Raw genomic sequence first — 144,179 nt, forward strand, 5'->3', positions numbered from 1 at the left:
GTTCCGAGACCGCACATCAGCATGTTCTGTTCTCGTGCGAGATTTATATTGGAATAGAACATACTGCGACTCTTCTGTCTCGCAGCATCACTGCAAGATAAGAGAATCACCAATGTAAATACACGCATAGCAAGCGGGTTGAAATGTTGGATGGTTGACAGTGGGCATATGATCAGCTGATGGATGGGGATCCCGAGAGGCGGACCATCCATTAACTATTGATGACCTATCCAGAGGAGTTGAAAAAAATTGCAGAAAACTCCTTTAATATTTAATTCATTTCAAAGAGCTCCTCCCAGAATGCCGCCTGAGGTGTCTGATCATTCCATTGCAGTTCTGTGGCCAATGTGTAAATTTGGATAGCATAATGGTGGATTGTGTTAGACTCATTCATGGCAGTCCTGGGGGCTTTCCGAAGGCCTCAGGCAGCCGTGACAACTGAATGGCACCTCCCAATCCGGTGGGGGGGGGCGATTGGTGCGTTTAAATGCTGCTGTCTGAATTGACAGCAACATTTAAAGGGATAACAGGTGCAATCAGTGTGAACGCTGATTGTGGCTATTGTCAGCGGGCATCAGCTGTCAAAGATGGCTGGCACCTGCAGTGCATGTAGTGAGCTTGGTTCCTGAGCCCGCTCCATACACAGGAAATTTACGCAGGCAACTGGTATGCGCCGTATATGTATGGCGGACGTCGGGAGGGGGTGGAAGCGTACTCAAGCCGTACGAGGAGAGAGGCAGCAGTGGACATAGAATGGTGTGCAGCGCGTGGAGAATGATGGTGCTAGGGTGTGTCAGAGGAACAGCAGCGTGCCATGACAAACAGTGCAAATGTTTTATATATTGTTGGGTTAAGCCGAGCAGATTTTAATTGCGTTTTCCGTGATCGCCATGTGCACAGAAGACCCGCAATAAAATACGGACATTGAAAGGCATTTATTTTCAATTCTTCATTCACACTCGCTGGTATGAATTGTGTAATCCTCGAGCAGAATAAAAATCGCAGCATGCTCTATGTTAGCTCAGATTTCGTGCAGCGGCTCCACTGAAGCGTGGAAACGCTCACAACTTCAGAGGAAAATAAATAGGAAAGCCAGAATGCCAGCTGAAAGGGAGAGGGAGATCTTTTTTCCGCACAGACAATAGACTATGCATGTGCGGAAAAAACGCTTGCATCCGCGATCATTCGCAATTTCCGCGAGGTATTACGCTGCAGATATCTACATGTGGAATCCCACCTGTTTGTCTGAGCCTGGCCTTAGTTAGATTGTGTTTGTCTATGATTGTGACTTTCAGACCCTGATAACAATCAGACCTTTTATTAGTAATCAATACAGAAATCAAGTAATTCTAAAATGGTTCACTTACTTTTTCTTGCAACTGTTAAATAATGTTCGCCCTTTAAGTTTCTGATCTGTTCAATGTCTATGTGACCCTGGAGAATGTGACTGACTGAGTTGGCTGGGTGGTTGAGCTTTGGTTTATATTTAAAGAATGGAAGTCGCTTGTCTTACAATATATTTACACTTATCCCTTTCCACAACAACCACTGTCCATATGCTCTGCTTAGGGTGGTTTCACATCAGCACCCAGGGTTCCACTTTTGTGTTTCATTCGGGGATCAGGAAAGAGGAACCCCCGTGGCCGAAAGGCTCAGTCTCAGGACTGAACCAAACAGCGCCAAACTGACTCCATTGACTATAATGGGGTCTGTTCTGTTGCCACTCAGCTGCCCGGCTTTTAGATGGAAGAATTAGCACTACATGCAGCACTTTTTCTTCCAATATTTTGAGCCTGATCTGCGGCGGAACCTTCGACCAGAGGTTCAAGCACAGATGTGAAACCACCTAAACTAGGATACACCCATTGTATTAGGCCCTTCCTAACCTAACAGCAGCCTTGGAGATTGTGCACAGCTTTCCTGTCACTCCATCTGGATTCTTCGTATTACCTTCTATAGTATGATTGACCACTTTTCTTTAAACTGACACAAAGCTTCTCTGTATTTATATGTAATGTACAATAAAATCAGATTAACATAAAAATGACCTTTCCCTTTAATAAAGAAGGGATCTTCTGGCCTGTAAGAGGTAAAGCAGGCAGTGTCCTTCATGCTATTAGTGAGCTGCGGGTGGGGAGTGTGTCCACAGCCAGTAGTGACAGTTGCTTAGTTTCACAATCTGAACTGGTTAATCAAAAAAGGGAGCAGCTCAAGACTTGTTGCCTTCTGTAACCATAGAAGCGAGTCCAAGCGTTCTCTTCTCTCCAATGTGTTTTTAGATCTATGTGGACTGATAAAAGTGCAGGAAGAATGTCCAGTGATACAGGCATGTAGGTAAGTCTACATAATCACATATTGAAATGCTAAGCTCATTGACTTTTATTTCATATCACACATGTGCAGCACATATTTGTGAAATCTTCTCTACTTATGGTAAAATTCTAGTGCACTGTTTAGCTATATCACAGCTCAGAACTCATTCACATTGGCGCTTCTATTGGTCGGCCCACCCTAGGAGCCGAACATAGAAAGAAAACGGAAGCACCAGATATGGCATATGGCAGTGCTAGATGGACCTCATTTACTATAATGGGGTGCATCCAGCATGCGCTCCAGCATTTTCCCATAGAAAATAGTGCAATAAGCTTTTATTTGCTGCAGAATCTGCACCAGAGACTACGAACCAAACCTCCAGCACAGATGTGAGAGGCCTCATGCATCTGAGGAATATATACTGTAATAATATTATTATAAAGTTATTAGTTTATCATATTTTAATTTAGAAACTTGCAGATTTAGCTTCAATTTCATCTGCGTTTGGACATTCTATTCTCCTGTTCCTCCATAGGAACAGGATAATGGAATTCCAGTTGTCACGGATCTGTCACATGATGCAAAATGAGCTCAGTGCACCACATTCACAATAATGCGTTCCATCAGGCTTCTGTCATGCCACATAGCATATATACCCGGACAAAGTGGCACAGCATGCTGTCACAGGCTCTGAGCATAGCTATGAATGGAACCTTAACCTAAAGTACACCATACAATCGGAAGATTTACCTAGGGGCAAGGAGATAATACATTTATCACTTAGTTGCCAAATATCCAAGAATGTCCACATAAACTTTGCTGTCAACCGTCTCCAGAAACTAAATATTTATAATAAATGCTTCCCAGGTGTTTCCGCTGATATAAGGTTAGTGTCACATGGGATTTTTTTCTTTCAAGATTGCAGCATTTTTTGGGCCTTAAAATTATGAAATGCACTGCAAACATTGCATTTTATTCTAGTGGCTTTCTTGTTAGGGAAAAAACAGCCAAGAACACTTCATTATCAAACATTTCCATGCAGTTTTTCTGGCTTATTTTTAACTAAAAATGCCTAAAATAAAGACTGTCGGAAGGGAAACTACGCAGGTTATTGATGGTTAAAGTTTTGTGCAATTAACAAGATATAAATTAGTTCTTTGAGACATTATCCCAGAGGATGAACTTGACCAGACTGCAGTTTGGTCTGGGTGGATAAACATTAAGTACCTTTACATATATAGAGCTGGAATGCTGTCAGCTTTTCCTGAATACTCTTGAGGCATGTGACAGTATAAGTGCATAAGAAACAAAATTTTGCTTGTGAAATTATTTGTAAATATTTTATACTTCGCATTATAAGGCCGCCTGCACACGGGCAGGTCGCCCCCCCCCCTCTCCCCCGATGATTCCCGCAGCAGAGTTCGACGTGGTGCCCAGCCGGTGACCCCAGCTTACTTCCTCACCGTCTTCTCCTCTGCTGTGAATGTGACGGCCGGCACACAATGCGCAGTACAGAGGACGTCACTACAGCGATGACGTGCCTCCTGCGACCATTCTGCAATGATGATTGCAGAATGGCCGTGGGACGGACAGCTTCCATTGACTTCAATGGAAGCCGGCCGTGCGTAGCCCGCACAAAATCGCCGCATGCTGCGATTAATTCCCCGCGAGGGGAAAATCGCAATTGATTTCTGCTCGTCAGCAGGAAATCGCATATTCTTATAGCATGGTATGAGCTGGATTTGTTGCAATATCCAGAGGCGGAATCCCGTTCCGGATTTCGCAATGCAAATCCGTCCATGTGCAGGAGGCCTTAGGCCGATTTCACGAATGGAGCAAGAAAGTGGAATCCCCAAAGCAGGTGAAATCACCCTTACTAGGACAGTTTTACTTCTGCTTAGATCAACTTTCATTACCTGGCACAATTGTAAGATTAGGAGGCATAGCTATATTTATGTTTTTCCAAGGGTGCTTTCAGATCTGCGTCGGAATTCCCGAACGCATGCAACACTTTTTCTTCTACCAAGAGGTGGGTGGAAAGTGGGCAGACCCCATTATAGTCAAAGGGGTTCACGTGGCGCTGTACGGTTCAGTCCAGAAACAGAACTGTTCATCCTTGGGATTTTACTTTCCTGCTCTCTGAACAGAGCAGGAAAGCAGAATCCCCAGCAGACCCTCACCAATTAGATTTTTATAGCCTACAGTTTTTAAAGCCTAGATAACTCCTTTAACCCCCTTTATTGGCATGCCCGGAAAATCTCTGGGGCTTGCTGTACTGACCATGCAGTTAAAATGTATAATGTTATAATGTATTCTTTCATTACAAAAAATGTTTCATTCCTTAATAAATACTTTCGAGATTAAATTGCATTGTTGGCTCATTTAAAAAACCTGCCCTGTGAGGCATGACATGGTAATAATAAAGCTGCCACTGAAGGGGTTTAGTTTTCATGCACACAGCCATATTTGGAATCCATATCATACGGATCCTGAGTACAGCACTGACTGAAATTGATGGGTCCATATTGTATCTCTGTGTGCCTTCAGTTTTTGGGGGTACACAGAATTGTTCTCACTTAAAGGAGATGTCCCGAGGCAGCAAGTGGGTCTATACACTTCTGTATGGCCATAATAATGCACTTTGTAATGTACATTGTGCATTAATTATGAGCCATACAGAAGTTATAAAAAGTTTTATACTTACCTGCTCCGTTGCTGGCGTCCTCGTCTCCATGGTGCCGACTAATTTTCGCCCTCCGATGGCCAAATTAGCCGCGCTTGCGCAGTCCGGGTCTTCTCCTCTTCTCTATGGGGCTCCGTGTAGCTCCGTGTAGCTCCGCCCCGTCACGTGCCGATTCCAGCCAATCAGGAGGCTGGAATCGGCAATGGACCGCACAGAAGCCCTGCGGTCCATGAAGACAGAGGATCCCGGCGGCCATCTTCAGCAGGTGAGTATGAAGACGCCGGACCGCCGGGATTCAGGTAAGCGCTGTGCGGGTGGTTTTTTTAACCCCTGCATCGGGGTTGTCTCGCGCCGAACGGGGGGGGGGGTTTAAAAAAAAAACAACCCGTTTCGGCGCGGGACATCTCCTTTAATCTATATTAATAGAAAAAAAGCAGCATGCTTCCACAAATACTGTGTTACGGGAGTACTCTCCCATAATGCACCTCATGCATTGAATTAAAATACTTTTCAACTGCATACAAATCCCTGTTTATGTATTGTTACACATCTGTTAAGTAGGTAAAAGAAGTATATCGACCTAAGGAAGTCATGACAGCCACAGGCGTAACTATAGGGGAAGCAGAGGATGCAGTTGCACCCGGGCCCAGAAACCTTAGGGGGCCCATAAAGCCTCTCTTCTCCATATAAGGAGCCCAGTACTATGAATAAAGCATTATAGTATGGGGCCCTGTTACAGGTTTGGCATTGGGGCCCAGAAATTTCAAGTTACGCCTCTGATGACAGCTGTATATTTTTCTTTACAGAATGAAGATTTCAAATAACAACCCAAAGGACCACAATGCACAGGATTAAAGTAGCTTAAGGTCTTATATTTTGTAACGATATTTCCTGAACCATTTTACTATACCAATGTCATACCGGCTATCTAATGGATATGTCAGTCTGCCCTCCCGTTATGGCATTGGTGACAGCTGTCAACACCATGTGGACACCAGCAGGAGGTCTCCGCGCTGGAACTCCAGAGATTTGGGGAGTAACAGACACGGCCTGGAATCACCGAGGCATTATGGTTTATCTGAGCTGGAGAGGAACATTGAGGTGAAACCTTTATATGTTAGCATATTCCTATTCTTTTTCTGCAAATATTCTAATTAGGTGCAACATTTTCAATCACCACTGTCAAACAACCATACATTTTATATAATGATACAGCTAATTTATAACATTGGCTAGAAATGTTAGAGGTTTTCCCAGCAGATAATCTTATAATACATTGCTAGGATATGCCATAACAGTAAGATTGGTGAGTGTTCAAACTCTGGAACCCCACTGATCTTGGAAATGAAAAGACAGAAGCCCCTTTGATTTTCACTGCAAATCAATACTCCCACCATCCATTGTGCAGAGAACTACAACAGCTCCAACACATGACTTTATAAATTGGCATTAACCCATAACTTACTTCTGTGCATTCATAATTAGCATGAAGCATACAATACATCAACAAAGATGTATTGAAATAGCCTTATAAGTATTCATTTAGGCCACATTCATATAAGCAAGTACAAAAAACTGACCTATTTCACTGTGAGTGTGTGGGCATTTTAGATTATTTTTTTCAGTTTTTGCATTTTTAATGTGCAAGTGTCATCAGAGTGCCATCTGTTTTTCACACGTGTAAAAAAAATAAAAGGTGGCCTAATTCATGTCATTTCAGACTCCCACTGAAGTCTGTGGGTGCGTGAAAAAACGTGGAGTGCACACATATGCCATGCAAGTTTATTCCATTTTTAAACTTTTTTTTAACTCAAACTTTGATGTGAACGAGAGATTCTTGGCAGAGAATTGCACCATAACAGCCATGCTGGGAGTTTTTTTTTAAATAGTCCATTTAAAAAAATCTTACATATGAATACACACATTGGGGCAGATTTATGAAAGTGTTTAAATTAAAACTGGTCTTACTTGCTCCAAGCAACCAATTACAACTCTGCTTTCATTTTACCAGAGCAGAATACAAAGTGAAAGCTGCGCTGTGATTGGTTGCTAGGGACAACTAAAACAGTTTTTCTTTTAGAGAGTTTCACAAATATTCCCCATTGGCTTTAATGGCTCTGAGTTCAGTTAGTTTTAAACTCGGATGAAACTCAGACGTTAGAATCATGTGAATAAGCCATAAATTACATGATCAGAAGAATGCGAATACTCCTCTTAGTAACAATGTGTTTTGAAGTACACACTTTGAATCTCGTGCATTTGCCGTTTTGCCCCCATTAAGGCTGCTGGACACTTGGAATCAGATAACTGGATGAGGCTGAGCAGAGATTACACCCGGCGCCCTCCCAGTCCACGGCAAACAGACAGGGCGAGGTCTGTGAGTCCTCTCCGAGGGATCCATGCACTAGAGTGCTACAGGTACAGAATATGAGCTCTGAATGTCCTTATAAACAAAGAAAAGGTTTATACATAGGAATATTAGTGAAGATTGCAAAATCTGCTAGTTAATCTCCTTTTGTGTAGTGTATATCTGAAAGATGAAGAATGATGGCCTAGAAATGGCTTGCAGGCCAAAACTGTGTTTAAAGGCAATAGTGATCCCTGTTTCTAATGACTCCAACCTGCTCAGGTGCAGAGCAAATGCAGTTTTCAACAAAATGATTCTTTCAACACACAAAGTTAGGGCTCAATCACAGGACTGCGTGCGTAAAACACTGCGTGGGTCACACCACGTTTTACCGGAGAGCCGGCTATCACCACATATATCAACGAGTGCACTGTGCATGACAGCGTATCTCAAGCATGCTGTTATGTGCCATGTGACTTTTTTGTGTTTTTTTCTTAAATTCCTCACACTTTCATAGCGGGGTTGCTTATGTATCATCACCCATATGTAATGTATTGCATATGGAGAGCGTTGCATATGCTACCCATAGAAAAGAGTAGGGCTGACGCTGCGTGATACGCGGGGAAATAGAGCATGCTGCGATCTTTTTCATGTGCATATCTACCTGCAGTGTTAATACACTAATGTGAACCGATCAATGAAAGTCCGTGCATCGAGTGCGTCATACGCGCCAAAATCACAGTTGTGTGAATGAGCCCTTAGACTGCTTGGCACATATAATTTATGGTTTGATTTTTTTTATAATTTTTTTTTACAGTTTTGCCAATTTTAATGTGTTTTTTTGTATCATGCTATGCAAGATGAAGCTTAAGTATATTTTATAATTTTAATTCAACACTAATAGAGATGAGCGAGCATACTCGCTAAGGGCAATTACTCGATCGAGCATTGCCCTTAGCGAGTACCTGCCCGCTTGGAAGAAAAGATTCGGCTGCCGGTGGCAGGCAGGGAGCTGCGGGGGAGAGCCGGGAGGAATGGAGGGGAGATCTCTCTCTCTCCCTCTCTCCCTCTCGCTCCCCCCTGCTCATGGCCGCAACTTACCTGTCACCCGCGCCGGCAGCCGAACCTTTTCTTCCGAGTGGGGAGATACTCGCTACGGGCAATGCTCGCTCGAGCAATTGTCCTTAGCGAGTATGCTCGCTCATCTCCAAACACTAACAAAAATATTTTTGTGGGAAGGAGCTTTTTATTTTAGAAAATGTTATTGAACTTACCTTAACTTTTTTTAAATCAACTTTGCACACTAGAAGCTGCAATTTTTTCATCACTTACACAATGCTTTTGAATACTTAGTATTTGAAAGCATTTTTGCCTTTCAGTTTAAAACTAAAGGCACTTTTACACGCAATGATTATCACTTAAACAACCGCACAACTGAGCGAACTGCCATCATTTTTTAATAAGATTACACGTACAGATAATGGCTTTTAATCATCTGCATTTCCTCCACGAGTTGTTTGCTCAGCTGGGCGTGTGTTTATGCAATGGTTATTTGGCTGGCAGGATTCAATTGTCTCTTTCCAGGAGAGTACATAATGAGTGAACAGTGTATTCATTATGTATGCAAGGCAAAGAAAACTCATTGTGCAGTTGCTCAAAACTCCATTCAAAAGGAAAGAAATTTGAGCAATGTTTCTTTCTTCTGTCAGCTAAAAACCAGTGCTAAAAGACAATTGAACGAAAATTGAACGACTGCCCACGTTTTCACGTAACGATTATCGCTCACTTTCAGCATTTTGAACGAATTTTGAGGAATAATCATTGTGTGTAAAAGGGACTTAACTCCAGCATGTCCTAATAGACATATGTCCTTGGCAGACCTGAGATCCCCAGCTTCCAGTGACACCCATCAGCACTCCACATTTCTGTCACAGGGCACTAAAGGGGTGACAGTGGGAGCCCCTACTTCTCTTAACCCATTCCCGCTGCAGGGCATAAGTTTACGTCCTGGCAGCAGGGTACTTCCCGCAACAGGGCGTAAACTTACGTCCTGGGGATAGCGCGGGATCACATATGACAGCCGGCACTCCGCTGTTAACCCCTTCCCTGCCGCGATCTAAGTAGATCGCGGCAGGGAAAGAGTTCACAGAGGGAGTGCACTCCCTCTGTGTCTCCGGCCGGCCTGTCGCCATGGTAACAGGATGCCAGACACTGGCCTCCTGTGTTACCAGTGCCTGAGATGGCTGTATAAGCGATAAGGCATGGCAGAGCAATAGCTCTGCCATGCCTTATGACAGCGATCCTCAGGGCAGTGGTCAAAGTCCCCCAGGCGGACACAAATGTTGTAAAAAAAAACAGAGATTAAAAAAATGAATTTAAAAAAATGTAAAAAAGAGTAAAAAATACTATTTTTTATGCTTTTTCTCAGATTAGCATAAAAAAAGGTAAAAAAGAAATAAAACCCCACATATTTGGTATTGTCGCGTCCGTAACAACGTGTACAATAAGATGCACATGCTTTTCACTGTGCACAGAAAAAAACGCTAAAAAAATGAGGCAAAATGCTAATTTTTAGCATTTTGCCTCACTAAAAACGCAATAAAACTGATCAAAAAAGCCATATGTACCCCAAAATGGTACCAATAAAAACTACAGCTCGTCTCGCAAAAAGTAAGCCCTCACAGAGCTCCGTACATTAAAGAATAAAAAAGTTTCAGGACTTTGAATGCAGCGATTTAGAGAAAAAAAAGGATTTCCAAAAAAAGGGTTTTTATTGCAAAAAAGTGGTAAAAGCTAAAAAAAATGTAAGAATTTTGGTATCGTTGTAACCGTACCGGTCCGCAGAAAAAATGGAATGTCTCATTTATGCTGCATGATTAACGCTGTATTAAAAAAAAATAAAAAAATCTATGGCAGAATTGATGCGTTTTCTCTCCCTGCTATCATTAAATTTTTTTTAAAGTTTTACAATATAGTTAATGTACCCAAAAATGACGCCGATTAAAAACTACAGTTCGCCACGCAAAAAATAAACCCTTACATGGCCGCGTCAACGGAAAAATAAAAAAGTTATGGGTTTTGATAAACGGAGAAGTAAATCCGCCAAAAATTGTTGCGTCCATAAGCCCAAAATAGGCCATGTCATGAAGGGGTTAAGCTTCTTAAATGCTGCAATCACTATTGATCATAGCATCTAAGGGGTTAAAGGGGTTTTTGCAAGATTTTTATTATTTTTAAATAACTTGCAATGGTAAAAAGCAATACAAGAGCCTAATGTCACCCATCCAGGACAGCTGCAGCTCCAGCACAGCATCACCCATTCTTCCCGCTTGATTAGTTTACAAGCTGAAGCCGGTGTGTATGTGGAACAAGTCATTGACTTTGCAGCCATCCAGTGTATAGCCAGCTTTAGGTTATTGTATTTACAGTACAATCCACCATGAGCTGTGTAAGTTAATAACAATTAGAGATGAGCGAACGTACTCGTCCGAGCTTGATACTCGTTCGAGTATTAGCGTGTTCGAGATGCTCGTTACTCGAGACGAGTACCACGCGATGTTCGAGTTACTTTCACTTTCATCTCTGAGATGTTAGCGCGCTTTTCTGGCCAATAGAAAGACAGGGAAGGCATTACAACTTCCCCCTGCGACGTTCAAGCCCTATACCACCCCCCTGCAGTGAGTGGCTGGCGAGATCAGGTGTCACCCGAGTATATAAATCGGCCCCTCCCGCGGCTCGCCACAGATGCATTCTGACAGAGATCAGGGAAAGTGCTGCTGATGCTGGAGCTGCTATAGGGAGAGTGTTAGGAGTTATTTTAGGCTTCAAGAGCCCCAACGGTCCTTCTTAGGGCCACATCTGACCGTGTGCAGTACTGTTAAGGCTGCTTTTAGCAGTGTTGCACTTTTTTTTTTTTTTTGTATATCGGCCGTGCAGGGCATTGCGTCCTCAGTCTGCAGTAATTTTACATAGTATAGGGCCAGTAGTGGTGAGGCAGGGACAGTGGGAAAGGTGAAAGAGATATATTGTCTATATAGGCAGTGGGCTTTTCCAAAAAAATTTGGGGAAAAAAATATATATTTGGGCTGCCTGTGACCGTCCTCAGTGTACTGCGTCTCTGCTGGGGGTAGTAGTCCTAATTCATACGCAGCTAAGTGTTACAGCAGGCTTGCGCAAAATTCTTTCCTGGCTCTGCGTTGCCCGTTACATCACCGCCGTCATCCCGTCCAGAGGGAAACAGTATACATATATACGCTGCCTACAGTATTTGTCTGCTGTCTCAGCTCAGCCTTTAAAAATATAGAAGCAAAACACTTAAGGCCTACTAGTGGCCTTTGGACACTTGACTGCTTCTGCGCTGTGAATTCCACCAGCTCAGTCATACGCACCTACGTCTCACTACAGGCTTGCGCAAAATTCTTTCCTGGCTCTCCTGGTTCCGTAAGCGAAGTCAGCCTCCAACCACAGGCCAATAAGCGGCACATTTAATTACAGCGTTCTGTTTCTGCACTACTGGTAATACACCATGCTGAGGGGGAGGGGTAGGCCTAGAGGACGTGGACGCGGGTGAGGACGCGGAGGCCAAAGTCAGGGTGTGGGCACAGGCCGAGCTCCTGATCCAGGTGTATCGCAGCCGACTGCTGCGGGATTAGGAGAGAGGCACGTTTCTGGCGTCCCAAGATTAATCTCACAATGGGTCCACGCGGTAGACCTTTATTAGAAAATGAGCAGTGTGAGCAGGTCCTGTCGTGGACGGCAGAAAGTGCATCCAGCAATCTATCGACCACCCAGAGTTCTGCGCCGTCCACTGCTGCAACTCTGAATCCTCTGGCTGCTGCTCCTCCTTCCTCCCAGCCTCCTCACTCCATTACAATGACACATTCTGAGGAGCAGGCAGACTCCCAGGAACTGTTCTCGGGCCCCTGCCCAGAATGGGCAGCAATGGTTCCTATCCCACCGGAGGAGTTTGTCGTGACCGATGCCCAACCTTTGGAAAGTTCCCGGGGTCCGGGGGATGAGGCTGGGGACTTCCGGCAACTGTCTCAAGAGCTTTCAGTGGGTGAGGAGGACGACGACGATGAGACACAGTTGTCTATCACTCAGGTAGTAGTAATTGCAGTAAGTCCGAGGGAGGAGCACACAGAGGATTCGGAGGAAGAGCAGCAGAACGATGAGGTGACTGACCTCACCTGGTTTGCTAAGCCTACTGAGGACAGGTCTTCAGAGGGGGAGGCAAGTGCAGCAGCAGGGCAGGCTGGAAGAGGCAGTGCGGTGGCCAAGGGTAGAGGCAGGGCCAGACCGAATAATCCACCAACTGTTTCCCAAAGCGCCCCCTCGCGCCATGCCACCCTGCAGAGGCCGAGGTGCTCAAAGGTCTGGCAGCTTTTCACTGAGAGTGCAGACGACCGACGAACAGTGGTGTGCAACCTTTGTCGCGCCAAGATCAGCCAGGGAGCCACCACCACCAGCCTCACCACCACCAGCATGCGCAGACATATGATGGCCAAGCACCCCACAAGGTGGGACGAAGGCCGTTCAGCGCCTCCGGTTTGCACCACTGCCTCTCACCCTGTGCCCCAACCTGCCACTGAGATCCAACACCCCTCTCAGGACACAGGCACTACCGTCTCCTGGCCTGCACCCACACCCTCACCTCCGCTGTGCTCGGCCCCATCCACCAATGTCTCTCAGCGCACCGTCCAGCCGTCGCTAGCACAAATGTTTGAGCGCAAGCGCAAGTACGCCGCCACGCACCCGCACGCTCAAGCGTTAAACGTGCACATAGCCAAATTGATCCGCCTGGAGATGCTGCCGTATAGGCTTGTGGAAACGGAGGCTTTCAAAAGCATGATGGCGGCGGCCCCGCGCTACTCGGTTCCCAGTCGCCACTACTTTTCCCGATGTGCCGTCCCAGCCCTGCATGACCACGTCTTCCGCAACATTGTACGCGCCCTCACCAACGCGGTTACTGCCAAGGTCCACTTAACAACGGACACGTGGACAAGCACAGGCGGGCAGGGCCACTATATCTCCCTGACGGCACATTGGGTGAATTTAGTGGAGGCTGGGACAGAGTCAGAGCCTGGGACCGCTCACGTCCTACCCACCCCCAGAATTGCGGGCCCCAGCTCGGTGGTGGTATCTGCGGCGGTGTATGCTTCCTCCACTAAACCACCCTCCTCCTCCTCCTCCGCAACCTCTGTCTCGCAATCAAGATGTGTCAGCAGCAGCACGTCGCCAGCAGTTGGTGTCGCGCAGCATGGCAGCACAGCAGTGGGCAAGCGTCAGCAGGCCGTGCTGAAACTACTCAGCTTAGGAGAGAAGAGGCACACGGCCCACGAACTGCTGCAGGGTCTGACAGAGCAGACCGACTGCTGGCTTGCGCCGCTGAGCCTCCAACCGGGCATGATCGTGTGTGACAACGGCCGTAACCTGGTGGCGGCTCTGCAGCTCGGCAGCCTCACGCACGTGCCATGCCTGGCCCACGTCTTTAATTTGGTGGTTCAGCGCTTTCTGAAAAGCTACCCACGCTTGTCAGACCTGCTCGGAAAGGTGCGCCGGCTCAGCGCACATTTCCGCAAGTCCCACACGGACGCTGCCACCCTGCGCACCCTGCAACATCGGTTTAATCTGCCAGTGCACCGACTGCTGTGCGACGTGCCCACACGGTGGAACTCTACGCTCCACATGTTGGCCAGGCTCTATGCGCAGCGTAGAGCTATAGTGGAATACCAACTCCAACATGGGCGGCGTAGTGGGAGTCAGCCTCCTCAATTCTTTACAGAAGAGTGGGCCTGGTTGGCAGACATCTGCCAGGTCCTTGGAAACTTTGAGGAGTCTACCCAGATGGTGAGCGGCGATGCTGCAATCATTAGCGTCACCATTCCTCTGCTATGCCTCTTGAGAAGTTCCCTGCAAAGCATAAAGGCAGACGCTTTGCGCTCGGAAACGGAGGCGGGGGAAGACAGTATGTCACTGGATAGTCAGAGCACCCTCCTGTCTATATCTCAGCGCATTGAGGAGGAGGTTTTGTTCTTCTTTTTAAATTTAGTTATTTAATAAAAATTATATTTTAAATCTACTAGCTTAAAAGGTCCTTGCAGTAAACCCATTGAGGAGGAGGAGGCGGAGGAGCATGAGGAGGAGGGGGAAGAGACAGCTTGGCCCACTGCTGAGGGTACCCATGCTGCTTGCCTGTCATCCTTTCAGCGTGTGTGGCCTGAAGAGGAAGAGGAGGAGGGGGAGGAGGAGGAGGATCCTGAAAGTGATCTTCCTAGTGAGGACAGCCATGGGTTGCGTACAGGTACCCTGGCACACATGGCTGACTTCATGTTAGGATGCCTTTCTCGTGACCCTCGCGTTACACGCATTCTGGCCACTACGGATTACTGGGTGTACACACTGATCGACCCACGGTATAAGGAGAACCTTTCCACTCTCATACCCGAAGAGGAAAGGGGTTCGAGAGTGATACTATACCACAGGACCCTGGCGGACAAGTTGATGGTAAAATTCCCATCCGACAGCGCTAGTGGCAGAAGGCGCAGTTCCGAGGGCCAGGTAGCAGGGGAGGCGTGGAGATCAGGCAGCATGTACAGCACAGGCAGGGGAACACTCTCTAAGGCCTTTGACAGCTTTCTGGCTCCCCAGCAAGACTGTGTCACCGCTCCCCAGTCAAGGCTGAGTCGGCGGGAGCACTGTAAAAGGATGGTGAGGGAGTACGTAGCCGATCGCACGACCGTCCTCCGTGACGCCTCTGCCCCCTACAACTACTGGGTGTCGAAGCTGGACACGGGGCCTGAACTCGCGCTGTATGCCCTGATGGTGCTTGCTTGTCCTGTGGCTAGCGTCTTGTCAGAGAGGGTGTTTAGTGCGGCTGGAGGAATCATCACGGATAAGCGTACCCGCCTGTCAACTGACAGTGCCGACAGGCTTACACTCATAAAGATGAACAAAGCCTGGATTTCCCCAGACTTCTCTTCTCCACCAGCGGACAGCAGCGGTACCTAAACAATATGTAGGCTGCACCCGCGGATGGAAGAATCGTTCTCTATCACCATAAAAAATGGGGACCTTTTAGCTTCATCAATCTGTGTATTATATTCATCCTCCTCCTCCTGAAACGTCACGTAATCACGCCGAACGGGCAATTTTTCTTAGGCCCACAAGGCTCAGTCATATAATTTTTGTAAACAATTTTTATACGTTTCAATGCTTATTAAAGCGTTGAAACTTGCACCTGAACCAATTTTTATTTTAACTGGGCTGCCTCCAGGCCTAGTTACAAATTAAGCCACATTAACCAAAGCAATTAATGGGTTTCACCTGCCCTCTTGGTTGGGCATGCGCAATTTTTCTGAGGTACATTAGTACTGTTGGTACACCAATTTTTTGGGGCCCTCGCCTACAGTGTAATCCAATTAATTTTTTGCCCACCTGCATTAAACCTGACATTAGCTTTGCTGTCCAGGGCACTGCAATGGGATATATTTATGTACCGCCGGTGGCTTCCTGGCACCCACCCATGCTGTCGGTCCACACGGAGTTGTAACTGCATGTGTCCACTTCTAAAGAACCCCAGTCTGAGTGGGGCATGCAGTGTGCGCCGAAGCCCACCTGCATTAAACCTGACGTTAGCTTTGCTGTCCAGGGCACTGCAATGGGATATATTTATGTACCGCCGGTGGCTTCCTGGCACCCACCCATACTGTTGGTCCACACGGAGTTGTAACTGCATGTGTCCACTTCTAAAGAACCCCAGTCTGACTGGGGCATGCAGTGTGGACCGAAGCCCACCTGCATTAAACATGACATTACCTCAGCTGTGCTGGGCACTGCAATGGGATATATTTATGTACCGCCGGTGGGAGCCACCCATGCTGTGGGTCCACACGGACTTCACAATAGGGAGTTGTACCTGCCTGTGTCTATGAATTAAAAACTCCGGTCAGGTTGGGGCATGCAGTGTGGGCCGAAGCCCACCTGCATTTAATCTGACGTTAGCTCTGCTGTCCAGGGCACTGCAATGGGATACATTTATGTACAGCTGGTGGGTTCCAGGGAGCCACCCATGCTGTGGGTGCACACGGAATTCCCATTGCGGAGTTGTACCTGCCTGTGACTATTTATAAAAAAACGCGGTCTGACTGGGGCATGCAGACACCTTGACAGAATGAATAGTGTGTGGCACATAGGTTCCCCATTGCTATGCCCACGTGTGCAGCTCCTGATGGCGGTGAGACAGGATTATATTTCTCATTGCTTCTGTACAGCGTTGTGGACTATCGCCCTGCCCCTTTTAAAGAGGGTCGCTGCCTAGCCGTGCCAACCCTCTGCAGTGTGTGCCTGCGGTTCCTCCTCATGGCAGACGCACTTATAAATAGACATGAGGGTGGTGTGGCTATGAGGCCAGCGTGTGGCATGAGGCCAGCTGAAGGCTGTGCAGGGACACTTTGGTGTGCGCTGTGGACACTGGGTCGTGCGGGCGGGGGGGGGGGGGTTGGCAGCATGTAACCCAGGAGAAGTGGCAGCGGAGTGTCATGCAGGCAGTGATTGTGCTTTGTTGGAGGTAGTGTGGTGCTTAGCTAAGGTATGTATTGCTAATGAGGGCTTTTCAGAAGTAAAAATTGTTGGAGGGGGGGGGCCCACTCTTGCCGCTATTGTGGCTTAATAGTGGGACCTGGGAACTTGAGATGCAGCCCAACATGTAGCCCCTCGCCTACCCTATCTGTTGCTATGTCGTTCCCATCACTTTCTTGAATTGCCCAGATTTTCACAAATGGAAACCTTAGAGAGCATCGGCGAAATACAAAAATGCTCGAGTCGCCCATTGACTTCAATGGGGTTCGTTACTCGAAACGAACCCTCGAGCATCGCGAAATTTTCATCCCGAGTAACAAGCACCCGATCATTTTGGTGCTCGCTCATCTCTAATAACAATGTTAAAGGGGTTGTCCCGCGGCAGCAAGTGGGTCTATACACTTCTGTATGGCCATATTAATGCACTTTGTAATGTACATTGTGCATTAATTATGAGCCATACAGAAGTTATAAAAAGTTTTTCACTTACCTGCTCCGTTGCTGGCGTCCTCGTCTCCATGGTTGCCGTCTAATTTTCGCCGTCTAATGGCCAAATTAGACGCGCTTGCGCAGTCCGGGTCTTCTTATCTTCTCAATGGGGCTCCGTGTAGCTCCGTGTAGCTCCGCCCCGTCACGTGCCGATTCCAGCCAATCAGGAGGCTGGAATCGGCAATGGACCGCACAGAAGCCCTGCGGTCCACGGAGGGAGAAGATGCCGGCGGCCATCTTCACCTGGTAAGTAAGAAGTCACCGGAGCGCGGGGATTCAGGTAAGCGCTGTCCGGTGATCTTTTTTAACCCCTGCATCGGGGTTGTCTCGCGCCGAACGGAGGGGGGGTTGAAAAAAAAAAAAAACCCGTTTCGGCGCGGGACAACCCCTTTAAGTGTTAGGTTGAATGCACACAGCCAAGTCGGGTTCCACATGCGGGATCTCACAGCGATGTGTGATTATTCTCAGAGCGAGAAACCAAGTAATCTTGTAGATATGATACCTTTTAATGGCTAACAAAGATGCATGATGTTACAGCGAGCAAGCTTTCGGGGATCTCGCCCCCTTCATCAGACTATAGGGGGCGAAATCCCCGAAAGCTTACATGGTGTAACATCATGCATCTTTGTTAGCCATTAAAAGGTATCATATCTACAAGATTACTTGGTTTCTCGCTCTGAGAATAATCACACATTTCTCTACTGGCTAACACCGTACAAACCATTTTTTTTTTTCGGATCTCACAGCTGAAAATGATCCGGTGCCCGGACGGTAACCCCTGCGTATCTGTCCAGATTTATTCTGGTCTGTTCTGCGGATGTGCTGGCTTTGCGCCGGCACACGTGCAATACAGATGGCGCTGCACCATTGGTAGACAATGACGCAGATTCCGCTGCCTGTATGCAATTGACAGCTGCCGACGGGCAGCGGATCAGACGGTTTCCATTGACTTCAATGGAAGTCGTCCGCGCAGAACCTGTGCTGAAATAGAGTATGCTGCAATTTTCGCTCCGCGAGCGGAAAATTGCACTTGATTTCCACTTATTGACAGGAAAAAGCGATTTTCTATAGCATGTCTATGGCGAGTATTTGCTGCGGAATCTGGAAGCGGACGCCTGCTCCGGATTCCGCAATGCAAACATGCTTGTATGCATTGTGCCTTAATCATGATAATCATGGGAATGTTGGTTATGATAATATCAAATGTACACAAATCCAAAGCCTTCACACAATTCTGTTTCCAAGGGGGAAATATTAAATTCGTTTTCTGTTAGGCCTTATGCACGCAGTTGTGTTACAGCTGTCTTTTGTGGGGTGCCTTATTAGCGTTCCCATAGAAGTGCATGGGATTTTTAATGTACCTCCATATGCAACAGATTTCATACATGTACTTTATGTACAATAATGAGTTTACGTGTAGTATAAATATCTAATCAACGAAGTGTCTTCTTTTATAATATTAAATTGATAGAAACGTTCACCTATTTTTATATATTTCATGGATATTTTCATAAAATTACTACAATTTTAATGCAGCTAAACATTAATTTCTTTATTATCTGTAATTCTAGTAAACCCCCAGTTAATTCTGAATATAATAGGAATCTATCCAGCCCATCATTGTCAAGAAGAGGTTCCCTATCTCGTGTCTCTACTTGGTCCCCTGAGGAATGTGGCAACGAGCTACCATTGAGTCGCAAGAGCTGGAGTGGATCAGAAATTGACCTTAGAGCATCTCTTTCTGAAAGCGCCCAGAAGCGGTCTGATCTTGTTCAGCGCCTTAGAGAGGCTCAATCAAAACTGGAGGAGCAATCAGAGGAGCTCAAAAAACGAGACAAAGAGCTAGAAATGAGCAGAGCCAAAACTGAGCTACTGGCTGTAAAGCAAAAAGTAAGATGCAATGCATGTTTTCACCAGTATATAGAAAAGTGGGTTACAGGGACTTCAAACAATACAGTATTTTGAATTTGACGTTAATCACTTTTATTGTACTTCTCCAATCCTGCAACAAAGTCAAAGGGTATGATGATCCAACCTTGTCATGCAGGGACTGGGAAAGTCAGAAAATATGCATACAGATTTGAAAAGTAATTCTTAGCAACCATCCAATAAGTTGTAGCTCTATCATCACAATTTAAAAGGGACCGGGTTAACAATGAGGGGGCTGGATCACCTTTGGACCAGCAGATTTATCAAGTGTTATGTCAGAAAATTGGGCAGAAAGAGTAGGCACAGATTTCAGGGACTGGTAGGAAAGCTTGAATAGCTACTGCCGAGAATGTTGGAAGAGAGAGAGAGAAGGATCGGAATGACCCTGAGCTGGACTGGACATCAGCATCGGCAAGGAGACAGGAGGAGGAGAAGCGTAGATTAGCACTGCCGACAATGCAGTGGAAGAGATCAGATCAGATAAGTGAGGCCAGCCTCTGAAAAGTCTTTAGGATTGTAGGTCTGCACATCAATAGGAATAGACAATAATTTACCTGTAGGCCTGAGGGTATTAGCCACCATTTGTTGAGGAGATTGAACAGTAAGAGACTTAAGAGTCATCGCTTGAGATCATCAGGGTTACAAGGGTATTGGGAAGCATGGTTATCTCACTGTTGTGGAACTGAGATACTTTATATTGGGGAAAGTCGAAACTGCTTTCAAAGTGAAGGCATGTTCACCCCAAAGGGAAACTGTATATTATGTTCCATAATCTATATTTTTATTAGATTGCTGTTGCTCCTACGTTATAGTCAATGGTGTTTAGTGTCTACATAAGTGAAGGTGAATATCCAATTGTTTAATCACTGCTACCCAATCGTCTACTTTTATTTCTGCGTTCTCAAATAAATATTGTACAGTGTGGTCACTCCATCTGCTATATCATATTCTGAGTTTTGCACCGCCATACCCTGAGCCGTGACCATGGAAAGGAGAAACAGAAAAAAAACCATTTTATCACCTGTGTGCCTACTGATTACCTGTGACTACAAAGCAGTTTCCTGAGACTTAATGTAACATTAATGGCTCACGTATATGACCATTTTATCGCTGTTTGTTATGGAGCCATAATAGGCCACCCATAGGTGTGTACGGGGCCTCTATTTTACAGTACCTCTGTATGCCTCAGATTTCATATGGAGGATTTTTTTCTGTTGGTTTTTGAATCATGCATGTTCCTTCAGCTACTGTATGTATACATGTAATAACAGAGACCATGCAAGATTGTGCAGATTTCTACGCTGTGCATTAGCCCTGAAATGTATTTATTTTTTTATATCTTCTTTCATTCTTGTAATTAGTATTTATTAGTACTGCTAGACGATTTAATGAATAATAGTGTGTAAGGCTGAAAAAGACACGTCGATACAGTTTAGCCTATTATCCTGCAATGTTGATCCAGAGGAAGGCAAAAAAAACAAAACATGAGATAAATCAGTTAGTATTTATGAATGCAGCCTTTATTCGGACTCCTAGATGTATTAATTAGTATACTGTCTGTTCCCCTGACATTAGTTATACAGAAAAAGCTGCATAATCAGTAAGCACCTGTGGTGTGTCATTATGCGAGAAGCTTTTTATAGTCCTCTACGTACTTACATGTAGTTTCATTTATCTTTTAGCAACTGGAGTCCTCAATATCCCAGTTAGAGAAAGAAAAAGGTTGGCTGGAAGTGTCCCGTTTTGAGGACAAGAAACAACGGGGAGAATTACAAGACAGGCGAGTTTTAATTTAACTCTTTATTAGTCCTTAGCTTTTTTTAAACTTGCAAGTACAATCAAAACCAACAATAGTAAGCACTGAGAATGTACAGAATTATGGTGAAAAGTATGGAGCGTTGGCAGCAAAGGCTTTTTGTAATAAAATTTAAAAAACCTGAGACGCAGGTTGGTACTGTCAGCAAGCACTAACTTGTCAGCATTGACTGATCACACCCCTATGCATGCCTTCAACATAAAACTAAGCAATGCAGTAGTGTATGGTTGGACATGTGGTTGTTGATACTAATGATGTATGGACTTTCCACTTGACAGACTACTCTATTTGAGGATAGAAGGGGAGGAAGAAAATACTGTATATACTTGAGTATAAGCCGAGTTTTTCAGCAATTTTTTTTTGTGCTGAAAAAAACCCCCTTGGCTTACACTAGAGTAAGCTAAAAAAAAAATAAAATAAAATGCAATACTCACCTCCCAGACGGCGTCTGTGTCCCCGGCACGATGCTCTACCTGGCGATGCGGCAAGCTGCTTTAGACTTCTCCCCGCTGTCATCTCCCTGGCTCGGTTTTGAATTCCCCCGCCATCAGCGCTGTGAGAGGAAGCGCTGTGATTGGTTTATCGAGCACCGGCTGTGATTGGCTGGTGCTCGATCCAATCACAGCGCTTCCTCACACAGCGCTGACGGTGGGGGAATTCAAAACCGAGCCAGGGAGATGACAGCGGGGAGAAGTCTGAAGCAGCTTGCTGCACTGCCGGGGAGAGTATTGCGCGGGGGACACAGACGCCATCTGGGAGGTGAATTTTGTGGTTTTTTTTACCTAGTATATACTCGAGTATAGGTTGTAATGGGAATAGCGCCCGATAAGCTTTATGGATATGCAAAGTGGCTCTGGTTCTCTTATAATCCACACAGTGTGGAGAGCTGTATATGCAAGTGAAACAAACAGCCCCCCAATATGCAAGATATTGGGGGTGAAGAAATGATTAGGGATATTCTCGCTGTGTGCTCAGAATAAGAGAACATAAGTGTAAAATTGGGGTACTCACTCAGTAGGGAAGGTTCCCCTGGAATGTGTGGGTATTACATCCTTCCTATGGGTCCCAAGGCAGTATGTCAAGGTGTCAAGATGTGGAGATGATCCTTCGTAGAGATAATCTCTTTTCACTCCAAGTTAAGAGAATCTTCTTTATTCAGTAATCGGCACGTCAGTCCGACACAGAAAGTTCCCTCACACAGGAGGTCTAACAACCGGTGACGAATGCAACGCGTTTCGGCCACTAAATGGCCCTTTTCAAGCATAAAAATCACATACAAAACTGATATATATAGAAGGCAGTATGAACTCACCATGTTCATCAAACACCTATATCATATACTCGAGTATAGCTAGGCTTATACTCGAATCAATACGTTTTACCAGTTTTTTGACTTATACTCGGGTCGGCTAATACTCGAGTATATACGGTATAAGGCGCCTGAACACCTCTGTTGGAGCAATGCGAAAAGCTGTGTGCAGCTATTCTATTTCAGTGAATCTTTAGTGATTCTGCTGTTAATGGGTCAAATGAATTATTTACAGTATATTCTCAGGACGCTGGTAGTAGTGCTATTCTGTTCTTACAGCGCAACCCTGACTTTATTGCTGACAAAATAGTTTAATGAATGGCTATAAATTATTTACATTCTCTATTCTATGGAAAAAGGCTATCATTACGACAGTTGTGTCAGAAGTTGCAGCGCACTATACCTTTATCTTAGGCCAAACATAGGGATGCCTGTACAACAATATGACCTGTTCCTGGTATATCTTTCTTCTTTCAATCAATACATTCCATTTACAGGTTAAGTATATAAAAGTTCTTGCGTTCATAAAACTACATTTGAACTACTGCTTCTAGTTTTCTATGGAAGAAAACTGTGTAGAAATGGTTTCCAATGAATAAGCACCAGTGGAAATTACATTCTGGACACACATTGAAGAGTTGTGAGAAAATAACATATCATAATTGTACGTTACTAATCACTAATACAGATATTAACCATGAATAAACACTGTCAATTCAAAATGGTTTCTTAACAGGATTATAAATCTGGAGATGGAAGTGATGTTGACCAAATCTAGTTTGGAAAATTTCAACTACACAAATGAATTGAGGAACCAGAAAATATTTGTGGTAAAATAAATTAGTTCATCATCTTTTTTTTTACTTCAAAATGTTTTAATTACCTTTTTCCTAAATAGGGTAATGTAATGATGCATGTTATACAGTGATAGAGGTACAATAGGATACTAGATCCTTAGGAATCGTTTTCAAGCATTATGGTACATATGTCTGGTTCTAAAGATTCAATTTTAGTTTACAACAATTGTTTATAACTAGGGATGAGCAAGTATACTTGCTAAGGCACTACTCGCTCGAGTAATGTGCTTTAGCCGAGTATCTCCCGGCTCGTCCCTGAAGGTTCGGCGGCCGCCGCGGGGCGGGGAGCTGCGGGGGAGAGCAGGGAGGAACGGAGGGGAGATCCCTCTCTCCCTCTCTCCCGCCCGCTCTCCCCTGCTCCTTGCCGCAACTCACCTGTCAGCTGCGGAGGCCCCCGAATCTTTAGGGACAAGCAGAGAGATACTCGGCTAAGGCACATTACTCGAGCGAGTAGTGCCTTAGCGAGTATACTCGTTCATCCCTATTTATAACATATCTTGTTGCGTCTTAATAAAGAAAAAGTCTTTAGGAGGAGAGGGGAGGGGGGGAAGAAAGAGAAAAAAGGGGTGAGGGGGTGGGGGTAGGATTGGGAAGGGGGAACGGAGGTATGAGGTCTTGTAACTAGACCTCTATAACAAATGCAAACTGAACAGCAAACTTTGTTGGCTGCATTAGTGATTTAAAGTTAGTTGTTTAGAGTCTCTCTCCTCCTGTATGGCACCAGCAAGGCTAGGATAGCACCCAGGAGTTTTGTATAGTGGCAGCACACGTGGGGTCCCCCCACATCCCCAGGATCGCATTAATCACAAGACTATCAGAAGTGGGAGGGTGCCCTCCCGCCCTCCCATGGTTCTCTCTATATACCCTTCCATGGTTCTCTCTATATACCAAGATGTTAGTTTCAAGGATTCATTACCAGCTTTCCTCACCCGTCGGGGCAATATGCTAATAAAGCTTTCCCAGCTTTTGAAGAACCTCTGTACCCGGTTTTCCTTTGCTGATGAAACCTCCACCCAGTCCATCTGTGAGTTTCTCAAAAAAGAGTTTAAAGGGTGATGGGTTCGTGTCAATCCACCTTTTTCTTATATCGTATGATTTGATATTTTACTCCCGTCATATGTAATAAAATGAATGTGTTCTTGTTCTGTGTTTGTGAGAAAGTATTTGAGCTTGTATAGATTCAAAGCTACAAATTGAAGTAATACAGAATATGGCACTCATTGCTGCCATATTCTGATTTCTATACTGTAGGGTGTTCATTCATAAGTAATGCCTATGGTGACATATCAACTGTAACTGGATTAAGATACGTGACATACTTAATGATAAATGTATCACTTTTAAATGTTAATCTTAAATTCTTAATATTTGTAATCTCTTTTAGGGTAATGATGAGGTGAATCGGGAATTGAAGACCGCTAGAGAAAATCTTGTATACTTTCGAAATTGTGTGAAAATCCTTGAGGCAGAAAAGAACCAAGCTATGGAGGAGCTCAAGAAATTACGAGAGGTAATCAGGGGAAATCAAGGTCAGGCTGAGCGATAGGCAAAAGTTAAGGTGGCTTGAGTACATCTTCAATAAGGGAGAAGTCAATGACCTGATATAATACTGCTTGTGCAATTAGCCATTTCAAGTGTGAATATCAAGACTTTACAGATGTTCACTATGTTGGGAATTCACTTTCAGAATCTACAAAAACATTTCTCAGTAATTAGCAAGCACATTTGAAATGTTACAAACATTGTATTATTTATAGCGTAAATGCAACATTTGTCTTTTTTTAGTTACATCTTTAGTTAAAAATTGGCATTATTTAAAAACTAAAATAGTAAAACACTGTAACTGTATTATACACAAGTTTGACTATGTGAATAGTAAATATATCAACGTTCACTTTCATAGGGGAGCCAGCTGGCTCTTAGTCAAACAAATGAAGCTAACCAGAGAACAACGGATACACTCCGAACTCATCAAAACCTTCAAGATGCGCTTACTGACCTCCAGCTAAACTTTAACAACATTAATCTGGTATGAGGACAAAAACAAGACTAGTTGTTTTTCAAATATGGGCCATATCTTAAATGTTAGGATTTCTTACAAGGGTTGTTTCCAATAGGAGAAAGAACTGCTGTCCTCCAAAGTTTTACGATTGGATGAGAAAATTTCAGATCTGACTTTAAGATTGAAAGTTGCTCAAACAGACAGAGAACGATTTTTGAAGGTAGATATGGTGACAGGATAGCTAAGAACATGATAACTGAAAGGGAGTCTGTTAGCAGTTTTGACGATGCTGTCGGGGAGACATAGGAGCAGAGAACAACTTTTTAAACATATTTGTGATGATGCTGTTAATGGCAGCATGATTGTAAAAAAATGACTTTAATCCTGGCATGCACCACTCCCACATGTTCCCTGGAAGTGGTCCTTCTCCCTCAAGTGCTCTCCAGTATCTGCATTGAGCTGCTCCACAACTCCTTACCTCAGCGATGGCTGTTTGGGTTTCCTGATGGGATGCTACAGAGGGAAAGGGGCTGTAGGGCAGCTTAATGCAAAGACAAAAGGGCACTTCAGAGAGAAGGACCGCCTCTGTGGGGCACTTACAGGAGTTGTGCACAGCAGGATCAAAGTCATTTTTCAACAATGGTTAACAGCATCATCATAGGTATGTTTAAAAAACTGTCTTCCGCTTCATCCTAGTGTTGTCAACAGTTTTGCATTGCTAAAATTGCTGACAGACTCCATTTAAGATTGTATAGTAGTGTTGACCTAAGCGGTTTTCAAACTCTTTTCATCTAAACAGGAAAAGCTTGAGCTACATCGACGCACAGAAGAGCTATCTCTAGAATTGGAGAGAGCACAGAAAGGACGGGAAGGGTTTAATGACCAGGTCAGTGACCTACATACTGAATTAGTTGGAGCCAAAGCACAGGCAAATCGTCAGGACCAAGAGAAGGTTCAAATGAAAGAAGAATTGATGATGTTGAAGCAAGTAAGGATTTAATAAATATTGTTGCAGCATATTATATTTAGTACAAAACAAAAGTGAAGTAGAATCTATAGAACTCAAGTGCTTTCATTCATCCATACAAAGTGACTGCTATACTGTAGCTATGAAGTACTGTAGCTGTCTTTCCTTTCACACTAGTTACGGTACATATGTGTTGAAACAATGCAGTATCACAAGTGGCTATTAGGGCGCTTATGGTCAGGAAAAGGGCTAATTAATCAGCAGAAACCTGAATGGGTGTGTCTGCAGAACAGATGTGTGTCGCACATCTCCTGCGTAATCTTGGCCCTTCTGCTGGCTTTTTGTTCACGTAAATACACAATGCATTTATGGGCGCAAAAAAACGCAGAAGAGACCATTGTTTAGATGTGCAAATATGCAGTGAATAAGGTTCATTGACTTCAATGGCCTATTTTGGTATGTTATTACGCAGCAAAATAGGACATGCCGTGTATGTTTCCACACAAGTGAAAGTTGCATGAAAAATATGCTCATCTGCATACTGCAATGTAAATCAATGGGCATTCAGCACAGCATAGTACATGCGTAACTAATAGTTAACTAATAAGCTGTGCAAATACACACCTGTGAATGAGCCCCAGGGTCCTTTTACTGTTCTACAGTGGTGAGAAAGAGAGATGCTCTTAATATCACAAGTATAACATGGGCAGACACCCCCTAGGCTGACACCCTGGATGGCTATGAGTTATATACATTTTAAATTGTTGAGTAAAGACACTAGGCAGTGTTAGTGAGGATACGTGATTCTGTATTACTTAGTAGCCAGACAACTAGATATTGTTTTGATGTCATGTACTCTGTGATGCCGATAACAACACTGTGAAGATTTCTGTGTGATAATGCAAACACTGGAAGAACCAGTTTTTACCAAAACTCTAGTCTGGATGTGAGTTTCTAGCATGTTGCCAACAGTCTAGTGAAGGAAAGATGGTGGTTCTTTGAGCTAGTTACCCCCAATTTATCACGGTGTACACAAACATATATGTCTCCAGAACAATTATCTTAATATTTGAGACCAGCTCAGTAGTCTGGATCATAGTTGCATTTTCTTTTCTCAATTGATGAGAAAAATATCCCTCAAACTCTTTAAACTATGTTGATTATATCACACAGTGTACAATTAAAACTCAGAATCAAGTCTCATTTACATGCAAAGATAATCGTTTAAAAGATAGGTTTTGAGCAATTGTTTTGCATAAACTGCTAATAGACACTATTTTGCATGTAAATGAGCAGGTGGTCTGTTCTCTGCATTCAGCTCCTTTGTTGTGCCTTGGGGCTGCAAGCTGAATACAATATAATCAGTGCTCCTGTGGACAATACAGCACAATGCACAGCAAACTCAGCATGTGGTCTGTGTTATCTTCTTTCTCGCTGAACAATGGATTTTAAGCTCACCTAAAAATCATTGTTCAGCCGAAGAGTGAAAGATGGGAGAATACAGACAACGATTATCACTCAAACTATTGCTTTTGAGTGAATTTTGAGAGATAATCTTTGCTGTAAATGGCCCTTTAGCCTTAGGCTATGATATGTATGTAAAACAAACATTTTATTTTCTAATTATGTGTGTATAGGAAGAAGGTGTTATCTGGCTACTATGTTTTTTTAAAGGGAATGTGTCATCTGAAAATGACCTATTGTATAAATCAAGTTTTCATGTTCAACATATTTGTATCAGTTTATTTCTTGTAAATGTTTTTTTATGTCATTATTTGTATTTTCTTTAAATTCTGAAATCCTGCATTTTTTACACCACTAAGCCTAATATTCTGTCATTTCCGATTCTGTAGATAATTCTTTTCAGTAGTCATCTGCTTGTCATTACAGGCAGGAATACAATGAAATATTATACCCGTTGTAGATAATATAGGATCCACAATTCAGAATAGTTGATGAATAGAGATGAGCGAGCGTACTCGGAAAAGCACTACTCGCTCGAGTAATTTGCTTTATCCGAGTATCGCTGTGCTCGGGTCTGAAGATTCGGGTGTCGGCACGGAGCGGGGAGCTGCAGGGGAGAGTGGGGAGGAACGGAGGTAAGATCTTTCTCTCCCTCTCTCCCGCCCGCTCTCCCCTGCTCCCCGCTGCGACTCACCTGTCAGCCGCAGCGGCACCCGAATCTTCAGACCAGAGCACAGCGATACTCGGATAAAGCACATTACTCGAGCGAGTAGTGCTTTTCTGAGTACGCTCGCTCATCTCTATTGATGAACACAACACACCTCCTTCCCTGCACAATGACCTCTGCATATGTCACACAGCATGCGTAGAACAGTCACTCATAGAAGTCAGTGAGCCCCCTTCCTGTCCATTTTGTTAATGGCTCATGAGGCTGCTGTAAAGCATATCCCTAAATACTGCAGTGCAGGCAGAAAGACCACCCCATAGTCATGTAAAGACAATGCCTTAAAAATCTACAATCAGAAAATAAAAACAGATGACAAAAAATGAAAAGTTTCACTATCTGGTTTTAATTAGTAAAAAATATGTTTAAATATAACATTTTGGTTATTTTTAACTAGGTGAATGGGAAGTTAACAACAGAGTTGGGCCAAATACAGCAAAGTCTTCAGAATGCATTAGAAGAGCTTCATCAGACCCAAGCAGAGCACAAGATCTCCAGCAACCTAGCATCTGCACTTGAGGCTGAGCGCAAGCAACTCTTAGAGGAGAAACAAATGCTGATGGCTGCTGTGGAGAATGATGATGATAGCCAGAGTGTCCAGGAACTCAGGTGACTGGAAGCAGATACGTATTGCAAAACATTTATCAGGAAAGGGACGTTAAAAGTAGAATTGATATTTTTCCACAGTATAAATTATTTTCTTAATCAAAGACCATATTCATCTCCGGGAATACATTTCAGTGCATTACTCCACACACACAGATAGCAGGATGGGTTAGTACTAGAGATGAGCGAGTATACTCGCTAAGGCACATTACTCTAGCGAGTAGTGCCTTAGCCGAGTATCTCCCCGCTCGTCCCTAAATATTCCGGGGCCGGCGGGGAGCGTCGGGGGAGAGTGAGGAGAAACGGAGGGGAGATCTCTCTCTCCCCCCCCCCCCCCCGCTCTCCCCTGCTCCCCGCCGCAACTCACCTGTCAGCCGCGGTGACCCCCGAATCTTTAGGGACGAGCGGGGAGACACTCGGCTAAGGCACTACTCACTTGAGTAATGTGCCTTAGCAAGTATACTCGCTCATCTCTAGTTAGTACATAAAACGGTCGTTGTTAACAATTTTATAATTGCTTGAACTGTTAACAATAATCTTGGTTTCAGCATTACTTTGATAAATGCAACTATATAAAAACTTCATTCAAATGCAGGTGAGTATGGACTTATTCTATTTACTCAAGAGTAGAATTTAAGAAAGCAGATATATGGCACCTAATCCAACCAATAAATGCCTGGGTTAGACACTAATAGCATTACTTCTGTTTGACTGAGAGAAACCAGCATGGACAATCAGTTAGTATTCAGATGGCTTTATTATGACTCCTTTTTCTTGAAGGCTTTTCTGATTACACTTGACTTGATTGTATCCCATTTTGGCTCTAAATATTTGCCTCTCATTGCAGTGGACGTGGATTTGCTGTGACTCAGAGCAGATTTGACTTGGGGCTAGATCCAGGGGCAGCACCTGGGGTTCCCCAGTTTTCACCTTTTCACCACACTAATCAAGATCTGGTTTTCGCTGCAAAGACACCCAGACTATTACCCTAGAAATAGTCTCAGTTAAGAGTCAGCTGACATACTCGTCAGGTTTTCTATAATATGGTACTGGAGGGTGTAGACAAGGATGTAATCATAGAACAGAGCTGGAGTCATAGCAGGTGGAGTCCTTTCACAAGGTAGATCAGGCCAATGGTCAGGGCAGGCAGAAGACAAGGAAAGCATAGACAAATAATGAGACAAGTTCAGGATTAGAGAAGTCATAAAATCTGGGCGATTCAGGCATGGATCAAATACCAGTAGGTAAAACAAAAACAGAATGGCACCTTCACAGAGTATAGAGACTGATTGCTCGGGTACCTGCTGATCGGCGGAGTAGCTCTAAATAGCCCAGGACCTATCAAGATTGGTTGGGGATTGGAAAGCTAGGTGTGCACGCTGGCCCTTAAAGAGGCGGCCAGGAACACGTATACAGCTATAACAGCAGCTCCTATGGTTACACACATTTGTCGGGAGTGTGAAAAAGTTACCCCTTGTTGATCAACTATCAACAACCTGCACAATAAAATGTGCCATGTTAATATGAAGTGGTTCCTGGCAATGACTCTACTATCTTTTTTTAGCAGAGGGGAATTTTGCACTTTTTCCTGCAAGCTGCTTAATTAGTAATGCAACATCACTGGAAGTCTTCCTAAACTTAACAGAATGGTGAGATGCTCTGTTGGACATTTTTAAAATGGAGGAGCTGATTGCCCAGAGCCAGCACAGGGTAGAACAATTCCTCAATATATAGACTCCCCAGGATTCTTTATCAGGCAAATGCCTGATGAAGAATTCTAAGAAGAGTTGAAAGCTTGCTATAACATCATCTCTTTTTGCTAGCCACTAAAAAGGATCATATTTGCAAGATTACTTTTATTTCCCTTAGCAAGAACAATCATATTTTATTCTGCTGGCTAACACAGTACCAAACTGTGTGTAGACTCAAGAGTTCTAACAAGCTAACCTTTTGGATCAATAGTATGTAATAGCTCGGATTACTAAATGCAGATGTTGTGCAATAAGGTTATGTATTTGTGCCTGTATACATACTGAAAGACACTACTACTGATCTGCTAAAAAGACGTGTTATTTTAAATTACTGGAGAACAGGGGAAGTCCCAGAAGACTGGAGAAGGGGAAATGTTGTCCCTATCTTTAAAACAAGGGAAGAAGGTGGATCCAGGAAACTACAGGCCTGTGAGCCTGACTTCTATACCGGAAAAGATCTTTGACCAAATTATTAAACAGAATGCATGCAAGTACTTGGATGAGAATGGATTAATAACCAAAGCCAGAGTGGGTTTAAAACAAACAACTCATGCCAGACAAATCTAATTTCCCTTTATGACAGAATCATGGACTGGTTTAATCAGGGAAATGCAGTAGATATAGTAAAAATGAAAAAAAAAAAGCACATACAGGCTAGAAGGAATTGCGCTAAGCAGCAGCACATGTGAAAAAGACTTGGGTATACTAATAGATCACAGACTGAACATGAGTCAACAGTGATGCAGCAGTAAAAAAGGCAAACACAATCCAGTGTTGTACCTTGTCCCTGCATAGCTCCCATGTCAGGTGAGGTCCAACACACGTTTCTAGCACTATGCAACAGATAGGTCAGTCATCAGAGCTCTCTTCTGCATATTTATATTACAGTATGCAGAGGATAGGTTTGACTTCAGAGTTCTCTTTTGCATATATGTATTACAGTATGCAGAGGACAGATCCGACATCACAGCTCTCCTGTAATATTAATATATATATATATATATATATATATATAAAACCACTTACTTCTAATTAACAAAAAATAGCTAATAAAATCATGATGACGGGTCATTTTTTTTGTGTTTCTGTTGAGAATCCACAAAGCGTTTTCCCACCAAAAATAAATTAGAGCTGGGGAGTGTGCGGGGGGCAGGGAAATTGGATTGGAAAGGGTTAATGCCCATTTACACAGAGCGATGATCGCTCAAAAATTACTCAAATGACAATTTGAGTGATAGTTTTGAGCGATCATCTTTGCATAACTCTAAGTAGGTAATTAGCTACTTAAGAGTTATGCAGGCGGAGCGGGATACTGCCTCGATAGCTCGAAGAACAATGCAGCTTGAATATGCAAACAGCTGCATTGTTTTCAGCACTTTCAGCTGGGGTCCCACTGAGAACTGACAGCGGGATACCAGCTGAAAGAATGCTATCAGCACTGCCCGCTGAGATATCAGCATGCGGTGCTGATAAGGCTAATTGCTAATTTCTAGCTGGCTAGAAATGAGCGATGAACAAACAGTGCACTATGGCCGCGCTTTTAGATGCAAAGATTATCACTCAAAAGACGGCTTTTGAGCAAATTTTGAGTGATAATCGTTTTGTCTAAATGGGCCTTTAGAGTCTAGATCATGTGAAGTAATTATCCCCCTCTACTCTTCCTTAGTCAGACCTCATCTGGAATACTGTGTCCAGTTCTGGGTACCCCAATTTAAAAAAGAGATAGACAAACTGGAGCAAGTTCAGAGAAGAGTTACCAAGATGGTGAGCGGTCTGCAATTCATGTCCTATGAGGAACGGTTAAAGGATCTGGGAATGTTTAGCTTGCAGAAGAGAAGGCTGAGAGGAGACTTAAAGGGGTTGTCTCGCGAAATCAAGTGCCGTTATACACTTCTGTATGGCCATATTAATGCACTTTGTAATATACATCGTGCATTAAATATGAGCCATACAGAAGTTATTCACTTACCTACTCCGTTGCTAGCGTCCCCGTCGCCATGGTTCCGTCTAATTTCGGTGTCTTCTTGCTTTTTTAGACGCGCTTGCGCAGATGGGTCTTCTCCCTTCGGCTCCGCTCGGCAGCATCGGCGTTTTGGCTCCGCCCCCTTGTACGCGTCATCGCGTAGCTCCGCCCCCGTCACGTGCCGATTCCAGCCAATCAGGAGGCTGGAACCGGCACACGTCATGGGCGGAGCTACGCGATGACGCGTACAAGGGGGCGGAGCCAAAACGCCGATGCTGCCGAGCGGAGCCGAAGGGAGAAGACCCATCTGCGCAAGCGCGTCTAAAAAAGCAAGAAGACACCGAAATTAGACGGAACCATGGCGACGGGGACGCTAGCAACGGAGCAGGTAAGTGAATAACTTCTGTATGGCTCATATTTAATGCACGATGTATATTACAAAGTGCATTAATATGGCCATACAGAAGTGTATAACCCCACTTGATTTCGCGAGACTACCCCTTTAATAGCTGTCTACAAATATCTGAAGGGTTTTCACAGTGCAGAGGGATCAGCCCTATTCTCATTTGTACAAGGACAAACTAGAAGCAATGGGATGAAACTGAAAGGGAGGAGACACAGATTAGATATTAGAAAAAACCTTCTGACAGTTGGGGCGGGCTCACACAAGTGCATGGTAAAATGCTGAGTATAAAATGCAGCATTTTACCTGCATGTGGAGTTGCGTATCGCTGCGATTGTGATCACGTATGCCTGCTTATAACAGATTATCTCACACATGCTGTCATGCACTGACTTCCTGGTTTCTTCTTTTTTAAAATATTTCCTTGTATTGTTTATTAGCAATCTAATTCCAGTGGGTTCCTTTTCTTGGATTTCTAGGCTTTGAGAATGTTGCATGTTTTTCAAAAACATATTTATTTTGATTTCCAGAGTTTCCCATATCCAGCTACAAGAAGAAAGAGACAATGTACAAGCTCGTTGCCATGAATTGGAAGTAGCTTTGCAGCAAGCACATGAACAGTTGGGTTCCCAAATTCAGGAGCAGCAGCAAGTTATATTGTATTGGAAGGAAAGATGGCAAGAGACAGCTGTTAGCCTGAAGAATACAGAAGACCTGTTGGAGCAAGAGAGAACTCAGTGTCAGGAAACGTCTGATAAGGTGAAGAAATATTCAGGACACATTACAGCTTTGGTCACAAATGTAAATGACTGCATTGCTTCTATGGTATTTTAGGATATAGAACCTTAACATGAAAACAAAACAAATGTGGCTGCCATTGTTATTGGGGGTGTGCAGCTTTCACTGTTATGAAGGTATTTGGGGAAAATAATTGGTGTTACATCTTGACCCCACAATCTACTGTGCTTGATTGTCACCATCTTACCCAAGCCTAATGAAAATTTAAGTGAATTTTCTAGAAAATTCTATCGTTACATTTGACAAACACTGTTTGAAAGGTCTAACACCAAAGTCATAGGTCTTCATGACACTCTGTGTTCTGGAAGTTCACGGTCATTGAAGCATTCTATGGATTTAAATTAATCTAGTTTGTTGTCCATGTCCTTACTAGCCTGAATAGTAGTTCTTAGATAGGTGTATATAATTACATTGATGTAGTCTGGAATTCATACAGAATCCCTATGACAAGGAGAAAGAAGGCCAGAACACAGGCAAGAAGCATTGTCATACAGGTACAGGATAATTCTATCATTAAAAAAACCCAAACATAATTCAATAACTTTGTTAAAATTTTTGTATGGTTTTTCTATGAAAATTGACACATAGGACAAGATTTATGAAAACTGTTCAAAAGAAAAACTCTCTCTGCTTCCAATAGCAACCAATCAGAGAACAGTTTCATTTTTCAGGAGCACTATGAGGAATGAAAGCTGCATTGTGATTGGTTGTGATAGGCAACAGACAGTTATTGTTTTAGACAGTTTCATAAATATCGGCGTGTAAAAGGTTAAACATCGGGGATCCAAGGTTTCTTCGGTCCCCAGCATTAGAGCAAGTGTCCGGCTGACATCCGAGAGCCAAGCAAAGCTCTCCCTGGCATGGGAGAACTGCACCAAGTTTCAAAAGACGGTGCTGCAGAGTAAAGCCCATTAATGACTGCCGTCAAAGGACATATCGCGGTCGTTATAAGGTTAAACAATCATGAAATTTTGTTTAGAAAAATCTGTCGCCATCAAGGTCTCCAGACCTGATGGCACCTGATTTCTTCTTGCGGAGTTTACAAAAGGGCCATGTATACAGCAATATGCCACAAACGGACACCCTCAAAGAATTGATATTTCAGGAGGTTCCTGCCATTACTGATGTCACATTAGCAGATATCTTCACCAATTTGCAGACTCGGATAAAAATGTCCTTGGATGTCGGAGTGTCCAGACTTTGTTTGGCAACATACAAAAAAATACAGATCAATTTCAATAGGGAACCATACAAATATTAAAAAGTTATTGAGGAATGTTTGGGTTTCCTAATAAGAGAATAGCCTTGTATAAGAATAGAGCAAGTGCTGGTAAATGAACAAAGCTAATGAACATACACTAAGGGCCTGTTTATGCTTAGGGCATATTTTAAAACACATGTAATCAGTAGAAATCACAAGCCTTTACATATGACTTTACATTACCAAAATCAGGTAAAGTACACAGATATGAAAGTGGAGCAAAAGTAAAATAGTTATTTGAAAACTATTAATCAATTGATCATTTCTATTGACTTAGGGTACTTTTGCACAGGCTGATACAAACAAGCAATTCTGGGTGACTGTTGTTCCTTGTAAACACGCGACCCTACAAGGATATGAGCCACAATCACTCACTTATCGCGGTTGCTCGTTTTTTAGCTCACCTAAAAAACAAGCAGCGATTGGCCTGTTTATCTATGCGCAACTGCCTATTTACTGTGAATGGAGGTGGACAGCCGGAGGAGATCTCTGACGCACTTTGCCTCTATTGAGCAGCCTACAGCAGCCTAAAGTTTTAAATGCAGCTCTGTGTTGCTGTATATACAAATGCAAAACAATTATCCACATCCATGTATATGTGGTAATGCTGCTAGTATCTGGCAATAAACAAGGAATTATGGAACCTAAAGAGTTACTAAAAAAAAAAACGCAAATTGTTTTATCTTGGCATGAACGTTACAAATTACTGCACTGTGTCCTTTTTCTAGAACACGGCATTACTGGAGGACTGCGAAATGTTAGAAACTGAAAATGAGGAACTCTGTAAACTCAGAGCAACCATAAGCAGGTTGGTTATAGATGATTATATACCGTATAAAACTGACCGCATGACTACATCTGAAAATATCACCAAACAGAGCTGTGTCAAACCAAAATAGCTACTATAGAAGGTCATATGTTTGTTGTACACGATAGTGCTCTGCAACTGAAGCCCCATACAAACTGTGCATATTTTAAACACAATGAGATATATTTATAAACTCGCCTTAGGTTGGACGGTGCCTTGTGCACCATGGCCTTTCATAACCTCTTTCCTTTTGGTGTACAATATACTGCAAAATAATGACAGTGTAGAGATAATCATACAATACCGTGCCAAAATAGCACTCAACAAACTAGGGAATTAAACTATATCCTGTGTGTTATGTTTGTGGGATCAAGGGTGAATGTTTCAGGTTTGAGGGCCAGTGACACCCTATTCAGTAATTACTACTTATATAAAGAATATGAATAAAAGCAGAATCCAAAATGAAAGCGGTTCTGTAATTGGTTGCTATGAGCAACAAAGACAATTTTACTTTTACACAGTTTATATAAATTTGCAGCAATAATTTATAAAGCATGCAGACAGATTTCTTGCATTTTTTTGTTGTTGTAGACAGTAGTTTTTTGTTTGGATGTGTCCTTTAATTTGCTAAACTTATAAAGAGTACACAACATTTTCTAATGTTAGAAACCTTGACCAGCCTACCGCAGGTCTGGCCAGTCTTAGGGTGGCTTCACACGAGCGTGTTTTTGCGCGTACATAGGTGCGTACATAGGTGCGCACTCATGTATGTGCAAAAACAAATGTGAATGCAGGTCCGTGCATTGTTTTCAATGGAGCCACGGCTGCTGCCTGCTGCTCCATTGAAAACAATGGTCTGCCGGCACCACTGCATTTTTTTTCAGGGAAGGGATTTACATATAAGCTTAGCCAATCACAGGCAGCTCTTGCACATCATTCATTCAGGAAGAGCTGCCTGTGATTGGCTGAGCACCTCAGCCAATCACATTCAGCTCTTTCAGCAGGCGGGGATTTAAAATCCCCGCCTGCTGATAGATCAGTACCACAGTGCAGGGGACAGGAGGAGAAGACGCAGCTGTGCCCCGGCAGCTGAAGCAAGGTAAGTATTTTTTTTTTGTTTTTTAAACCACTTTTACTTGATTTTCAGGGAAGGGCTTATATTTAAAGCCCTTCCCTGAAATCAATTGCAGGCAGCAGAATCCTCCACCGCAGCTGACATGTGTGACAGCTGTGGTAGAGAATTGAAGAATTTCTCTGCTGCATCTGTCACAGATGTGGCAGATGTAGCAGCAGGGAATTCTTTTAACTAGCAGGGATGAAGGAAACATCTGCCGCATTCGGCAGATGTGTTCTTCATCCCCGAGGGGGTCACAGCAGGACAGGTAAGTATATTTTTTATTTTTTTAACATTAAAAACAATGCGTGCATTCCCTATGGTGCACGCATGTCCTATCTTTGCAGGCACACGTCTGTAAAACACAGACATGTGAACACACCATTGGGAATGCATTGTTGCAAATAGAAGCGTGTTTTTGTGCGTGCGTGTGCAGCCACCCTTATATTGTGAAGACTTTTTAATGAGAAGCATTTACACCAAATTGAAATATACATCCATGTAACATTTTGTGAATTTGACACATACCACACCAAAACCCCTGGCAAAATAGTAATTGTTTTCTATTTGCCACATTGTACAGTAAATAGATATTTTTTGTACTTAAAGGGGCTGTCCCACCAAAATAGGCTATCCCCTTTACACAGGATAGGGGATAACTAGCTGATCATGGGGGTCAGACCATTGAGACCCCACTGATCAAAAGTGCAAGCTTTGGTTTACATTTTAGCAGATTTTTGTTACTTTTGCTGGACATAATTGTGAAATTGACTAAGCTATTCTTCCTGGCAAAAATGCTAAGAAAAATGGAAAACAGGTCAAAAGTAGATAAAAAATGCTCGACATTGGTGGGGGGTCCAACAGTCGGAACTCCACCAAACAGTTATTTATTCCCTAGCCTGTGATTGGGGAAATCTTCTTTTGGTTTGACAATCCCTTTAAGGTTACTGTATATGAAGTTATTTACTAGAAATCAGACAAGCCTTTCAAACATAGTCAACAATGATATGATCATGAAGGATGATAAAACAGTTCCAGAGCACTTGTAACCCAAAAGGTCAAATTCAATTAAAGTTTTGTGGTACTCTGATCACAAAATCCACTATTAAAAATTTCCTGTTTTTCACAGATTAAAAGATGAAAATAATCAGCTAACAAGAAAATTGAAAGAACTGGAGCAAAGCAATCATTTAGAAGATCTCCACAGATCACTCGTAAATATCTATCTATCTATCAAATATACATCACCCCAATGCTTGTAAACATTAGATCAGGGGTGCACAACCTGGTACATGTGATGCCATTCTTGCCTTTCTGTGTGACTCTGAATCATCTGCCCCAATGATATAATGTTACAAGAACACCAATAATCTACAATGGAGGAAGCCGCATTCATGCATGGTCTCCTACTCTCTAAAGTGCTGATTGGGGATGAACGAAACACCCATTCTCCCAATAGGTGGGAGTCCTGGAAGTGGAAATTGAATCTAACATTATAATATATGTTTTAAAATATTTCTTTAATTCTTGTTGCAACCCTATGGGTGGTGCAGTATGACAATATCGTCCTCAGACCAGAAAAGGTGGTGTATCCTTGCATTAGATGATTCTTGTAGCTTTGCGGTGACATCCACTGGCATCTTTTGTTTGTAGGCTTAAAATCTTTAATTGGGACAAGGATCAATCAACTTGGATTTATAGGCTTACAGATGCGATCAGTATTTTGTATCACTATTTTGAAGTCAAATTTAAGAGTGATTACAAAGGAGAGAAGTAGTGTAACGCTTAAAATTACATTTCCCCTGTTTTCAGGATCCAGTCTTAGTTTTGGCTTCAAAATACTGACGAAAAAAAACTGACCAAATTTTCAGTGAATGAAGCTTTAGGCTAGATTCATACTATTTCACAGCCTTTCCATCCAGGGTTTTTGTCTGAATCGCCAAAAACTGCATTCAGACACAACCCTGGATGGAGCCATAGGCTTTCACTAATCAAGTTGAGATCAAAAGTGCAAGCTTTGGTTTCCATTTGACCAGATTTTTGTTATTTTTGTTGGACAGAATTGCGTAGTTGACTAAGCTATTCTTGCTGGCAAAAATGCTAAAAAGGAATGGAAAGCAGGTCAAACGTAGATTAAAATGATCCCTAATTAACTCATTAAAGCGATCCCTAATTTACTCATTAAAGCCTATGGTTCCATCCAAGGCTCTATCTGAATGCTGTTTTTGGCGATTCAGACAGACTTCTGAGGTAGCAAGGCAGGACACATTGAAATGAAGTGTGAACCCAGACTTAAGGTGAATGCACACAGGCGGGACTTCCCGCAGAATTTCCGCCCGTGCAAGCTGCCATAGGATTGTAAGAGTTTATGCAATCCTATGCAGACGGCTGCGATTTGACCACATGAAAACTTGCAGGGTAAACAAATTGCTGCATGTCCTATTTTTGCGCGAGCCTCATTGACGCCTGCAAAGAAACGTCACCTCTGATGCGCTGGCTCTGCCCTGCGCATGTGCCAGCTGGGCGTCAGCCGGCGCATAGCAGAGTGGAGGAGATGCCGAAGGAGGTAAGCCGTGGGTCACTGCAGGGGCGAAGGTCACATCTCGCTGCTGGTTTCCACCTGGCCGTCTGCATGAGGTCTATCCTGTACGATCCTTTATTTTCATTAATAAAAGCAGTGCCAAACGTGTCTGTCGCTTGCTACCCTCCCCAGCAGAAATAATATACCTGTTTGGATAAGGTGAACAGAAATATTGGATTTTTCTATTTTATCCCTCAATTTCAGCCACTTACCGTATATACTCGAGTATTAGCCGACCCGAGTATAAGCCGAGTCAATAAGTTTTACCACAAAAAACTGGTAAAACTTATTGACTCAAGTATAAGCCTAGCTATACTCGAGTATATACTGGGTAAAGAAAAAATGCAATACTTCTCTCCCAGCCAGCGTCTGTGTCCCTGGCACAATGGTCTCCCCAGTGCGGCAAGCTGCTTGAGAATTCTCCCCGCTGTGATTGGATCGAGCGCCAACCAATCACAGCTGGCGTTCGATAAACCAATCACAGCTATTCAGTGATGTCATCCACTGACTGACTGTGAATGATCGAGCGCTGGCTGGGATTGGCTGGCGCTCGATCCAATCACAGCGCTTACCTACACAGCACTGACTGCGGGGGAATTCAAAGCTGAGCAGGGAGATGACAGCGGGGAGAATTTTCAAGCAGCTTGCTACATTGCCGGTAAGACCATCGCGTCGGGGACACAGACACCAGCTGGGAGGTGAGTAGTGCGGGTTTTTTGTTGTTGTTTTTTTTTTTTTTTACCTCACTCGAGTATAAGCCGAGGGGGGCTTTTTTAGCATTAAAAATGTGCTGAGGGGGCGTGACTTACCTATGCAGGAGTAAGGCACGCTTTTGCTCAGCTCCCGGCTTCTCAGCAGCACTGACCTGTGCAAACACCGTTCCACCGGCGAAAAAGCGGTCCCCAAGCAGGCGATGGGGAAGAGGAGACCCTCAAGCAAGCGCGGGGCGGCAGGAGAGGACGAGCCGCCGACGATACAAAGATTCTTCGAGGCGCGCGGTCCGGCGGCCCCCTCCCCCTCTGACAAGATGGCGCCGAGCAGAGCGCGCTCTCTCTCCACTCCCCGCAGCAGCGGCAGCACGGGGCCCCGAGAGCGGACGTCTCCCGGCTCTCTCTCCACTCCCCACAGCAGCGGGAGCACGGGGCCCCGAGAGCGGACGTCTCCCGGCTCTCTCTCCACTCCCCACAGCAGCGGCAGCACGGGGCCCCGAGAGCGGACGTCTCCCGGCTCTCTCTCCACTCCCCGCAGCAGCGGCAGCATGGGGCTCCGAGAGCGGACGTCTCCCGGCGCGGAAGGACCAGGAGGACCCGAGGAAACAGATAAGTGCCAACACGCACAAAGGGGACACTCACTAAGGGCAAACAGCCCAGGCCCTCCCCCCAGCCCTCACAGCTCTCCCAGTCCACATGCTCCCCACAAAAGGGATAAACAAACAGAGGGACATGAGATCCCTGTAAGCAGCAGGAGACAGCATGCATCCCCACAGTCACCTCAGTTAGATACTGGCACAGTTCCAGAGAAAAATGCCCCAGTCACACGTCCAAAAGCACCAAGCAGCAAGTCCCAGCAGTCTGAGGGGAGTAGTAGTCCAGGGCTCCAGGGAAGTCAAAGAGGCCATGCAAAAGCCCCAGCAGCACGCCCAGCCAGTCCGCCATTTTACAGCGACTCCTCGTCAGACGAAGAGTGGGACTGGAAGGCACACCTAAGAGCCCTCCCGACAAAAAGAGACTTCCAACGCTTGGAAAGCTCACAAAAGGAAGCGATGTCCCTAATACAGCAAGAACTTAAGCATATGGGGAACCGCATTGGCGCCGTGGAGGAGACACAAGAAGAGATATTCACAACACTTGAGACCCACAGCCAAATCATAAATGCGCAAGCACAGCAGATGACGGATATGATGTCTCATTTGGATGACCTTGAAAATCGTCATAGACGTAACAACCTTCGCTTGCGGGGACTCTCGGAGGAAATTGCCCCCTCTCAGCTCGAGGACTGGGCCCGAAATTTCTTTAGCTCACTACTGCAGCGTCCACCGGACCGGCCAATAGAAATCGATCGCATCCACAGAACCCTAGGCCCCAAGCCGGACGACCCAGAAAGACCGAGAGACATCGTGTGCCGCATACACTTTTTTAAAGACAAAGAAGCCATCTTAAAAAACGCACACGACAGGAAAGACCCCCTCACCCATAATGGCGTCCCAATAGCGATCTTCCCGGACCTGGCCAGACGCACCCTCCAACTTCGCAGAGCCGTCAAGCCGCTCCTCGACCTTCTCCGGGCGAACAAGGTCCTCTATAGATGGGGATACCCCTTTCAACTCTCCGCCTCAAGAAACGGGAAGTCAGCGGTCTTTAGATCCCCTGCAGACCTTCCTAAATTTCTCGGCATCCTGGAACTCCCAATGGTCACGATCATAGACTGGCCCCACACGCCCGCACTCCCCATCACAGCACCCAGAACATCCTGGCAGGAAGCCAGGCCAAGACGCTCGAGGAACAGGAACCATTCCGCGCGCCCACCACCATGAACAATTTAACGGGAATATCCCCCAGCGCAAACAACGCATCGCGCCGACCAACCCCGCGAAGGAATGTCACCGTTGACACACGCCAGTTCAATTTTCCTGTTGCATAGGCCTCATACTTACTTACCCGCTTGAGCCACTACACCATTTACACTAATTTACACTACTAAACACACCGAGCTCTCTAACACCTCACTAGCCTGTCTCTCACCCCCCCCCCCCCCACTCTACAAATACTCTCCCAGACAGCTAAGTCGCCACACATTTAGCATCTTATCACAGGTCACACAAAAACAGACAACCCCAGCAAACACATGAGCACAGAAGGGGACGCCGGGAGCAGCTCCGGCATCCTTGAGTCACATCCCCCAACGGGTGGACGCCACTATGGTGCCGTCCGATTCTGACCATAGGTCCGAAACCCACCTTACAAGATTGGGACACCGTGTCCCAATCGACGGAAACTCTGCTTTCTGTCTCCCTCCTTCCCTTCAACCCCGTACCCCCCTGTCCCCTCCCCCTATGCCCCCAATTTTCTCCCCAAAACCTCCTGGTAGCGTCTCGGGTGCCCTGGGAACCCCTCCACCCAACACCAAACAACCACCATGACGGATCTCTCGTTCTGCACTTATAATGCCAGAGGCCTAAACAACCCCTCTAAAAGAGGCCAGACCTGGCGCATTTCCACAAGAAACACATTTTAATCGCATTTCTCCAGGAAACACATTTTAAGAATGGCCATATACCTAAATGCACTAATAAATTCTACCCTACATGGCACCATAGCCCCCACCCCGAAAAAAAGAAAGGCGGGGTTTCGATAGCGATCCACAAAAACCTTCCCCACAAAGTACTAGCATCAGAGACCGACCCCGAGGGCAGATTCCTATTTCTTAAACTAGATCTAGGACATCGGGTGGTAACAATGGCTAACATTTACTTTCCCAACACAGGACAAACCACCTTTGGGCTCAGCACTCTGGGGAAGCTGGAACGGTTCGCAGAGGGGTCCGGCATCGTTCTTGGAGGAGACTTCAACGTAGCGATGGAGCCTGGCCTGGATACGTCAACGGGTAAGTCCGGGGTTCCCCTGGTAGCCTTACGTAGACTACGGAGACGCCTGCTAGACCTCAGACTCGTTGACCTTTGGAGGACTCTTCACCCAAAGGCCAAGGACTTTAGTCACCATTCCACCGCACACAATAGCTACGGGCGACTAGACTACTTGTACATCTCTCATGCCTTCTTGGACCTGTCCCCCAGAAGCTCTATGGGAGACATCCTATGGTCCGACCACGCACCCGTTTACGGAGCCCTACTGGGACAGGCGCACAGGAGGGGTTACAACTCCTGGCGCCTGAATGACAACCTCCTAAGCGATGCCTGTTGCCGAGAGGACATAATTAGAACCATCGAAACATTTGTTGAGACCCACCGAGTCGACACCACCTCCCCTCCCATACAATGGGAAGCGCTCAAATGCGCACTACGGGGAATCTTTATATCCCATGGGGCGAGACTTAAAAGAGACAGATCAGGCAAACTGAAAGATCTCTTCACAAAATTGGATAATACAGAAAGGGCGAACAAAGCTAAAGCCTCCCCCTCACTAAGCGCAGAGATCGCCTCCATTCGTCAGCAGATATTAGCCATATTGGATCAGGCTCACCTGTGCATGAGGGATAGACTAAGGGGCGGGCTATATGAGTACGGCAATAAATGCAGCAGATGGCTAGCAAGAGCCCTAAACCCACGCGAACAACACTCTTATATATTCGCCCTAGACTCTCCACAAAAGGGGAGGGTCCACGCAACTGAAGACCTATTAGATTGCTTTGGGCAATACTACACAGAACTCTATAACATCACAGAACCCGCGGAGGCCGCCCAAGGCGACCCCCTAGACCACGTAGAATCCTACCTACGCGAATATGCTCCCAAACAGGTCCCTGAGACAAAAGCAGAGGCCCTGGACCAGGATCTTACGGAGCAGGAGGTGCGGGAGGAAATTCGGAATCTAAAAATAGGAAAGAGCCCCGGCCCAGATGGCTTCACGCCCCGATTTTATAGGACGTTTGGAAGCCAACTGGCGCCAATACTCTGTAAGACCTTTAACGCCATCTCCGACAATTGCCCCTTCCCGCAACAGGCCCTACAGGCCATCATTACAGTCATACCAAAGCAAGGGAGAGACCCCCTATCTTGCGGGAACTATAGACCCATTTCCCTACTGAATGTGGACACTAAAGTCTTTGCAAGAACACTAGCCACCCGCCTAGGACCACTTATCCCCACACTCGTACATAGAGATCAGACTGGTTTTGTCCTGGGCCGAGAGGCAAGAGATAGTACCATTAGAACTTTATCCCTGATAAACAGGGCACGAAACGCGAAAAGCCCGTTATGCCTCCTATCGTTGGACGCCGAAAAGGCGTTCGACCGGGTCAAATGGAAATTTCTTGAGTCCACACTACAGAAGATAGGTCTAGGGGCGAGACTGAGAAACTGGATAATGGCCCTATACAACAAGCCCACAGCCCAGATAAGAGTAAACGGGAAACTCTCCCACCCGATAAACATCAGAAACGGCACGCGCCAGGGGTGTCCACTTTCCCCAACCCTGTACGTGTTAGTAATGGAGTCCCTTGCCAACGCAATCAGATCGAATCCGGAAATTCAAGGTTACAATATAGGCCAAACTGAGCACAAGGTGGCCGCATTTGCGGACGACCTTTTGGTTTATATAACGAACCCCAACAGAGCCCTACCCGCCCTCCTACGAGAATTCGATAAATACAGTAAAGTTAGTAATTTCAAAATCAACCTACAAAAATCCGAGATCTTAAATATAACACTGCCGTCCTCTGATATAGCTCAACTGAGACCCTTATTCTCACTGTCGTGGCGGGAAGACCACATTAAATACCTAGGCACAAAACTGCCCTCAGACCCAGACCAGATATACGACTTAAACTTTGAGCCCATATACCGTTCCCTGATGAAAGACACAGAAAAATGGCGCGCACTAACACTTTCCTGGACCGGCAGAATTAATGCGGTCAAGATGATCTTCCTCCCGAAACTCCTGTATCTTTTTCAGACCCTCCCAATACAACTCCCAAGGAGTTTCTTTATCAAGATACGAAAGACGGTGACATATTTCGTATGGGGTGGGTCCAGACCTCGGTTGAGTTACAAACTTCTCACCCAGAAAAAGGAAAATGGCGGGCTGGGCTTGCCAGACATGTTGCTTTACCATAGGGCCGTAATAGGTAAGACCGTCCTGGACCTGATGCACAGAGGGCAAACTAAATTATGGGTCGAAATGGAGCAGAGCTCTGCCCCATTCCAAGCTCGGGGTCTCTTTTGGCTCAGGGGCGGACTGGGCAGAAGGGGGATCAGAGTGTCGCCATTTCTGAACTCACTTCTACGAATATGGGACAACTTCGCGAGCAATAACGGGCTGATATCTACTCCTGGTCCCTGGACCCCTCTTGTGGGAAACCCGGAGTTCCCTCTTGGGATAGGGGGCCTGGCACTCCTGAGTAACCTAGGAGTCCATCTGCCAAGAATACACGACATACTAGGAGAGGAAGGAATTAGGCCACTGAGCTCGTTGATGGAGGAGGGGGGAGCCGTAGCGGGTGCGTGGTTTCAATACATGCAGCTAAGCCACTTTATCAGAACGCAGAGCAGAGCCTCAGATCTGTCTACCCCGCCTACTCCTTTTGAGAAGCTATGTGCGGACCCCCGTGAGGCGAGGGGACTGATCTCCGTGGTCTATAACATGCTGGTAGCCCGGGGAGCCCGGGACTTAGAAAGAGGTTGCCGTGGAGCCTGGGAGAGAGAGCTAGGGCGACCCGTGCCCGACGAGGACTGGGCTAGGGGCGTCAGTCTGACCCACAGAATGTCAGTCTCGGGCAGACACCACGAGCTAAATTATAAGCTCATTATGAGATGGTATCGCACACCGTCACTACTAGCCAAAATATACCCTGGCACCACAGCCAACTGCTGGAGATGCCTGAAAGAAACAGGAACGCTCACGCATATTTGGTGGTCCTGCCCTGGGATTAGAGGTCTGTGGTTAGAGATACAAGCCCTGTATAATGTACTGAAAAGAAGCTCACTGGCTCTCTCTTCTGAGATTGCGCTCCTCTCAGTCCTGCCAGGCTCCATCGCTGCCATTAAGAGGGATATCTTGAGATTCTTCCTTCTAGCTATGAGAACAGTGATCCCCCGACTCTGGAAGTCCCAGACGATGCCGACACGCCTGAGCTGGACAGCTGCCCTAGATGATATCCGATATATGGAAGAGCTGAGAGCCAAAGATGACGACAAATGGCTGAAATACTACGATGTGTGGGAGGTATGGATGACGTTTCGAAATTCTGACAAGTTCAAGCAATGGCTTGAACACGGGGTATTACCCACTTGATAGACGACAGGGAACCCACTAAGGGCCCTACCCGGGACGCTACTTCCCCCCCCCCCCCTTACCTTCTTCTTCCTCACCCACCTCCCCTCCCCTCTACTACACAGTCACCCCCCTTCTCCCCAATTTACTTAAGTTCTACTCAATCACTCTCACTGATGTTAACCCCCACATTACACCTTCACACACACCACCTTTCTACCTCATGACACACCACATCCACGTTGAGTCGAGGTTCACTCTTAGACGATCCGACTCCCACATGCCTTTTAAGGTTAATTTCACACAAGTCACAAACATGGTTTAATAGTCTGCAAGAGACTGTTTTTGTTTTTGTTTTCGATAATAATTAACTGTTGAAGTTAAGCCCTGAAGTCTGGAGCTATTTTACATTTTCCTGTTGCGGCGACAGGAGTCTCCACCGCAACGGACAATCGCACCCCTTTACTGTACTGCCAACCAGGCTTCGGGACAGTTATTGCCTTTTATGCATGTCAACCACTTGCAAACTTGTATGTTTAAAATTCTGAATAAACACATTTTGATAGTAAAAATGTGCTGAAAAACTAGGCTTATACTCAAGTATATATGGTAATCCCCCTTATTCTATAAAACAAATTTTAAATACTAGGCTACACATGCATATTAATATGAGAATTGGATGTTAAAATTGTCATCTGAACATTATTCTATGGTCTTTTGCCACAGAAAGCTCTGTTCACATAATTATGTAACATATTTTGTCACCATTTTTTGCTTGTTACTGTTTTTTACATTGTCAGTGTATGATAAATAGGACAACTATTGCCAATAGTCAATTGATACAAAAAAAGGAACAAAAAATTATTAACAATGTATGGTAGTTAATAGCATATATGGTATTCTGGAAGATTTTATCAAATCAAGGCTAAAGAGTGTTAGTGAACTATGAATGTATGTGTTTTCAGCCTGCGCATGTAAACTAGATTGTTTGAATTCACTGAGAGCAAACAGAGATTTTGAGGAATTAAAACACAAATTATGTATGTAAAGCCACCTGCACACGAATGGATTTTTGCTATGGAATCCGGGGCGGGCGTCTGCACAGTGGATCAGCAGCAAATACCGTTCATAGCATGCTATGGGAAATTTATTTTTCCTGCACACTTGCGGAAATCACTTGCGGTTTCCGCAAGTGGAAGTAAAAGTGCAGCAGGCTCCATTTTTTGCAGATTCCGCACGGATGACTTCCATTGAAGTCAACAGTACCTGTCCAATTAACATTGCGGGCAGGTCGCATATTCCGTGTCATCGCCTAGTGACAGCCGGGGGAAAAAATGTGAAAAAATAAATCTGTACTGCGCATGTCAGATCTATCCGCAGCACAGATGAAAAAGCAAAAATACAGATACGCATGGACGCTGCAGACTCCTGCATGCGGGATCTGGCTCTGCCGTATGCAGGCGGCCTAAGGCTTAAAAAAGACATATGTCCATCCAGTTCAGCCTATTACCCCCCAATGTTGATCCAGAGGAAGGCAAAAAAAATAAATCAGGTAGAAGCCAATTTTCCCCATTTAAGGGAAAAAATTCCTTCCTGGATCCAATCTGGCAATCGGAACAGTCTCTGGATTAACAATCCTTTTGAACTTATTAATGATTATAAAATATAAAGAACTTTTTAGTATAAGATAATTAAGTTAGGGTGCTTTCACATCTGCACTAGGGATTTCACTTTCCTCCTCCATTCGGGGAGCAGCAAAGAGGAATCCCATGGCCGAATGGTTCCATCTCTGGACAGAACCGGACATTGCCGGGCAGAACCCATTGAATATAACAGAGTCTCCCCAGCTGCCCAGTTTTTGGATGAAAGAAAAAGCGCTGCATGTATTTTGGGCCACATCTCTGATGGAAGCTATGGCCGGAGGTTCCAACACAGATGTGAAACCAAACCACCCTTAGATTTCCACAATTTCAGAAAATGGCCTTAGTATTACTTTGCTATGTGTAAAAGTAATTAGAAAAATATATAGCCAAATAGTGACAAAATATGGCAATATGGTATAATAAGCTAAAACTAGAAGAAACTAGACATTTATGTTGATTATATTTTGATTTCAACATAAGTACATTTAGTTCTTCTCATATTTTTATGATTGTTTCTCCACAGAATGAGAGTTCAGGACAGACTGATCAGATAAAGGAGCTATTCAGAGAACTACAGAAATCTCAGTAAGTTGTAGATATATCCACATGGATTACAAAGGGAAAGAGACAAGGAAAGTTGTAGTTTTTCTCCAGTCATGTGTCCATTAAAAAAAAAAAAAAAATATATATATATATATATATATATATATATATATATATATATATATATATATATATATATATATTATTATTTTTAAAGGGAACCTCTCACATTGAAAATTCATAGCAGGAGGACCTGAGCAGATTATTATATAGAGATTTCCGAATGTAAAAACAAGTGGCTCACCTGAATGTAACAGGGCATTCCTTCCATTAGTCTGCTGAAAGCATATGTGGAGCCTTGGCTAGCTGCAAGTCCAGGCAGCAAAGAATATATTTCAGTAAAAGGGATAAGTTGCAACTTCTGCCTTTGTCAAAGCTAACTACAACAAGGACATACAATGGTTTTAAAAGAATAAAAACAGCTTTCCATTTCCCCATGGATACCACACCTTTTTCACCTAAGCATCTATTTGAAATAATCTACAACTTAGGGCTCTCACACATTTGCGTTTTTTTAACTCTGCGCTAACACTGCGTATTTTTAACACGATTGTCAATGGGACTTTCTAATGTTAAAAACACATCGCAAGTTTGTGCCTTGCGATTTTTGTGTGATGCATTTTTAACTTTATAAAGTCCCATTAACGTTTGCGTTGAAAAAAAACGCAGCGTTAACCATGTTCTTAAATACATATAGAAAGGTTACTTACCAAATTCAATTCCATATAAAACATTGTTGGTGTAATAGGCTAGTCCACAACAACATCCCTCTTTAGGAAAAAGACAAAATAATGATAGCTAAACGCAGCAAAAACACAGGGGAAAAAAATTTAATGCTAATTTTAGTGTATATACACAATAAATCCATTTTATAATTAATTTATTGTACCTTGTATCTAAATTGAGGATCCAGAATGCCTCTCTTTTTAGGACTTTCTTTTTTATATTACCTCCTCTATTTCTACCTTTCACCGCTTTTATACCTTGGGACATAAATTAGTCAAGATTACCATTATGACAATCCAAAAAATGTTCAACCGCACTTGGACTGTTATTATTTTTATTATTGATATCCCTATTATGTTCCATAATCCTGGTTTTTAGTTTCCTTGTGGTACACGTGTAAACTTTGGTGCACTAACTCCAGCTTCTGCAAATCCAATAATTGCATCTGCTCTGCAAACTCCTTTCCTTTACATTTGTAACGACTGTGCATGTGGAACCACTGTGTCAACCTACCGGATAGGTGATGATCCAATACAGCACAGCTGACAGCCGACTTCAGCGTGGGAGGTAAGATACCACATGTACAAACCCGGTATACAGATGAGGACTAGGGAAAGTATCTTGCCCTGAGCTGATAAGAAGGAAAGGAAAGGAAAGGAAAGGAAAGTGAACCCCCCCGCCCCCCCGCCTATAAGCAGGGCTGGCACCCTGATAAGAATGACTCTGTGGTCTTCCTCTAGGCGCTGACTGACCCTGACAGGACCGAACACCTATATGACAAAAGACCGAACAATACCAGGGAGTGCGGAAACAAAGGAGGAACAAGCTGACAAGGATAAATAGAGAGGCAGACTCACAAGGATAACAGACAGCAAGATACACAAACTGAGGAACAATAAAACATAAAACACGAGCAGATAGCACGATAGCAAGGTAACTGCCGGAGCAGTGGCTAAACATGGAGTTATGGAAACAAATCTCACGACAAAACTGCAGCACTGTCTGAAAGGCCCAGGACAGCTTTATAGGGTGGTGATTAGAAAAGGTGCATCAGCTGAGCAGGAGGCCCAGAAGCAATTAACCCCAGGAGTGCTGGAAGAGAATAAATATAAGCTCAGGAAACAGGGAGAGCAGGACGATGCCCATGTCTGCCAGACACAGAAGCAGAGGATTGTGTCTGAATAGTGCACCGAACAATATTTATTATTAATAATCTGATGATCATGACGCAAAATAGTATCTTTATGTTGATTTATCAACATTTTAAAAAATTAAAAATCTTGTTAGAAGAAGAGACCAGTTTAGGAGCTATTTCAGATAGAGAGGCACATTATATATATCCAGATTTTTCTGTAACTTTTGCATTCTATGGTCAAAAAAATGTGTTTCCTCCATTCTCCCCATAGTATTAGGGATTGGCTCCTTCAAAGAGTGGCTGAGTGCCTGGATAGAGAAAGCTCTACAATAGAGATGAACGAGCATACTCGCTAAGGACAATTGCTCGACCGAGTATTGTCCTTAGCGAGTATCTCCCCGCTCGGGAGCAAAGATTCGGCTGCCGGCGTGGGTGACAGGTGAGTTTCGGTAGTGAGTAGATGGGAGCGGGGGGAGAGAGTGAGAGAGAGATCTCCCCTCCACTCCTCCCCGCTCTCCTCCGCCGCTCCCCGTCCGCCGCTGGTAGCCGAATCTTTGTTCCCGAGCTGGCAGGTACTCGCTAAGGGCAATGTTCGATCGAGCAATTGCCCTTAGCGAGTATGCTCGCTCATCTCTACTCTACAACCTTTGGTATTGAGAACACCAGGCCATTTGGGAGATAGCAAAGATGTGATACAACAGCCAGAGCGGCTCACATGGAAAAGTCATTATAAATGGATGACATGATGTTGCCACTTTGTATTCGTGCAAACTACACCAGGTGGCTATTTCATACCATTTACAAAAATATTGTAATTAGAATGAGGATTTGAGAGAATTCATTGTCCTGAGTATAGATTTTTTGTTAAAACGTATTTTTTTTGTTTTGATGGAAGTTTTTATTTACAGATTACCGGAGACCCTATGAGTCCAAATTCTCACCCACCTTGGCCAACTTGTTAATGGCATGTTGGGAAGAAAAGCATGTTTTTTTTCTCGTGACAATCCATATATGGACCAGCTGGTGTGGTATGCACATTATATCGCTGATATTGTCATTATCTGGAATGCGGAAGTTGAGATAAGCTTGTTGAATATCTGAATGACAACCAGTATAATTTGTGTTTTCTGAGTAGTATAAGTGACATTGAGATTCCTTTTCTAGACCTGAGATTGAGAGGTGATGGAGAGACGGAGAATATATCAATATCTTTATATAGGAAACCCGATATTAAATTTAAAAAAATTTTTTTTTATACCTTCCTATCTTGAAACAGGATAAAACAGTTAAAACCTATTTTGGAAGGGAGTATACAATGCATGCCACGGTGTAACAAAAATCTATCAAATAAATTGTCACACAGTCATTTAAAAAGAACTAGTAACTCTTGAAGCTGGTTGTCACAAAAGGGCTTCTTCAGATGCGGGGGGGGGGGGCATGCAAGTTTGCTAACAAAATTAAAGGCTTTTTTAGAACTGACAAAAAAACAGAATATAACAAATTGTGTTATCAATTGTGATACTAAGACTGTTGTCTATAATATTGTATGCACACAGTGCACCAAAGTTTACACAGGTTGTACCACGAGGAAAGTAAAAACCAGGATTATGGAACATATGAGGGATATCAATAATAAAAATAATAACAGTCCAGGTGCGGTTAAACATTTGGATTGTCATAATGGTTATCTTGATTCCATTTATATTCCAAGATATAGAAGCGGTGAAAGGTAGAAATAGAGGAGGTAATATGAAAAAGAAAGTCCTAAAAAGAGAGGCATTCTGGATCCTCAAGTTAGATACAAGGAACGAATTATAAAACGGATTTATTGTCTATATACTAAAATTTAGCATTTTTTTCCTGCCTTTTTGTTGCATTTTTTGTTTATCATGATTTTGTCTTCTCCTTATAGAGGGATGTTGCTGTGGACTAGGCTATTACACCAACAATGTTTTATATTACCGTATATTGAATTGAATTTGATAAGTAACATTTCTATATGTATTTAAGAACATAGTAAGTTGTAGATTATTTCAAATAGATGCTTCGATAAAAGAGGTGTAGTATCCATGGGGAAATGGAAAGGAGTGACACGGCAGATCAATATCAAGAACCAAAGACATTAAGCTGTTTTTATTCTTTTAAAACCATTGTATTTCCTTGTTGTAGTCAGCTTTGACAAAGGCAGAAGTTGCTGCTGAAATGCGTCGCTGCCGACAAGACATTTTTATCTTTGTGTTTTGTGTTCTGAATATAAATTTTCAATAAAGAAAGAAAGAAGTTGTGTGAAGAAGCTGGCCACTTATTCCCTTTTTTTGTAATCTATAGATATGTTGGAAAAGATTCAGTATAGCTGATATTTTACTCATTTTAAACTTTGCCCTTTCTGAGCTTAGACATCCAGTGGTCAGTCTTATCACTGATTGACAGCTATCTGTGTATGCATAGTCATAGAAAAATAGTTGTAAATCAGTGATAGGACTTCCAACTGGACATCTAAACTCTAAAAGAGCAGAGTTTAAAATTTATAAAATACAAGTTACACTGAAAGTTTTCCCATAAAACTATATATTGATCTGCTCAGCTCCTCCTGCTCTATAACATACTGCCTACAAAATGGAATGTATTTTCAAGCTGACAAGGTTATTTTTATGGTTCCATTTAGATCCTATGAGAAAGGCCTAAAAAATATCCAACTTTACAATGTTTTAGCCCAGAATGGCTTAATGACCTTATGGTCTTGTGAGAGAAATTATATCTTTTATTATTTAGTTTTGTATTTCAGTCTAATTTCGGCTATGTCTGCAAGCCAAATGTTCTGCAGAGTAATTTCCTTACATGATGTTAATGATGTTTATCACCTGAGACAAAGACAGTGAGTCCTCAAAAGGCAAGATACAGGAGATGTCTATTAGAACAGTGCAACCCAGAGAAATGAGTCAACAGAACCTGATCATTCTTTACACTTCAAGGGAAAAACAGTTTAAACCAAATGAATGATGTAGCTTTGTTTGGCCTTGTAACACTTCTTTCTGTATCAACCTGAAACCTACCTATTTGTCTATAAAAGCAGTGTCTTAACACAATGAATCAGAAAATCTCTTGGTAACACATCCCATTGTGTTGTATGAGATAATTTTCTCTGGGCTCCTACAAATCACACCAAATATGGCACCCACAGTATATCTAAGAGCGAGATTGCGCTAACAGTCTTGAAAGGGTCAATCAGTGTTCTCTAAATTTATTGGCGATTCTTTATCATTTGCTGCCTAGCTGCATGTGTCCTGCAGTCTTATTGCTTGGACACAGAAAGTTTGCCTACTAGAGGATAAATAATAGAAGATGCCATGACCTGGAATGGAGCTCCAGATTCACTTATGTGGAGGGGGACCTCTTGGCTCCCTACACTTCAGGGGCTAATTGCAATGACCATTGCAAAACCAGTAATGACACTGCTACATATGACTGCAATATAGTATTCACCCACTATGGTTAATCTACTGCTTATACTACAGAGAATAGGCATTCTATACACATGCATCAACATATTGCAATGTAGCAAAGGTCTTTCAAGTAGGTTAATTTTACTTTTGTGTAAAGAGGCAACGAGGATGAAAAATTGATAATAGGTTTTTCTATGAGCCATATACCACTTAACTTGAGTGCACCAATGCTTACGTTTTTCTCACATTTGACAAGCATGTCAAGTGGAAACAATGTGATCTATTTGCCATAGTACATTTGTGGAATGTCTGTAAGCTTTGCTTGTCTGTAGTCTTTTGTATCCTCTTATAGTCTTAAATGCCTGCCTTCAATAAGTATAAATATAGCCAGGCCCTTCTTATTTACAGAAGTTGGTACAATAAATTAATATTGCCCAGGTACATTGTACTGTGTTGCCACTCCCTGTTATACCTTAATAGACTGTCTGCTGGAATGTAGAATATACTTGTGTAGATCATTTGGGTTGAGGATGATTGGATACAAATTTATCCATACAGTGAGACAATAAAGGAGCTTGAAACTCAGCGATCAGACAAGGCATTAGAGATGAGAAAGCTGAAGGTGAGAGAACTGCTATTATAACCATACTTTTCTTCTAATGCATTCACTTTAACCTGACCTCATCCAACTATACCACCTTCCACAAGAGATAAAATGTACATAAGACTGTTATATGTGGCCATCATTAACATAAAAACACTTGTCATCCAATTTATTTGTTTTAATGTCCTTAAAAAAGTAATTCACATTCTACAACAAATGGATATCCATTATTATTATTCTAGCATTGATACTTCAACCATAATTTGTCACCTACCACACCTATCAGTTTTTTTGTATTTTAGCAACCATATACATTTTTATGCGGCATTGCACATGATTATAGTTTATCGTTATAATAAGACTATATTGAAATTTTCTTCTTTGTTTTCAAGTGTCTGGTACAGCTTTTGAGCTGTCAGATTTTCGTCTGTTTTCTCCAATGCAAGCTCCCTAGACAGGAGAAATTCTGCCAATCACCATTTTAGAAACGTTGAAACGTTAAGATGAAACATTAATTTGTACACTACCGAGTTCCACATATGCTGGAGATAGAGTATGGTCAGGAAGGGTATCGTTTCTCCTTAAGAAGAACACCTAGAAGATGTGTGAGGAGACTTATAAGGCCATCCATGCTCCTCTGGGAAATATGCAGATAGGGAAGATGGAACAATACCTCTGCAGCGTCACCTATTGGAAGGCAGCATTCATGAGGGGTTTTTGCCCCTCATCAGTGTGCAGCAATTTAAACAATACTCTTCCTGACCCACTTCTATAGGTCTCTCACTAGCCAAGCCAGAAACCTATTACCAAATGTAACTGTAATATACTACACAGAGTGAAAACGGATCTGTCCTTCGCATTGAGCTGGATGCATGCCGGCAGCAGCTGGAATTGGAGAGAAGTCAGCGGGAGGTGCTACAGAGCAGGGTAGGAGAACTGGAGTCTAAACTTACAGCAGAAAGAAGAAGCCAGGTCAGTATCTATGTATAAACACAGTATTGGGCCAACTAGATGTATACCTATGCATTCAAAAGTTACCTCAATAATAGGCATAGGTACCAGAGGACTACGACAGTGAGACCTTGGGCGTGAAATTTGACACTGGGCATGACAATATTTCTTGACATCCCTATGTACGCCTGGCCAAAAGAATCTCTAATATTCTCTCAGAGGTTTTCTGGACCCCCAAATGGCTACTTAAAATATGACCATGAGCCAGATCCAGAATGGTTCTCAGATAGGACCTTTGGAAAATTAACTGTTGCACTGTATTATCCCCTTTTTTATTCACCTGGTATAGTAAATCATTTTCCAATTTTATATATATGGGAAAGTAAAAAAAACAAACATTAAATTCTACTGATACACCATTAATTACACTTACATTTTCTGATGCCCTGGAAATTGGTCTGACTGGAAAACATCCTTTCTGACCTCCAGGTCCAGTAAAGAGAGAAGCTCAAACTCCCCCCAGGATCAGCCTCTGGCACCTGGTCATCAGTTTCCATAGACATAACAGAGAGCCTCACCAGATACAACTTCTCACTGTCAGCCCACCATCAGGGCTGGCAGGTGCTCTACTTTTCTTCTTATAAGTTATTTGGTCCGATAGTGGACACTATCTATTAGGGACTTTCCAGCACTTCTAGAGGATTGCCTCTAGTCCTTTTAAGGACTTTATTTAGCTGGAATTTGTTTTCCTATATATAGATTATTCTGTTTCTCTACATTTAGGGATTTTTGTAACCTGGTTTCTATCACTGCAGCGCTCGATAAACCAATCATAAAACCAATGGCTGTGATTAGTTCATCGAGTGCCGCAGTGATTAGCTGAGCTGCAGTGCTCGAGAACCAATCAAAGAAATCACTTGCTGGAGACGGGGTTTACAACCTGTTACTAGGAAGTGATGTTCTGTCAGTGCTGAGAACTGCAAGCAAGCCTTCCTGGAACTGCGGAAAAACAGCAGGGGGATTCGGACGGCGCCTGCTAGGCAAGTACTGTTTTTTTTTTTCACGTAGTGCAGCTTGGGCTTATTTCTGGGGTAGCACTCATATTTCAAGGCATCCCCCCAAAAAATAAAATAAAATCAGGATAGGGCTTATTTTAGGTGTAGGTCTTACTTTCATTGAAACACTGTAGTATTAGAGATATCAAGGTGAGCATCAAATTAAATATGGTGTGTTCCCTCGGTAATACAGATTATAAAAAGAAAAGTTTGTTAAGATGATAACTTTAAATATTTTCAATAGGTTGACAAAGTTATGCAATAGTATTACATTCTGATGCTTACAGTCTCAATGCTACCTAATTCAGATATATTTTATACAGACTTCCTTGGAGGAAGTAGACTCTGAATTAACGCTGGTCCGGGAGGAACTACAGAAGGTTTGGGACATGTTGAGGACAAAAGACACAGAACTGGAAGAGCAATATCATGAACTGGAGTCTGCTCGGGATCAGGTTCGATTTAAGACGTGTTCACACATTGCCATTTTTGCTGCAGCTTTCTGAAGTTGCATTAAAAAAAAACTATGATTTCTATAAATTGTCGCCAAAACTACAAGGTGGCAACAAAATGGCCAGAAGTGTACAGACTGCAGCAGATTCGGTTCAATGTATCTGAATGCATAGTTTCTGCAGCAAGTGCATGGATTCTTCAGATGTACTGTATATGGCAGAATATCTGCAGCAAATCTTTTCTGTGTAAACTCTTTAAAGGGGTTTTCCACTCAGTTTTAAATATGGGCAATGTTTTAGTGGGCATTATACAATAACTTACCAATTACATTTTATTTTGACTGCAGCCCATGTCCTCTATTGTGTCCCAGTATTACATGACTAGAAGGCTGCAATGCTTAATGCTTGCAGCAAGATGTCCTGCCTGCAAATTGTGTGATCTCCCCTGCTCACCTTTTCTTTTAGGATACTTTTACATGGGACGACTGTTGGGTGCTTGCACACAGGAGCGATGATTACTCAGTAAATGGAGGCAGAGCTTGCCGGAGATTTCTTCTGGCCGCCCTATCCCATTCAGAGTAAACTGGAATTAATTCATAGTTGAATGACTGCTAGTTTAAATAGGCTGACAGACATTTAGCTTTTAGGTGAACTTGCCCAGTTGGCTCAAGGTTGACTCAGCTTTCATCCTCCCGAGGTCAGTAAAATGAGTACCCAGCTTGCTGGATGGTAAAAGATGACTGGGGAAGGCAATGGCAAACCACCCTGCAGAAACAGTCTGCCAAGAAAACGTCACGATGTGACATCACCCTAGGAGTCAGTCATGACTTGGTGCTTGCACCAGGGGACTTTACCTTTATCTTAGTCGGGCGACTATCGACCCATGTAAAAGTACCCTTAGAAAGAACAAGACAGCAGAAAATGTACACAAACTACCAGCTCCTTTCTACAGCACAGGGGCATTATATGCCTCAGCTGTAGAAGGAAGCAGTGAGTTGTCATGTTCTTTCTAAGGGGTAGAGAGGGGAGAAGGTTACATGATCAGCAGTCTTGCCTCAACCATTCCACACCTAACAGACTTCGGATCATCTAACCCTGAGGTACAACGGGAGTCAGAGGCTGCAGTCAAATTAAAGTGTAATTGGTAAGTTACTTGTATAATGTCTATTAAAACTTTGCCCCCTATTTTTAATTGCATGGACAACCCCTTTAAAGATGAATTCCAGTAGAGAAACAAAAACTAAAGTGTTAGTTTCCCATTTCTTAGAAAAAAAGACAATTTGTATGTAAGTACATATAATGTATTATACTTTCTATAGTACACGGAATGCAGTACAGAGAAAGTGCGTTTGGAACAACTGGTCACCTCTCTACAGAAACAGGTGGAAGAGAAGTAAGTTCTTTACCTCTTTGCCAGTCATAGAATGATTTTATCTAAACTTATCCTGTACACTTTGTCTTCTGATTGTTAAAGGGGTATTCCGAAGACGTAATGTGGGGACCCTCACTTGTCCTGATAACAAGAGTCCGGTTGGTCTCCAAGTGAACGGATTTGAGGTTGCGCAGGTGCCTCGTTGCTCAATTCATTTCAATGAGAGCACCGGAGATTGCCCAGTTTAAGCATATGGTAATCTCCTGCGCTTTCATTGAAATGAATGGAGTGATTGTGCGCCTGTGCAACCTCCACTCCGTTCACTTGGAGACCAACCGTTCTCAAGATCGGTGGGGATCCCAGTAGTTGGACCCTAATAGAACTGTCAGTGGATGGGTGAAAAGTTGAAAAAAAACTGTCTCTGGAATACCGCTTTAAATGATTAATGAGCGCTATCTCAGTCAGTGTTTTTTCATTTAGCAGTGTACAATTTGGGCTTCATATACACTACCATATGATAAATTGGTTGATAAATTGGTGCCACTCTGCACTGTGTATGGATGTGCGAATGCACTTCCACACATGTTCTTAAAATTGAGTTATTTTCTGATTTAAAACCAGTCTTTCTTGCCAGCTGTTTAGGGGAGAATATTGATACATGTATGGTACTTGTATACAGAATTTTACATGGCTCCATATACAGGGGACTGTATACATGACTGCACCTATGAAATTCTGATGACATCCTACTCTTAAAGGGGTTTTCCGAGGAAAATACTATTGATGACCTATCCTGAGGATAGGCCATCAATAGTTGATTAGCTGTGATCCATTGCTCGGGACCCCAACCAATTACCTGATTGTGTGCCCGCTGACTGCGCCGCAAATACACAGGGGCTGGAGAGGAAGCCGCTGCTCCACCCCCTGTGTAGTGGCCGGCGCTTATAATTGCAAGCACAGCTCTCATTGAAATAAATGGGAGCCTTGCCTGCTGGGTATGGAATGAGCTCAGGGCCTAAGACCACTTTATATCCCAGCTGCTACCGCATGAAGTACATTTATGGTATGTGGTCAATAGCAGGTGAAAGAGGTATTCACATGTTATAAAGTGATGGAACATTGCTAAGATATGTCATCGCTTTATAATTAGGGGGGCTCAACATGTGAAACCCCCACAATCCTGAGAATAAAGCAATTGCAGCACTGGTTTAGCATTGCATCCATTACCTGTTTAATCATTCAATTGAATAGGGCTGTGCTGTAGTTTGCTGCACACCTGGGTGTCCAGGAGCACTAGCATGTCGGGAAAACTTAGACGAGGATGCAGCAGCAAGGGAGAGTTGCAGCAACTTCATTCTCAGGATCATGGGGGGTGTCATAGGTTAGATCCTCACTGATCTTAAAATGATGGCATATGCTAGCGAGCACTTTATAAAGTGGGAATACTTCTTTTGTTGCTCCTTTATCATTTGACCCTATAAGCCTGCAAAATTAATACAGTAGTACTTTAGGCAAAATAGCCACAAGTTACACTATTTTCAAATTACACTGACCAGATCACAGTAACAGGCTGGAATAATGTTTTCCTAACTTGCATAGGGACCAGGCAATGAAACATCTCCAGCAGATTAGGGAGATGGAGAAGACTGAGATGAGCATTGAAAAGTCATCCCTAGAGTTGAAGGTACAAAATAACTTTTAAGATGATTAAGTTATGACTGTTCCAGTAATGTGGCTGTTATAGTATTGCTGATATTATAGTATTGTAATTGATGACTCGCTAGGCATTACACAGCATTCTAATCTATCTATTGTTTAGGACCAGGGATATAGCTAAAGGCTCATGGGCTCTTATCCAGCTTGGGCTCCCTATCACTTATGGCAAATTTATTAATATATAGATTATTTATAAATGGATTTTTGTTAAAATTCACTTGTTTCTGTAGAATTATATTGATAATTGGTTAGTGTTAACAAAGGAGAAGATCAATGATAAATTTATCATTTACCTTTAATACTATAAAAATAATTATTGTTGGTACGATCACAGGCGTAAGTTGAAGCTTCTGGGACCCAATGCAAAATTTGTCACAGGACCCCCAACTATAATGATTTATTCATAGTACTGGGCTCCCTATATGGAGAAGAGAGGCCTTATGGCCCCCCTAAGGCTCCTGGGCCCGGGTGCAACCGCATCCTCTACATCTCCTATAGTTACGCCCCTGGGTATGATGGATAAATTTAATGCAGTTCAGTGACCTTTCTAGAATGGATTGCAGCCTAGCGTACATCCTTATTCTGCGGTTCAGAGGTGTGGACTGTGCTTCCGAAGAGTCATGTGCTTTATTGGGAAGTACAGGTAACGCTATGCTGTACCAGAATCTGATAGATTATGCCTAACCTCAAATGATAATAAATACAATTGTTAAATAATATGTCGTACTGTGACTGGATGATGCTAGCATACTGTAGAAATATCAGCTTACTATTCTTGCATGAGACCCAATACCATAACATCAAGATACTGTTGTTAAATGACACCCTAATCCTTTATTAGCAGTCATAGGTGTCTCTATGGAGGGATTGGTTTGCTCAGTGTAAAAGCATGCCCCAACTGAATGACGAACAATAATTTTTTCTGCCTATTGTTCGTCATTCAGTTTATGTGTGCATAAAAACTGAACGATGATCGGTCCATGTGAACAGGCAGTCATTCATCTATAAACAACTGCTTGTTTACTGCGAATGGAGGCAGGTGGGACGGAAAACCCCCCAGCCCGCTCCGCTTCCACTCACTGAGCGATGATTGTTCCTGTGTAAAAGCACAGGAACGATCATCACCGGGATGACCTACTGGGCATCTGGGCCCAACAGGTTGCCCCGTGTAAAAAGGCCCTAAGTGGTACTGCCCCCATAACCTCTCCAGGGCTGGTTTTATCAGTTACAAGCCAAGTCAGCAAGGCTTTTTTCACATTGTGTTTTTGGGAGGCAGTGTTAGGTATGCACTGTTTTCGTTAACGTGGATGAGACCAAACCAGATGCTGCAGTAAGTGAGATAGAGATCTCTTTGGTCTCCGTTTAACCAGGTTTTCATTCCCATCAGTTTTTTTACACAGGACAAAAAGGTGCTGAGCTCCAAAATCTTTTGTCCAATGTAGAAGACTCACATATTCTCCCCTATGGTGCCATCTAGGTTCCATCCTGGGTTCTGTCCCCGTACAGTTTTCTGTATGGGGTATGAAACTGAGGACAAAACCAGCACTGCACTGCAAAACTACAACGTGAACACAGCCTTAAGATCTTTTCACATCAGTGTCGGCGGTTCGGAGTATTTGTTGCTGATTTCCATAAAAATTGCGGAATTAAATATTGCAGTATGCTGCACTATTTCGTCCAGGAGAATACCAGATAGCCAGATGGAAACCAAATGGACCACTATAGTCAATGAGATCTGTTTGGCACTGTTCGGTTTCATGATAAGACTGATCCATTTAGCCAGTGGACTCTATTTTCCTGCTTCCATAAAGGAGCAGGAAAACTGCACCCACAACAGTGATAAGAACTAGGGATGAGCGAACGTGTCCGTTACGGACACATCCGCACCCGGACACCGGCTTTGCCGAACACTGCAGTGTTCGCGCGTAAGTGTCCGGGTGCCGCCGGGGGGCGGGGAGATGCGCGGCGGCGCGGGCGGCAGTAGCGGGGAACAGGGGGGAGCCCTCTCTCTCTCCCTCTCCCCCCCACTCCCCGCCGCACCCCCCCGCGCTGCCACGGCGGCCCCCGAACTTTTTCGCCCGAACACTGAAGTGTTCGCAAAGTTCGGTGTTCGGGCGAAAAAGGGGCGGAGCCGAACGTGTTCGCTCATCTCTAATAAGAACGTAACCTAATCCAGCTCTATCAGTAGCTTCCCTAAGGCGTGTGTCTGGCTACAATGTGTTGCAGCTGGTTCTCCCTACCAAATTATATGTATATAGTGATCAAGCCTGTGACTGTCCTTTCACAGGTGAGCGGAGGGTAGATCTTGAGACAGGCAGCTTCCTACTGCCTCAGCAGTGTGCCTGCTCTATGTGAACGTAATGATGGGGCTTCAACATTTGCCAATGAGCAGAGAAGATGCTGCCTTTAGGCACTGGTACGGATCCGCCAGATACTTGTTCGTTGGCAACAGATGGGTACCCACGTCATAGTTTATGCCGCTACTGACCCATGACATTGCGCCGAGTGTCCACTTGTCAAGGGGGAGGAGGTGATGACTTAGAATTCCTCCTCCTTCTCCATAGCACAGTCTCAGCTGATCTGGTAGTGCTGTCACTTCTACCTTGGACCACATTTGAAGTTTTGGTCTTTTATGGCTCAGTAATGAGCCCCTTGGCTTAGGGGCCCTGTTGCAAATGAAACCCCCTACAGTTATGCCACTGCTTAGGAATTGATATTTCAAACTCTTCACCTCACAATTAGCAAAAAGCAAGAACATTAAATCTGCTATTTTATTTTGTAATTATTAAATTGATTTGTGTTTCGCTTTGTCCTCCTGGATTTTCCAGCTAGTAGAGATGCAAGAGCAAAATGGAAAAGTCACCTCATTTAATGTCGGTAACGTTTCTCACACTAAAGTAAAGAGTTGGAGTCCAACAGGATCCGAAAACGAAGCAAGCTCGCAAAATTGTCCTCGCTGTGAAGTCTTCCTGCAGCAATTAGACAAGGCTATTAAAGGTGAGTCTTCTATAATTTACCTTTTTTTGTGAAGTGCTGTATTGCAGACCAACAGAATAATACCTATTTCTCCTATGTGACATAAGTGCCAGACCCTATATCCCTAGTAACCATTCTCCTCATGTTACTCGTATTTTCTACACAAGCCACAAGTGGCCACTGAACTGTGGGTAGTCATTAAACCACTCCTTCTCTACCTCTTACTGCCATAATGACTACACTTTTTGGATAACGATGAATATTCATCCTCTAGGATGTCCACTGACCCTTAGAAGGAGTGTGACGCAGCACAATTTAGTTTTCCTTCTAGCACAACACTCCCTGCCTCCTGGCTGTGCATGGAATAACAGCCAGCCCCTTTCCCATCGGGTGGCTGGACAGTGCTGTGCAGAGGACAAAACAAAGAAAGGGAGGGAAGCACTAAACCACCAAACCAGCACATAGTTCCTTTCATTCTCAGAATCGTAAGGCCTAAGAGCTTGGACCCTTCTAATTATAAAGTAATAGCATTTCCTAGCGATATGTTGTCTCCTTACAGATAGGAAAATCCCTTAAAAGCAACATAATGCAGCTATAGCAGCAAACCCTTGTGTACTTTATAACGTTGGCACTGCAGCATATAGGTTAACATTAGAGATGAGCGAACGTACTCGTTACGAGTACTTACGCACCCGAGCACCGCCATTTTCGAGTACAGCAGTACTCGCGCGTAAAGATTCGGGGGACGCCGTGGCGGCACGGGGGGTAGCAGTGGGGAGTGGGGGGGAGAGGGAGAGAGAGAGGGCTCCCCCCTGTTCCCCGCTGCTCCCCCCCGCACCGCCGCGCCTCTCCCCGCCCCCCAGAATCTTTACGCCAGAGTACTGAAGTACTCGAAAATGGCGGTACTCGGGTGCGTAAGTACTCATTACGAGTACGTTCGCTCATCTCTAGTTAACATGCATTTAATTTGAGCATGTACAGTCTAAATCAGTGGTTCCCAACCTTTTCAGCCTTGGGGCACCCCTGGAAAGAAAAAATTACGGCGCAGCGCCCCTACCAAAAGGGGGTGTTGTTAGTGCGTGGCTTATTACGACATATTATATATTCCGCATTCAATGTCAATTTTCACATGTGATTTTTTTCACAGGCGCACCTCTACTCAAAATGTTTACACGATATACAAAATTTAGTCATATACAACCCTTTAATGATCATTGTTATTTATTCCCTCCCTCCACCATTTTACATGCGACCGTTCTCTCCCCTCCTTTCCTCCACCATTTTACATGCGGCCATTCCCTCCCTCCACCACCTTACATGCGCCCATTATGCCCCACGCATCCACCAGCACCTTACATGCGCCCATTACGCCCCACGCATCCACCACCACCTTACATGCGCTCCTTACGCCCCACGCATCCACCACCACCTTACATGCGCCCATTACGCCCCACGCATCCACCACCACCTTACATATGCCCATTACCCCCCCCACGCACCTACCACCACCTTAAATGCGCCCATTACACCCCAACGCAGCTACCACCACCTTACATGCTCCCATTACCCCCCCACCTTACATGCTCCCATTACCCCCCCCCCCCACACACCTTACATGCTTCCATTACCCCCCCCCCCCCATTCAAAAAGCCACTTACCTCCAGCACTGTCGCCGTTCTCGCACGCTGGCTTTGTTGCCGCCGACTCCCTAGATGACACGCCCCCAACTTCAGATTGGCTGGGGGCGTGTTTCATCCAGAGAGACAGCGGCAACAAAGCCAGCTTCATCCAGAGAGGCTGCCAGGGGTGCCGCGGCTCCGTGGCTAGTATTCTTGGATTCTATGTATTATGTCACCATCGGAATATGCGGGTGGCGACATAATATAATGAATCCAAGAATACTAGCCACAGAGCCGCGGCCCCCAGGTTGGGAATGATGAAGGGAATGTCTTATGAGTAACCGTGGGCAGCCATACATGTGGTATGATATACGTGTATGGCTTGACTGTCAAAACCAAAACTGCTACATATTAACCGTTTAAGGACCAGGCTGTTTTGTACCTTAAGAACGAGACACTTTTTAGGAATGTGGTTGTTTAACTGCCCTAAATTTTTTCCTTTAGCTACCAAAATTATTTTTGCTGCGTTTTTTCCCCGTGACATATAGGGCTATGTTTTTAATATCTTTTTCACAGACTTTTTTTTCCTGTTGTTTAGTTTTGTTGGGGGTAAAAAGCGAAAAAAATGTATTGTTTTAAACATTTATATATTTTTTTAAATTCGTATATTTACGCTAAAATAAAGTATGGCAACTGGTTCCTAATTTTGTTTCGGACGTTTTGATATATAATATGTATGGTTTTGGATTACAGGGCGTAAATGGCGACAGTTTTGGTTGGTGTCGGCTTTGGGTTATTTTCTTTTTTATGTATATATTGTTATTTTATTCTGTAATTTTGTTTTACTTATGTATGTAATTAATTTTTTTTACCATCTATGCCCCTCATGACATCATACAAGACCTCTGGGGGACATTCACATGTTTTTTTTTAATTTGACACTTTCTCACTATAGCTGGGGCATCCATAGGAGCTCCAGTTACAGGAGAAAATATTCCCTGTAGTGACATTAGTCACTGGAAGAGCTGATAAAGGTCTGCTACGACCCTGCAGTTCTGCTGTAGCAGGAAATCCCGGCAGTCACGTGACTGCCAACTCGTATAGTGGAAGTTAGACTTCCACTTTCACTTTTTAGTACACGGCGCTCATTGAGCACCGTGTACTAAAGAAAGGAGGAGGCAGAAAGGGTTAAAATCCCTCCTACCATCTCACAATCCTCTTAATAGTATAAATTATATTAATAGTATAAATATTTTATATTCTTATATACTGTATTTATGTAAAACTAACCACATGGACTGTATTTTATCCAGGATGCCAAGAACGTAATGTGGAGTTACAGGAGCAAAAAAATCAAACATTGACTTCTCTTTATCAGTTGCAAGATATTCTAAAGGTAATTATTTCTAGTTGCCACGTCAGCAAACAAGGTAAATGTCAATTACAGAAACTACTGTTTCATCCTGCATTCAAAAGGTTTACCTCTAACTGCGAAGGATGCATTTCTCATTTTAAAACTTGTCTTAAGACATCCAGCAAACAATAATATGTTGATTGCATGTTTTGGGTCATTGATTTGTGATTTTACAGAGTAGATTATTTCCCAGTTGTTTCTATGACAGTGCAACCAAGATTGTCTCCTCCTGATAGGTCAGGAAAAAACAGGGAGGTAAAAGTCACAACCCTCCTCCTACCTTAAATCTTATTACCTCTCCTGTCAGATGGCAGTCAATATCTGAGAGGTGCTGAGAGTTCCTCTGAGCTTCCTCAACAGTCAATTACTCCCACCTTAGTACAGCAGATGCTTTTTCTTCCCCTGTGCAGTGGCTGTGGCTCAGACTCTGCAAGTGCCGTTTTCCCCAGAGAAGACCCTCCCAGAAGTAGTCCATGGCAGGTATAATAGGAACCCAAGATGTTCAAGATGTAATTTGAGGGATTACCGGCTTGAACTGCTGTTCTCTCTAAATACACCAGAAGAATTTTGTGGTCAGAATCATGGTCTGGTGATATGGTGTCTAAAAATAACTTATGTTCTCTTCCCAATCATGGACACTTTTTCTTTGGTCCTGACCTCGATAAAATCCTAGGAAAAGCTGCTGACCATACTAGAAGAAAAGCCACAAAAAAGAAAACCCTATTTTCAAATCCAAAGGCAATATGAGCAGTAGGGCCAAAAGGTAAAACTGGCAAGTGTAACTAAGGTAAAGCTAAAATAGGAAAGCATTTTCTCTTTAGCAACAGTGAAACCACTTGGCACCATTCAAATGACTAAACAGGTTCAGGATGAGTGGCATCGGGTATGGGATTCGCTTAGTGATTTCATTGAGCTCCCTGAAATCCAGACAAGTTCGCAAACCCCCATTCTTTTTTTAACAAAGAAAAAAACAGCGGCTAGCGGAGAGTTAGATGGACGTATATGCCCTTTTTTCAGACTGTCTTGAATATAAAGCTTGAGAGACTGTCTCTTAGGCTCTTAGGAGCCATTAGGTTATACATACAACTTTTTGGCAACTTACAGCCAGGAATAAGGTCTTTAGAACAATCCCCTCCTCTAGGAGGCGGCAATTTGTCTGCCCCTTCATGAGAAAAGATGTCAGCAAACTCCCCAATAAACTCAGGTTACATGGGACATGTCGTTGGTGGTAGAGGACAGACCATGTTGGCATTTCAAGCAGCTTTCACTGAAGTAATAGCCCACTGCCATTCCTTGGAAGTGGTACTATCCATGCAATACATCTGTAGCATGCACAAGAGATCGTAGAAATGAAGACACTGCATGCCTTAAGTACCACCACCTCCTCTTCCTAGCAGGCACACAGCAATTAGTCTGCAGCAGTCAGCCATGAGCATCCCTCCTCTACTTCACTCTGTGCCAAATCCCACGTATCCTCTGAAGCAGTCCACATGGAACAGTCTGAGGAGCTGTTTGATCAGTCAGTGTCATGGCTGTCAACTGGGCAGTCCAAACAACCAAGACATTGATTGCACTGATGCAAAACCATTTTTTTCCTCTGAAGAGGAAGATTAGGGTGGGTCAGTGCGCATGGTCAGCCCTGCACAGGCAATGTGTACTCAGGGGATGTGGAAACAGAGGTGCCAGCTCACTGTGCTCACTGTGGCATAGAGTCCACTAAGGAGAAGGATGAAAAAGAGAAGGTGGAAGATGAGGTGCTTGATCCAACATGGACAGACCGGGAAAGTCATAACAGCAGCTCACAGGGGAGAGGAAGAGGTTAATGTTGCAGGGCAGCACACTGCAAAGGCAGTACTTGTGGGTGTCACAGAAAAATAAAGGGGTAGTGCCACCACACTCAGCTACTACTAGTCACAGCAATATTAGGCCCACAGCTAAGTCTGCTCACAGGACATGTGTAGCCAGAGTGGTCATCTTTAATATCTGCAGTATGCCTTTAAAATGTGTCAAGAACGTAAATGCCTTCAACACAGTGTGTTTGAATGGTCATATGAAGTCCCAACCACCCACTGTTTTGGAGAGCCTACCTGGAGTGCAAAGAGTCAGCCTCATTCTGCTCCCTCTTCCTCCATCTCCCTCCCAGTTCATGAAGTAGCTTCTGAGCACAGAGAGGCAGTTTTGTGCAGGGGCAGTAGCTCACCTACTTCAGACCTCCCCTTCTCAATTGACAATCAGGCTGCAGGCTTCAAAGCCAGGAGTGGGAAATGGAGAGCAGAGGTTGAGCTGCCGCCTTCACCACCACCTTCTCCGACACGGACATCTACCCCATATTCCAGTGTGTCCCTGGTTAGCAGCCAGACCGCCATCCCCCAGTTATGGGAACATAAAAAATACCACCTCAACCATCCATGAGCACAGAGCCTGAACACAAGCATTGCATAGCCGCTTCTAATGGAAATGCTGCCTTTCAGGCTAGTGGACACAGATGCGTTCTGCAATGTGATACTCCATGCAAACACACAGTACCAGATACCCAGCCACCATTTCTTTGCCCAAAAATCCATCCCTGCCCAGCACCACCATGTGAGAGATACTGTATGTGTCCCTAGAGTTAAAGAACACTGTCAGGGGCAGGGTGCACCTGACCATGGACATGTGATCCAGCAAGCATGGCCAGGGGTGCTACATATCGTTAGCACCACACTGCATCAATATCCTGCGGGTGGGGCATGAAGCCAAAAGTGGTAATCCGAAGCATTGTGGGACATTCACCATTCTCTGTCTCTTCCTCACCCCACTCCTCCTCCTCATACTCCACCTCTTCATACTACCTTTCAACACTCTCCACATCGGCACAGATAACTGTATGTGACAAAATCCAACTTCCATATAGTAGTGCACGTGGTGAACACCAAAATACTGTCCTAAAAGTCATGTCTAGGTAAGCGCAACCACACGGCAGAAGAGTTGTTAGCGACTCTGCAGACCCAGGCTGACACGTGGCTGACCCTGCATAATCTGAAGCCAGGCAAGATTGTGTTTGACAGTGGGGCCAACCTGTGGCAACCATTCGTATTGGCAATCTCACACACATACCTTCCTGGCCCATGTGATAAACCTGGTAGTGCAGCGCTTCCTGAACAATTACCCAGGTTTACATCAAGAGCTGTAAAAGGCCAGGAAACTGTACTCACACTTTCAGCATTTACACCAAGCCGCCCCTTATCTGGTGGAGGTGTAGCGACAGTTCGGGCTACCACCCAACTGTCTCATCTGTGACATGCCTACAGCATGGAATTGCCATGTTACATTTATTGCAGAGGCTAAGACAGCAGTGGAGGGTGATCACAGTGTACCAGATGATGTATGCTATCAGCAGAGGTCATATGAAGCTCGGTCACTTGATGCTTGTTGAGTGGCTGCAGCTCAGAGATGTGTGTGCCGATTTAGCTTGCTTTGAGGAAACGATCAAAATGGTCAGCTAATCGCGGTACAACACTCCCAGTTTTCAGTGGGACCTCCCACACAGGTACATGTTCTATTTTTGGGTGTTTCAGCATTTTTAAATGCTGTGCGTCGCCAATTGAAATGAATGGACATAGTTTTCAGTGCTGCTGAAAACGCAGCAGAACTTAGTGCCACATTTTTGACAGCACTAAACGGCCTAGCTATACCACGTGAAAAAAAAGCAATACTTATCAAGCAGGCGCTGTCTGGGTCCCTCCCGCTGGTCACTAGCGCTCCGACAGGCTTCTGTGCAGTTGTCAGCGCCAACAGAGCATCTCTTGCTGGTAACAGGGATTGAAAGCGCTCGAGAACCAATTAGAGCAATCACTTGCTGGAGGAGGGAGTTCAATCCCCGTTACCAGCAAAAGATGCTCTGTTGGCACTGAGGACTGCATGGAAGCCTGACGGAGAGTAGCAGGAGGGACCCGGACGGCGCCTGGTAGGTGAGTATTGCTCTTTGTTTTTTTTTTACAGTTCCTTGGCTGCATTTTAGCTGTGCTGAAAATGCAGATAAAAAGCTGGCAAAATGAATCCCAACTGCAAGTGTGTATGGTTAATCCCAAAAAATCTTCCAATAGCTGGTAAATAAAGTCTGAAAAGGAAAAGCCCACATTCAAGCCAAAATGGCTCTTGGAATTCAGCCTAAAAATCCATCTTGCTTCATCACATTATGATCTGGCATCTAGTACTCCCTTTTTGTCTCAACTTAATTTGGGCATTCCCTTAACATCCCCACCATTCACCATATTAATGTGCCTTGCAATAGGGGTATCCGCTCTTGTCCTGATGGTACTAAGATGCTTACAGATTCTTTTATAGAATTCTTGGATCATCTTACCCACATAAATATACTTGAGATTATTGGGCTCAATCATCATTATTACATGACTCTGACATCTTTATAGTTGTGACATCATCATGATGACGTAATAGTGATTATGATATTATAATATCATAATTGACACTTCGTGATTGTGACATGATTGTAAAGTTATCATTATTATAACATCATTGTGATTGGGACAATATGGTTGTTACGACATCATCATGTTTATAACATTGTCGTAACAATGATCTCATCAAAACTATAAACATTTGCTTTATACTATGTTGTACATTCTGTGTGTAAAGACTATGTTAGCTAACTCTACGTTTGAGCCATCTTCTTTTTTTTTCTCTCCTGGGATGCCTCACTGCATAGGCATTTGGCCTAACATTTGATGAATCTTCATGGCTTCATGCCTTTTTAACACTGCAGAAATATTCAGCTCATTTAGAATCTCCAAAGAAGTTGTTTTTACAAATGGTACTTTACGATTTATCTCCACTCACCTAATCTGTGTTAGGGCTGTAAGCTAGGGGCTGGTTTAATATATATCTTTTAGAGAGGTTTACTACTTTCCCCATTTTGGAAAGAAATTCATTCTTTTCATTGTAATATTTTAGGATAGTCTTGTCCTTGGTCCACTGCCCTTTGCTTAGTAAATATTAACCTGGCTGTCATACCTAAGGCTGCATGTCCACGGGCGATAAATCGCAGACGGATCATGATGTGTGAAGCTTTCCATAGGGTTACTAAAGAAAGCGCAGCGGCGGCGTCCACAAACGGGATATAAATCGCGGCATGCTGCAATTCTCTGTTAGATAGGCTCACCATTGAGACCTGTCAGCGCTCCCCCCTCTTCGGAATATCGCTGGCGATATTCCGTCACTGCCGTGGACAGGGGGCCTAATACAGATCACACCTTAGTACTTAACACCACTACCACTTTTAATATTCTCATTGCCAAATAGTAGAAATCTAGTACTATCCCATCTGTAACAGAATTGGTGCAATATATTACCCTGTTTCCCCAAAAATAAGATAGGGACTTATATTAATTTTTGCTCCCAAAGATTTAACATTTTTCCATGTATAGCTGCTTGGACACTATTCAAATATACTTTTTTTATTACCTGTAACTAGGGCTTATTTTTAGAGCAGGGATTATAGTTCAAGCATTCTCAAAAATCATGCAGGGGCTTATTTTCGAGTAGGTCTTATTTTCAGAGAACTGGTAGCTATATTAGCATACTGGAAGGCACATTATTAACCTCATCAGGGAAATTACACTGCATTTCTTTCTAAGCAGAGCTTATGGATCACTAAATTTCCCCAATACTAGTGTTTTATGATTACTTAATCCCTAGTAAGATTAATTTGCTTGATCCTCTGTAACTACCCCTCTCTATTTTCTTCTAAATTTTTGCCAGGTATTACAGATTTATTTTACTATTATTTTTGGTTTGTTAGTTAGTGTGTGTTATATTGTGGTTTGGGTTTGTTTTTTTGTTTAAAACTAAACTTGAGAAATTTGCATCTTCTATTTTATAGTCTTTTTTCTATGCATATTCCTTTTTACTCGGGCATATGTTGATTTATTTAAAATTTCTCATATGTATACTGTATTTGTGTCATTTGCTATATATTTGCAAATGTCATCTAAGTTCGATAATCGACTAAATATATTTCAACTTCATGGTTATCCTAAAACGGTTTCTACCAATTGTCAAGATCATTTAACCCTTTCCAATCCAATTTGTATCCAGGTTTTCCTAGGGGGCTTACTCTTTTTCTGCTGTTAATCATGGCGCTATTTGCTGGCTAGAGCCAATACTGCATGAGGTGACGCGTTGGATAGGCTCCAATAGCAGAGAGGCTGGCAATATACAGTAAGAGAACCCCGACGGGCATCTTCCAACATCGGAGCTGTACAGCCTTAAATCATAATATCTTTAGACGTCAGACAGAGGATTGGAAAGGGTTAACACACTGAATGTAAAATTGTTAACATTTTACTACCTCTAAGGATTGCACAATCTTTTTCCTATGCAATTTTCTCAATAAATTAGAATATGACCTGGATTGTGGAAATCTCCAATGTGGAATGCAGAACTGTTTTTACAACATTGCTATGTTCATGTGGAAACTCGTAATAAGCAGAGAGGGATAATAACGATTGTGTGTAAATTATGATTTGAACACCATGGGGAAGGTTTTATTGCTCTAAAAGCGAACATGTTAGTGTTCATTTGTATTTAATCAGATCCCAGATTACCTGGTTGCCACCAGACTCCTTGCCTGATGGTGGTTTATACCCTCTATACTCAGTCTCAGCTGGCACATTACATGAAAAGCATGACAAAGATTTCAAGGTGTTGTCTTAGCCTCCAAATTCCCTAGATTTCAATTCGATCCAGCACAAGTGTGATGTACTGGAAAAACAAGTCTGATCAGTGGAGGCCTCACCTTGCAATTTACAGGGCTTAAAGGATCTATTGCTAATCTTTTGATGCCAAATACCAAGGTACACATTCAGATGTCATGTGGAGTCCATGTCTTCACGGGTCAGGGCTATTTCTGGCAACACAAAGGGGACCTAGACAATATTAGGAAGCTCGGTTTAATCTTAAGGGTGACAGAATATTGTCTTACCTAATTATTTGTTTTTATTAATTGCCTCCACAGAATCTCTCAAAGCAGACTAAAGTTAATGAACGGGTGGCACAAGCTCTGCAAATAGACAATGACACCCTTAAAAACCAACACAAGCTTGTAACAGAACAAGTAAGAAACTTTAACATTGCTAATCATTGACCTTTATTGAATAAAACGGCCAAAAGGAGTAAAACCTTTATATTCCCTTACCAGCACTGAATATATATTTTTGTCACAGAGCTAACAGTATTTTTCATTAAAACACCAATATTTAATGCAGCTTTTTTCTGCATTTTTTTTAAACGCGGCAACCATATATTAACTGCAAGTGTGGTATTTTATTCATCTGTTTTTTTACACCTGCACCTAAAAAAATATTTTAAAACTGCAGGAAAATCATTGCATTTTTTTAAGCCCCCTTACTCTCACACACACACTGCGTGTAGCAGAATCGATGCAGAAATTTTGCAATGTTTGCAGTACAAGCCATGTGACAGATCTTACAAATCTCCTTCACATGTAGTGGAATTTTTCTGCTGAGCACAAGCAAGAAATTTGAAAAAACACTGCGGCTTACAAATTCGTAGCATGTTTATTTTGTTGCAGAAACTATACAGAAAAACAGTGGATTCAACAGAGATCAATGGAGAACATAAAAAATGCACCAAAATCCACAAATACACTTTTTGATTGCTGATTTTAAAGAGTTTCCGCTCTGTAAACTCACTGAATCAGCTTGGAAATATGCATTTGTTGATGTTTGAAAATTAATCTTGCCAGTGCAGGCACTACCTCTACCATATCACCCGCCACGAATTCCACAGCAATGTCCGTCCATAGACATGCTGTGTTAAACGATTCGCCCCTGCCCACATGCGGATATCAACTGCGATTTTCCGCTCCCAGTGTATTCAATTTTGTGCAGAAAATCACACGGACAGCTTCCATTGCAGTCAATGAAAGCCATCGGCCCTGCGATACTTCCGCTGCGAGCACTGCAGAAGTATTGCGGGAATCCGCGTCACAGCCCACCGCCAGCATGTCATGCACTGTGCATGCGCGGTGTCTCGCTGGCCGAAACACTTGCGGTGGATCCGGACAGGTGAGTATAGGGTCTCTGAGGATCGCCGGGTCTGATTTCACTGCGATATTTCACAGTCGGTATCCCACCCAGCCGTGGGCATGAGGCCTTACTGTTGTAAAGATTTAATTCTGTGTGTTATGATATTTGATTTTTTATAATGCAATTAGTAGTACATTGGTATCAGAAAAATATTTCTTTTCTTAGAGCTTTTATCTCTTTCTATGCAATGTCTTTTTGCGCAGCTCAAGGATTTATTTAAAGAGAAACAAAACTTGTCAAATGCCTATAAGAAATTTCCCCAGGAGGAGAAGCCAGCAGATGACTGGACAGAGAAATCCAGATTAGTTAAGGTAATTTAGATGCAACCTGACACTCACCTCATTTACCCTACAACACTGTAGTGCTTGTGACATAATGTACGTTGTCAGGAAAAAGAAAGCTTTGGCTGAAAACCCTAAATGCCTAATTGTATAGTGCTCCATATACATGAGATTTAAGTGTGTTAATCACCCTGTCTTAAGGTACTTTTACACAGGGTGATTATCGCCTGAATTATCACTGGAACCAGCAAATTCAGGCAATAATCATCCCATGTATATGCGTCTGCCGACAGGGCAGAGTTGCTTGGTTTTAAGCAGAACTAAAAACCAAGTGACTGTCAAGCTGTGTAAACAGGAACCACTCAATGTTTTAATGACTGCTGTTTACTGTGAATGGAGATGAAAAGAATCACATTCTTATCCATGATCATCATTGTGATGTTCAAGTAAATTAGGCTCCATTGCTGGTGTTTACTTTCTTGACTTCTCCCCTCTTCTAGAATGTGTTGGGATCTGTAAAGTCCAACAAAGAGCTATTAAAGGACAAAGAAGACCTCCAGGAAGATCTCCAGGATCCATCAAGAGAGAGGACTGAAAAATACATCGGCAAACTGCAGAGACAGCTTGAGGAGAAATCAGAAAAAGTACAGTATCCCTAGTTTTCATTGCTTCTGGAATATTTGTGTGTCCCAACAAGTCAACGCTACCTCTAAACATGGATGAAGCAATAGGCAGTTGCACATTTTCCTTGCAGTGAAATGTAAGAGTACATGGTCACGCTGAGTCCTTTGGAGCAGTGTTTCTCAACCTCAGTAGTAATAGTGTACCCTATATCGGCCCCAGTAGTAATAGTGACCCCCCCCAGTGGATTCAGTAGTAAAGGTGTCCCCTATATCGCCCCGAGTAGTAATATAACTACTCAGCCCCAATAGTATTTCAAGGGTTGAAAAACGCAGCAGAAAGGGGCATGCTGCAAATTTTTCAAAATTGCTGTGGATTCACTGTGGAAATTTTCCTTTCCATCTGAAGGAGATTTTATACAATGTCCTTCACACAGCTCGTACTATAAATGCTGCAGCATTTCTGCAGCAAATTCAACTGTAGAAATTCAGTAGCAATTACGCCACGTGTGAGGGCAGACTAAGGCTTCACTTACACGGGCGTATGGGGGCTGCATATAATTTTTTACATGCGAAATACACAATACGCAGTTATATATGCATGTTAGGCTGTGTATTTAAAACTCCCATAGCCTATAATGGGCATTAAGCACCAAAATAGGACATGCTGTTTTTCTTTTCACGCACGTATTACACACATGACAAAAATGCATGTCTGAATGGCGTAATGTAAATCAATGAGCTCTTAAGACTGCATTTTACAAGTGTGAAAAATATGCAGCCCCCATACGCCCGTGTTAGTGTACCCTAAGGCCTCTGGCACATTGGCGTATTTAAGGCCATGTGCTGTTGGCGTTATTTCATGGATGACATACAGCCTCATCATAAGCCTATGGGGCTATACACATGCATGTTTTTTTTACCTGGACCAATGGGCTGTGTTAAAAAAAACTGATGGCATGTCCTGTTTCTGTTTGTTTAATGGATGAAAAATAGGACATGCCAATTTACTAGTAAAAAGTTTTTATTAAATACCCAAAAATTTAAGACTAACCAAGGATAGATAAGAATATTTAATACTGAGAAAATTACAACTGACTTATAGTATATATTTTATGACTTTCTTCTATTCAGATATCCACAATGACTTCCGAAATCAAAATGTTGAAAGAAAAAAATGAATCTCTAATGAAAGGTTTGTATAAGTAAATTGTTTATTGAATATAGGTAAATTCTACCTTTTATCTTGGATTTAGTGTAGGATTAATACATAGTGGATCTAGCGTAAACTCCACATAGAAAACTGCAACAAAAGTACACTGCAGTACAATGCCACAAATATCTGATAGATGTGGGTCCCACCTCTGTCATCCACACCTATCTCTAGAACAAAGGACCCCTGACCCTGTCTTTGCTCATCTTTTACCATTGGCTGCCACATCCAGGCTGCAAGAGTTGGCCAGGCTTATGGAAGCAGTCAATGTTTCTGTAACTTCTGAGATACCCGGTTTACTTAACTCCCATTTACTACTATGAGAGTTCCAGAAACAGCGTAGCACAGGGTGCTAATGTCCCTTCCATGAGCAATTTAAAACTTTGTAATGAGTGATGCAATAAAGAATAGGCAGTTCTATGCACTATGTGCTCTGTGAGTTCCCATGGTCTACTGCTTCATTGCTCAGCTGTTAGTCCTAGGTACTTCAACTTTGTAACCCCTTAGTGACCACCCCATAGTGTTTTTACGTCCTGGCTTGCTGGGCTTTAATCCCCAGGGACGTAAAAACATGCTCCCTGCCTAGATTTAAACCCTGCAAACATGCTCCCTGCCTGAATTAATCCCCAGGGACATTAAAACATGCTCCCTGCCTGGATTAAAACCCTGCAAACATGCTCCCTGCTGGATGAACCCCCCCCCCCCCCCCCTCCTGCGCACATTTACTGATTGCCAACGATCATATGAAATGCAATGAAAAGTAAATAAAAGTCAAGGATTTAGCTGCCATGATAGATCGCATCCATTAGAGCAGCTGAAGGTACTCACCCCTGTCCTCCGTGATGTCCCGCGGCGGTTCCGACGTCACCCCCTGCGCATGTGTGCTATACGTCATATTTCGGGTGCGTGCACAGAAGGGCGTGCGGCCAAGGAAATTTTAAATCTCTCTGGCTCCCGGCTAACATGTGTAGCCCAGAGGAGAGATATATCACTGGGATTATTATTAGCCACTGTATGCCATTCCAAGTCACATAATTGCTGCTATCCAATGGATAACAGCGATCATGTAAGAAGAAAAAAAAGTTTAAGTTTCATCTCCCTTCATGGATCATATCAGTGAGCGGAGATGAAATTACATACCTAAGGCCCCCCGGATTTATCTGCAGACCTCACCACAGCTTCCCTGCCAAAACGGCAGACGCATGCGCAAAAGCCGCAAATTGCCAGGGTACTTTAAAATCTCCCTGCTCCTGGCTATCAAACATAGCCAAGAGCCTGGAGATTTCACGGGAAGGAGGGGGGGGGGGGGGGCGTGGTCCCTGGTCACGTGATGGCCGTTTTCTATTGGATCACGTAAAAGTAAAAAAAAGTTAAAGTTTCACCTTCCATCAAAATGGTGGACGCAAGCGCAGAAGCTGGGGAGGGCCCGGGAAATTTAAAGTCTCCTTGGTCCTGGGTATTACAGGTAGCCGAGAGCCTGGAACACTGACCGAGAGCTGCAGTGAGCGGTCCCCAGTTGCGTGATCGCCGTTCTCCAATGGATAATGACGATTACGTAAAAGTTAAAACACAGTTGAAGTTGAATGCATTTTTCGGTTTGAGCCCGGTTGTGCATACAGACATAAGATTAGGGCCACAATGGGTATTGTCCATATAGTGTATACATCACATATTGTCATATGTATAATAGTTGTTTAAAATGGTCGGTCAGAATGAATGCCAATTGTCATGTTGGCTAAATAGTTTGTGTTGTTGATCAGCTTAAAGGGAACCTCTCACTGGTATGTTTGTTATAAACCCCCCAGTGTGATGTAATAGAACTTGCTAACTGTTTCATACATGTTTTTGTTAAAAATCACTGGTTTGTGTTTTAGCACAAATACATACTTTTAGGCCTCCTGTCCACGGGCGATATTTTACCGCGTTACCCACGTCGATAATCCACATGCGGGTAACAAAATGAACGGTTTCCATAGAATAGCTATGAAGAAGCGCAGCCCGATGTACATGAACGGAAAATCGCTTCAATTTTCCGCTTGCGTATAAAAATTGCGGCATGCCACGATGAACCTATCATAATGATAGGTTCATCACGGAAAAGCGCGGTGACATAGTGCTCCCCTGTGGCGCCTCCCATGGCAAAAAAAATCTGCGGTGGTATATCGCAACGCCCGAGGATAGCCGGCCTAACTCTAGTGTGTGCTGTTTGTACATAGCTGTTCTGGAGCCGAGAGGTGGATGGAGCATGCATGGGATTTCAGTACTGCTAACGCTGACATTACAAGCCCAGGGCAATGTCAATCAAACAGATATAAGAGTGCCTCAGTGGGCTTTACCAGACTGCACAGATGACTCCATGGGTGCGATTTACATACTGTGTGTGCTAGAATAAAAGTACATTTTTGCACTAAAACATCAATTTTAACAAAAACGTGTGAAAGCAATTAGGAACTTCTACAGTGTCATGCCAGGGGTCTTCTAACAAATGATTGGTGGCAGACTTCCTTTACCCCTTAGAGACCAACCTATCCTGTGCCTTAAGTACCAAGTGATTATAATTATTATAATAATTATTATCATCACATTACAAGAGCCATAACTAACTGACACAGCCATATGAAAGCTTATTTGGGATGATTTGTACCTTTTAGTGGCTCCACTCTAGGGTCCAGAAATTCTGCCATTGGTTTTTGGTTTTGTTTTAACAGTGTTCACCAAACAACATGACAATTTTGTTATGTGGATCAGCACAATTACTGCAATAAGAAGTTTACATAAATTTTTTCTACCATTTTTGCACAAAAATGCCCAAAAACAACAATTGAATCTGCATTGCTGCATTCTAAGGCCCGTAGCATTTTTATTTTTCCAGTACCTGAGCTATGTAAGGGCTTATCTATTGCAGTAAAAGTTGTAGTTTTTATTGCTACCAGTTTGAGGTACATGTGACTTTCGAATAGCTTTTTATTGCATTTTTTGGGAGTCAAACAAAAAGATAAATAACAATTCTGGCATTATTTTTTTTTAAACTATTCTTATGGCGTTCACCATGCAAGATAAGTAAAATATTTTCATCATCAGGGTCATTACAAACATGATAAATAGGGATGAGCGCACACGCTCGGTAAAGGCAGATACTCGAGTGAGCATCGCTCTTCTCGAGTAACTGCGTACTCGTCCGAGCAAATGCGGGGAGGCGGCGGGGGGGGGGAGCGAAGGGGAGAGAAATCTCTCTCTCACTCTCCCCTCCGCTCCCGCCACTTCCCCGCTTTTGCTCGGACGAGTATGCAGATACTCGAGAAGAGCGATGCTCACTCAAGTATCTGCCTTTATCGAGCGTGCTCGCTCATCTCTAATGATAATACCTACTAGATGTTGCTTTTTTTAAAAATATTGATATTTTATTAAATTTTTGGGGAGCAAAAATGCATATATTTTTTAACTGGATTTATCTTCTTTAAATCAAACTTTTTAAAAAATTTTAGACACTATTTTTCAGTCCCTGAAGGGGACTTGAAGATGCGATTGTTTGATCGCTAGAATAGTACACTGCATTACTTATTCTATTAAGCCAATGACAGCAGCCTATTAGACTCCGCAAGATTTGGGGCCTAATAGGCAGAGTTACACGGCAGACATGGAGGCCTTTTTTCAGGCTTTCAGCTGCCATTAGAACCCATTGGTATTTTGCAATCGCATTGCGGGGTGCCGATGGGTGAAAGAAGGAGCCCGCTGCCCCTGTTATCTGTTGCATTTGCTATTGATTGTGGCATGTAAGGGGTTAAACTGCCAAGATCTGAGGTTTCCCTGCTACTGGCTATTAGAGCAGAAGCCTGGTTGTCAGTCGTCAGCCAAGCCACCACCTTAAAAAGATGTATGTGCAGGTTTGAAGCCCACTAGTGAGGTCAGTAAAAAGGCATATTGTGGTCTCTAACAGGTTAAGTAGGGATTTGACACTCGTGTTATTAGACAAATGAATGCACGCCCCCCCCCCCCCCTCCCCCTGCCTCTAATTACTTTTGTACATAAGTGTTTGGCTTACTCTCCTCGTCTCTTACACAAATGTTACATTTCTCCCCGTATGTAGCTAAGCTACGTTTTCAGCAACAGGTACAACAGATAAGAAGCATCTCTCAACCTGGTCGTGAAAAAGAACCTACAGACCCGACCGTGCCCCGTTTAGCTGCAGGTTCTAAAAATCTTCATAAAGCCGAGTCCGGCAGCCACAGATCTCTAACACCAGTGAGTGGAACCCAAACGCCTGAAGGATCCTGGACTGACTCTGTTCAGAGCTCTAGATCTTCAACACCTATAAACATAAGTACTACACACTCTCCACTGAAACTTAATATTCCTGGAGCAATTAGCAAGAACTGGAGGAGCCACACAGAAGGATCTCCATTAAGTCCAAGAAGCCATGAGATTGAGGGAGCAGGGGATGGACAGGGTCCCTTCACACCTAGGGCTTCTGCACTTCTTTCCCCTAGGCCCTATCAGCCTCGAAAAACAATGTAGATGGATACATTTGGTCAGAGATATGACAAGAACTATGAAAGTTTTTGAAATGCACTAAGTAATTAAAGGGGTTGTCCCGCGAAAGCAAGTGGGTCTATACACTTCTGTATGGCCATATTAATGCACTTTGTAATGTACATTGTGCATTAATTATGAGCCATACAGAAGTTATCAAAAGTTATTCACTTACCTGTTCCGTTGCTGGCGTCCTCGTTTCCATGGTTGCCGTCTAATTTTCGCCGTCTAATGGCTAAATTAGACACGCTTGCGCAGTCCGGGTCTTCTGCTTTTCTCAATGGGGCTCCGTGTAGCTCCGCCCCGTCACGTGCCGATTCCAGCCAATCAGGAGGCTGGAATCAGCAATGGACCGCACAGAAGCCCTGCGGTCCACCGAGGGAGAAGATGTCGGCGGCCATCTTCACCGGGTAAGTAAGAAGTCACCGGAGCGCGGGGATTCAGGTAAGCGCTGTCCGGTGTTCTTTTTTAACCCCTGCATCGGGGTTGTCTCGCGCCGAACGGGGGGGGGGGGTTGAAAAAAAAAAAAAAAACCTTTCGGCGCGGGACAACCCCTTTAATGTAGCATTTTTCCTTAATCACAATTAATGTGTATGGGGCTTTTCAACTCCTTACAGCAGGTATAAGGGGAAAGAAGGATTGGACATGTTGGATTCCAGTCTCCTCCTTAAAATAAACATGTATCCTTGGTCTCCAGTAATTTCATGAATTTAATGAATGGCTGAGTGTTGCCTCTGATTGGCTGAGCACTGCGACCAATCACAGGCAGCGCTCAGCTGTCATTCAATGGATGTCTGAGCGCTCCCTGTGATTGGCTAATCGCTCAGCCAATCAGAGCAGCACTTTCTGGAGGCGGGGATTTTTAAATCCCCGGCACCAGAAAGTGTTTCAGAGCAGTGACGGCATGAAAGATAGAAGATGCGCCGGAGTACCCAACAGCGGCGGAAGGTGATGTATATGTATATTTTTTACACCAGCTAGGGCTGATTTTCAGGTTAGGGCTTATATTTCAAGCACTTCCCCGAAAATCACTGTGGGGGTTGCCTGCATCCCATTGCTTTCAATGGGACTGGCAGTAGCGCCGGCCCCATTGAAAGCAATGGGCACGGAGCTTCGGTCACGCGTATTTTTAACATGCGTGGAGTGCATCTATGTGCGCAAAAAAAACAGCTTGTCTGACTGAGCCCTTAATATGCACACTAAAAAAATGTTGCTATGAGTGGCCCAATACAAATCAATGGGCTATTGGCATTTCTGTTTGAATTCCATCCGTTACATTTTTGGAGCAGAAAAACGGAATTCAAACAGAATTGTGCCATTTATCTTACACATGCAGAAACCATTTTAGATGTCTGCTAACTAAAATGCTAAATTAAAGCGTTATTCCCATACAATAAAGTGATTTCATTTGCTAGGATATGGTATCACATTATGATCCATGATGGTCTAATCTCTGGCACTCCATTAATCCTAAACGTGAAGGGGGTTAGGTGCTGGTATAGGGCCTCTTACATGAGCTGATCCTCAGCCTAAGGCCTTATTCACACAGGCGTCTGTACGCTGCTAATTTGGCCGCGATAAAAAATTGCGACCATCTAAAGCATTGGATCCCAATGTATTCATATTCATTCAGATGAGCGATTTTTAGCCACATGAAAACATTGCAATAGGAATAATAGGACATTGGCGACCGAAAACGGCGAATGATTTTATACGCGGCCGGAAAATATACGTCTTGCTGTATCTTTTGCCGATGCACGCTGTAGGCTCCCATAGGTTTTAATGGGAGCTGAAAAAATGGAGGGGGAGGGAGTTTATCAGCGTCCAACTTTGCGAAAAGATTACAGCTGGCTCTACTTAGCCCTTATAAGTCATTCCGAGGATTTATGCCGACCGAGGGATTTCCGCTCTGCAGTGTATATTTTCGCCGATATGCTGCACCTACCTGTGTGAATGCACGAGAAAACGCTAATTTTGATCGGTAATTGATTGCGGCTTTTTTTTTTCACCTGTTTTTCGGCTGTGATGCAGCCAGCGTGATAGCACAGTGCTTGTGTGAATAAGGCCTAATGAAAACAAACACTGACTGTCAAGCATTTCGATCAAAGCTTATTTGCTTTTGTTTACATAAGCGAAGAATCATAACTATGGCAACAAATGATCATTGGTACAATTGTTCGCCCACATTGTACATTTCCCTGTTCACAACTGATCAGCACATTTTCATGTTATTTCATGAAAATCAATGTTCGCTCTTTCATCAGCTGATTGCAGGAATGTTTACATAGCCCTGAATGAGTGAATGTTCATGCCCAGTAGTAGGGCTGTGTAAAAGACCTTAAATCCTTTAATAGAACTGTCTTAATAGCGAACAATTTTTTATTGAGGTCTTAAACGAGTGCAAATGTATGCAGAAGACGACTTAAAAGATGAACAAATGTATTAAAGCGACCTTTCGATTTCGGTGACAATATTCTTTCCCAGGACCGGAGGGGAGAGGTATATAAACTGCAGTTGTTTGTCTCCGATGTCCCTCCAATCTGCCAGTTCCAGACCCAGTTTTAGCTGTCAAATATGGTCACTGCAATTTTTCAACTACAGATAGTCCCCGACTTGCGAACATTCGAGTTACGAATTTCGCTAGATACGAACTATCTGTTCTGCACAGTATGATGTAATGCTATTGCAATACATCATACTGTGCAGGGACCGGGCAGGCTTCTATCAAGCCTGATAGAAGCCTGTCCGGTCAGATCGCGGCTGCTAGGCAGCCGGGGGCCTTCTGAAAGGCCCTAGGGCTGTCTATGCAGAGCGCCTATCAAGCCGTGCGCCGCCTGACAGCGGTATTTAAAGTGTTAACAGTTCAGACGAGCGGCGCGGCTTGTCGGAACTGCTGCCGCCGGGTGCCCGCTGTAAGAACAGCCTGCACCCGACGTTCTATGGAACGGGATCCACCCGCGATCCCGCTCCATACAACCATTTGTTTGACTTGCGAACAAATCGACTTGCGAACGGGCTCCTGGAACGGAACCTGTTCACAAGTCGGGGACCATCTGTACCTAATTCACACTGCACTTTTCTCTGCTTGGCTAGTGCCGAGCATGTGAGCAGCTTTGGCCAATTAGAGAACAGTTGTAGTACATTGGTAAGTCTAGCAATACCAAAAGACTGTTTTCAAATGAGTAGTCAAAAGATTGCGTTGGTCATATCAGACAGCTGAAAATGGGGCCTGGAACTGGCGGATCTGAGTGATGGCCGAGACAAACTGTTAGTAATATACGCTCCACCCCTCTGGTCATGGGGCGGAATTTTTTTTCCCTGAAACCAGTGGGTCACTAAGTATAATGGGTGTTATTTAAAAGGTGACAAACTCAATTAGTGGTTGATAGATTTAGTATAAGCACTGAAAATATTTAATTTACCATTTTGCATGTTTATTACCTTTCTTACGAGCAGTTATTATACTGGGGTTTGAAATTACAGGTTTTCACTATGTAGTTTCCAGCTTCTATTTAATAATTACCCTGTTTCCCTAAAAATAATACCTACCCCCAAAATAAGACCTACCCTTTGTTTTTAGGGATTTTCCATGAGGTTTAGAATAAAGCCCTACCCTGAAAATAAGCCCTAGCTGCATTACATTAAAAAAATACCTTACCTAGCAGGCTCAGTCCGTGTGCCCCCTCTGCTCTCCGGAGCTCCAGCAGGCTTCCTGCAGCCCTTGACCACCTGCAGAAGATCGCTTCCTGGTTGTGGAATTTATAAATCCCGCCTTCAGGAAGCTATGGCTCTGGTTGGCTGAGCAGTGCTCAAGAACCAATCAATGCAGCGCTGGATGAACCAACAGCCATCACATTGGTTTATCCAGCGCTGCATTGATTGGTTCTTTAGCACTACCAGGAAGTGATTTTCTGAGGATGGCCGATGACTGCAGGAAGCCTGCCGGAGCTCTGGGGGGCAGTGGGAGGGACTCGGACCGAGCCTTCTAGGCAAGTATAGGACATCTCCCAAAAAATAAGACCTAGTGACTCTTTCATTTTCAGACTATAGGTTTGTGTAATATAACAAAAGGTATCACTACTACATTTTTCTATTTATATAAAATATGTACTTTCATATTTTACTGAATTACAGTATATGTAAATGTTTTAATGGATCGGTCATGAGTATACTCCTTTATTATATATTATTTCTAATAAACAGAATTCTCTTGTTTATAAATATTTTATGTATTTGCCTTTTGTCATTTCTTTTCTATTACTTTTGGTTTGTTGTCTCCCTTTTGAACTGCACGGCCCTACAGGTCTATAGCAATAATATTGACCTTACCATATATTCCTGTGGCCAAACTGGCTGAGCGTTTATCAGTGTCTTAGATGAAATGGATTTCTGATTGTTTTTTGGACCATAAGATACAGTAAATAAAAATAAGCTGATACGTTTTTATTAAACAATTCTGTGCACTTTTTTATGTAATGTACAGGTGAGTCCAGACATGGCACATTTCTCCCCATTCACTGCATACAGAACTGCTCATCACTTGACCACTGTACAAAGCTGTTCTGTACTCCATGTGAACATGGTCTGAAGTATTTGTATTCCTGAAGCCTGGTAATGGTCTGTGACCAATCTTGCATTAAATGGACAACTATCAATAAGCATCTTATATAAATTGTGCTTCTTTTAATAAATATTTTTTTCCAGATTTTGCATATCTGTTTCAGTATGTTATGTACGAAAAAAGGAAAACAAAAGGTTACATACAATTCCATTGTTCTTGAAATTGAATAGATGTTTACTAGTAATTGTCTATCTAGTTTCTTGATCTGGGAGTAATGACAGATCACAGTGAAATGGATAGAAAACCCACATATAGATGCATAACAATTTTTTTCTAACACATTTTATTCACACTTGTTAACGATCCATGGTGATTTCTTCATTTCAAAGGTTGGATGACTTTGTATGAAGACATTACAAACTATTTAAGTCACTTCCTAGTGACTGATTGTACTGGAATTGTCTGGTTCATGACTGTGAGCTGCGTTTGCAGTACTTCAGGAATGTTTTACTGTAACCAAAAGTAAGCCTTGTAGACAACCTCAATGAACAATGCTGTCACACTATATCATATATATTTCAACACAGACATTCCCGATATGTACTGAAAAGCATTTTATAACATGGAAGTCCAGAGCCTTCTAAAACATACATGCCTACTCTCCCACGTAACTTGCTACATATGTATTTATACGGTTTTCTCTTAGGCCTCATGTCCACGGGGAAAATCAGGCCCGCTACGGATTCTCCATGGAGAATCCGTAGCGGGTCCCTCCTGCCCCGCGGACATGAGGCATTAAAATAAGAATAAACTCACCTGCCGTGGATGGTGCAGGTCTTCCCTTCTTCGCGGCCGGATCTTCTTTCTTCGGCCCGGCGGATGTGCTCGGCACGCCGGCTGCGTGCCGCGCACATGCGCCGGGCACACCCGCCGGGCCGAAGAAAGAAGATCCGGCCGCGAAGAAGGGTAGACCCGTACCGTCTGGAGCAGATGAGTTTTATTCAGGCGCGGGTCTCCCGCGGATCCGGACGGTTTCCATAGGCTTCAATAGAAGCCTGCGGGAGACCCGCACTATAATGGAGCATGTCCGGATTTTTTCCTGCACGCGGGACCCGCGCCTGCAGGGAAAAATGACATCCGCAGGTATTTACCTACCTGGGGGTGTCTAATGCATCCCTATGGGGCGCGAATCCGTGTGCGGGAAAAATGCTCCGGATTTTAATTCTTAATTTCCCCGTGGACATGAGGCCTTATAAGACCCGCACTATAATGGAGCATGTCCGGATTTTTTCCTGCACGAGGGACCCGCGCCTGCAGGGAAAAATGACATCCGCAGGTATTTAACTACCTGCGGGTGTCTAATGCATCCCTATAGGGCGCGGATCCGCGTGCGGGAAAAACGTTCCGGATTTTAATTCTTAATTTCCCCGTGGACATGAGGCCTTATAGAAGCCTTATAACTGTGTTTGCAGTGAGCTCACCCTCGTGGCAGCTGCAGATAGCCAAAATGATGTTTCAAGAAAAGCAGAATATTTGGAGATCAGAAACAAGATCGTAAGATGAACTTGATGGACTTGTATATCCTATTTACCTAAGGAACAAAAATTTTTGGAAACACAGGACATTCGGTTTCTAGCTTATTGCATCTTTCTATAATTTGCCGTGACACAGCTTCCTATATGGCAGTTGTACTTGTGTGTAGGCACTATTTCTGGAGTTATTTGTGTATATCTATGTAGCTGTAGAAATGTCTCAGTGTGCTTCTGTGGGACATCTTGTGGTTCCAAAACAAATCAATAAAACTATTGGCATAATCTGATAACTAAAATCACGAGCTTTCTGGTTGTTGTGTATACCGAGAACTTTATGTATTTGAGTGTCTTCACTTTCTTTACCACTTTGCACACAATGGCCAGGTGTGATAGTTTTTTTTCTTCATCTCCAGATTCCAGAGTGTGGCAGTAAAGCATGTTAAAACACATCTGACTGTAGTGTGTGCCAATGGGAACACTCCACTGGTGCTTTGTTACACATCTCCTGCCAGTGTACATTGCCAGGTTCCGAGGTACCAACACCAATTACCACGCGCCCAAGAACACGAGCACGATTGTAAATTCGGCCCTAGAAAGTAAGTACAGAATTCGTTATTACAGGTAAAGATATTTGTAGCAGCATATATGTCTAGCCTAAACTAAAAAAATACTTTTTCACATTTAAGGCTAGTTTGAGACATTACTACCGGTACTAAGTTGCTGAATTTTGGATTTGCAATCCCCATCAAGATTCAGTAACTACGTATAGTACAGCATTAGTGATTGGGGTTTTAACACACAACATCCACTCACATTAAAAAAAATTCACAGTGGATTCTTTGCACGCTGCAAAGTTTTCAGTCCTCAGCATGTCTTACCTGTTATGGATGTTCCATGGGCTAGCACTATGGATTTCATTCATTTCTATGCATAGAGTGAGATTAGTGGCTATTTGCACAGCAAAATTTACAATAATCACATGCATATTTTATTGTGGAATTTTAGCGTGGACTGATAGCGTAAATTTTACGCTATTTGTGAAGTATCTTTATTGTTTAACACTTAATTCTCAGTAGATTCACATTGGCTTTTTTTTCCCCCGATCAAAACAGAAAAAGATTCTGGTAAGCAGTTAAATGCTAGTTATGGCTCATGTCTATGACCCTGTTTTCACCGCAAACATGTGCCACACAGCTGTATCAGTGACTACCGCTTCCATGCTTTACACAGGAGCAATAGTCATTCAAATGAATAGAGGCGGAATGGGCCAGAGATCTCTTCCAGCTGCCCGTCTCCATCCACAGTAAACAAGGAGTTTGATCATAGATTGAGTAAGAAGCCGCTCACTAGCCATTCCGTTTCAGTGAGCTGAACTGGAACAACTAGTGACAACTGAGCGACTTCTTGCTCAGTCCCCTGTTGGGGGCTGTGTACACGGGCCAATTATCGCCTGAAATCGTTCATTTGAGCAATTATTTTGGCAACTATTAGCCCGAGTAAAGGTACCTTTACAGAATTCATGTTGTTACTTGAATAATAAGACATTTCATATACAGATTACTTGGCTAACTGTTGAATATTACAGGGCTGCTTTAAAAAAAAACAAAAAAAACATGTAAAATCATTTGCCGCTTCTGTACCTTTAAAAAGGAGATATTCCAGTTTAAGCAAATTTAAATTTTTTTATATAATGAAAAGTTATACAAACTGCTATTCATGTCAGAGTTTTAATATTTACACTGTTGCCTCATCAAATTACCAAATTAACTTTTTCCAATCCACTGTCTGACGTCTAAAGACATTATGATTTAAAGCTGTACAGCTCTCATGTTGGAAGACATCCGTCGGGGTTCTCTTACTGTATATTGCCAGCCTCTCTGCTGTTGGAGCCTTTCCGTGTCACTTCATGCAGTACTGGCTTTAGACAGCAGATAGCGCCGTTTTATAACAGCAGAAAAAGAGTAAGCCCCCTAGGAAAACCAGGATACAAATTGGATTGGAAAGGGTTAATATGTTCTCTACCTATTCCTGAAAAGCAAATCAGGAATTATTATATTATGCTTCAATAAAAATTTTCTTATCAGCTTCTGACAACCCACCTGCATTACTAAAAATTCTAGGTGTAGGTATTCACTGCGCACAAGTTCAAGAGGAACATCAAATAGGAATGGGGCATTCCACACTGGACTAGAGCCTGAGGCAGTCCGGGTCTCTTTAATATCCATTACCTGGCTGTCTTGAATCAACCGAATGCTGACAAAGTGATCTAGAATTAGGTTAAATAATACAAGTGAGATTAAATTTTTTTTTATTTTGGGTCTTTATTTTAATGAAATAAAGTGATTGATATGTAATGGATTACTGTATATTGTGCACACATTATCAGTCAGTAGCATCTCACCAGGGGCTCCAGGAATACGGGTTAGTTTGCCCAGATCCTTTGCCTTCTGCACCATCACTTTAATACGATTGGCTAACACTTGGTGTTGTAGAAGGATCAATATCTGTCCAGGTAACTTGAGATTGGATGCAGGAGGCCAAACAACATCCAAACTGCTCAAACTCTATTGACATACATAAGTTGCAAAGAGTTAATTACACATGTCATTCAGATGTGTACATACATTGTAATGCAAGTGGTTTCAAGCTTGCTATATATACTCTACAGCACATATAATATATATCAAATACTGTAAATAAGTTATAATACATTTGCATATTTTTCTACATAAACATATGAATGACTTGCCTACACAGTCACTCCTGATCCATGAGCGTGCACATCAGTTAATGGCTTGCGAACTAAAACAGACTATATCCATTTTGCCATTGAATCTGTCACTTGAAAAAATAGTCTGGGTCCTTATTATACTGCTCAGTATTGTAAAACTCGTGTCAATTTTCAGCTTCAAGAACTAGTACCTTGTCTTTATCATACGATCATGGTTGAGGAGTGATAAGCATTTAAATACAAATAAAACATCACACAATTGTTAATTTTACTAGAGTAACCATAACATAATGTTATGCAGTTCCTGTACACGCGAGTGAAATGTCCATATAATATAGTTATCTGCTCTAAGAACTCCTTTTTGAATACCTAAACTTAAAGTTTTTTTTCACAGGACGACCTGCGGGTCACAAATGCCCAACAGGTCATCCCAGCGATGATTGTTCTTTTACACAGATCATCGCTCAGTGTATGGAGGTAGAGCAGGCCGGGGTTCGTTCTAGTCCACTCGCCTCCATTTACAGTAAACAGGCAGTTGTTCATAGACGAACGACTGCCTGTTTACACGGACCAATTTGTTGTTCACGGCTGGTTCACTTCAAACCTTTGTGCATAACGGGACTGCAAAGGGACAGGAAGAGCGCCTGCCGTACAGATTAACATTTCCATAGGCCCTCATATAGCAGATAGAGTTCAAAAGGGCTTTTCGCCGCCACCTGGCCCGTGTGTGTCAGCATGGCATACCGCTTTTCTCCTCTGTGTAGAAAAGCATTGCTGGATTCACTTTTCTATACATAGGTTTACTGCAAAAAATATAAAAATAAACCATATATCGTGCAGTATGTTTCTTTTCTTTTAAATAGGGATCCCTATGGATGACATATGCCACTGTGTGGTATCCAATCCATCACAAGTCTCTGGCAGACCTATGCGTCCTGAGTGATTACACCCAATGGTAGACTCAGGCACAATGTATACAATGTCTAAGAGATTAGAGAAAAAGGTCAGCTTTCTTTACAAGAAAAAACATCACTTGTCCATAGGCTGCGTCTGGTAATGCAGCTCAATACAATTCAAGTGATGCCTAGTACCATTTATAAAAAAAATTCCTGTTAAGTAGGTACTGCACTTTTCAAGAAAAGTTGCATAAATAAATACCGGTAGTACAGGCAAATATAGAATATATTACAAAGTTACTAATAAGATAAAAAGGCCTTTCATTACTTATCAGACACTTTTTCTTCCCTCCAATCCTGCCTCCTTAAATTGGGTTATCCAGGACTTAAAGCGTTTGTCTTGCAAAAAATATTGTTTATTGTTACATCCAGCCCATAATTATAAAGATTTTTTTTTAATTTAAGTTGTTACAAAGATTTCTATAACCTAAATATTCCAGGATTAGGCTAGATTCACACAGGGTGGATTTGCCACGAAAATTCTGTCCAGAATTTCACTGCGGCAAATCCGCCTGCGGCTGCTAATCCCGGGTTTAGCCAGCTATGTGGACAAGATTTGTTAAAAATCTCATCCACACGGTACGGCCAATCCGTCGCAGCATAGCCAGCAGAAGCCGACGCCACAGCATGGATTCCCCGGCCGCAACATGTAAATTTTTTTTGTTCCGTTGCGGCCGCGCTCTCCCCTATGGGAGTGCCGGCCACAAAGGAAAAGCGTTGCGGCCAAGCGGCTCCAGAACCCGCGGCTACATGCGGCCAAACCATGAGATTTCCGGCGGGATTCTGCCGTGCGAGAACCCAGCCCTAATGTTAGGATAGCACCACTCAGTAAATATTCCAAGGTGGCCACACAACTCAGTGTCTTGCTTCTCTCTCTGCTCCACTAGGTATGTGGAGGCATCCTTCGTCTAGTCAGCATCTGCTTGTGAATATGCTCTGTCTCCTCTGATGTCAGAACAGATGCTGAGCAAGTTATAAGAGAGTGAGGCAGTATTACTGCAAAGAAGCAAAACTGAGTAGGTGTGACCACATCGGAATATTTACTAAGGTGGAGCAGACACAATAAGTCTCTTCAATAGACACAACAGGTCACACTATTCTAATGTCAGTCCTGGAATATTTGGGGTGTAAACTTTTTGATTTTGTATAAATGCAAAAAAAGTTTAGCATTATGCACTGGATTCAACTTTAAACAATATTTTTCATAACACAACCCCTTTAAATCATGATGACCTATCCACAGGATTAAACATGAGTGAAACAAAGCTGTAGAACTTGAATTATGGTCGAACTTTGCTAACAATTCACTTCTGGGAGAACCCAAACCTCAGGCAGTTTGCTTCAGCTGAAATGGGAGTTCATAAAAAAAACCCCTAAAAACTAGTTCTGAACACTATCTAACTGCCCTTGAGTAGTAGTGGCCCTATTACAATGGATGTAGCTCAGTGGTTAGCAATAATGGTTTACAGTGCTGGGGTCCTAGGTTCCAAACTCACCAAATGTAGGCATCTGCATCAATTTTGAAAAACTTTATCCTCAGTCCTATTTGAAAATAGGACCCCAGCACTGCAAGGTAACAGCACTAACCTTTGAGCCTCCAAGCTTCTATTTCCTTCTCCGGAAGGGGAGGAGAAGGAGAACAATAAACACAGAAAGAACATACAGACTCCATACAGATATTGTCCTTAGTCTTATTTGAACCTAGGACTTCAGTGCTGCAAGGCAACAACACATTTCCTTTTTCTTCTCCAGAGGAGAAGAGAAGAGGAAGAAGAGGATGGAGAAACACAAAGAGAATATACAAACTCCTAGCAGATGTTGTCGTTGGTCATATTTGAATCTAGGACCCCAGTGCTGCAAGACAACAGTGCTAACCACTCAGCGACCATGATGCTTTTTCTTTCTTCCTCATCCCCCTCCTGCTTCCTGTTGCTCCTTCTTTCTCCTTTCTCCTCCTCTGGACAAGGAGAAAAAGAAGCAGAAGAATGAGAAGCTGGAGAAAGAGATGATCTCCTCCCCTCCAGAGTAAGAAGAAGGAAGAAGACACTCCGTGGTTGAGTTGTTAGCACTGTCGTCTCAAAGTGCTGGGGTCTTAGGTTAAAATCTGACCTAGGGCAACATCTCCATGGAATTTTGTGTTTGCTTTGAGTTTCTTCTTTTCTTCCTTCTCGAAAGTGGGAGGAAGGACAAGGAGGAGGAATAAAGAGGAGGCATCATGGTGGTTCAGTGATTATGACTGTTGCATTGCAGCACTGGAGTACTAGGTTCAAATCTGACCAAGTTCTGCATTGAGTATGTAGGTTCTCCCTGTGTTTCTTGCTCCTCTACCATAATCCTTCTGTGTGAAAGCACATTTAACCCCTTAGTGACGGCCCTATAGTGTTTTTATGTCCTGCTGTTGCAGGGCCTGTATGGAGGGAGATAGCGCCGCTATCTCCCTCCATACAGCGCGGGCGTCAGTTGTTTATTACAGCTGACACCCGCAGGCAATAGCTGCAATTGGCCATTCGGCCGATCGCGGCTATTAACCCTTTAAATGCCGCTGTCAATTCTGACAGTGGCATTTAAATCCCCTGAACGATGTTCGGGGGTCCCGTACGGCCCACCCGTGGTGAGATCGGGGGAGCCGTGCAGGTGTCATGGCAGCCGGGGGCTTTCTGAAAGGCCCCAGGACTACGTTAGCAGACTACGTATCAAGCCATCCCCATTGGGTGGCTTGATAGACTGCCTGTCAAAAAACAGTATGACGTAATGCTACAGCATTACATCATACTGCAGGAGCGATCAAAGCATCACTGGTTGTGGTCCTCTAGGAAGACTAAAAGAAAGTATAAAAGTAAGATCAATAAAGTTTTAGTAATTATTAAAAAAAAAAAAAGGCAATAAAAGTTCAACCCACCCCCCCTTTTGCCATATTTGCAATAACAAAATCAAAATAATAAACCAAAAATACATGTTTGGTATCGCTGCGTCCGTAAAAGTCTGATCTATCAAAGTAATGTATTATTTGCCGCGCACGGTGAATGTGGTCTGAAAAAAAAAAAAAAAAAGAACGCCCGAAATGCACTTTTTTGGTCACCCTATCTCTGAGAAAAAAATGTAACAAAAAGTGATCAAAAAGTCAATTGTATGCAAAAAAGGTACCAACGGAAATGACAGGACATACCTCACAAAATGAGCTCTCACATAACTATGTTGACAGAAAAATGTTAAAGTTATTGTGCGCAGAAAATGGCCACAGAAAATAATTTTAAAAAATTAAATATCTTTAAAAAAAAAATACAAGTAGTACAGCAAAAAAAAACCCTATATAGGTTTGGTAATTGCATATGTATATCATTTATTACGCGCTCATAGAGAACAATAGGGCTCTATGGTGTGTAATACACTGTGAAATTACGCTCGTGTGAGCCTGCCCTAATGCTGACAGCTTTTTTTATGCACACATTATACTTTTTCAATGCAATACATTCTTAAGTATGCAATAAGAGCAGCACTGACCTTCTTTAGCTTTGTTTTGGTAATAGACAATTCTTTCGTAAAGCTCTGGGTGGCCTGAGTGTAACAGTCCAAACTAGCACAGGAAAAATGCACTTCCCCAATGAAGCCTTCTCTCATTGAGCTTCTGTCGCGGGCATATATAGCTAGCCTCAGGGTTTTGTCCTTCAGATCCTCTGGTTTATATCCAAAGAAAATGAACTTCTGTGTGCCGTCTGAATTCTCTGCCTGTCCAGGGTGTGGCTCCTTAAATCCAGGTAGGAGGTAGGCCTTGACAAAAGAGTCTCTTTTCTGGTACAATCGTTTTGGCAGGTTAGAAAAACCTGTGACATTAACAGTTAACATTTCATCAGCCAAAGAATAACATAAAGTAAAGTGCACAAGTAGCTGAGACTTTTGTTTGATGGAAGAAAGGCCATTCGGGTCAGTGCGAGATTGTGGCATTCTCACCAGCATGGCACAATCCCCATCAAATGAACCTGCTCCCATAACTGTGCTCCTACGCTTTAAAGCACGCTTAGTCTTTGATGATAGTTGGTAGAGACTGGGCAGAGATGCTCGAAAATGACTGTTTCTCTCAGATGTGTAATTGAGTTCCCCTTGAGGTGGTGATATTTCGTCTCCACCCTTAGGAATGATGTCCAGAGTTTGATATTGTTGATGCATAGCAGCATTAATAGGCTTTGCAAGACTCTCAGATAGCTCCATGTCCCCGTTACACTGTTGTGTACAGTCTTTGTCTTCTGCATCAATGCTGGTTGAAGATTGTTGCTTGCGGCTCTTATGCCAACAGATGGCGCAACCAAGCAGCAGGCAGAAGCACAGGAGTGCCAGGCCAGCTCCCAGCAGCACCTGCAAGTGGACTGAGCAAAAGAATTAAAATCTCATATGGAAGGAACAGAGATACATCAATTTTCTCTTATATTTCTCCTTTCCTATAACCTACACCGATCAGCCATAACATTAAAAAGGACTAACATATTAAGAACATTGATGTTCTTGTGACGATGGCATGCATCTATTGAGGAATGGGATATATTAAGTAGCAAACTAACAATTCTTAAAGTTTATATGTTGGAAGCAGGATAAATAAGTAAGCAAGGATCTGAATATTTTTGTCAATGGCTTAATTGTATGGACTAGATGACTGAATCAGATCTCCAAAATGGCAGGTCTTGTGGGGTGCTCAGGGTATACCATGGTTACTAGTAGCTACTAAAAGCGGTCAACTGGTGATAGGATTATGCACACCCAAGACTAGCATCTGTGGTACGATCCCACAAAGGAGCTACTGTAGAACAAATTACTGACGTTAACACTGGATAAGTTAGAAAGGTGTCAGAACCCACAGTGCATTACAGCTTGTTAGATATGTAGCTGCGTAGCCACGAAGTACACAATATTAAGTTATTTTTTCCTATGATGGGAGGATGTCCAAAAAAATCCAACACAGCTTGCTTTACACAGGACAACTGGCCCAATGATTACTGCTTTCACAACAGAGCGAAAGCCTTTCAGAGAATTAAGGCAGAACGCAACAGAGATCTCTTCCGGCAGCCTGCCTCCATTGACTGTGAGCAGGCAGTTGTTCAAAAGTGAATGATTGCCTGTTTATACTGAGTGAGAAGTTGCTTTGTTTTAGTGAGCTGAAACGAAGCAACTAATGACTAATCAGCAATTGCTTGCTCAGTACCCTGTCGGGTCTCACGCTTACATGGAGCAACTATTGCTTGAGCAATTTTTTGGATGATATTTGGCCCGTGTAAAGTCAACCTAACCTGAGTCCAGCACTGCCCACCTATCAGATATTGATGACCTACCCTGAGGATAAGACATTCTGGAAAGGCCACTTAAAGGGGTTGTCCCGCGCCGAAACGGGTTTTTTTTTTTTTCAACCCCCCCCCCCTCCGGTCGGCGCGAGACAACCCCGATGCAGGGAGGTAAAGAAAGCTTACCGGAGCGCTTACCTTAATCCCCGCGCTCCGGTGACTTCAATACTTACCGCTGAAGATGGCCGCCGGGATCCTCTGTCTCCGTGGACCGCAGCTCTTCTGTGCGGTCCATTGCCGATTCCAGCCTCCTGATTGGCTGGAATCGGCACGTGACGGGGCGGAGCTACACGGAGCCTGCATTCTGCACGAGCGGCTCCATAGAAGACTGCAGAAGACCCGGACTGCGCAAGCGCGGCTAATTTGGCCATCGGAGGGCGAAAATTAGTCGGCACCATGGAGACGAGGACGCCAGCAACGGAGCAGGTAAGTATAAAACTTTTTATAACTTCTGTATGGCTCATAATTAATGCACAATGTATATTACAAAGTGCATTATTATGGCCATACAGAAGTGTATAGACCCACTTGCTGCCGCGGGACAATCCCTTTAATGGTAGTGGGGCCTAATAGACATCCTATAAGTATGGCTTCCATTTGCCATGGGTTTACAAGAGGCGGCCGCACACACAATAACCCTTGATTATAATAATTGGAGGGGAGATGATGGTAGTCAGGCAGCAAGCTCCTAGCAATGCCGGGAATGAGTGTTGGTTGGGATGGAGGCTTAGGGTTAGGGATTGTTTCAGTGTTATGTTTACATTATTTGCTGTAAATACTTCCATGTTAATGCAGCCCCGCTCTGAAATGGAAGCATTGACATCTAATAAGGGCTTTTACCCACTAGCGTTTTTTTAACGCTAAGATATCGCTGCGTTTTTTACTGCATCGCACAAAAATCGCAGAAGCGCAAACTTGCGATTTTTGTGCAATGCGATTTTAACATTAGAAAGTCCCATTGACATTTACAATTTAAAAAAAAAAACGCAACAATATCCCAGTGTAAAAAAAACTACTACTGGGTATAAGTCTTAACACTGAAACTAACCCTAACCCTCCATCGCAGCCATAAGTAAATCCCCACGCTGCTAGTACCTTGCTGCTAGGACAATCCATAGCTTGTGGGCGTACAGTGGGCGGGTACAGGCCATCACTAGGTCTCCACCCAAACTTGTGGTGGGGACAAGATACAATTGACATCCGCAGATGACATCACCATTTCTTTCCCCCTCCCAATGGCATAGTATGCAGAGTTAAAAACGCTATAAACTGCTGTACACAGCATTTTTAACTGAGTTTTTAAACACACCCCATTCATTTCAATGAGCGATGCAGGGCATCAAAAACGTGCTGAACACCCGAAAATAGTACATACAGCATTCGTTAGAAATGCTGCACTAAAATGCTCATCTGAGAATACCCATGGAAAAGAATTGAAGGGTCATTAAAAATGCCCGCTAAATGCGGTTAACAAAACCTCCTGTGTGAGAGCGGCCTTAGGCCTCATGTCCACTAGCAAAATAGAATTGCGGATTCTGCATCCATATTCTGCGGGTGAAATTTTGTCCATAGGAATATCATTGGCCATCTGCGGTCAATTAAATTAAATTTTGCACCTGCAAATGGCATTTTAATTGATTTGCATCTTTCACGCGCGAAAAAAAACGCAGCATGCTCCATTTTAGTGCAGATTCCGTGCAGATCGGCCACATTGCTATCAATGGGTGCGGATATCCGCATGAAAAAAAAAAACATTTAAAGCAAATCCGCATGGAATCTTGCAGGAATCTGCGCAGATTTTATTTTTCTAGTGGACATGAGGCTTTACCCTGAAGTATACTTTAGAACAGTAACCTTGGTAGTCTATTTATACTGTGCTGTCCAATATTGTACATACTGCAATGGCCTCTGAGCAAAGTTTGTTACATAATAGTAACAGTTTGCAGTCTCGTCATGGAAAGAATAACACTTTAATCTCTATGTATGCTGGTAAGAAAACAGATTCTAAAGACAAATAGAGAAAGTGGAAAAGAGTTTTCAGAAAGAGCAATACATGTTTAGGCAATGTTTATGGTATATTGAAGTCCAGGTATGTACAGGTGTATATTCATGGGGCTATTGGTCCACAAAACCCCATAGAGTAACATAATAGTAATAACATCATTGAAGCAAACTGTACTATAGAATGAAAAGTTTCACCAAGGCGAAATGAGTTTATAAATTCTCGGTAAATTGTTGCCGGCTATAAATAAAATAAATAATGCCAGGCTACGTAATTCTCCCATTTTTGGAGCATGGACATCTGAGCGAGTGCCATATCTATAACTCATCGCTGTAGAAAAGATTTGGGCTATTACCGTAGCATGTTTGTTAGCAGGGAGTTTCTTAATACGCTCCACGGCTAATTCTTTATATCAGTAATGCCCTAACAAAAGCATAGATTATTTTCCAGTACGTTGTAGGCTGAATACCCAGGTTGGAGCTGGCATGCACATTTTAATCTAATGCAGAATTTTGTTACTCTTGGGCCTCACGCACATGGGCTAATTACAGATTCTTGTTGTATGGGTCCATAATACAGCACCCTAAAAGGAATGTGCAGATGGGCAAGATCTGCAGCATCAAAATTTGCCCCATATCATGCAGAGATTTACAGCAGATTTCCTCATGTGCATTGCAAAGAGTAAAAACTACAGCAAACAATTCTGCAATGATTTTTTTCTGTATCCTATGGATGAGATTTGTTCCAATTTGTACTGTAAATGCTGCGGATTTTCCTTGCTGAAAATGCCGCAGCATTTACACTGAATGTGAACATACCCTAAGCCTGCTGCAGATTCATGCTGTACCTCTGCTTGACCTTGTGTAAAGCCACACTTTGAAAAAACCATTAGATGCTGTATAAGAGCTTCTACCCACTACCTTTTTTTTTTATAACGCTGCGATATCGCTTGGTTTTTTTCAATGGGACTTTCTAATGTTAAATTCACATGGCACAAAAATCGTAAAAGCACAAACTTGCGATTTTTGTATGATGCGATTTTAACATTAGAAAGTCCCATTGAAATAAATGCAGCGATATCGCAGCGTTTAAAAAAAATCGCTAGTAGGTAGAAGCCCTTACACAGATATTCTCCTCTAGAATCATTGCACCACAAAGCAGCACAGGTCTACCATAGGCTCAATGCACACAGGCGTATTTGCATTGCGGAATCTGGAGCACTGATTAGGCAAGAATGGGTTGCCATCAGTCAGAATTTGACCCAGAAGCTGATATCTGGCATGCCAGGATGATTTGTAGAAGTCTTGAAAAATAAGGGTCAAAACTGTAAATATTGATTTTTGCCTAAAAGGGGGTTAAATTCATTAATGAATAGAGATGAGTGAACCTACTCGGACACGCCCCTTTTTCGCCCAAGCGCCGCGATTTTCGAGGACTTCCGTACTTGGGTGAAAAGATTCGGGGGGGCGCCGTGGGTGAGTGGGGGGTTGCAGCGGGGAGTGGGTGGGGGGGGGGGGAGAGGGAGAGAGAGAGAGCTCCCCCCTGTTCCCCGCTGCTTTACCCCAAACAATAATCGTGCTCCTCTTAGTGCCCCACACTAAAAGGGTTTTTTGAGGCTTAAAAATTTTTTTTATATGCTTAAAATGGTATAAAATACCGAAAAAATGAATACTCTCCTGCTCCAGTGGCTCCCTGTCCAGCGCTGGAGTCACGGTACCACAGGTCAGTACCGAGTCAGCGGTCATGTGCGGTACATTGTGCAAGTGACCATTCAGCTAATGACCGGCTTCAGCGGCTATGAAACAATGACAGCTGAAGCCTGTGATTGTGCATGATATAGCTCAACCAATGAATGGCATGTGACCACCTGCTGGTTTCTCATGGGTTTTGAATAGTGGTCACCAGGGCTCCAGCACTGGACAGGGAGCCAGTGGAGTAGAGGGGTATTCTTTTTTTTCCCTCTTCTTTATTTTATACCATTTTAAGTCTGCAAAAATCCTCTTTAATAATATTAATGATGCCTATTAATAATAGTGCCCATCTAGTGATAATATTGCCCCCTTAATAATGTCTCCAAGTGTCCTCTTATCTCCTCAACCCTGTAAGGATGCTGCCCTCTTTTTTTATTTTTGTTCCTCACTTTCAAAAAAATCATAACTCTTATTTTTCTATCAACATCGCTGTATGAGGGCTTGTTTTTTTGTGGGACAAGTTGTATTTTTCAATGGTACTATTTTAATGTACCATATAATGTACTGAAAATTTCTAAGTAAAGTGAAATGAAAAAAAACTGCAATTCTGCCATCTTTGGGCAGTCTTGTTTTCACAGCATATACATTAATGCAAAAATGACGGGTTTACTTTACTCTGTACGATTATGATGATACCAAATTTATATAGAAATATAAAATATCTTAAGGTAAAAAAAAACAAATTATTTTCTGCCTCCATCTTCTGACAGCCATAACTTATTAATTTTCCATCGAGATAGTTGTGTGAGGGCTCATTTTTTTGCAAGACATCTTGTGGTTTCTATTGGGACCATTTTGGTGTTTATGTGACTTGTTTGGCATTTATCACATTTTTTTTCTTTTCTGACCACGTTCATCGTGCAGAATAGATAATGTGTTACTTTGATCGTTCGAACATTTATAGACGCAGCAATACAAAATATGCTTTTCTTTCTTTTTCATTATTATTATGGGAAAAGGTTTCCTTTTTTCCTTCTAACTTTTACTTCTTTTCACTTCTTTCAATAATTAGTAAAAACTTTTTTTTTTTAGCCCCCATAGGGGACTTGAACTTGCAATTGTTTGATCACTCATGCAGTATAATGTAATACCATAGTGTTATGTTATACTGCATTTCAACAGGCATGCATTCATGGCAGCCCACATAAACTATGCACACTCAGGACGTAAATGTACGCCCTGTGATGTTAAAGGGTTAATAGTAATAGTGCCTCAGGGGGCCCCTTAACAGTAACAGTGTTCTCCATATTGTAGGTAAGTGCCCTCCTAATTGTAGCAGTGCACCAGAAATGCCTCTATTGATTATGCTGCCTAGATAGTAATAGTGCCCCCAGGCCCAAATATATCTATCTATGCACACACACACACAAAATGCATTTAGAAAGTCTTCAGACCCTTTCACTTTTTTTTAACATATTGTTACGTTGTGGCCTCGTGCAAATTGAAAAAAATTAAACTTTTCCCCCATCATTATCAACTCCAAGGTTTGTGGATTCGGAGATTTTCTGCCATTCTTCTCTGCAGATCCTCTCAAGCTGTCAGATGGGCCATCTGTGGACAGCCATTGTCAGATCTCTCCAGAGATGTTCAACTGGGTTCAAGTCAGGGCTTTGTCTGGCAGGGCCACTCAAGGACATTCACAGAGTTGCCCCTAAAAGCTCCTTTACAGGGGCGTATTTGCACGTATTTTTGCGCATGCACCATTTGCATGTGCAATACGCAGAGAATATAATCTATTGATTTCAATGGGTTCGTTAGCTCCGTTTTTGAGCATGTGCACAAAAGTAAAGCATGTTGCATTTTCCCCCTTATTTGCGCACCAAAGGTCCCCATAGGAATCTATGGGGGTTGCATAAATGCACACATGATGCACAACTCCACAGGAAAAGGAACACATCTGGAACTCATTAGGCCAAGCAGCCATTTAAATTGGGACGTAGTTGTCCTGCGCGCAAGATACCATGCTCTGAGTGCAAAAAGTACAGTAAAATACGACTATATGTGTGCAAAAAAAATCTCATTCATAGCACAAATACATTGCACTGAGTCACGTGCAAAAATGCACACAGCCGTGTGAAGCCACCCTTAGTTATTCCTGTGTTCTCTTGGCTGTGAGCTTAGCCTCATTATCTTGTGAACCTTGTGCCCAGTTTGAGGTCCTCATTTTCATTATGAATATCTCTGTAATTTTCTCCATTCAGCTTTCTATTAACCCTGACCGGTCTCCCTGTCACAGTTGCTGATAAACACCCCCACAGCATGATGCTGCCACCACCATGTGTCACTGTCAGGATGGTATTGGCCAGGTTTTCTCTGACATAATGCTTAGAATTGAGTCCAAAAAGTTCAATCTTGTTTTCATCAGACCAGAGAATCTTGTTTCTCACAGTCTGGGGGTCCTTTAAGTCCTTTTTAACAGACTTCTAGCGGGCATTTGTGTGTCTATTACTGAGGAGAGACTTCTTTCTGACCACTCTGCCATAAAGCCCAGATTGGTGGAGCACTACAGTGATGGTTGACCTTCTGGAAGTTTCTCCCATCTGCACATAAGATCTTTGGAGCTTAGCCAGAGTGACCATTGGATTCTAGGTCATCTCTGTTACCAAGGCCCTTCTCCCCCCAATTACTTAGTTTGGTGGGTCAGCCAAAACTTCTTCCATTTAAGTATTATGGAGGCCACTGTGCTCCTTGGGCCTTTCAGTGCAGCTGAATTTTTTGTAGTCTTTTCCAGATCTGTGCCTCCACACAATCCTGTGTCTGAGCTCTACAGGCAGTTCTTTCCTCCTTATAGTCTGGTTTTGGCTCTCATATGCATTATGAGCTATGACACCTTTTATAGATAGGGGTGCGTCTTGATATTTTGTCTAAATCAATTGAATTTACCACAGGTGACTCCAATCAAGGTGTAGAAACATCTAATTTTTACACTACAATCTAACATCCTCTGGAATACTTTCTTGAGTTCCTCATTGTATCCCATATACCGCCCTTGTCTGGACTCTTTCAGCTTTTCACATTACAAATCACAATTTCAGAATTCAAAGTTAAATAATTTAAACAGCATATTCCGGCACTGAGTACTTCCACATCTGTGTTTCTGATACACCAAGCCTGCAGGAACACTGCTGCAGTGCCATTTGCAGCTTTTGTACCAGTTGTTATATTCACGTCACAGTAATTAGGTTTATAAAGTAGAAAAACCATCAATAATTGGAGTAATGCACACAATATACTGTTTAAAATGTTATGCAGCTCATGATAAATATAATACCCGACACACTGAAACAGGTAGAAGCTGTGCGCCAGGTCTGACATGGTGTAAATGTGCTCCTTTTTAGCAGACAGAGAGGGGAGGAGTTTTGCCCAGCCAAGGTCACTCATTCAGTCTTCCATGGGTCTTATAAAAGACAGAGCTGGAATTAGATTGGTTGCTATGGGCGGCACTGACACTTTGGATCTCGTGCATAAAAGCAGTTCTAACAGTCTGTATACATACAATAAATAGGTCACTACCCTACAAGTCACAATACTTTAATGCTTATTTTAAAACTCAAAAGGTGTTAAAAATGCGTCTTATTCTAAAACATATGCGTCAATGTATTTTGTTTCTGCATGTTTTGGAACAATCATTTTAGAGTTGTAGAACAGGTAGAATGCCACTATATGGATACAATAACGTTTATTGATCTACTTAATGCCTCGTGGAGTAAAAATATCATTTAAGCTATTTTCATTGTCGCATTGCAAGAGCAGTATGAGTGCTTGTATTTTTTTTGCTCCCATTTTTTTGTACCATGTGGCTTTTGGATTGCTAAAGTATTTATTGGGAGGCGAAAAAAAAACCAAAATACAATTCTAGCATTACTTCTTTGAAATTATTTTTACGGCATTCACTATGCAAAATAAATAATGTTTTCATGGTTTGTGCTGTTACAAATGTAGCAAAACCTATTTGTTGCTTTTTAATCATTTTGGGGGGTAATTTATCTATTTAAAATGGGCCTATGTGGGGAAAAATGCATATTTCTTTTATGGAATTTTTTTTTCTTTCAATTAACATTTATTGACAATTTTTTTTCTAAATGCAATAGTCCGATCACAAGGATAGTACACTGCAAAGATAACATAGGACACATGAGAGATGAATGAATGCGCAGAACTTACCTATTCATTAGCATGCAGCATGTGAGTGATTAAAAACTTTTCTCAGGTATGGCTGCATTATTCTAGCAAGCATGGGGACGTTTGGACGTTTTCCCTATCACCTATTTAAGCAGTCTTAAGCATTTATAGGGATCAAATCTGCTGACACATTCCCTTCATTTCAGCCCAAAAATTCCTGCACCCATAAGACAAAGTAGCAAAAGTATAAAGAGAAATAATATTGTAGTGTCTTCTAAAGTATGGCAAAATACATTAGGTATAAAGAAAAAAAATGAGTAAAATATGAAGAGAAGGAAAGTCATGCGGATATTTCTGTAAACATAAAAAGTACCTTATTTCTTACCATTATCTGTTAACTGTAGCAATAGGCAGATTATATATTAGAATAACAAAAGCTGGTATGTTAGAACAGAAGTGGGTTGGAGAAATGGAAGAAATTGTAAACACAAAACCGATAAGCAATAGTAATGGTAGATTAGAGAAACAAAAAGGAGGTTGAAGAGTGTAAATAATATCCACACCTTCCTGCTGTTTATTGAGGAGGACCTGAATCAGTAGCCAAATGAAGAGGAACACAACCACGCCCTCAATCATTCCTTTGGAGCAGAAGAAGATAACCGAATGACACACAGCTCCTGGAGATGTCTGTTCCTCTGCCATCCTGGACTCAGGGTCCATCATTCCTCACTTCTTAAACACTGCACATGAGGTGATGATGAGGGAAGCACAACACAGTCTTCATGTCATAAGTAAATGGGTGAGGTCATCTCTAATAACCTTCAGCCACATCCTGTTACTGATGGCAAATTGAAGTGTTAAGAATTCCAGGCAGCAGGTAATATTCTCATTTCCTTAAAGAGATCTTCTAGGTGGGACAATAAGAGGTCACCTTGTTGACCGTCGTTGATATCAGCAACCACAGGGCCTTTCTGCAAAGGTCTGAGCTAAGTTCCTCCCTCTTTTTCGGGATGCACGATGCTGTCTTTTGTGCCAACTGCATTGAAGGGAGGGAACAGAATGAGTGTCCACCCTTTGCCAGTCTTCAGAGTGATTAAACAATGTTTTCAGAAGACGGATAATGTATTTAGTAATGGTCAAAGATGACGTGCGAACGGCTCACTCTGTTGTAGGTCCTCATTTTTAGGTAGAGATAGGAAAGCTCCGACATTAATCGCCAGTTATTTCCCTTCCTTTATCTCTACACGGCATTGTCAAAATGAATTCGTATTTTGGAAGCAGTCATGCACATCCAGCTGCTTTTAACCCATCTACAACCAGATGGCACTACACAGTAAATGTTCTGCCACCACCCTAAATGATGCATGCGTTTCAGATTCACCAATCAGCACAGTTATTGAAATAAATGATAAAAGGTCTTTAAAACATTTGAAAGCTTCGTAAAATAAAATAAATCACAAGTTTATGGCATTTTAGCTCCTAACACTTACAACCTGTAATTCCATTTCACCTCATGTCAGTTATTTTATTAAAGGGGTTGTCCCGCGCCGAAACGGGTTTTTTTTTTTTTCAACCCCCCCCCCGTTCGGCGCGAGACAACCCCGATGCAGGGAGGTAAAGAAAGCTCACCGGAGCGCTTACCTTAATCCCCGCGCTCCGGTGACTTCTCTCCTCACCGCTGAAGATGGCCTCTTCCTCCGTGGACCGCAGCTCTTCTGTGCGGTCCACTGCCGATTCCAGCCTCCTGATTGGCTGGAATCGGCACGTGACGGGGCGGAGCTACACGGAGCTACACGGAGCCCCATAGAAGACTGCAGAAGACCCGGACTGCGCAAGCGCGGCTAATTTGGCCATCGGAGGCCAAAAATTAGTCGGCTCCATGGAGACGAGGACGCTAGCAACGGAGCAGGTAAGTATAAAACTTTTTATAACTTCTGTATGGCTCATAATTAATGCACAATGTACATTACAAAGTGCATTATTATGGCCATACAGAAGTGTATAGACCCACTTGCTGCCTCGGGACATCTCCTTTAATGTGGTTAATCAGCTTCTGTTGTGCAAATTGTAGATTTACATCTGTGCATTTATTCTTCAAGTTCACCAACAATGAAAACCTAAAGGCTCTCCTACACATTGGGCTACAGCCGCCTGAAGCTGTAGATTTTGGTGAGACTAGATGACTCTTGCATGTGCATGGGGACTCTCAACTTCCCCTAACATGATGTCCAGGAAAAAAGGATTGAGAAAGCTGAATTTCAAAGGCTTAATTCTTTTGTCCCACCTGGAGATAAGCTACCACTCTGTTTAGGATCCTTAAAGTGGTTGTCCCATCTCACTGTTTCATGGCAGAGATGGGAAATCTGCAGCTGCTTTCCCAACCACCTCAGCAGGTCTTACAGAAATAGCCGAGGAGGCAGCCTTTACTTTATGAGGTTTCTGTAGCTCCCACTGGAGTGAATGGGAGTTACAGAAACAGTGTAAAATAGTGCACTACGCTGTTTCCATAACACCCTTTCACCTCAACGGGAGTTACAGAAAGAAGGCTGCCGGCTCTGTGGTTTCCTTAAAGGGGTTGTCCCGAGGCAGCAAGTGGGTCTATACACTTCTGCATGGCCATAATAATGCACTTTGTAATGTACATTGTGCATTAATTATGAGCCATGCAGAAGTTATAAAAAGTTTTATACTTACCTGCTCCGTTGCTGGCGTCCTTGTCTCCATGGTGCCGACTAATTTTCGCCCTCCGATGGCCAAATTAGCCGCGCTTGCGCAGTCCGGGTCTTCTTCTTTTCTGAATGGGGCTCCGTGTAGCTCCGCCCCGTCACGTGCCGATTCCAGCCAATCAGGAGGCTGGAATCGGCAATGGACCGCACAGAAGCCCTGCGGTCCATGGAGACAGAGGATCCCGGCGGCCATCTTCAGCAGGTGAGTATGAAGACGCCGGACCGCCGGGATTCAGGTAAGCGCTGTGGGGGTTGTTTTTTTAACCCCTGCATCGGGGTTGTCTCGCGCCGAACGGGGGGGGGGGGTTTAAAAAAAAAAAAAACCCGTTTCGGCGCGGGACAACCCCTTTAAGAGCTGGTGGGGTGGTCGGGAAACAAGCCATGGGTTCCTCAACTCAGCCATGAAATGCTGAGATGGGACAATACCTTTGCGTCGTTCGATGATCAGGCACCAAAGTATTTGCATTTAGATGTGCGAATTTTGATGCTCTATTCCGTAACGTTCATTCTGAATAATTCCGCACATGTGAAAGACTCGTCGGGGATTTTAGCCCTGCAGTTCTGCGTTGTAGTTACAAACTTCAGAGGGTTAAATCTTAACGGGAAGAAATGTTGTTCACGGATGCTGCCTGTTTAAGTGATAAAGGGGATTTTCTGCAAGTGTGAAGGATTCTGGGAAAATTAGAAATGGCCAAACTGTGCAGCCTGCAGACACAAGATAATAAAATGATTAAACGCAATGGAAAAAGGGAGGGAGAGAAGCATTAATGGGAAAGCTCAGAGATAAGAAGGAGCAATGATTAAAATGTGCATAACAACTGCACAGTGAAGGAAATTAGGGCTAATGTGTCATATTTGCTTCAGAGTAGATTATTTGGAGAATCCAAGGATCCCACAGGTGTGATCTAAAAGGTGTTTAAAAGACTACATTATGATAATTACATAAATCTGAGTACCTATAAGGAACAGAATATTAGAATTACTTTTTTTTTCTTTAAGCATTCAGTAATCTTCCAAGACACTACATTATTACAAATAACGGCTTTGCCCACAAAGTGGTTCTGTCTGTGAATAGTCAAAAAACATATCATACTGACTATTTCACACTACTTAGTTTTCTGATCTGAAAAAATTTAGGGCCCCTTTACACTGAACGATAAGCGTTCAGTGTAAAAGGGAATGCGAACAGTAGTCGTTCAGTATAAAACACATCAGTGACTGAACGGCGAACGATAATTGATTCATTGTTCAGTTTCTGTAGGTATAAAAATCAAATGTTGATTGGCCCGTGTAAACAGGTCTGCTCCCCTCCATTCACTGAGAGGTCCTTGCTCCTGTGTGAAGGCACAGAAATGATTATCACTGTGATGACTGTTGGGCTCGTGTGAAAAAGACCCTTCACAGGTCAGTAAATGCTGTGGGAATTCCGCAAGGTTTACCATACAAACCACGTAGAGGAGATTCAGAAATCTTCATATGGTGCAGAAATTTTTTTTTAAAAACCCTGTGGATTCTAAATCAGCAGCATGTCTATTTATGATGTGGATTTCTGCAGCAAAATTCAACCCTTGCAATACAAGGGTTAAATTCTGCAATTGATCCGCTAAAAGAACCAAGGCCAAATCCACACCATTTGAATGTGGATTTGGTCTGTGTGTTTTGTTGCAGATCCCTAAGAGAGCACTGAGAAGGGTTGTGGGGACACCTAAAGGATAAGTAAGGAGACTTTTAGGGTGATGCTAGCTCCTCTGGGAAATCTATGCAAATAAGAAAGATGGAAAAATACCTCTACAGCGCCATCTATTGGATGGCAGTATTTCTTCAAATCAAAGTGACTCATAGCAAGTCTTAACAATGATTGGAAATGGGAAACCAAGCCAGAAGACCATGCACAGACAGACTGTTTCAGGGTGATTGCCCCTCCTCAGTGTGCAGCAGGCTTCTGGCTTAATCTGTGGGGGGCCTATGATGTGGGTCAGAAGCGGTGTCGTGTCTCCTTAAGGAGAGCACCCAAAAAGTGTGTGGAGACACCTAGGGGGTGAGTGAGTCAGGGGATGGTATAGTCTCTCCCCAAGGAGAGCACCTAGAAGGGGTGTGGGGACACCTAAAAGATGAGTAAGGAGACTTATAAGGCGATGCTAGCTCCTCTGGGAAATATATGCAAATAAGAAAGATGGAAAAATAACTCTACAGTGCCCCCTGACCCATGCATGGTCTTCTGGCTGAGTTTCATATTCCTAATCATTGTTAAGACTTGCTGTAAGTAACTTTGATATGAGGGAATGCTGCCATCCAATAGTGGCTAGCGAGAGGCCTGTGATGGCGGTCAGGAATGCTATCTTGTCTCCTTAGGGAGAGCACCTAGAAGGTGTGTGAGGAGACTTATAAGGCAATTCATGCTCCTCTGGGTAATATGGGACATGGAACAATACCAATGCAGCGCCACCTATTAGAAGGCAGCAGATATCTCTCTTTAGAGCCCGAGCCTCAATTTGATTCAGGGTAGTAGGATATCAGGCCATTTAGTCTAATAACCCATTCTAATCCAATTTGTATCCTGGTTTTCCTAGGGGGCTTACTCTTTTTCTGCTGCTACACAATGGTGCTATATGCTGGCTAAAGCCAGTACTGCATGAGGTGACACGTTGGATAGGCTTTGGCAGCAGAGAGGCTGGCAATATACAGTAAGAGAACCCCGACGGACGTCTTCCAACATCAGAGCTGTACAACCTTAAATCATAATGTCTTTAGACGTCACAGTGGATTGGAAAGGGTTAAAATGATTGGGGAAAGATGGATTTCCTACCTTCAACACACATCTCTCTTTAGGTCTGAGCATTTTAAATTAATGCAGGGAAAGTAGGATACCAAGCTATATAGTCCAATTAAAAAGACTTGCGGCAAATGGGTGAAAGGAGTGCACAACAAAATTGCAAATACAACAAAACACAACCAGCACATCCACCAAATAATCCTACTAATCCTGCTAAGACCTATCCAAAAGCATGGTCATCTGGATGCTGGTGGTTGGGTCAATATACATTGATCAAAATATGCGCTAAGAACCTTGCATTTTTATGTGGTTAAAACACACAGTTGTGCAATTTCATTCAGAAAAGTGTATGATTACTGTTGCCAGGCATTTCTGCTTAAACTAAAGGTACAGTCACATGTATCCCAGCATGTACCGTATTTTCCGGTGTATAAGACGACTTTTTAACCCAGGAAAATCATTTCCAAAGTCGGGGATCGTCTTATACGCTGGGAATACGCTGTAGAAAAAAATAATCAATACTCACCTCCATCATTGAATGACTGTGATTGGTTAATGCAGCGCCGGCTTTCATTGGCTGATGCCGCGCTGAGTTACCCAATGAGAGCATTACCTTCCTGGAGGCAGGGCATTCAAGCCCCGCATCCAGAAAGCAATGCTCTGTCGGTGTGGAGGAGGGTACTGGAGTTCAGGGAGATGATTTAGATAGAAGTTTGGAATAATGGCAGTAAGTGAAAATGTTCGGGTACAATTTTCAAATTTTTCCTGCATCCACAATATTTTTTGAATTAGTTAAAAGCAGACTATTATTCTATAAATAAATCCATTAATTAATGCATATGCAATACTAATATTTAAAGGGATGTAACAAAAAGGTATAAAGGAAGAGCAGAGTTGGAGGAAAAACATACACAGCCATTTTAATTTCTTGCCTATGTAGTGAGTTTCAGAAACATCAGAATCTTATCCTGCACTTGAACCATCATAGAATGGTAGAGTTGGAAGGGACCTCCAGGGTCATCGGGTCCAGCCCCCTGCTCAGTGCAGGATCACTAAATCATCCCAGACAGATGTCCGTCCAGCCTGTTTGAAGACTTCTACTGAAGGAGAACTCACTGGAAATCTTCAAACAAAGGCTGGATAGACACCTGTCTGGAATAATTCAGTGAATCCTGTATCATGTACATCACTGGAAATCATCACAGTAGTTGTTGGAACTAAAGCAATTATCCATTGCCTATATTATCTGACCCAACAACCAACTTAAACCCACCCTATTAGCAGAACATCTGCCCCGAAAATGGCGACTCTACAGCTAGTCCTTGTGTGCCCTGTATTAAGCTCTGAAACACCAAACATTTAATAAAATATGGCCTTACTGTAAACGGACATAGATAATCTCCCAACTACAGTATAAGGCTTCATGTACTTTCTCACTTGAAAATATAGGAAAAACTATTAAGCAATTCAAGATCACCTTGGCAACATTTCCAGGAAAGCAAATACTTCCCTGGCAAGGGAAGTTTGCTTCACAGCAGTGATACTGGGATGCTGAAATTTGTTAGCCATGAGAGAGTACGACCTGCCATTAGAGGAGGAGATTTGGATAGGTTAATTCTCCAGAAAGAGAGACGCTGCATTTTTCGGTTGCAAAATCCATCAATCCTGAGGGTCTCAGTGAATAATTGAATATTGCCAGTTTCGCTTTTGGTATTACATTTTTATTTCAAATCTGTGCTCAAGAAGATACTTCTATTTGTCAGATTCTTTATCCTTCACAGCAATAAATATCGTTTTATGAAGGTTGTTTACTTTGAAACATGTCTGGTACTACTTCTATATTGGCACCAAGTATTGAATGCAGTATTTGACCTTTTGAGACTGAACCTCTAGAGACCTTTAGAGATTGTACCTCTCTAGAAAAAAGTGTTACTATTATTTCCTAATGTCTTATTTGCAATGTTGGTGGTGTTATTGGTCCCTGTTGGCTTTATCTGGTATACTAAATTACTTCTAGATAGAGATGGGTTGTACGGATGTTGCTGTGGAGATATTTTCCTCATCAGATTGAATGGATCTTGTAATAAATTTGTTCATGGCCAAATTCCAATGCCAAAGCAGGCTCACGAGGATTCAGCATTCTCTGCTAGCGACATAGTGTTCATTGCCCTGCAGAAAGTGAACTGTAGCGAATGGATGCTACATAACAGGAAGAAGATTCTGCCAGCTGGAGGTGAGGTGACCCGTGGGACTGGGGGAGCCAGGAGAAGAAAGGTGAGGTAAAGATCTGGTAAGAAGGCTGCCTGGGGAGGAATAGGCAAGTATATATATATTTTTTTTCTAATTATAAAACCCTTTAAATCTCTTCTCAGACTTGTCTCAGGTGACAATGTTGGCTAGGAAAAAATTTGCACAGATAACCACTGCCCTCCACAACAACAAGATCCTATACAAATGTTGTTTCCCAGCCAAGTTGATAGTAACCAAAGATGGGACCAACTCCATCATCTCAAACCCAGAAGGACAGATAATTCTTCAAAGCTGGGGTCTGGAAGGTCCAGGGCGCCAAAGCCCATCCTGCCTCACATAGGAGTCGGAGAATAGAACCAAATTGCACCCATGAAAACACGAGAGGTCCCGATCTTCTGGAGCAATAGAAATAGGAAAGTCCTGCAGCACACCTAACACATGCACTTAAGTGCAGAGGTTCCAATCTGTGTATGCCAAGCCACCTGTGGGGTCATGAACCCAACCCCAAATAAATGCAATGGTGTCCAAGGAGGCGGCAGCATCAACGGTGTAGAAATTGTAGAAAAAGGTTTTATTGCTCCATAAAATGGCGACATTTCGACTTAAAGGGGTTGTCCAGCGCCGAAACGTTTTTTTGTTTTTTTTCAACCCCCGCCCCGTTCGCCGCGAGACAACCCCGATGCAGGGGTTAAAAAAGAACACCGGAGAGCGCTTACCTGAATCCCCGCGCTCCGGTGACTTCTTACTTACCTGATGAAGATGGCCGCGGGGATCTTCTCACTCGGTGGACCGCAGGGCTTCTGTGCGGTCCATTGCCGATTCCAGCCTCCTGATTGGCTGGAATCGGCACGTGACGGGGCGGAGCTACACGGAGCCGGCATCCAGCACGAGCGGCCCCATTGAAAAAAGAAGACTAGGACTGCGCAAGCGCGGCTAATTTGGCCATTAGACGGCGAAAATTAGTCGGCTCCATGGAAACGAGGACGCTAGCAACGGAGCAGGTAAGTAAAAAACTTTTTATAACTTCTGTATGGCTCATAATTAATGCACAATGTACATTACAAAGTGCATTAATATGGCCATACAGAAGTGTATAACCCCACTTGCTGCCGCAGGACAACCCCTTTAATCTAAGTCTTTTTCAAGCCAGATCTTCCGGAGCAAAGCAGTTTGTTTTATCTCCTCAGCTTGCTGGAATGGTCCTTGGTTCAGGAGCTGCAATGATTGAGGTCACCATCCAAAATGGCTGAACTTTATTTCCCCAAAAAGATCCTTCTCACAAGCAGTAAACCTGCTTGGATGGGAAGGAAGTCCGACGGCTGGTATCTCTCAGATACTACCAATCCCACATCCCTATTCTCCACAAGCCCAAAACTTTACCCTCATTGCAAATGGAAAATCCCCGTACTTCAAAAACTATCCTATCATACCTATTATTACCCAAGAAGGAGGATACGAATCCCCATTGCTCCCATGGAAGTTTTCAGGAAAAAAAAATTCAAGAAATCAACATCTGCAAAAGTTCTACAGAAATCCACTATGAGCATCAATTTTTTCTCGAATAATGCCAAAGGCCTGAGTTCTCCTTACAAAAGGTCAGTGATGTGGAAGGAAGCCACTATGTTTGATGCGGTTGTAATTTGTTTAAAAAAAAAAAACACACACTTTGGAGAGAACTGCTGTCGTCCCATGTTCTTCCATCCTCAATATTCAAAATCTTTATGGGGAATGCCAATAAGAAGAGAGCAGGAGACCAGGTGGTGATAAGAAACTCAGAGGAGTTCCAACTGATGGACTGAGGCAGATGAAGGCGGCAGGTATCTGGTTCTGGTCTGTAAAATTAATGGGCTAATGCGGACACGATTGAATATTTACACTCCCAATTCATGACATGAATGAACTGATCTATTCATCACAGAAGCAAGTGCAGGTGTGGTACATGGTCTCCTAGGCAGTGGTGGGGTGGCCCCAGGACAAGCTGAAGATACCCACATCTAACCATTCATCAGTGCTACAGGCACAGGTTATGGGCCCTTCTCCACCCAATAGTGGTGTTTTGGGCATCCAAGGACAAATGGAGGCTCCCTACCTCAACACCTGCTCAGCAGTGCCACAGGCACAGGGCACGGTCCCCTTCTCTTCCAAATGGTAGTGCTGTGATTCTTGGATGTACAGAGAATCCCCATCTTTTCACACTGCCATCCTTCACATTACAGGAACTTTGGAGGATGGCGAATCCTTTACCCACAAAGCTTGACCTGGAAACCCAGCTCAAGTGTATTGAAGAAAAACATGCTTCGCCCTTCCAGACAGTTTCCCAGAAAGTTCAATCACTGTCTGAAGAGATCCTGATGCTCAAACAAAAATCATCCAAGTCTGCATCTGAGCTACAACAACTATCTCAGACTGTGGGCTCCTAGCAAGCCCAGATGAGTCACTTTGCCTTACATGTTGACGATGTGGAAAACAGAGGCAGTTGCAAAAACCTAAAGCTACGAAGCCTGCCTGAAAATGTCCTGCCTGATGTTCTTTATGACTGTGTTGTCTCCATCTTCAACAAAGTACAGTCAAACCTCTAGTTTCATTGGTAAATCAGTCCAAAAGCAAATAGGCCAAACTTGAACCCAATGAAACTGGAGGCAATTATTTCCATAGAAATCAATGTAAATCCAATTAATTCATTCTAGGCATTCCAAAACACACCAAACCACATTTTTGTACAGCGTTTAGTGCCGCTTTTTCAGCGCAGCACTAAACGCTGTACAACGCTCCCATTCATTTCAATGGGGATGTTCATACAAGCCCTGCGTTGCCCATTGAAATGAACGGGCAGCGGTTTCAGCGCTGCCGAAAACGTGGCACAACTCGGTTCCATGTTTTTGGCAGTGCTGAACGCTCTAGCTACACTGAACGGAAAAAAACAGATATTTTGGGTATAACTTACCGTAAAATCTCTTTCTCGTCGCGTTCATTGGGGGCCACAGCCTAGACCATGGGATTATAGCCACTGCCCTAGGAGGCGACACTAAGCAAAAAAGTGTTAGCTCCTCCCCACCTGGCTATATCCCCCCTGCAGGCACTCAGCTAATTAGTCTGTCTGCAAGCAGTAGGAAGCCAGTGGGAGTAAAATTATACATACTATGTTTTATACATACCAAAAACAAACCTTTTGGCACAATTTTCTGCCGAACCATGATCGAAGAACAGAAAGTTCCAGCAACCGCCTAAATAAATAAGGGGTGGGTGCTGTGGCCCCCAATGAACGCGACGAGAAAGAGATTTTACGGTAAGTTATACCAAAAATATCTGTTTCTCGTCCGTATCATTGGGGGCCACAGCCTAGACCATGGGACGTCCACAAGCAGTCCCGAAACAATATATTGGGTGGGCATTCAAAGTTCGGCTGTGCGGTCAACGACCGCCGCCTGCAAGATCTTCCAGCCAAGAGCGGCGTCAGATGATGCAGCTGTGTGGACCTTATAAAATTTTGAGAACGTATGTAAGGAAGTCCAGGTGGCTGCCTTACACACCTGAAGGGCTGAGGCTCCGTGACGGACTGCCCAGGAAGCCCCTACCGCCCGTGTGGAGTGGGCCGTAACCCGAAATGGCGGCGAGCGCCCTGAGGTGCGCTACGTCTCTGTTATCAGGGATCTTATCCATTTGGATAGGGTGACTTTTGAGGCTGCCAAGCCCTTTCGGGTCCCCTCCGGAATAACGAAGAGGGTGTTGGTCCTACGCGACTCCTTTGTTATTTTCACATAGATCCTCAGCGCCCTTACTACGTCCAGGTGGTGCAGCATCTTTTCCTTTTTGTGTACTGGATCTGGACAAAAAGAAGGCAAGACAATTTCTTCATTAATATGAAACTGTGATACCACCTCTGGTAGAAACTCGGGTGATGGCCTCAGCACCACTTTGTAGAAACTCGGGTGATGGCCTCAGCACCACTTTGTCCTGGTGGAAGGTCATATATGGCGCCTGTATAGACAAAGCAGCCAGCTCCGAGACCCTACGGATTGACGTAATGGCGACGGGGAATACCACCTTCCAGGTCAATAGTCGCATAGAAAACTCCTTCAGCGGCTCAAACGGCTGGCCCGTCATAGTGTCCAAACACGAGATTAAGGTCCCAAGTTTGGACCGGGGGTTTAACGGGGGTGTCGTATGGGCGACTCCTTGCAGGAATGTACGTACTGCCATCCTATTTGCGATTGGCTTTTGGAACCGTACCGTTAATGCCGACACCTGTCCCCTTAACGAACCTACCCTAAATCCTACTTCGAGGCCTGATTGTAGGAATGCAAGAATTCTGGCCACCGAAAATTGCATCGGTTGTACCCGTCTCTCCTCACACCAGGTGAAGAAGCGCTTCCAGCGTCTATAATAAATTGCAGATGAGGCTGGTTTTCTGGCCCGTATTATCGTCTGGATAACCTTCTCCGAATAACCTTTCCTCCTCAACACCTCGGTCTCGACGGCCAAGCCGTCAAATGTAGAGACTTGGAATTCGGGTGTAGAAAAGGCCCCTGGGATAGCAGGTCTCTTTGCTCTGGAAGATGCCACGGTGTGTCGAACAGCATTTCTATGATGGTCGCGTACCAGCTTCTTCTCGGCCAGTCTGGTGCTGTTAATATCGCTGGTCGCCCTTCCTGCTTGATTTTCCCTAGGATCCTCGGTATGAGAGGGATTGGTGGAAATACGTATAGGAGCTTGTACTCCCCCCACGAAATGGTCAGCGCATCCGTTGCTGCTGCTTGTGGATCCCGCTCGGGACACAGACGGGCGTAGTTTGTAATTTAGCCGGGACGCCATGAGGTCCACGTCTGGCGTGCCCCACTCCCGGCATATCGTCCGAAATACTTCTGGGTGCAGCCCCCATTCGCCGGGATCCACTGTTTCCCGGCTTGGGTAATCCGCCACCCAGTTTTCTATTCCGGGAATGTAGACTGCGGAAATCGAGCTCAGATGCTTCTCCGCCCACGTTAGTATGCCTGTTACCTCGCTCATTACCGACACGCTCCTTGTTCCTCCTTGTCGGTTGACATAGGCCACCGCTGTGGTGTTGTCCGTCTGAACGCGTACATTTTTTCTCTTGAGATTGGGCCCGAAGTGTCGGAGAGTCAGATAGATGGCCCGCAACTCTAGTATGTTTATATGTAGCCTTGTCTCTTTTTGAGACCACACTCCTTGAACAGACCGGTCCCCTAGTGTTCCGCCCCAACCTGAAAGGCTGGCGTACGTCGTCACTACTGTCCAGCGACTTGGGCCCAAAGGCCGTCTCGCCTGAAGCCTCCCAGGTTCCAGCCACCACTTCAGTGACCTTTAGACTTGAGGGGTTATCTGGATTCGCTGTTCCAGGGTCATCCGGGACCCATTCCAGCGTGACAATATCAAGTGTTGTAGTTTCCTTGACCGGAACTGGGCGAACGGAACCGCCTCGAATGCTGCCACCATCTGGCCCAGGATAGCCATGCAGTGTCTGAGGGTTAACGGTTTCCCCTGTATTAGGGACCGAACCCCTTGCCGGAGCTTGTCTACCTTTGCTTGGGGTAGCAGGACCCGATGCTGGCTGGTATCGAATATCATGCCCAAAAACTCCAAGCGTTGTGTCGGTATTAGGCATGATTTTTTGCGGTTCACTATCCAGCCGAATTCTTCTAGAAGCTTCATCGTGACGTGTAGGCTTTTGATGTTTCCGTCCCACGACGGTGCCTTTATTAGTATATCGTCCAGGTATGGAATGGCTGACATACCTTCCGCGTGGAGTAGCGCCATCCCTGCTGCTAGTACCTTCGTAAAGACCCTTGGAGAGGTAGACAGGTCGAATGGCAGCGCCGTAAACTGAAAATGCCTTCCCTGTGTTTCGAAACAAAGGAATTTTTGATGTGTTTCCCGAGTCGGGATATGGAGATAAGCGTCCTTGATATCTATTGAGGACAGAAATTCGCCTGGTTGCATGGAGGTTATCACGGACTTGATTGACTCCATCCGGAAGTGTTTTGTTCTGATGAATTGATTCAACCTCCTTAAATCCAGCACCGGCCTCACTCTGCCGTCCTTTTTGGGTACAAGACAGAGATTCGAATAGACCCCTTGCCTCTCTTGTGCCCCCGGTACCGGTTTCACAACCACCTGTGCCAGAAGGTTCCGCACTGCCTGCTGTAGGTTGGCTATTCCTTCCGGGGTGGTAGGCACTCTGGACCTGCGGAATGAATTCCGTGGGAGAGTCGTGAATTCGATTGCGTAACCGGATGTCACAATTTCCTGCACCCACTTGTCGCTCACGCGCCTCCCCCATGTCTCCCGAAATTGGGGGAGCCTGCCCCCCACCCTGGTTACACTGGATGGGGGCAGCATCTCATGCCGCGCTCTTTGATCCCGCCGTTTTAGATGTTCCGGGTCGGGATCGCCATGTTTGTCTTGTTTTGAAAGAGGGGCCCCTCTTTGCGTCCGTCGGGGTTCCTGTAGACTGGGACCACTGCCCTGACCCTGGACGGGATGACAAACGCCGAAAGGATCTAAAAAACGGTTTCCTTTTTAGTGGAACCTTCTCCTTTCTTGCCGGCATTTGTGGTAACGACGTGCTCTTGCCGCCTGTAGCGTCCTTTATCATGTCATCCAGTTTAGGTCCAAACAGCCTGTTTCCTTCGAATGGCAATTTTGTTAGGGCCATCTTGGATGCTGTATCTGCTGCAACCGATGCAGCGGATGCCCGGGCAACAAACTTGGCTGCGTCTAGTTCTGCTGCGCATACCAATTTGTTTGTCTGTATGACGCTGTCTGTCAGTTCGAGCAACTCACTTGGTGGAGCGCCTGCTACAATGTCTCTCCGTAGCTGCTTGGCCCAGGCTATGGATGCCTTGCTGACCCATGCGGCCGCAAAAATCGGCTGTAAGGCGGTGCCTGTGGCTTGAAACACGGTTTTTGCCAACGTATCCAGCTTCCTGTCTTGAGGATTAGCCAGCATTGCTACCTTGGCTGTTGGCAGTGCTGTGCTTCTAGACAGTCGCGACACTGGCGGGTCAACTACCGGAGGTACCGCCCAACCCTTTTTCAGGCCCCCCTGGGAATGGATATGTAATTTCCCAAGTCTTCCCGGGTTGCATAAATTTCTTATCCGGGTTCTGCCATTCCTTGTTAAGGACCACCGAAACATCCAGCTGGTCTGGGAAGACCTGTCGTGATTTCTTCTGCCGTCTAAATGACACCGCGGAAGAAGGCGTCTCCACTGGTTCCTCCATTACTTGGAGGGTTTCTCTTATGGATACTACCAGGCCGTCCATTAGGCTGGCTAGGCGCGATACCTGTTCCTCGTCTAGTTCCGAAACTGACGAGCCTGCAGAGTGGTCGTAGTCTTCAGACCCACTGCCCTCGCCTGCCGTTTGGGCCGTGTCCTGGGATGCCCATGAGCAAGATGCTCGAGGGGACTCATGGCGAGCCCGGGCTGGTCTCGCAGAATACCGGGACCGTGAAGAGTGCCTTAATCTATGGTAAGTATGCACGGACTCCCTGGACCCATGAGAGTCCCTGGATCGTCTGGACTTTGAGGGTCTAGACGACCTCCCGGTGTGGCACGATCTTATGGGGAGTGTCCTCAGTGCTACGGGACCTCCTCCTCTGTGTGCCCTCCCTCGTGGATATTCCGAGGCGGATGCGTCTGAGCTGGGCTCTAACCGGCGTAAAATCGCCGCAGAGGATGTGGCCAAGCCAGAAAACGGCAGCGGCCGGGGACCTCGCCCATTGGGGTTCGTTTGGGAATCCCATAAATCTGTTATCCAGGGTTCTTTAATTAGCATTAAAAAAAAAAAAAAAGAACATAACACACATCTTAACCCTTCCAAATCTAATTTCCCAACTTTCTATGCCTTCCTATGTGTTACATAGCATGAAAATGCTGTTTTCATGTGGTGCGATGTAACTTTTACACTAGGAAATCCTACTGTCAAAGCCCTAAACTAAGCCCTGGTTGCATAAAAAAAAAAAAAAAAAAAAGACATCACCTCTCAGGCGCTGTCATCTCCCCGCGCGTCTTACCTGAAGTTCTCCTGCAGAGTTTACTGGTCAGGACTTTGAAAATCCCTGCCTCTGACTGGTTCTCAAGTGCGCAGCTCAGCCAATCAGAGCCAGTGCTTCATGAACCAATCACAGCCATTTATTGAATGGCTGCGTTTGGTTCATCGAAAGCGGTCTTTGATTGGCTGAGCCGCATGCTTGAGAAGCAATCAGAGGCAGAGCTTCCTGGAGATGGGGATTTTCATAGTTCTGACCAGGAATCTCTGCAGGAGAACTTCAGCAGCACTACCCATTATGCAGCAAGTGTTCCCATAAGTAAGCCCTACCTTAAAAGTGAATTGAGTAGCTCAGGCTACAAGGCCCATCCAGCCTCTAGTCTGGTGGGCACTATGGCAGTAGTGCAATGCATTGAGCTGTGCAGAGATTCCAGTGTTGCAGCCCCACTTGAGGCAGGTGCTGGCGACTGTCAGCCAACTAATAAAAACCCAGAACTCCCCACCCTCTGAAAACAACTCAAGCATAATAGGTATTGCCAAAGAGTCCTTTTTTCCTTGTACACAGGTATATCATCTGTGGAGTAAGGGTCATTTTACATGGAAGGATTGTCAGGAGCTTTAGCGCCCAACAGTCTTCCCGACGATAAATCGCTTCTGTGCTTCACACAGGAGTAAGGATCGCTCACGGCAGTCGCTTATAGAGGATCGACTGCCTGTTTACACAGGACAATCGTCATTTGATTGCTATGTCTGCTGAAACTGAACGATGAATGAATTATCGTTCAGACACTGCCGACAATTACTCTGAGAGATTAAAAGGGTCCTAGATTTGGATTTTATTGTCTCATTCCCTTCAGTTGTAGGTTTATTCCTCCTACACCTTTGAGCACTTGGATATATGCACTCTTTGAATAGAAAAAAAAAGTAAGAAAAAAAATCAAAGCACCCAGAAGTTGTCGTTTTGCTGTAAAACTCGGCATGCAGTTACATCTCAGGCAGATATGCAAATGATTAGAGTTGTGATGTTCCTAGATGAACTGTTTTGCCACCCTTGGCCTATAAAAAGGCTCTCAGAGGCTTCTTGAGTATAGTGACCTCTTTTTCTGTTTGCATAGAGCTCCTTAACCACTAGACGCCTCTACAACACAATCAAAGAGTTTTCGCCCAGTTAACAAGGGGGCGCAGTGTTGGAATGTGAGAAGATGGATCAGGAACAGGGAATTAAAAAAAAAAAAAGCCACATTGCGCATGTCAGTGTGTGTGATATGCGGCCATGTGCAGTACACTCACAGCCATACACAGTCTCTACCGGAAGAGCCGCCGTTTACAAAATTGGTAAAATGCTGCAGGGAGACCCACAGCATTCTACTGATTGTCTCAATTTTCGGACACGATTATATCTGAAGCATTGGATTCCAATGCATCTATTCAGATAGGCGATTTTCCGCCATGTACGGTGCGCATTCCAGCCCACTGCTTTGACGTGTAACTGGAAAAGATAGGACTTGTCCTATCTTTTTGCCAGAATACATAGCCGATGGCCATAGCCTCCTATGGAAGCTTATGAGAGCCGTCAGAAAAGGAGAGGAGGAGGGAGTTTAGCAGTGGCTCACATTGCTAAAGTCCCCCCCTCCCTTGCCGCTATCTCCCATAGGCTGGGGAGAGAAGCGAGGGGAATTAGCATGGCAAGCACTGCTAAAGTCCCTCCCCTTCCCTTTGCCGGTAGCTCCCATAGGCTTCTATGGGAGCGTCTATTGCCGCGATCAGCCAGCAAAGGGAGAGATATGAGCAGTGCGCAAGTCTCTTACCCCTGCCGTCTGAATCGGTGTGAAAACTGGAGATTTAACCGCGACTTGGTCATGGCTTTCTCTCGTTCATGCTATGTTCGGCTGCGAGCGCCCAAAAATCGCAAGGCCCGTGCGAAAGAGCCCTTAGTTTGCTATTACATGACACTAATTCTCCCCTGTAAAAAAACAGGAGGAGAAACACTGATTGTGGCCAACGCCTAAACTTACTGTAGTGATTGGACTCACAAGTCCAAGTGCCAGCTGCAATCAACATAGCACATACGCATTAACAGGGAAGAGATGCTCCATGTAATAGCAACCTTAGGGCTCTCTCACAAGAGTGTGTCATCGCGCTTACCACTTGCGTATCGCCCACGTGGGGAGCATGCAGCAGTACGCAATACCAAGTGCTCACTATCTTGGCATGTATACGCACGTAATAGGCGGTAAGATAGTGCATGTTGGGTTCTTTTTTGCGCATACATTTTGCATGCTATGTGCGTCGATGGTAATGAAGTTACCGCGTATTACGTGTGCAAAACCCACACATGTAGAAGGTGTAACACAGATTTTCTTAAATTTCCACTGACTTTTCAAATGTTTACTATCTAGAAGTGAAACAAAGAAAACACCGTCCACTGCTTTGCTTTATCACGGTGTTGTTTTTTAAATCAGTTGGTATAAAAATACCATTAACTACATGATACAATGTACTAACATTTCTGCATAGCCAAGAAAAAAAGGTTTCAGTACAACTGTTTACTTGTGAAGAGTAGAAAGAATGGAAAGTAACTGACCTTCCCAGGCTCCCAGAGATCGAGAAGTGGCTACTCCAAGACCACTGGACTCCATTGCAAGCTCAAACATGGAAGTCTCATGTAAGGCAGTACTGAGAAAGCACTTTCAGGTACTGCGTTCACAGAGCAGATGATGGAAAGGTATGCACACAGCGGGCATTAGAACAGGTCTGATTAGAAAGAGGAGGGAGGGGCAGAATCCCTCATATCAGCCTGTGTCAACATTTAATAGCCTGTTCCTTTTATTGAAACTGTGAGGAAAGGCAATGTAGAGGTTGTGGGATAACAAATTGGATCATGACCTCATGATAGTTAATCAGGTGCCAAGTACAAACTAAAAACATTAAATAAGTAAGAATTAAATAAAATTAGACCAATCAGTTCTGTAATTTAAAGCAAGTATAAAAGAATGTACACAAGAGAAGCTAATATGTAACCGCCTAATAATTCATGTTATAGAGACACATGCGAATCTGTGAAAACTACTAACATGGCTCAGGGAACTTTAAGATTATGCGCTGTCACCATGTTGTACAATCAAGTTCCTTCCGTGCTCACTTTTCAGTTGGACTGAATCCACATCCTGAGTTTATCCCATTTAAAAGTACAACTATATATGCATAATACAACATTGTGTAGTCATCTGCAATGCTTATAAGTCCAGGAAAATTACTTCCTTCTTCCTTGCAGCAGCCATGTTTCTAAAGCTATAGGCTAACTATGGAAAGCGCAGCCCGATGTCCACGAGCAATGAATCATAGCGATTCTCCGCTCGCGGGGTTTAAATTGCGGCGTGCTGCTCTTTGCCACGATTCTCTGCGTTGAGCCTATCAGATAGGCTCATCGCTGAGACCTGTCAGTGCTCGCCCCTCCTCCCCTGTGGCGGTGCCTTTAAAGGAGAGAGGGGAAAGGATGGGACATGGGGTCTGACATAGCACTGTTTGGTTACGATCATGCAATGAGAACGTTAGAACTGCCCGCTTGTGACTGCTTTAGCCAATCAGTGGATAGTGGTTGCCTGCATGTGAATGCTGCACTCAGTGATTGGCTGCAGCGATCACATGAAGGTAATAGTTGTCCAACACAGTGCCATCAAAGCAGGGCAGGGACACTGCTGGAGCAGCAAATAGTTCCAAGGAGCAGCACAATGGGAAACTTCAAACAATCTTCTTGCAACTCACGGGTACATCTTTATTGTAATTCCACATGTTTAAGACAGGACAAGTGACGTTTCGACCAACGTTGCAGTCTTGGTCAAGCTGGGGCAGCGGATTTTTCCAGGTGAGTATTGCTTATTTTAGGTCAGCCCCTGCTGGCTTCTAAATTTTGAAATGTCCTGGACAACCCCTTTAAGGATGTTCTGAACAAAAACTGGCATTTAATACAAAAGGAACCCCATCTCCTGATATCTCTCCAATCCTCACAGGACCTCACTCTTTGCTTGTGTGAGGGTTATGAACATATTAATTTATATATGTATGTATCTTTGATATATGTTTCCGGAGGCTTTAGGCCTAAATTGTACACTCTATTCTGTGTCCTATGAAAAGCTCTGATAAATGCTTGTACATTTAGGTTAGTACTTAATTACATTAAGTAGAGGTGTAATCTTAAATGTCCATCATGTCTCCAAGATCTTGTTAATCTCGTTACAATGATCAAAGGATAATGGAATGCTTCGATCATTAACTGCTGTCTAGGGCATGTGATTAAAATGTAGATTGTGATAAAGAATCAAGGTACTAGACAGGCAGTCTACATTCCAACAAAAGAAGCCATGTTTATTGAGAAAACGCAATTATTCACCACCTTAGTACTTTGACCTCAGTATAACAGATTGAACTTTGTAACACTAGCCTTTGCACTGATACGCCTATTTTTTTTTGTATAAGAAATGACAATGTACAGAATAAACACAGATTGCTTCTAGACACAGGCCTGATCTCTGTGTTTCATTGCTTTCTCACGGCGGCCGCCATAACCACCTCTGATTTGGAGCCTCACAGCATATTGACGGAACATTGAATTCCATAACAGTAATTGGCGCCCAACGTGGGGCTTGAAGGAACAAGAGGACCACCTGCACCTCAAACCCCCCCGGACCCAGATGGGATAAGGAGCCACTCGGAACCACGGATTTACAAAAACTGCGCAGTAAGGTAAGGCTTTATCTTGCCACAATCTATCCGTGCTTCTTGGCTGCTCCTTTCCTGTCCGAGGGGTAAGAAGTGCATGCCTCTTATAAATCTTCAAGCTTTTTTTTTTTTAAGAATTCATATGGTGGGCTGAATATGCTGTGCAGGTGTTCTTTAACTGTTATTGTCTTTATTTGTTACTTTGCATGGTCAGTGTACAGAATATGAAACCCTCTTGCCGATCTCTGGAAGGCATGGTATAAATTGTACCAGGGAAGCCTAAAATTTTCAGGGGATAAAATCCCTGATGGGAGCCTCTTATAGGTATAAGAGAAGTAGTTGAGACGGGGGGAAAATAAGCAGGGTTGGGAGGTACCGACACTTACAGACAAGTGAGGAAGTACTGACACTTAAAAAAGTAGTAACTGACATTCAAATGTTTTTGTCTTTATGTGTGCCTGTTTATGCACGAGTGAGTGATTGATGAGTTGACCTGATCGACGGAACCTGACCTCCGGGGTGCAAATATAAATCTCTGTGTCCCGTGTTAACAGGAACCTGATCAGTGACGCTGAAAGGAGTCCCTAACAAGGCCACGATTCTGGACAGGGCCCCCTGCAGTTCCGTTTGTATATTTCAATGGTCAGGGGATTGTTTTATGTGTGTGAAAGGATAAAATAATAAGCCTCTTGGTGTACATAAACCGCCAGCCATGGGCAATACTGCTGGTAAAGAGGATAAGGTATGGAAGACAGCTAAAGAAATTGTACAAGAAAGAGAAGGCAGAGCTGCAGTTGGTAGAGGATGTGATAAATTGTTTAAGCACATAGGATATAAAGGGACAGGAGTATTAGATCTCCAGCAGTGGGAAAGGTTTTCAGACAGTCATGCTGGGTGGGCAAAAGATAATGGATTACAGGAAATGTTGAATAGTTGGAAAAAGGCAAGTAGAGATATAGAAGATGCAGGATATCAGAGAAAAGAATTCAAAGGACAGATATATTATGCTCCCCCATTGCCAGGTCAGTTCCCTCTTCCACCTCCACCCCCTCCATCTCAATTCCAACAGTCTCCCCCACCCTATTCCAAGCCATCCACTCCAAGGTCAAACACTGGACAGGAGGGATGGACCTGCTGGCATTGTGGACAACAAAACCCGGATTGGAGAGAGAGCTGCCCTGCTTGCGGAGCTCCTCGGCACAAACCGGTTATGCCTATGCTCACTAGATCTAAGGCTAGTGAGTGGAAGCATGGAGAAGAGGACAAGGAGGAGATGCAGGGAGCGGAGAGTGGTATAGGAGCTGATGTAACACAGGGGGAAGGCAGAAGGAGCCAATATGATATGACCTCACAAAAAGTTAAATATAGACCATGGACACCTCAAGAGCATATGTCACTTATACAGCAATTACCAGACCCCATGACCAGACCTATGCCTTTCTTTAGACAGATAGCACAAATACAAGACACATACTCTGCAACATCAGCTGATCTGGGTCCTTTGATTATGTTAAAAACAGGGGAGGCAGTGGGAACTATAATTTTAAATTATGTGAAAGACTATTGTGGCACAGATTGGGATAAAATTAAAGAGAGAATTAAAAAGTGGTAAGATATTTTTAATTGGTCTAGAACGTTGGGCAAAAGAAAAATTAAAAGAATCCTCCCTGTCTCTTTCTAATGTCACACAAGAGAAGGATGAAAGTGTAGAGCAATTTTATGCCCGCCTTCAACAACGTTGGTCAGATCTGGGGTATAGGGGCATACAAGAATTGGGTGACCATGTACTTAGCATGGCCTTTGTAGAGGGGTTGCGAGAACCCTTGAGGTCTAAACTCATGGATAACAAGCCTGAGTGGAGACAATATGAAGCAGCAGGCCTGGTGCAAGCAGCCAAGGGCATTGAACTAAATTTAAAAATCAAAAAAGGACATAGCTCTGTTATGATAGCACAATACAGCACAGGAGAGAACAAAATAAAACGGGGCACCCATCCCAAACATAACCTTAAGTGCCATTTCTGTGGTAAGCCTGGGCACTTTAAACGGGAGTGTAGAAAATTCCTCCAGCAGAGGGGTAGTGAACAACCCACAAAAGCACGAGTCGCCAAGGGAGAAATAGAAAACCAAGATTGAATAGTCGGCGACCCTCTGCCCTTCTTCCCCATGAGCAATGTAAAAGAGGGTGTGGCCATTTTTCTTAAAGGGGAAGTACTCAATAAGGAAATTCCTTTCCTTGTTGATACAGGGGCAGCAACCTCAGTCATCCAAAGCCACCTAATTCCTCCAGCATACCGGCAAAATACAGCTCAAACTGTTGTAGGTCTTGAAGGAGTTCCTAAGAAACTTCAGGAAACAGACCCTCTCCCCATAAAATTCAGAGACCAGACAGTGTTAACAAAACTATTGGTGAGTGATGATATTCCACTGTCAGTTATGGGCACAGACATACTCTCTGCCCTGTCAGCTTCCATTCAGTTTACTGAAGAAGGAACAGTGCAGATTGATTTTGCAAAAACAAACGCAGAACAATTTTGCCAGATGGTGGCTTCTCTAGATGATCCACAGCCAATTTTCCTCTTAACTACAGAAGAGGAAATAATATTACAGGAGGTTCCACAGGAACTCTGGGCCAAGTCCAAAACAGATATTGGTCATATGAATGTGACACCCATGGTAGTCACACTAAAACCAGGATGCGTAGCCCCCCAAGTAAAACAATATCCATTGGGTAGGGCCCAAGAGGATTCTATAGGCCCACAAATTACAGACAATTCAAATGGGGGCACTACGGGAAATAACATCACCAGCCAATACTCCCCTCTTCCCAGTTAAAAAGAAAACACAAAAGGGACAACCAGATGTTTATCGCATGGTACATGATCTTCAGGAAATTAATAAAGTAACTGTACTCGACACCCCAGTAGTGCCAAATCCACATACGCTTTTAGCACAAGTCCCGCCCACTGCGACATTTTTTACAGTGATAGATCTTGCAAATGCGTTTTTCAGTGTACCGATCCATCCGGATTGCCAGTACCTTTTTGCTTTTACCTTCAAGGGTAAACAATACGCTTGGACCGTCCTGCCACAAGGTGCGCAGAATTCTCCAAACATGTACACCCAGGCACTCCAGTCTGTTTTGCAGGCCTGGACTCCGCCTGATGGAACTGTGCTGTTGCAATATGTTGATGACCTTCTGCTTTGTGCTGAGGATCTGAAAACATGTCAATCTGCATCCATTTCTCTTCTAAAATTTTTAGCAGAAAATGGCTGCAAGGCTTCAAAGGAAAAATTACAGCTTTGTAAACAAAAGGTTGTGTTTCTAGGCCATTGCCTAGCTCAAGGAACCAAACATCTCACAGAAGAACGAAAAGCTGCAGTTCAAGCCATTTCTGTACCTTCTTCTGCTGCCAAACTCCGCACCTTTTTGGGGCTTGTCTCATACTGCCGTCCTTGGATCCGTTCTGTCTCATCCCTGATGCAACCACTCTATGATTGTCTTCCAAGTGTTCCTTTCTCTCTCACTCCTGAAGCAACTGACAATTTCCATACACTAAAACTCTCTATTCTCAGTTCTCCAGCACTGGGAATTCCTAATTACACTCTACCTTTCACTCTCTTCTGCACTGAACTTTCTGGTCATGCGACGGCAGTGTTGACACAAAAACATGGAGGACGTCCACGGCCACTTGGGTATTACTCCATGAGATTGGATCCGGTGGCCCGAGGAGCCCCCTCCTGTGTCCGTGCGGTAGCAGCAGTACAAGCAATGGTTGACAAATCTTCTGAGTTGGTCCTGGACTACCCCCTAGTGGTTCTCACCCCCCATGACATCCAGAGTATACTCACTCAAGTACAACCTAAACACCTGTCTCTAGCTCGTCAAATAAGGTTACAATGTGCCTTGCTCATGCCTCCTAACATCTCCTTCCAACGGTGCACTACCTTGAACCCGGCTACTCTTCTTCCAATCGAGTATCCCGATTCAAATGGGGGGGGTGGGGGATTTGGGTACTGCAGATCAGTTATTTTTAAATTCTGTACAGCATGATTCTGATTTATTTGATTCAAAACACCAGCATGATTGTCTAGAATTGATGCAGCAAGAAACTGCAGGTTTTGAATCAGTTACTGAAACGCCTATTGACAATGCACATTTTGAGCTTTTTGTAGATGGTTCACGGTACCAAGGTGAGGATGGCCGATTCCATACCGGGTATGCAGTAGTCACACAACATGATGTCCTAAAAGCAGAAGCTCTGCCTCCGCATGTCTCAGCACAAGAAGCGGAATTGAAGGCCCTCACTGAGGCGTGTAGAGTGGCAGAAGGTAAAACAGCAAACGTTTACACTGATTCCAGGTATGCATTTGGCATAGCTCATGATTACGGCCCAATATGGAAGGCCAGACAATTTTTAACTTCTGTAGGACAACCCATTAAGAATGGTGCAGCAGTACAGAACCTTATGAAAGCCCTACTCCTACCGGATAAAGTAGCAATCCTAAAGGTGAAAGCTCATACTAAAGCCGACACTGCAGAAGCAAAAGGCAACGCCCTCGCAGACTTCACAGCAAAGGCAGCGGCCCTCAAACCATGGAAGAAAGAAGAAAAGAAGATACTGACCGCACAAGTCAGAGACTATGATTTGGACTTTGATAAAAATATGGACATTGATGTACTAAAGACATTACAGTCACAAGCCAGCAAAGAAGAAAAAGATAAATGGACTAATATGGGAGCAGTAGAACAGGGTGGCGTATGGCAAACAGTCAGTAGAACTTGCCTACCACGATCCCTGTACCCCATGATGGCCCAGCTGATCCATGGAAAGACTCACCTATCGAAGGCAGCTATGCTACTGACGCTTGAGAGAGAATGGGTGGCCCCTGGGTTCTCTGTAACTGCTGCATCATTTGTCCAATCTTGTATGATCTGTGCCATGAGCAACCCAGGACAGAAAGTAAAGGTCCCGCAAAAACACTTGCCTAGGCCACTCTACCCATTTCAGAGATTGCAAATTGACTATATTCAGCTCCCACGTGTGGGGAAATATGAATATGTGCTTGTTGTTGTTGATATCTTCTCAGGTTGGGTTGAGGCCTACACCATCACCAAGGTAACTGCTCAGGCAACAGCAAAGAAGCTCATGAATGAGGTAGTCTGCAGGTATGGGGTACCAGAGGTAATCGAGTCAGACAGGGGTACACATTTCACAGGTGAAATAATGCAACACATCATGTCTGCCCTGGGTATTTCCCAAGCATTTCACACCCCTTATCATCCACAAAGTAGTGGGAAGGTAGAAAGGATGAATGGTACCCTAAAACTAAAAATACAGAAAGCAATGAAAGAAACAGGCAAACCATGGACTGAGTGCCTCCCATTGGCCCTTTTCTCAGTCAGATATGTGCCTAACAGAAAAACAGGATTATCACCATATGAAATCTTGTTTGGGTGCGCACCCAGGTTGGGTCTGTACTTTCCACAGGTACTGCAGGCCCAGTATGGTACTCTAACTGACTATGTTATGTCCTTAAATGCACGCCTAAAGGCAACACACAATCAAGTGTTTTCTTCAATTCCAGATCCAAATTCTCTTGAAGGAACGCATGATCTGCAGCCCGGAGATTGGGTAGGGACAAAGAGACACGTGAGGAGGACATTGGAACCAAGGTTTGACGGCCCGTATCAAGTGCTGCTCACAACCAGTACTGCCGTCAAACTAGAGGGTAAAACCAATTGGGTACATGCCTCACATTGCAAAAAGGTTAAGAAACCACAATATGAGAGAAATGAGACTATTCCTGGTGCTTGGAATTCTCCTGCTTATCGCCAGGGCCTGGACCCTGACGCCAGCGGGAAAGTTGAAATTGGCACAAACTAAGGAAGGAGGTGTTGTTAGAAGCTACTGGGGTTGGGCAAATAAAACTAAAGCCAGACAGCAAGACGAGTTCATATGTGAAGGCAATCATAGGTGCATAATAGCCAATTTTACACTAGGAGAGACCAGTGGCTTATATGTCCCCTCCAATAAATTTAAAGGTCGTTCATATGTCATACAGGAAGGAGAGCATCCTTGGATAAACATCAGTAGAGTAAATATCTCATGCTATAAACTAACCCAAGGATGTGTGGCTCATATAGATAAGCAGAGTTCACATATGAGCATCTTTCAAAAACGTTAATGTGTAAGGGTGACCAAGTTGGAAGAGGAGGCACAAACCAGACAATATCTTTAAAAGATACATATACTCTCCTGTGCATTAATGGTACTCCTATAGCCAACTCTCTAATGTGGTTAAACCTTTTGACCGTCCTGGAAACAACCCCTGTGGTACACACTGACAATTTAGTTAGGCTCCCCCATACATGTAAAAATGTCTCAACCAAACAACAGAGGACCGTAGTGCAGTTTAATATATCTTTCCCTGTAATGAAATCATGCTCTAGAATGAAGAGAGAATGGTATGATACTCTTCTTGGAGGAATAGGAGCAGGCACAGGGGTTTTAAATTCAATAGATTTAGAAGTAATGAAAAATAAGATGGCAGGGGAAGGAAGAGATGTGTCTAATCTGGTCAATATTCAGGCACAATGGATGCCCTCCATATTCCTCCCCCAACATCTTGCATTAGGATATAATAAGGATGTATTAACGCTTTTTAATCTGAGTTTTGGGGTTCAAAATGATTTGTTTGTAAATATGAGTAAATTCATAAACTATACACAATGTAGCCTGCAATATGTATATATGATTCTCGAGAAGGATAAAGCACAGTCAGATTTGATGACAAAGAATGAAAAATTGTGGAGAAATATTTTCAAGAATGTAATTCCAGTAGCATCCTGGATACGGCCCCGGGCTGATAGTGTAGAATGCTCTGATGAATATTGCACTGGAGAAATGACTTTTTATGATGTAAAGGACACAAGCCTGATGTGTAAGTTTGTAGTACTACCTGTGGTGTTCGGACCACCTCTATATGCTTTCCAATACTGGTTGCCCAAGTTCACAGGTACTATGATTGATAGTGAAAATAAAACCCATGGCATAGAGAACTGTGAAGAAACACTGGATGGCCTAGTATGCGGACGGAGTACAGCCGCATATGAGCCATGTTTCCTGCAGCCTTCAGTCAGCATATATGATTGGACGGTGCTACCTGCGTCTTTCCATATGCTGATAGAAGTTGGCCCCCAATATATATGCTTTGTTACCAACCAAACTAAAACCACCAGTATGTATAATCTCACCACTCCATTTTCTGGATGTTTACAGAACATATCGGTGATACATTGGTTTACAGAAACTTACACCTTTTTGCCAGATGCTGAAGCTGCAATAAAGTATTACTGGCACCCAGATGCTATCCCTATGTCAAATCTGACTATATCCTTGGGTAGAATCGTAAGACTAATGAAAGACACTGAACACCTTCAAAAGCATTTGGATGTTACTAACCTCTCCCTTATGGAATTAGAAAAACCAACTCTATGGGTAGGAGATAAGTTGGTCAGCATAGGTAATAAAATCCAGATAGACACCGAATATAACTGGTATGATATTTTTACTGGATGGTCACCTACAGCAGGAAAGATGATGGATTTTATGTTTCACCCATTACTAATACTGTTTCTTTTGTTCATTCTTTTGAGTGTTTGCAACTTATGGACATTCTGTGGGATACGGAGACAAGCAAATTATCTGGAATCGCTCCCTCTACGATATCGTTAAAACAGTCAAAAGAGTAAAAGAGCACCAACAGTGGGGATCCGGCGAAGAGGATAGAAAGACCGGCAGGGGTGGCTTAGCACCCTTGATAGTACCACAACAAAGGCTCTTTTCAATATGGACTGTTTCAAATGGGGGATTGTGAGGGTTATGAACATAATTTATATACGTATGTATCTTTGATATACGTTTCCGGAGGCTTTAGGCCTAAATTGTACACTCTATTCTGTGTCCTATGAAAAGCTCTGATAAATGCTTGTACATTTAGGTTAGTACTTAATTACATTAAGTAGAGGTGTAATCTTAAATGTCCATCATGTCTCCAAGATCTTGTTAATCTCGTTACAATGATCAAAGGATAATGGAATGCTTCGATCATTAACTGCTGTCTAGGGCATGTGATTAAAACGTAGATTGTGATAAAGAATCAAGGTACTAGACAGGCAGTCTACATTCCAACAAAAGAAGCCATGTTTATTGAGAAAACGCAATTATTCACCACCTTAGTACTTTGACCTCAGTATAACAGATTGAACTTTGTAACACTAGCCTTTGCACTGATACACCTACTGATACGCCTATTTTTTTTTGTATAAGAAATGACAATGTACAGAATAAACACAGATTGCTTCTAGACACAGGCCTGATCTCTGTGTTTCATTGCTTTCTCACGGCGGCCGCCATAACCACCTCTGATTTGGAGCCTCACAGCATATTGACGGAACATTGAATTCCATAACACTTGTGTGTTGCTTACACAATTGCGTCCGAGATTCCTCTTGTAGATCTCCCACATTCTGAAACTCACAACCAGTTGGACTCTCCTCTACCTTCAAGAACAACCTGAAAACTCTCCTCTACAGTAAAGTCTAAGAGCTCTTTTAGATGGGACTATTATGATTTAGGAAAATCGTTCCAAGGAGCGAAAGTGAATGATAATTGTTCAGTCTAAACGCAGCCAACACTGGCGTCTCAGAGAGGAGTCTTGGCAAATAAAAAATAAAAAGACTGTAGGACGGAATGGCACCAAGTTTAACAGACATTTTGGACTGTTGGAAAGTTAAATTAGAAAATGAAATCTAAGTCAGCTATGAGCAGGTGTAGATTTGTGTCAACATTTGCACCATTTTCTTTTTAACTTTGTTTTATTTAACAAAATACAGAATCACGGTACATAGCATATTTGCATGAAGAAAATATTATACATGACATTGATTGTATCTGTACAAATATCGTATATATACGTAAAAGTACATTTAATGCTGAACTGCACCTGTATAAATTGGTCAATAAAAAAAAAGGGGAGAAACAATGCTTTTTGTTTTGTTTTGCTTAGTTTCAAGTCAAACAGTTGAACAACAGTAAAAAAGGGGGGAGAGAATGCCGGAGAGCCCGTGCCGGGCAGCCGCTCAGTACCTGGCAGAAAAATGGGAAATGCATTAAAGATGCGGGTGGGATGTAGGGAGAGATGAGGGAAATATGAGATCCCCAAGAGGGAGGGAAGGGGTGGGAGCCCGGATAGAACTCACATTGATGATAAAGTTTGTCGGTTGATGAGCCAGAGGCCCCAAATCTCCTGAAACCTTCCCGGGCATCCTCTATTCTTATAGATGATTTTTTCATATGGAGTGACATCGTTTATTAGTTTTATCCATTGTGATAGTAGGGGTGGGTCTGCAGCCATCCAGTGCAGCACCACCACTTTGCGGGCCAGAAACAGTATTTTCTTGAGGAAGGTGCGTGTGTATTTGGGCCATTGATCTTCCGGCAGTAGGCCGAATAGAATTACTTTGGGATCCATTGATATGTTAAATGGAGGTAGTAAAAGTGCGTTTGTAAAGGCTGCAATGTCGGACCAGAAATTGTTTACTGGTGGACAGTCCCAGATTAAGTGCCAGAAGTTCGCCCCAGGTTGATGGCATCTGTGGCATGAATTTGATGGGGCGTTACCCATTTGGTATAGTCGGTTAGGGGTGAGATAAGCTTGATGGATTATATAAAGTTGAATCAATTTATTATTCACGGCGGGCGAGACAGACAAATGGGATTCCATGATGTCTGTCCAATCATCAGTTGTGAGAGAAGGGATGGAGAGCGCCCATTTATTAAAGACTGGAAGTGGGTGGAGGTTTATTTTGGCTGAAAGTAAGTGTGTATAAAGTGCCGAGATCAAGCCCCTGGGTCCTTGGGATTTAAGGATTCCGATGGTAGGGAAGTTGGATATCTGAGTAGAGTTGGGGGGAAACTGGGTGGTCAGTGCGTGCCTAAGTTGAAAAAACCTGAACAGTTGGAGGTGCGGGGATTGTAACAGATCGCGCAGTTGAGTGAATCTAGGGAATACACCGTCCTTGTATATATCTTTGAGTGAGGTGACCCCCAAATTCCTCCAGTATTGGGGGTCTGGGACTGTCTGCAGAGCCGTCAGGCCTGGGTTATCCCAGAGAGGAAGATCGGATACTGTATCGTCAAAGCTCTGGATAGATTGTCTCTCTCCACACACTCAGCGCCAATCTGTGGAGTGGTAGTAAATCTGAGGGGTTTGAACATTCGGGGAACTCCAAGTACACCAACAGATTGTTGCCTTTCACTTGATGTTCCAGGTATTGATCTGTGATGGGTTTTACTGTGTTTTGGTACCACGGACGAATATTGCGGAGTTGACCAGCTAGATAATATAATCTGAGGTCTGGGAGGGACATACCCGCCTGATTTTTGGGTCTCTGTAATGACATTAAACTTAGTTTGTGTCTCGATGAGCCCCATATAAATGAGGAGATGTGGGAGTTTAGGGATTGGAAATACCGTTTGGGGACGATCATAGGCATGTGCTGTAGTATATATAAACATTTCGGTTGTATAGCCATTTTGACTAGGTTTATGCGACCTGCAACTGATAGGGGCAACCTGGACCATTGTTTAAGTTTGTGTCTTATGGTCTCAAATAGAGGGTCAATATTTTCTTCTAGGGCTCTATTGTGGTTTCGGGTTATGTTTATCCCTAGGTATTTGAACGTTGATACCACCGCCAGGCCATATCTAGCTACTGAGGGGTCTGTCACAGGGTTATGGTCCATGTATAGGATCGTGGATTTGGACCAATTTACTTGTAGGCCTGAGTACTGGGCAAATTTATCAATGTGTTGTAGGGCCTGGGGGAAGGAGGTTTCTGGATTTGACAAGAACAGGATCGTATCATCCGCGTAAAGGCCCACCTTGCTCTCCAGGCCTCCCCACTTGATTCCGGCTACGGCCGGAGTGGCTCTCAAACGGATCGCCAGCGCCTCTATGGCTATGGCGAATAAAGCCGGGGATAGTGGGCAGCCCTGGCGGGTGCCCCTGGTCAATGAGAAGTCGGCTGATGGAATACCGTTTACAGTTACATTGGCGCTTGGGGATTTATATATTATTTTGATCCAGTGTATAAACTGGGGACCGAAACCGAAGCGAAGAAGGCATGCCTCTAGAAAGCTCCACTCCAGGGAGTCGAAGGCTTTCATCATGTCCAGTGATGCGAGGGCCCAGGGCATATTAAATTTGGTACCAATCTGAATGGCGGTTTGGACTTTTCTTATATTGATCGTTGTGGATTTCCCTGGCATGAAGCCGGTCTGGTCTGGATGTATAATAGAAAGGATGACTTGGTTTAATCTGGTTGCTAGGACTTTGGTTAGGATTTTGTAGTCTGCATTGACTAGCGAAATGGGTCGATAGGAGCTACAGTCCAACGGGTTTTTATTGGGCTTTAGTAAGACGATTATGGTGGCTTTATAAAATGAGGGGGGAAGGGAGTTACCTATTTGGGCTTGAAGTAGTGTTTCGTGCAGTAGTGGGGTGAGGTGTTCACTATATTTTTGGTATACTTCAATGGGGAGGCCATCTGGGCCTGGGGATTTATTCAGTGCCATATCTTGGATGGTTTGCTGAACCTCCTCTAGGGAAATAGGGGCTTCTAGAAGCGCTATCTGTTCGGCCTCGAGTGTTGGGAATATCAGATCCTGGAGGTAGTTGAGGGTGTCTGAAGTGGTTTTGTTAGTAGAGGAGCTGTAGAGATTGGCATAGAATTCTCTAAATCGTTCTGTGATGGACTGGGCATCGGTGAGCGTCTCGCCTTGTGTGTTTTGAATTTTGAGGATAGTATTAGAGTGGCTCTCCCGCCTGATGAGATTAGCCAGAAGATGGCTGGATTGGTTCCCCAGTTCGAAGTAATATTGTTTGGTGAAGAATAATTTACGTTTGGTTTTTTCATGGATTTGAATTTTATGCAGGCGGGACATGCCGAGCCATGCCACTTTGTTGGAGTCTGTAGGGTCGGAGATGTATAGTTTTTCCGCCTCCGTAGCCCGGGCCTCAATGTCGCGGTCAGACTGGGATGTGGATTTTTTAATGTGAGTGATGGTGGATTTAAGACAGCCTCTGAGGTAAGCCTTGAGGGTATCCCATTTCAGGGCATAGTGGGTGTTGTTGTTGTGGACGTCTAGAAAGGTTGATATGTGGGCGGGTGTTTGGTCGTCGGTATCAATAAGTTTAAGCCAGAATGGATGTATTTTCCAGTTGGGGATGATTTTATTTTGGGGGAATTTTAAGGTTAATAGAATCGGGCAATGGTCCGAGACGCCCCGTGGGCAGTGTGTTATATTGGAGAGATAGATTGCTAGAGATGGGGAGCCGAATATGTAGTCGATTCTGGACAGGGTGTTATGTCCCTGGGAATGGCAGGTGTATTCCTGGGTAGTGGGGTGACTGATGCGCCAGAAATCCACCCATCCCACGCTGTCAGTAAGCTGTTGCAGAGAGGATTTAGCAGTGGTAGGGGCTGTGGATGGTGTATGGAACCTATCTATATTTAGATCCATTACTTGGTTAAAGTCCCCCATACAGATGACGCTTGCTAGGGGGTATTGGTGGGCAAACGCGATGGCCGCTTGTACGGGATATTGGTTGTTATGGGGTGGGTTGTATATACATAGAATGGTATAGGGTTTAGAGTCTATTTCAGCATATGTAAAAGTGAATCTCCCTTCAGGGTCTCTACGGGTGCTAATTGGGTTCCATCTTACTGCTTTGTGAATAAGGAGTGAGACTCCCCTGGAGGAGGAGGTGTGATAGGAGTGGCTTACCCATTGGACCCACGGTTTTTTGAGTAGTTCGGCCTTTTCTGAGGTGAGGTGAGTTTCCTGTAAACATACAATGTGAGGATTAAATTGTTTAATGCATGAAAACACAGCCTTGCGCTTGGCGGTGGTACCCAAACCTCTCACATTCCAACTAAAACATGTTAACGCCATTTAAGTGGTAAAAAGACCCGGTAGTTCACGGGTAGGGCGTTTAAGAGCGGCGGCAATTTGCGTGTATTAATGGGATAGTAGCACCGGCACGGACTCTCCGGGGATTTAACAAGAACTGAACTATAATCACATAAACAGTCAACATGTGACATTCCGTTTAACAATTATAACGGAAATGTCAAGAGGAAATCTTAAAGTTACGCTCTATCAAGAGAGTAACGGTTGTTGCCAATAGGGGAAATTCCTGTGGCCTTAAGGGAAGTAGTGGCCTCGACTGAAACTAGTAGGTTTTGTGTCTTAAGGTCCCAATGAGGGGCTTATTGAATATTAATTGCCCATTGTTCCCAGTAGGCCAGGGGAATTACAGAGTAACATTACAAATAAAATTTAGGATATAGCTACGGCGTGTTCAGGATCCAGCGTCCGCGGATGGTGTAGGATGCATCTGGAGCCATTCCATGGCTTCGGCTGGTGATTGCATGAAGAGGGCTTTCCCGTCCGCTACAATGCGCAGGCGGGCTGGGTAGGCCATGGAGTAAGGGATATTCCTGTCCTTGAATTTTTTCTTGACCTCTATGAAGGTGGCTCTCTGCTTCTGTAAATCCGCGGAAAAATCAGGAAAAATGGAGATTAGCGAATTGTTGTATTTAAGTGGGCCTTTAATTCTGGCTTGACGCAGTGCGGTGTCACGGTCTCTGCAATTTAGAATTCTTGCCAGAAAGGGGCGCGGGGGGGCACCCGGGGGTGGTCTAGTCGGGACACGATGGGCTCTCTCTACGGTGAAGGAGGCTGAGAAGGACACGGATTACTTACCGGTAGTCCCTTTTCCAGGAGTCATCACGACGGCCCCATTACATATGGAGGTTGCCCTCTGACCCAGGTAGGGACAGGAAGAGTTTAAAAGCACCTCCCTTTCCACCCATGCTTCAGTGACTTATAAATCATTACGGTGGACAATGTTTACTAAACCAAATTTTACCTTTATTCGGTCATATTTACATTTGAAGAACATAAATTATTCTTAAAGGGGAGGGAACTATGGGCCGTCGTGATGACTCCTGGAAAAGGGACTACCGGTAAGTAATCCGTGTCCTTCCAGAGCGTCATCCCGACGGCCCCATTACATATGGAGTATACCAAATTATACGTGGCCCTAGGGTGGGACTACTGCCTGAAGGACTTTACGTCCGTAACTCAGGTCTTTGTCCGACTGGACGTTAACCCTGTAATGTCGGGTAAATGTATGTATACTCGACCAGGTCGCCGCCTTGCAGATCTGCTCGGCAGACGCCTGGCCTTTTTCTGCCCAAGAGGAGGAAAGAGAGCGAGTGGAGTGAGCTCTAATTTTTCCCGGAGGGTCGAGACCCCTGGCTTTATATGCCTCTTGGATGGCGGTCTTGATCCACCTCGCGATGGTGCTCTTAGTTGCCGTCTTTCCTTTTGCCGGCCCCTGAAATTGAATGAAGAGGTTATTATTTTTACGGAAAGAGCGGGTGGCCTCTAGGTACGCTAGAACAGCTCTCCTAACGTCTAGGTTATGAAATTCTCTCTCTTTCTCGTTACGGGGATTTTGACAGAAGGAGGGCAGAGTGATCGTCTGCTCCCTATGAAATTTTGACACTACCTTCGGAAGGAAGGCTGGGTCTAGTTTGAAGGTAATCCTGTCGTCTTGTATTACCATGTATGGTTCAATACATTGTAATGCTTGCAATTCCCCTATTCTCCGAGCCGATGTTATGGCAACTAAAAGGGTAACTTTTAGTGTGAGCAGCCTCAAGGAGAGTTGTGAGAGGGGTTCGAAGGGGGATTGGCAAAAGCTAGTTAAGACTATATTTAGGTCCCAGGTAGGAAAGGTTTCTCTAACAAAGGGTCGAAGCCGTTCTGCCCCTTTGAGAAACCTACGCACCCAGCGGTGTTCTGCCAAGGGAAAATCTAGATAGGACCCTAGTGCTGCTGTATGGACTTTAAGGGTTCTAGGACTAAGGCCTTTTTCTAGGCCTGCCTGCAAAAATTCCAGGATTACGGGAATGTCAATTCCTGGGATTTTCCCTGGCTCTATTTTACAGAACTCTGTGAATTTTTTCCATATCCTATCGTAGATGGCTATCGTGATAGGTTTACGGCTTTTTGTTAGGGTAGTAATTACATTATGGGAGAGTCCCTTCCCACGCAGTATCATGCTTTCAGCATCCATGCTGCTAGCTTCAATTTCTCGACCCCTGGGTATGTTAGTGGGCCCTGGAGGAGAAGATCTTCTACGGCTGGTAGTAGGAATGGACCCTGGATCGCCAAGGCTTTTAGCAGGGGATACCAGGGCCTTTTGTCCCACATAGGGGCAACTAGTATGACTGACGCCCGGCTGGTTTGGATTTTCCTGAGGGTGCGGGGGATCAGTGGGAAGGGAGGAAAGGCGTAGGCTAGGTCCATGTCCCAGCTTTGGGACAGGGCGTCTACCCCGCGTGGATTGTCTCTGGGGTTCAGCGAGTAAAAGTCCTGGCACTTTGAATTTCTCTTCGTGGCGAACAGGTCTATCTGCGGTTCTCCCCACTGGCAGATTAGTTGGTCGAAGACTCGCTGATTCAGTCCCCATTCTCCTGGATGGATGCTCTGTCTGCTCAGGAAGTCGGCAGCGACGTTTGTGGACCCTTTTAAGTGGATCGCTGAGAGGGACAGCACGTTGGATTCCGCCCAGCGGAGTATCTCTGTTGCCAGTCGTTGCAGGTGCGGGTGTCGCGTTCCCCCCTGGTGACGAACAAATGACAGAGCTGTCATATTATCGGTTAGGATTTTGACATGCCTTCCTTTTATAAGGGGTTCTGCCGCCTGAAGGGCTTCCCAGATTGCCCTTAGTTCTCTGAAATTGGATGAGCGTTTAGCTACTTGGGGGTCCCAAATCCCCTGTAGATTTTGGTCGGCTACTTGGGCTCCCCATCCCGTTTTGCTGGCATCTGTTGTGATGGGTACGGTAGATTCTTGTGACCAAGAGGTACCTTTGCTTAGGTTCCTCTGTGAGGTCCACCAGCGTAGGGACTCTTTGACTCGGACGGACAGGCTCACCTTCTTATCCAGGGATGTCTGCCGTTTGTCCCAGTTGGCAAGGATAAATCCTTGTAATTGCCGGGTATGGGCCTGTGCCCATGGGACTATCTGAATGCAAGCCGTCAGGATGCCCAGCACCTTCATTGTTTCTCTAATGGAAACCGCCGTAGCCTGACAGAAGGATTTTACTCTTTGGGTGAGGTCTTCCTTCCTAGATGATGGAAGCCGGGATTCCTGGATGTGGGAGTCTAGTAATACTCCCAGGTACACCTTTTGTGTACCAGGGTTCAAGTCGGACTTCTGCTTGTTAACTATCCACCCTAAACTGTTTAGGGTGGATAAGACCATGGATAGGTCTATACGCATGGTCTTCTCCGTCCTTGACACCAACAAAAAGTCATCCAGATACGGAAATATGCGGATCTGATTCCGCCTGAAGTAGGCTACCATCTCTATAACGATTTTCGTGAATACCCGAGGGGCGGTGGAGATTCCGAATGGAAGGGCCGTGAATTGGTAATGTTGGATCTTGTCTCCCTCCCGCAGAGCAAACCTCAGGTACTTGTGATGGGCTGCCGTTATTGGGACATGGTAATATGCATCTTTAAGATCTATGGTGCACATTACACTATCTCGATCTATTAGTGGGACGATGGATCTTACTGTTTCCATCTTGAATTTTTTGTACGAGATAAATTGATTTAGGGCTTTAAGATTAAATATAGTCCTAATGGAACCATTCGGTTTTTTTATTAGAAATAGGGGGGAATAGAATCCCTCACCCCTTTCGTAATCGGGGACTTGTGTAATGACCCCTAGGTCCTTAAGTTCCTGAACGCCTTTTATGAGGTTCCCTTGTTCCTGTAGGGACCCCGGGGAGGTTATAAGGAATCTCCTAGGGGGTAGCGAGTGGAATTCAATTTGGTACCCTGCTTCGATTATTCGGAGTACCCAGGGGTTAGACGTTACCCCTTGCCACTGGCTTAGATAGCCCGCTAATCTACCCCCTGTTTGTTCAGGGGAGGGTTGGACTTCCTTACCCCGACCTCCCTTGGGGTACGACCATCTTCCAGTCTTCCCTTTCCCTTTAACTTCGGGAGGAGGCTGGCGCATCCTCTTCGGGAAGGATGGTTTCCTGAAAGGTTGTCTGTCAGGCAGGGTTTTACTCCTGTCGCCGACTTTTTCCAGGATTTTGTCCAGGACGGGCCCAAACATATATTCCCCTTGGAAGGGGATGGCGCAGAGCTTATTTTTGGATGTAATGTCTGCGGCCCAAGTCTTCAGCCATAGTGCCCTTCTCGCTGAGTTGCTGAGGACTCCGGTTTTTGCCCCGTATCTTACCGTTTCCGCTGATGCGTCAGCCAGGAAGGCGGTAGCCATTTTTAAGAGGGGGAGACAGCTGGCCAACTCCTCTCTGGGGGCCCGATCCTTTATGGAGGCTTCTAGCCTGTTTAGCCAGAGCGCCATGGATCTAGCCACTGAGGTTGAGGCTATGTTAGCCTCGATGGTGAGGGATGTTGCCTCCCAGGCTTTCTTCATTAATCCGTCGATTTTTTTATCCATCGGATCGGATAGCTGGGAGGTGTCCTCGAAGGGCAAGAGGGTCTTCTTGGCCACTTTTGCGATCTGGATGTCCACCTTGGGGGTTTCCCTGTACAGGCGGACGTCCTCGGTAGCGAATGCGAGCCGGTTTCGGATCTCTTTTGGAACAGTGATCCTTTTTTCCGGTTCCTGCCATTCATCTGTGATCACTTGCTGCAGCGTCTGGTTGACTGGGAACATGATCTTTCTTCTAGATCGGAGGCCGCCAAACATCTCATCCTGGATTGTTCTCGGCGGGTTATCTTCCTCAATTTGCATTGTTTCCCTCACCGCCTTGATGAGGTGCGCAATGTCGCTTGATGAGAAGTAATATTTCTTCTCGTCTTCTATGGGAACTGGTGGGTCCTCTAATTCCCCTTCGGACAGGAGCTCCAGCGATTCACCGGAGATCGAACTCGCCGACTCGGTCTGTCTAGGTCTTTTAGGGACCCGTGACGGACCTGGCTGGGCCTGGGGAAGGGACGCCATGGAAGCCTGCAGCTCTTCCCTTATCATGCAGCGGATATCGGATTTGAATGCTGCTTTCTCCTCTGCGAGAATTTTCCCCGTGCATCTGTGAAGGCAGAGCAATTCACTGTTATAGCAGTGCAAGCGTTGGATTCAGGAGCATTACTTGCGGTAATACACTCACTCCTCGCATAGGGGTTTTTTATAGCTCTCCTCGAGCCTTTTGTTGCAGAGGACGCATTTTTTCGATTTTTTCCTCGGGTCCATTTTCTTTGGACCCTCCTTATCCATCTACCCATGAAAGTGGGGGAGAGGGGAGACAAGAAAGGGAACATATATGCATCCGCTGTACAAGTGACCATTTGCGCATGTTTTGGCGTATAGCCTACTTACAGTTGGTAGGGTGTCAATCTCTCCCTCACGTGCTGAGCTGTCGCGGGTAGACATACTCACATACACTTGTCTGGCAGTCAGCAGGAACCTCCATGGAGTTTAGCCTGCTTTTATGGGGAGGATTTTCAAATTTGGCGCCATTTCCGGGTTTTCGCCGGTAGCCACGCCCCCTACGTTGTGCGCGTGACGTCACCACGCCGGATGACGTCACCGCTATGCGCCCGAGGTCCAGGGAGGCCGCCGCTGCCGTTCCCCTGCCAGGAGGAACTATCCCATCACAGCAGCGGCGGCCCGAACATGCGATCCGCGCGAGGGAGACCAGCGCTACTGGGCGACTGACGGCTCCGTCGGCAGCGCAGGTCGGGGATGCAGGGACTCTTGAGTGTGCGGCCCCGACCTCTACCCCTCCAGGGGGGCCGCACAGCGTGCGGTAAGTATTTCTTTGCGGTAAGTCTTCTTGCCTCCGCAGCTTCCTATCTCCTGCAGCTCTGGAGCTGCTCCTCTGTCCCACCGTAGGGACAGGAAGACACTGAAGCATGGGTGGAAAGGGAGGTGCTTTTAAACTCTTCCTGTCCCTACCTGGGTCAGAGGGCAACCTCCATATGTAATGGGGCCGTCGGGATGACGCTCTGGAAAATGTCGTTCCCCAGTATAGACTTTAGCCAGTTCTCCGTGAAAGACTCCGGATGGGAGCCTTCTGCTTGCTCCGGCAAGCCGATTATCCGTAGGTTGTTACGGCGGAGGCGATTTTCCAAGTCATCCATCTTGGACTGGCAAAATTCTGATTGTTTTGGTAACTTTGTGTATTGCTGCCGGGAGTGGTTTCAGGGAGTCTTCAATGCTGGAAACGCGGTCTTCCATCTCACTCATTCTGCCTCGCATGTTTTGTAAGTCCTGTCTTAGCAGGGAGACATCTGCTTTGATTTCGTCTATTTTGCCCGTGAGGGAGGATTTGCAGATATTAATGGCTTCAAGAAGTTGCCGCATAGTGGGTTCCGGGGGTTGCCCCGGGTCTGTCTCGCTCTCTCTCGCCTGGGTGGTACGTGC

The 144,179-nt window shown here is 43.9% G+C and overlaps 2 protein-coding genes across 4 annotated transcripts; one reads left to right on the top strand and one right to left on the bottom strand.

Annotated features, from left to right (window-relative positions):
- Positions 1 to 2,250: 2,250 nt before the first annotated feature.
- LOC136612216 (putative leucine-rich repeat-containing protein DDB_G0290503) lies at positions 2,251 to 85,877 on the top strand. Of its 3 annotated transcripts, none has more exons than XM_066592411.1 (27): positions 2,251 to 2,334; positions 5,803 to 6,097; positions 7,278 to 7,414; positions 18,983 to 19,301; positions 21,023 to 21,120; positions 23,202 to 23,295; positions 24,707 to 24,832; positions 25,226 to 25,351; positions 25,440 to 25,544; positions 26,124 to 26,312; positions 28,877 to 29,088; positions 33,733 to 34,003; positions 35,990 to 36,069; positions 38,313 to 38,397; positions 48,878 to 48,939; positions 54,820 to 54,883; positions 55,700 to 55,837; positions 57,195 to 57,326; positions 58,643 to 58,716; positions 60,295 to 60,379; positions 63,240 to 63,408; positions 66,320 to 66,402; positions 73,436 to 73,534; positions 74,732 to 74,839; positions 75,310 to 75,453; positions 76,564 to 76,624; positions 80,730 to 85,877. In XM_066592411.1, exons 2-27 carry the CDS (start codon positions 5,909 to 5,911, stop codon positions 81,155 to 81,157), a joined length of 3,678 nt encoding a protein of 1,225 aa, XP_066448508.1. In that variant the 5' UTR covers positions 2,251 to 2,334; positions 5,803 to 5,908; the 3' UTR covers positions 81,158 to 85,877. The 3 variants fall into 3 exon arrangements, with proteins under 3 accessions (XP_066448508.1, XP_066448510.1, XP_066448509.1); XM_066592413.1 differs by having other exon boundaries at positions 33,733 to 33,961; XM_066592412.1 differs by having other exon boundaries at positions 19,013 to 19,301.
- Positions 85,878 to 87,577: 1,700 nt separating this feature from the next.
- LOC136610066 (synaptotagmin-4-like) lies at positions 87,578 to 104,856 on the bottom strand. The gene is made up of 5 exons (XM_066589332.1): positions 104,718 to 104,856; positions 94,454 to 95,313; positions 89,667 to 89,829; positions 89,365 to 89,531; positions 87,578 to 87,854 (listed from the first exon to the last, which is right to left on the bottom strand). The coding sequence occupies exons 1-5, from the start codon at positions 104,854 to 104,856 to the stop codon at positions 87,705 to 87,707; spliced, it is 1,479 nt and encodes a 492-aa protein (XP_066445429.1). The 3' UTR covers positions 87,578 to 87,704.
- Positions 104,857 to 144,179: the final 39,323 nt, after the last annotated feature.

Source organism: Eleutherodactylus coqui, chromosome 2 (genome assembly GCF_035609145.1).
Source record: "Eleutherodactylus coqui strain aEleCoq1 chromosome 2, aEleCoq1.hap1, whole genome shotgun sequence".
Lineage (NCBI taxonomy): Eukaryota > Metazoa > Chordata > Amphibia > Anura > Eleutherodactylidae > Eleutherodactylus > Eleutherodactylus coqui.

Bases quoted from the DNA above. Each gene is read 5' to 3' on its own strand.
- LOC136610066 (XM_066589332.1), bottom strand. From the start codon at position 104,856: ATGGCAGAGGAACAGACATCTCCAGGAGCTGTGTGTCATTCGGTTATC. The intron at 95,314-104,717 runs GTGTGGATATTA...TCTTTTGCTCAG, and splicing joins CCTCAATAAACAGCAGGAAG to TCCACTTGCAGGTGCTGCTG. The intron at 89,830-94,453 runs GTCAGTGCTGCT...GTATGTCAATAG, and splicing joins CCAAAACAAAGCTAAAGAAG to AGTTTGAGCAGTTTGGATGT.
- LOC136612216 (XM_066592411.1), top strand. From the start codon at position 5,909: ATGTCATACCGGCTATCTAATGGATATGTCAGTCTGCCCTCCCGTTAT. The intron at 60,380-63,239 runs GTACAAAATAAC...TGGATTTTCCAG, and splicing joins AGTCATCCCTAGAGTTGAAG to CTAGTAGAGATGCAAGAGCA. The intron at 75,454-76,563 runs GTACAGTATCCC...TCTTCTATTCAG, and splicing joins TTGAGGAGAAATCAGAAAAA to ATATCCACAATGACTTCCGA.